At 34.2% G+C, this 144,179-nt stretch overlaps 4 protein-coding genes across 4 annotated transcripts; 2 read left to right on the top strand and 2 right to left on the bottom strand.

The window, feature by feature from the left end:
• Nucleotides 1-48,479: 48,479 nt before the first annotated feature.
• On the bottom strand, nucleotides 48,480-51,029 carry LOC139889406 (uncharacterized). Its single transcript, XM_071872360.1, has one exon. It carries the CDS (start codon nucleotides 51,027-51,029, stop codon nucleotides 48,480-48,482), a length of 2,550 nt encoding a protein of 849 aa, XP_071728461.1.
• A 20,843-nt stretch (nucleotides 51,030-71,872) lies between these two features.
• On the top strand, nucleotides 71,873-73,910 carry LOC139889405 (uncharacterized). The gene is made up of 6 exons (XM_071872359.1): nucleotides 71,873-71,933; nucleotides 72,013-72,502; nucleotides 72,868-73,020; nucleotides 73,436-73,532; nucleotides 73,627-73,782; nucleotides 73,869-73,910. Exons 1-6 carry the CDS (start codon nucleotides 71,873-71,875, stop codon nucleotides 73,908-73,910), a joined length of 999 nt encoding a protein of 332 aa, XP_071728460.1.
• Nucleotides 73,911-78,916: 5,006 nt separating this feature from the next.
• LOC139889403 (uncharacterized) lies at nucleotides 78,917-81,236 on the bottom strand. The gene is made up of 2 exons (XM_071872358.1): nucleotides 81,228-81,236; nucleotides 78,917-79,909 (listed from the first exon to the last, which is right to left on the bottom strand). The coding sequence occupies exons 1-2, from the start codon at nucleotides 81,234-81,236 to the stop codon at nucleotides 78,917-78,919; spliced, it is 1,002 nt and encodes a 333-aa protein (XP_071728459.1).
• A 1,365-nt stretch (nucleotides 81,237-82,601) lies between these two features.
• LOC139889402 (uncharacterized) lies at nucleotides 82,602-128,910 on the top strand. The gene is made up of 7 exons (XM_071872357.1): nucleotides 82,602-83,002; nucleotides 118,225-118,510; nucleotides 118,828-119,077; nucleotides 119,155-119,192; nucleotides 128,015-128,132; nucleotides 128,402-128,644; nucleotides 128,776-128,910. The coding sequence occupies exons 1-7, from the start codon at nucleotides 82,711-82,713 to the stop codon at nucleotides 128,908-128,910; spliced, it is 1,362 nt and encodes a 453-aa protein (XP_071728458.1). The 5' UTR covers nucleotides 82,602-82,710.
• Nucleotides 128,911-144,179: the final 15,269 nt, after the last annotated feature.

Below are 144,179 nucleotides of genomic sequence, written 5' to 3'. Positions count from 1 at the left end.
TTGAATTGATTTAGATGATGATTCTTTGAAGATGTTAAAAAGTGTTCTTGGTGACTAGAGAGAAAAGAGGATGAGGAGGTAAAAATGGAATGAATGGTGGAAAGAGTGGGTTGACTAGTTGACCTAGTCAACTAGTTTACCCACTTGGCAACTACGATCCCTCAAGTTTAAAAGCGGGTGTGTAAATTAACCGAACGAATATTTTAAAAACACTAGAGTAAACGAGAGATGTTTTAATCAAATAACGGAAATATTAAGAATGTTAGTTAACGAAAGATGTGAATTTAGATAACGAAAGATATTATCTAAAAAAAAAGACGGTGTTAAAATAAATTTAACGGAAAAATGCGGGATGTTACAACGTATTAATTAATTTGAATATTATATATTAAACTATATATGAATTGTTGAACTACTAATTATGGACTACTAACTGTGAACTAATAACATTGGATAATTAATATGAATTAAAATATTGATTATAACATATGAAACTAAATAATTCTTCAAGTTTACCACTTGATTTCATCGTAAACCTCATTTGTATCTTGACGATTACTATCTGTGTTCATGTGACGGCCGGTCAAAATCCCTTTTGACGCAGCACGTTATTCACCGGTTTCATCGCGAGGTTTTGACCTCTATGTGATACGTTTTGTAACATTGCATTCGTTTGAAAAGGTATTTCATAAATGAATATATAAATTTCAGGTTTTTAACATCTGATGATTCCTACGTATAGATAATCACCATTTAAATGGTTTACAATAATACATCTGTTGACAATACAGTCAAAATAAGGTACATGGTGAATGCAAGTTTCTTGTATATAGCATGTATGACTTCAAGCACATATCTTGTATCACGTATAAGCAAACAGCGGAAGACTTCTAGAAACCTGAGAATAAACATGCTTCAAGTGTCAACACAAAGGTTGGTGAGTTCATAGTTTTAGTGATTCGCATAATCTGTATATAAAAGTGGATTACAAGATTTCAGTTGTTTCATCCAGAAACGTTTATCAATAGATTCTACATAACAGAGCACCCTGGTAACTAAGCTTTAACGTTATAATGATAAATACCCCATTCGTTTTAATACACGCAAACCAACGTGTCCTAAAGTCAAATAACATACGTCCGTTAAAAGGCTAGCGCTCTAGCTAGGACGGGGATGTCAAGCCCTATGGATCCATATACAATTATCCGCGCCCACCAGTCCATATCCTATGTACTGGCAGCTACTAGTTACCAAAGCTAAGGGATTTTCGGTTTAACTCAGTGTAGAATTTAGTATGTACTTGTATCCATTGTGTTTAAAATAAAGTGCATGTATTCTCAGCCCAAAAATATATATTGCAACAGCAATTAAAAAGGGAGCAAATGAAACTCACCCATATAAATATTGTATATCGGTTAATAAAGCATTTGCATGTATTCTCAGCCCAAAAATGTAGAGAGTAAAAGGGATCATATGAAACTCACCGTTTAATATTGATATACAATATTGCAGGAAAGCACGTAGACGCATTGGAGATGATAAACACGAGGTTTGATTCACAAAAATACCCCCGAACATTACCCATAATTTCCTTGGCAATAACCCATATTTTCCTTGGCTCTAGCTCGCTTGGAAACTTGTTTTGAAAATTACTTGGACAGCACACCGTCGTAATTTTTTATGTACATTATTATTTTTGTATCGCAAAAATAATAACACTAATAATAAAAATAATAAGATTAATAATAATCTTAATAATAATAATAATAATAATAATAATAATAATAATAATAATAATAAATAATATAATAAATACGGAGTAAAAATAATGAATTGAATCAGAAGCAGAAATCGCGAATTTATAGATGTGGCCAGCAAAAGGGTGCCATACGATCGCATGGCTTCCCAAGCCATTTCCCATGCGATCGCATGGGAAGGTATGACAGCTCACAAACTTTTAACTTTTTGTTTGTCGACATAATTATTTAATATAAATATAAATATAATATATTTAATTTATATAATTAATTATATATTATATTAAATTTACGTGCATAGTTAACTTGTAATTTTTGTTCCGATAAGTCGTACATCGTCACTCGACTTATGACCCAGTTCCGGTTTTTTGAACGTCCTTACGTACGCTTAGAAAACTAGCAATTTTCGTTACGTGACGTGTACCTTTATCAAAAATTAAATTTAATCATTGATAACTATGTCACTCTAAGTGTAGCTTTAATCAATTAAGGGTTTTGGTTATTTGCTTCTATAAATCAATTTTTACTGTAGCATTTCACTGTAGCAAATAGTGATTTTCGAAAACACTGTAGCATTTTTGGGTACTGTAGCAATTTGAAAATACTGTAGCAAATTAGTGTTTTACTGGTTCATCTTAAATGCTTTAGTTAACTTATCTAAATATCAATCGAATCAATAAACAAATGTTACTATCGTTTACTAAATAACTTGAAATTATATATATGTATATATCTTTTTAATATATAAATCAGTTTTTAAATACACCTTGAAAGTTATCTATAAATAAATTTTAATAATAAATATTTCAACTTATCATATATATTCAAATAGATATTTAAACCAATAAGTTTAATGTACGGTATCAAACAATTAATACATTGTTACCTTTTCAAGTTATAGTATATATGTATCTATTTACATATAATTGTTCGCGAATCGTCGAAAACAACCGAATGGTATTTAAATATATAAAAGTAGTTCAAAAATTTTGAGATTCAGTTTTACAGACTTTGCTTATCATGTTGGAAATGTTAATCATACAAAGATTAAGTTTAAATTTGGTCAGAAATTTTCGGGTCATCACAGTTCAAACCTTTCATGATTCTTGAAAACACCTCAATCGAGAGGATGAACCAACCGCACTTCATCTACGGAAGAAAAAATTTATGCATATAATTATGCACCTGAAAAACTCTCAGAAACTAAGTAAACGTTTAACAAGTAGCTGTGCTAAATCCTTTAGCGTTGTTATTACCGAAAATAGCCTTGCAATCCCTTTCCAAATTAGCCAATTTTGTCACAGCTCCAGCAAGTCAACTTCGACTTTTCATTCGAATTAGCCTTATTATAACCTTGATATATAAGTTTGCTTTTCATCATTGTTACCGGAGAACCAATTATATTTCACTACATTAGTAGTAAACTTACCAACAGCTCCATTAATCTTTGACTTTCCGAAAAATCATTATATTTATCGAAACCCTATCATATACTCTTCCGCATCTTATAATGAGAATGGCCATACCAATTACCGAGAACTAGCAATCAGTATTTTAAATCACGTAGCGTTTTTACAACAACAATTATATGTATACATATAACATTTATCTCCTAGAATTACGATCTTCAATTCTGAAATTTTGAAAAGCACCCAGCCTACGAATCAATACATTGAACTTTGAAAAAGCTGAATGAAGCAGCAGAAACTGTAGACAACTGTAAACGACCTTAATTATCGGAAGTCCGATGATAAAGAATAGTATGTTCGAAAAGCTCAGAAAATTTGGAACTGGAAAACGGATTGAGCTAACCACGAAGGAGACCAAGGACAAATACAAGGACCATACCCTACATTCAAAGAATCCAGGTAATTCTAGATTCGTTGAAATCTTTAGAGAATATCTTGCTCTAAAGTCATGTTAAAATCTTGTGGAAAATTTTTCTTCATCAACCTTCGAACTTGGAAATTCCAAAATATCATCATAAATACCTTCGATATTTCTGAGGATATTTTCATAAATATTCTCGTCCGAAATTATATACCTCTTCGTGCTTCCTGTGTTCCATTATATTGGAAACTTCTGTAAAATCTAAGTTTAATTTATGAATGAATTCTGGAGAAATGTAAAGAAATCGATGCATGAATTAGTATAATATAATGACACTTGATCAACGTGATTATATTACAGTAAGTCATGCTGAGTTTCTAATGGAACGTGATGATTCACAGACCATAACGTCATCATGTACCAGGTTACACGACTCTTACATTCTATCTAATCTATAAGCATATCAATAACATATTTTCTTGATAATTCTATCTTTTCTTTTGAATTCTGGTAAGTTAACCAATCAAGATCGTGCTATTACAATCTCTCTCTTAGAACATTAGTCATGTTCATTCGAAACTCCATACCTACGAATTCTGGATCATTACTCGTTTGACTTAAAGTCGGGAAGAGAAAACAAAAGTATGGAACTCCAAAATATAAAGGAAATGAAGAGGATGGATTTATATTGAAATACCCGACAAGGCAATCGAGATAGATTATCGCATTTAACCGAAGAATATCCTAATTTCCTTAAATACCGAAGAATCAAATCTTATTGCGAATATTTTCTCCAAATTCCTTGAACTCTGGAAATCAATCCTATCTACGTCAAAAGATATGACAAATCTTCATTTACTCATTTCACTCTTTTGTGATAGCTTCACTTATACTCTTCGCGTAGTCGAATTTTTTATCCATATTACTCAATGATGATAAAACTTTAATTTTCAACTTGTATGTGTCATAAAAACATACTTATTGTCAGTCATGATGATCCCAATCAAATTTCGAGACGAAATTTCTTTAACGGGTAGGTACTGTGACGACCCGGAAATTTTCGACCAAATTTAAACTTGATCTTTATATGTTTCCGACATGATAAGCAAAGTCTGTTAAACCGAGTCTCAAAATTTTTGAACTGTTTCATGAAATCATTTGACCTTCGACCAGTTCTGACGATTCACAAACAATTAATTGTAACTTGATATGTGTATATATATATATATATATATATAATACTTTGAAATATAGCTTGATATAATATATGATTTAAATTATAAAATGATATAAGAGATAATAAAATTTATTATTAAAATAAATCTATATATATATATATATAAAGTATATTAAATATATATTTTGTGATTTTGAAGTTATTTTGTAAACAACGGTAACGCTCAATTGTCATATTGATTGATAATAAACGAGTTAAAAAGAAACTTCTGTGATTTTAAAATAAACGGTGATTTGAAAAGGAGTTTTATAAATTTTAGGCTCATTAATAAAATATTTAGAAGTTATTTGTTGAATTTTAAAACTTTTTATATTTTACTTGGGGATGGGAGTGAATAATTAATGTAATTTTTATTTAATAATTAATGATCGAATTTTATACCATAATGACCAAAATAAATATAGTTAATCTAAAAATTTGGGATTTTTTCGAAGACTTTTATCCGCCACTGATTACAAATAGTGCACGATACACTGTCCGTGAAAACTGTCGGTAGATTTAATAGGCTGCTTTATAATCTGCACGTTTCTCTTCTTAATCAATTGAGTAATAATATTTTATTATTATTATTATTATATTATAATTAGAAACACGCTTAATTGAAAGATTGAATTATAATTGAACTCACATGCTAGATTACTATTACGTACTGTGTATTCTGTTTCTTGTCGACTTACATCTCAAATCATGAGATTATTAATTAACACTATTTGTTTTGTTTTACTTGCATCATTTGCTTCATGCACAACATAAGGATTAATATATATGTATTGGTTGAATTACTTGAACCATCACTCCTCACCATCTTTATCTCTCGAAACACGACTAAATCAAACCAAACTCCATCTATCTCTCTTTATTATTTCTGTTTACAAAGGTGTCTAGATATCATATATCATATATGAGATATAGGCTTAAACAAACCACCACATTCGAATTTTTCCAGATTAAAACTCCACTGGAATCCCACCACAAACCCATAACCAACTTTTACCATCTTCACTCACCTAAAACCACTTACACTTGGAGTACTTTTCGGTTAATATCACTATAGCTATTCGAGACTCAAACATCCACAAGAACACCACGATTTACTACTATGTTTTTTCTTCTGTTTCTCCTTCTTGTCGGGAACCAATAACAACCGCCAGCACCTTTAATCTATCACGAACCATCATCACCATTAACACCCATAAACACCCACTTTATATTCGATCACCCTCTTCAAACCCATGAACAAACCACCTTGTGTCAACCTTCGATTCATGATGTGTCCCGGTATTAAACCAAAAATTTAATCCACGACCATCGGTTAACCTTACCAATTTCCCGACCCATTACACACAATGACCACCTTTGAACTTTCACCTTCCACCACCAATTTCCATCGACCACCTTGCCACCACACCTTACTCCGGTAACCATCACAGAATCACCAAAAACCGAAACAAACAACCATCATCTCTCCTCTCTCTCCCTCTCCTCTTCTTGTTCGGAAATCACATAAAATCACCACCTTATAACCACCATTGTAATCCACCCTACAACCTCACCACCCTCACCATCATCACCACAACCATTTTAATTTCCTTCTCATCAATGTATTGCTACTACAGTAGCCTCCTTGTTTTCTGTTTACCAAAAAATATGAAATTCAATAATGGTGATTATGGGATACGAATGAAGGTGAGTCACGAGGTTGATATTAAAAATTGTACATTTCCTTTTTCTTGTTCCTTAAGTGCCGACACAATTAGCAAATAACCCCACTAGAATTATTTATGGTAAAGTGTTGGTGATCTCCTGCATGCCTTTTTCTTTTTCTTGTGTATTACTATCGAAAAAGTACGTTACCAGACTAAATCCACACGAATTCATATTTCTTTTTGTGCTGCGAGATTATTGTTTGTTGGGCCACGAATTCAGCTTTCTGTTGGGCCATATGGTAATTCATTGATAGTGGATCGATAACTAGGCTTATGATTTTATTATGGACCAATATTTAATGCTTGGGCTTTTGAGACAACTTGGACCAACACTTGCAAGCCCATCGATTTATATTTCCTGGTATTTTCTGATGCCAACACAAACTCACACGTTAGATGAAATTAGACGATGGTTAATAGATGATGATATAAGATATATGATGTATAAGATAATGATGAGGTTAGGATACATGTTGAAGATGATGATAGTGGCGATGGTAATATTGATGATGTTGATAATGTGATTACAATAAGATGATGATGTTAGAAAAATGATATCGGGTATTAGGATGAACACGATTATAGATGATGATAATTAAAATGATTAACGATAATAATAATGGTGACGATGAATATGATAACGAATGGTCGATGATGATAAATAATGATGATATGATTAGGATGATAATGATTCAAACCAGAAAAGATGAAATGGAGGGACGGTTAAGGATGTTATTGGGTTAGCGGGACGTCGGGGTTCAAACCCGGACTTAGGCATTTTTTTAAGGGCTACTTCTTTGAGGTAGTTTACTTATTACTCATTATTATTATTACTGTTATTATTATTATTATTATTATTATTATTATTATTATTATTATTATTATTATTATTATTATTATTATTATTATTATTATTATTATCATTATTATTATTCTTGTCATTAAGTAACATAAATATTATTATTACCAATTATTTTTATGATTATTATCATAAGTATTAGTATTATTATAGGAAGTATTATATTTATTTATATAAATATTAGTATTATCATCAAGTATATTACTAGTAGTATCATTGTTACTATCATTATTATAATTATTAGTAAAATCATGATTTTTAGTATTATTATTATTATTATTATTATTATTATTATTATTATTATTATTATTATTATTATTATTAACATTATTAGTATCATTATTAAAAAAAAAACTAGCATTATCATTATTATTAATAGTATTATTAATATACCAAATAAAGATTTTTTATATAAAAACATTTATGTCATAAAACATAACTATATTAATACTTTTAAAATAAATATTAATTATCTATTTAAAGTATATAAAAATAAATATATTTAGTTAAGTTATTAATGAAACATATAAAAATAACAATTATATCACTAATAATATGTAAGTCTGTTCGATTACGATTATACGTGTTAATATATATACTTGATATATGTTCGTGAATCCGAGGCCAACCTTGCATTATTCAGTATCGTCGTATGAATATTTTTACTACAAAATATTGTAGTGTGAGTTTCATTTGCTCCCTTTTTAAATGCTTTTGCAATATATATTTTTGAGATTGAGAATACATGCGCTGCTTTTATAAATGTGACGACCCGGAGATTTTCAACCAAATTTAAACTTAATCTTTATATGATTTCGACACGATAAGCAAAGTCAGTAACCCTGAGTCTCAAAATTTTGAACTATATTCATGAATGCATTTGACCTTTGACTATTTCCTGACGATTCACGAACAATTATTTAGAAATAAATATGTATATGTATAAATATAAATATAATAATATATAATATTTTGTTTAATAAAGTATACATTAATTAATTAGAATTTAAAAAGTATATATAATGTTTTGAGCTAATAAAATACAAATTTATAATTAGAAGTAATAATATACAAAATAATCAAATTGTTATATAAATGAGCCTATATATGATTCCTGTATAAAATAAATATTATATTGTGATATATATAAATTATATAAATATTTTAAAAAAAGTTATTGTATAATATAAGTATTACATAATTAATAATGTGTAATATATATATATATATATATATATATATATATATATATATATATATATATATATATATATATATATATATATAAAATTTAAGTTACAAGTTAAAATATAGTTATTATATTAATAAATATCACTTACATTATTAATAATGATATTAGTACTATCAATATTATTAGTTTAGTATATAATATATATGAGATTTGATAAGCTTAAGCTGTTATATCAATATTATTAGTATTTTGATTATTATTAATACAATTATAATTATTAATTAATAATATTAATTACATAAAATCAACTTACGATTTGCAGAATATGAATCTGTCACACGTTCTTTTCATACTGTATTAGATTGATGCAGTCTGCCCCTAATTCGTTTCATATCATCATCATTAGTAGAATTTAGGTAATAATTGAATTCGATTATATTGTATTTTTTTATTAAACTCATGTTCTAATTTGTCTGATTGAGAAACAAGCACCACATTCGCAATATAACTTGTCAAATCAGTTGGTACGTAAATAATTCAACTTACTACCACCTTTATCAATCACAAACACCGCACTCTCTCATCCTCTATCTTTCTCCCCATTTTCTCCTTCTGTCTTCCTGTTTAGAAACTCAAAACCAACCCGATCAACCACCATTAGACCTACAACTATACTTTCTGTTGCTATGTATAGTCTTGTCTTTGTTTAAAACCATTCTGAAACCATAAACGAACACTCCTTTCCTGTTGTTACCGTATGCTTTCTTTTCTTCTGTCTCGTTCAAATCATCGAACTAACACTGAAAGGACCCGTCCTAATCCATCCGGACGAAGTCCATATCGATTATAAACGATTCACAACAGTTGATTTCATCGCGAGGTATTTGACCTCTATATGATACATTTTACAAACATTGCATTCCATTTTAAAAGACAAACTTTCGTTACAACGAACATTGACGGCATGCATACTATTTCAGAATATATCCAACTATAATTGACATAATAATAATCTTGATGAACTCAATGACTCGAATGCAACGTCTTTTGAAACATGTCATGAATGACTCCATGTAATATCTCTAAAATGAGCAAATGCACAGCGGAAGATTTATTGCACACCTGAGAATAAACATGCTTTCAAGTGTCAACCAAAAGGTTGGTGAGTTCATTAGTTTAACATAAATAATCATTTCATAATTTTAATAGACCACAAGATTTCATATTTCCATTTCTCATAACACATACGTCCCATGCATAGAGACAAAAATATCATTCATATGGATTGAACACCTGGTAACCGACATTCACAATATGCATATAAGAATATCCCCATCATTCCGGTATCCTCCTTCGGACATGATATAAATTTCGAAGTACTAAAGCATCCAGTACTTTGGATGGGGCTTGTTGGGCCCGATAGATCTATCTTTAGAGTTCGCGTCAATTAGGGTGTCTGTTCCCTAATTCTTAGATTACCAGACTTAATAAAAAGGGGCATATTCGATTTTGATAATTCAACCATAGAATGTAGTTTCAATTACTTGTGTCTATTTCGTAAAACATTTATAAAAATTGGGCATGTATTCTCAGCCCAAAAATATAAAGGGTAAAAAGGCAAATGAAACTCACGCTTATAAATATTGTAAAATAGTTATTAAAACATTGCATGTATTCTCAGCCCAAAAATATATATAAAAAGGGAATAATGAAACTCACGCATCAAAATATTGTAAAACAGTTAATAAAGCATTTACATGTATTCTCAGCCCAAAAACGTAAAGAGTAAAAAGGGAGCAAATGAAACTCACGCATATAAATATTGTAAAATAGTTAATAAAGCATTTGCATGTATTCTCAGCCCAAAAATGTATATAAAAAGGGAATAATGAAACTCACGCTTATAAATATTGTAAAATAGTTATTAAAACATTGCATGTATTCTCAGCCCAAAAATATATATAAAAAGGGAATAATGAAACTCACCGTACAATATTTTGTAGTAAAAATATTCATACGACGGAACTGAACAATGCAGGGTTGGCCTCGGATTCACGAACCTTTAAAGGCTTAAAAAGAAATAAACCGCCAGAGCCGGGACTCGAACCAGCGACCTCCCGCTACCATGACACCACACCATACCAGCTGAGCCAAATCGTTTTTCTGATAAAATTATGAACCCAATACCATTTAACCCGTATTACTTATCACTAACAGTCCAGCCCAACTGTAAACCAGTTAGGTCTTCTGCCCAATCAATTCAAAGCACATCATGACTAATTAAAGAGCCCGCTTACAATTCTTGAATCCATGAAAGGGTATCTCGTTTGCAATGCTGTACCGAATCAGAAAGAGAAACAAAAAAAATTTACGTATGCCCTAATCTTTATTTCATCATCATCGTACCCTACTTATCATCCTCATCTATTCCTTTTCATCCTATTGTTACTTAATTCATTATCCTCATCATAACCTCATCGTTACTATCATCACCACTGAATCATCTCATTCATCATCACAAATTCACCACCATTATTTTCGTTACATCCTTCTTCTTAATTTAATTATTATTATGATCATTCTCATTTTATATTCATTCTCAAATCGATATTATTCTCCTAATACCTCATCATATTCTTTGTCTAATCACAAAGAAACCTATGCAATATATAGCAGGGTGTCACGAAAAGAAAAAAAATAAATAAATAACAGCGATTGTTTATGCAGTAGCTAAATCGACCCATGTTGTAGTTTGATCTCGGTCCATTTGCACAACCAAGAACACGTCCCAACAAACTAAAGAAGAAGATCACAGCTTTAGAGAGGAAACATGGTGGCCCTAGGAATATTTTGTACAATTCGATTTCTTAATAAACAAGTGAGGAAACTTTCTTTTGGTAAGTGGAAAAACAGGTGGCTAGATTCATTATAACAAACATAATCGGTTTCAATAAGTAAAAGTGATAAAGTTGAGTGGGGTTAAGGAGTTGGTATATGTCTGCCATTTGTGTCTTGCTCCACATGCACACATGCTAGTTGCATTCTTGTCCAAGCTATAAACTGTGATATAAATAAAGAAAGGTATATGGGATTTTCGGTGGATTAATATAATAATGAGTAGGTGTCATAGTATTGTAAGTGGGTTTGATGATTTTATCGAATACAGTCACTATATGGCAGCAATATGGAAACCCAAAAGTGTGGTGTTTTGGTGATGATGCAACAAAACAGCAGAAATTCTAAAATGGTTCGATGTTTTTGGTTGTTAAACTTAAACGTGTGCAGGTGGTGATAGTCTGCAGTCCAACCGAAATACTAACCAGGTTTGATGGATTTTTATTGTAATTGCAATCAAGCATATACATAAGTTTCGTAGCAGCAACAAATGATTCGAGTAAATAGCAAACAAGTGGGTTTACGATGAATTGGTGATAAGATGGTGCTCAATGGTTGAGTTAAAACATTAAAAGTTCGGTGGTAATGGTTTAGCATATAGAAAACTGGAGTAGTTGATTGGTTCAAGTAAGAAAGAAAGGCAACGAAATGATCACGGTTTGATTCGGTGTTGGTGTTTGAATGATGGCAGCAGTGATGAAGGTTTATCAAGCAAGGTGTTTGTGGATTGGAAATTGATAGTGTGAACTTAATTGATATCCTTTGCAGCTGTATCTGTTCGTTTTCTACTCGTATATGGTCGACAGGAATCAAAATCCAAAGGAGAAGAAAACAAAACAAAAAGAAATAGATTCAGATAAAGTAAATAATTTAGTACGATTGATTTTGCTATGTAATCATCTTAGGGATAGATACAAAAATTTAACACAGTTAGATAGATAAGTAAAACTGATTTGGGTCCTTTATTTGTACTATGAATTATATAATAATTATTAATATTTATAATTATATTAATAATAATCTAAATGCAAATAATAATAATAATATTTATAATAAGTCAAATTAATCTTAATGAAATTAATAATAATATTATTAATGATAGTTATAATAATAATACTAATTATATTAATACTAATTATAATAATACTAGTTACAATTAATAATAATAATAATAATATGACAATTTGTATATATATCAAATATCATATTTGTATCTTAATATTATTAATCGTGATATTGATATTAATATTTATTTTGAGAATGAAAGTAGTAATATTATAACATATATATTTTAACATGTATTATATATATATATATATGTATATATATATATATATATATATATATATATATATATATATTATCTATGTAATATCTAATAATCATATAATGCATTATACAATAGCTTTTATTGAATATTTATTATTTATATATTTTATTACAATATTGAAACATAGAAATCATATTTATTTATATATAGGTTCATTTTAAGTTACACTTAATTATATTGTATATTAATCTACATATTTAATTCAAATGTTCAAATGGTATTATATTAATTCAACTTAATATATATACATTTATAATTATATTTACATATATATATATATTTATTTACTTATTTATTTACACACAATTGTTCATGAATCGCCGGAGATAGTCAAGGTCAAATGCATTCATGAAAAATAGTTCAAACATTTTAAGACTCAACTTTACACACTTTGCTTATCGTGTCGAGTTCAAATTAAGATTAAGTTTAAATTTGGTCGAAAATTTCCGGGTCATCACAGTACCTACCCGTTAAAGAAATTTTGTCCCGAAATTTGAGTGAGGTGGTCATGGCTAACAATAAAAATATTTTCATGACGAATATGAGTTGATAAATAGAGTTTTATCATCTTTGCTTAATATGGATAAATTCGATTATTCGAAGAGCATGAATGAAGCTATCACAAAAGAATGAAATGAGAAATAAAAATTTGTTTTAACTTTTGACGTAGTCAGGTTTGAATTCCGGAATTCAAGGGATTTAAAGAAAATCTTCGAAATCTGAGAGATTTGATTCTTCGGCGAATAAGGATATTAAGATCTCTATAATTAAATACAGTGATCTGCCTCGATTACACTGTCTGATATTTCCATTATAATTTAAGCTCTTCCGTTCCATTATTCTCACCATTCCTATACTTTCTTTCTTAGTTCATATCTCCAAAAGATTTTGAAAATGCTTAATCCAGTTCTAATCCTTGATATTTTTCTAATTATCATTTATGTCATCCTTCTTTTCAATCTTCCTCCAGAAGAATCTGTTTACTTCTACTATTATCTTGGAGTGATACTGTTCTTAATTATACCGTGTCTTTATATTGCTATTCGTATTAATATCCACGGTTTGTAACCTTCGTGTTGTTATTGGGCTTTATATTTTCTCTTATATTTTGGAGCTTTGTCCCTTCGTTTCTTCTTCTTGCGATTAAACACCGCTTGTAATGGTTCAGAATTCGCAGATATAAACTTCGGAATGAACATTGTTAATGTTCTAAGAAGGAAATCGTAATGGTACGATTTGATTTGTCAAATTACCAGAATTTCTGAGAATATAACTATCAAGAATATATTTTCTTGATATGTTAGGAGGTGAAATAGAATGAACGAGTCGTGTAACATGGCACATGATGATGGTATGATCTACTGTGAACCATCACCACGTTTCATTAGAAACTCAGCATGACTTACTGTAATATAATCACGTTGATCAAGTGTCATTATATTATACTAACTCATGCATCAGTTCCCAACATTACTTCAATAACATTTATATTTTAAGCTCGAAAGTTTATAGAATATAAAAACTAACAGTTTCTATATGATGTAACACTGATATCAGGAAGAGATTAATAATTTCAGATGAGAATAGTTATGAAAATATCTCCAGAAATATGGAGGATATTTATAATGAAAGATACGATAATATCTCGGAATATCTAAGATCAGAGGATGATAGAAACTATTGTCTGCAAAGGTTTAGAGTAAGGAGCAAGATATTCACTAAAGACTTTATCAGACATTGAATCATTTAGATTCTTTGAAGTCAAACTTATTCTTTGTGATTTGTCCACGGCTTTCTTCATAGTTTTTGCATAATCTGCTTTTCGGTACCAAATTTTCTATTGAATGTTTCCAATATAATGATACACAGGAAACACGAAGAGGTATATAATTTCGGACAAGAATATTTATGAAAATATCCTCAGAAATATCGAAGATATTGATGATGATATTTTGGAATTTCTAAGTTCGATGGTTGATGAAGAAAGATTTTTCCGCAAGATTTTTAACATGACTTCGGAGCAAGATATTCTCTAACAATTTCATTGGATCCAGAATTACCTAGATTCTTTGAATATAGGGTTTGGTCCTTGTATTTGTCCTTGGTCTCCTTCATGGTTAACTCTATCCGTTTTCCAGTTCCAACGTTTCTGAGCTTTTCCAACATATTATTCTTTATCATCAAACTTCCGACAACTAAGGTCGTTTACGATTGCCTACAGTTTCTGCTGCTTCATTCAGCTTTTTCAACATTCAGAGTATCGATTCGTAAACTGGGTGCCTTTTCAAAATTTCAGAATTGAAGATCGTAATTCTAGGAGATAATTGTTATATGTATACATATAACTATTGATGTAGAAATGCTACGAGATTCGAAATACTGATTGCTGATTCCCGGTAATTGGTATGGCAATTATTGTTACAGGGTATAGTTGAATACAAGATAGGGTTTCAATGAATATAATGATTTTTTAGAAAGTCCAAATTCATTGAAGTTGCTGGTAATTTTACTGCTAATGTGGTGAAATATAAACAGTTCTCTGGTAACGATGACGACAAGCAAACTTATATATCGAGGTTATAATAAGGCTAATTCGAATGGAAGTTGAAGTTGATTTGCTGAAGCTGTGATAAAATTGGCTAACTTGAAAAAGAGTTGCATTGTTATTTTTGGTAATAACAATGCCAAAGGAGCTAACACAGACACGTGTTAAACTTTTACTTAGGGTCCGGGAGTTTTCAGGTGCATAACTATATGCGTCAATCTTTTCTTCCATAGATGAAGTGCGGTTGGTTCATCCTTTCAATTGAGGTGTTTTCAAGAATCATGAAAGGTTTGAACGCAGATTAGAATTGTCAAGATACAAATGGCGTTTAAGATGAAATCAAGTGGCAAACTTGAAGAATTATTTAGTTTCATATATTATAGTCAATATTTTAATTCATTTTAATTGCCCAATGTCATTAGTCCACAGTCGATAATCTACAGTTAACAGTCTAATAATTTATATATAGTTTAATATATAATATTCGAATTAATTAATACATATCTTGACCCGTGTACATGTCTCAGACTCGATCACAACTCAAAGTATATATATTATTGTAGAATCAACCTCAACCCTGTATAGAGAACTCGATCATTACAGCATATAGAGTGTCTATGGTGATTCCAAATAATATATATAGATGCGTCGATATGATATGTCAAAACCTTGTATACGTGTCTCGATATTTAAAGTGCGTAAAATAAATAAAAGAAATTAAATGACGATAAATAAAGTGTGTAAAGTAAATAACAGAAATTAAATGACGATAAATAAAATTGCGAGAATTAAAATTGCGATAATTAAATTGCGATAATTAAAATGTAATACGGAATCAACAGTTAGCTAGGAACAGTTAGCTAGGATTTTGTTAGCGTGGATTCTTAACAAAATTTCTCATAGTTAATTTATTTGTTTCTAATAAATTTTATCTTGTCCAATGTTTTCTTCATTATGCCACTTGTTGGATTCTGATAAATCAAAATCCAAATATGAAATTGAATGAAAAGGGTTATTCTGCGGTGAACGGATTCGTATATATGTGGATGTAAGTAGGATAGTAAATGACTGTTGAATTAGATTGGAAGAAGGTACCGTGTAACTTATTAATGTGAAATCTAAACATTCCTCAGGTATTACCTACCCGTTAAAATATTCTCACCATTAACAGTTTGTACAAAAGAATTTTAATTACAATCTTTATAAAAACATATATACATATATATTTTCTTCAGAAGTAATCATGGATTTAATGAGTTAATATGATATTAATCTCATTTGATTTATCGTTAGAACTAGAATACATAATCTCTAAAACATTAGAGATTACTTAATTGCCATGAAGAACGAAGATAATTGATGTAGAACGATACGTAGAACGATGGTTATACTCGAGGCACAGAATGAGATGTTGGGGCATGGTTTGTAGATGGTACTGGTGCTATTACTGATGGTACTGTTGATGACGGTGATGTTGCTGAAGCTGGTAAATTTTGCACCATGTTTTCCAATTTGATTACTCGAGCGCGAAGCTCGTTGACTTCTTCCATTATTCCCGGATGTCTGATGGTCGGAACGAGTGGATGAATAAGGTTTAAAATTTTAGATAGAATATAATCATGGCGAGGTATTCGGGAAATGAGACTGAAAATGGTGTTTTGGTTAGGCTCGCCGGTAAATGCTTCAGGTTCTTCACCAAGGGGTGAATTCGTTTAATGAAAAGAATCGCCTTCTTCTCATCTCCATTGATTAAGTAGGCTACAATTTTATCAGATGAATTGGGGATGGATGATTGGTTAATTCATTCTGGTGACACCGCTTTCGGAGCTTAGGTGAATATCCATGCCGGAATAGCTGTCGGAATAACTATTGAAATCTGAGGGACTCGAACTTGTTGAGGGATTCATCTCTTACGATCAGATGAAGAATTTTCGATAAGAAATAGATTATAGGATGTAGGTTAGTACCCTGAAATACATAATTTACATATGCATATATAATACTAAAATCCCATAAGTTACGGAGGAATCTACAGAAGCTGTCAGGCAAAGGTAACAATAACAGATATGCTAGGATACGAATTTATCTATACACTGTCTATGCAATAGAGGCAGTAAGACAAGTCTAGACTAAGAGTGATAAACAAGTGATTCTCTAAGAATGATAAGCAGGTAATTTTCGACACGAAATGATAAGCAAAACTTTTGACATGCAGATACGGTCGAAGTCCAGACTCACTAATGCATCCTAACGACTTATCAGTTAGACACACTAATGCAGACTTGGTTCGCTAAGACCACCGCTCTGATACCAACTGAAAGAACCCGTCCTAATCCATCCGGACGAAGTCCATATCGATTATAAACGATTCACAATAGTTGATTTCATCGCGAGGTATTTGACCTCTATATGATACATTTTACAAACAATGCATTCCATTTTAAAAGATAAACTTTCTTTACAACGAACATTGACGGCATGCATACCATTTCAGAATATATCCAACTATAATTGACTTAATAATAATCTTGATGAACTCAATGACTCGAATGCAACGTCTTTTGAAACATGTCATGAATGACTCCAAGTAATATCTCTAAAATGAGCAAATGCACAGCGGAAGATTTATTGCATACCTGAGAATAAACATGCTTTCAAGTGTCAACCAAAAGGTTGGTGAGTTTATTAGTTTAACATAAATAATCATTTCATAATTTTAATAGACCACAAGATTTCATATTTCCATTTCTCATAACACATACGTCCCATGCATAGAGACAAAAATATCATTCATATGGATTGAACACCTGGTAACCGACATTCACAATATGCATATAAGAATATCCCCATCATTCCGGTATCCTCCTTCGGACATGATATAAATTTCGAAGTACTAAAGCATCCGGTACTTTGGATGGGTCTTGTTGGGCCCGATAGATCTATCTTTAGAGTTCGCGTCAATTAGGGTGTCTGTTCCCTAATTCTTAGATTACCAGACTTAATAAAAAGGGGCAAATTCGATTTTGATAATTCAACCATAGAATGTAGTTTCAATTACTTGTGTCTATTTCGTAAAATATTTATAAAAATTGCGCATGTATTCTCAGCCCAAAAATATAAAGGGTAAAAAGGCAAATGAAACTCACGCTTATAAATATTGTAAATTAGTTATTAAAACATTGCATGTATTCTCAGCCCAAAAATATATATAAAAAGGGAATAATGAAACTCACGCATCAAAATATTGTAAAACAGTTAATAAAGCATTTACATGTATTCTCAGCCCAAAAACGTAAAGAGTAAAAAGGGAGCAAATGAAACTCACGCATATAAATATTGTAAAATAGTTAATAAAGCATTTGCATGTATTCTCAGCCCAAAAATGTATATAAAAAGGGAATAATGAAACTCACGCTTATAAATATTGTAAAATAGTTATTAAAACATTGCATGTATTCTCAGCCCAAAAATATATATAAAAAGGGAATAATGAAACTCACCGTACAATATTTTGTAGTAAAAATATTCATACGACGGAACTGAACAATGCAGGGTTGGCCTCGGATTCACGAACCTTTAAAGGCTTAAAAATAAATAAACCGCTAGAGCCGGGACTCAAACCAGCGACCTCCCGCTACCATGACACCACACCATACCAGCTGAGCCAAATCGTTTTTCTGATTAAATTATGAACCCAATACCATTTAACCCGTATTACTTATCACTAACAGTCCAGCCCAACTGTAAACCAGTTAGGTCTTCAGCCCAATCAATTCAAAGCACATCATGACTAATTAAAGAGCTCGCTTACAATTCTTGAATCCATGAAAGGGTATCTCGTTTGCAATGTTGTACCGAATCAGAAAGAGAAACAAAAAAATTTACGTATGCCCTAATCTTTATTTCATCATCATCGTACCCTACTTATCATCCTCATCTATTCCTTTTCATCCTATTGTTACTTAATTCATTATCCTCATCATAACCTCATCGTTACTATCATCACCACTGAATCATCTCATTCATCATCACAGCTTCACCACCATTATTTTCGTTACATCCTTCTTCTTAATTTAATTATTATTATGATCATTCTCGTTTTATATTCATTCTCAAATCGATATTATTCTCCTAATACCTCATCATATTCTTTGTCTAATCACAAAGAAACCTATGCAATATATAGCAGGGTGTCACGAAAAGAAAAAAAAATAAATAAATAAATAACAGCGATTGTTTATGCAGTAGCTAAATCTACCCATGTTGCAGTTTGATCTCGGTCCATTTGCACAACCAAGAACACGTCCCAACAAACTAAAGAAGAAGATCACAGCTTTAGAGAGGAAACATGGTGGCCCTAGGAATATTTTGTACAGTTCGATTTCTTAATAAACAAGTGGGGAAACTTTCTTTTGGTAAGTGGAAAAATAGGTGGCTAGATTCATTATAACAAACATAATCGGTTTCAATAAGTAAAAGTGATAACGTTGAGTGGGGTTAAGGAGTTGGTATATGTCTGCCATTTGTGTCTTGCTCCACATGCACACATGCTAGTTGCATTCTTGTCCAAGCTATAAACTGTGATATAAATAAAGAAACGTATATGGGATTTTCGGTGGATTAATATAATAATGAGTAGGTGTCATAGTATTGTAAGTGGGTTTGATGATTTTATCGAATACAGTCACTATATGGCAGCAATATGGAAACCTAAAAGTGTGGTGTTTTGGTGATGATGCAACGAAATAGCAGAAATTCTAAAATGGTTCGATGTTTTTGGTTATTAAACTTAAACGTGTACAGGTGGTGATAGTCTGCAGTCCAACCGAAATACTAACCAGGTTTGATGGATTTTTATTGTGATTGCAATCAAGCATATACATAAGTTTCGTAGCAGCAACAAATGATTCGAGTAAATAGCAAACAAGTGGGTTTACGATGAATTGGTGATAAGATGGTGCTCAATGGTTGAGTTAGAACATTAAAAGTTCGATGGTAATGGTTTAGCATATAGAAAACAGGAGTAGTTGATTGGTTCAAGTAAGAAAGAAAGGCAACGAAATGATCACGGTTTGATTCGGTGTTTGTGTTTGAATGATGGCAGCAGTGATGAAGGTTTATCAAGCAAGGTGTTTGTGGATTGGAAATTGATAGTGTGAACTTAACTGATATCCTTTACAGCTGTATCTGTTCGTTTTCTACTCGTATATGGTCGACAGGAATCAAAATCCAAAGGAGAAGAAAACAAAACAAAAAGAAATAGATTCAGATAAAGTAAATAATTTAGTACAATTGATTTTGCTATGTAATCATCTTAGGGATAGATACAAAAATTTAACACAGTTAGATAGATAAGTAAAGCTGATTTGGGTCCTTTATTTGTACTATGAATTATATAATAATTATTAATATTTATAATTATATTAATAATAATCTAAATGCAAATAATAATAATAATATTTATAATAAGTCAAATTAATCTTAATGAAATTAATAATAATATTATTAATGATAATTATAATAATAATACTAATTATATTAATACTAATTATAATAATACTAGTTACAATTAATAATAATAATAATAATATGACAATTTGTATATATATCAAATATCATATTTGTATCTTAATATTATTAATCGTGATATTGATATTAATATTTATTTTGAGAATGAAAGTAGTAATATTATAACATATATATTTTAACATGTATTATATATATATATATATATATATATATATATATATATATATATATATATATATATATATATATATATATTATCTATGTAATATCTAATAATCATATAATACATTATACAATAGCTTTTATTGAATATTTATTATTTATATATTTTATTACAATATTGAAACATAGAAATCATATTTATTTATATATAGGTTCATTTTAAGTTACACTTAATTATATTGTATATTAATCTACATATTTAGAAACTCCTTCTGTCTTCCTATTTAGAAACTCCTTCTGTCTTCCTATTTATATATAGGTTCATTTTAAGTTACACTTAATTATATTGTATATTAATCTACATATTTAGAAACTCCTTCTGTCTTCCTATTTATATATAGGTTCATTTAGGTTCATTTTAACTCCTTCTCCTTCTGTCTTCCTATTTAGAAACTCAAAACCAAACCGATCAACCACCATTAGACCTACAACTATACTTTCTGTTGCTATGTATAGTCTTGTCTTTGTTTAAAACCATTCTGAAACCATAAACGAACACTCATTTCCTGCTGTTACCGTATGCTTTCTTTTCTTCTGTCTCGTTCAAATCATCGAACTAACACCACTCTTGATTACAGCATTTGCTCGATACAAACCCAACAACACCACTATTGTTCTTGTTATTATCTCAAACAACACCTTCAAACCCATTTAAAACCGCCATCAATACCACAATTGCTACTCGCTACTACTTTTTATTTTTCTGTTTCTTTTTCTGTGTAAATCGAAACCCACCTTTAATTCACCATCACATCTCTTCTATTCTTAAGTAAAGAACTCATCACCAAAGCCACTTCATTCTTACTGTTTGCATCCGTTTAGCTTTGCACCACCTTTCTTCCTCTCTATCTCACATATCACACTCTCTTCTCCCTCTCTCTCTATAAAGTACTTTGTGAACTCAAGAGAACCAAAAACCCTTGAACCACTAACTATTTTTTTATATTTATTTTGTGTTGAAGCCAACGCTTTCATTAAGAGATATCCACTTGCTACCACCTTTTCGATAGTAGGTGACAAGGGAGTTAGTAATTCAATAAAGGTAAAAGCAATTGGAAAGATTCGGTCAAAAAGAGTTAATCCTTACAACCACTTGCAGCTACAATTCCTTTTTCTTTCTGTTTTAAAAATGAAACCCTCATCAATGGGACCTCTATTCGGTTATAATACTGGGTTAGTTGTTGGGCCTTTATGTTAATGTGATGGTACCAAAATTTATGACTTAAGAAAAGATGATGACAGAATTCCTTTTAGGTATGCTCCCCACTTGTTTACTTCGGTTTTGATTTAAAAAAAAAACAAAAAACAAACGTATCATTTGATTGAATTGTGGGCTGAGACACACACACGCACCTCTCATATTGTGATTGGATACTGAATTATGGCATGATAAAAAAATAATTAGTAGGACAATTTAATACCTAATGGTAGACCAAATTGTGGGGGCAGGTGCCTCGTTATATATCTATGAATATAATTATCTAGTGCGGTCCAGATCTTAAGCCCTTTACGTATTTGGAATCTTTCCATCGAACGTTCCTATAGAAGTTGTTGGTGCATTCGATCTTTACACGCGTATTTTCCTGTGTGCTCCTGCTTACAATATAACGATGATACAGTGGAAGATGAATGATAATATGGGTATGATTATGATAAAGGTAATTAGGATAATAATTAAGTTATGATCAGGTTGTTAAATATAAGGATGATGATAGGGTTAACGATTTAATTATGATGAAGATGACGAGCTGGATTTTTTTTATTTATTTTAACTGTCGAATTCAACCTCAAATCCATGAAACGGGCTTATGTGTTTAAACTTATGGATGTTGGGCCGAGGACTATAAATGCTGTTGGGTCGTGATCATTTGTGTTGTTGGGCCAGATTAGTAGGGATGGTGATGATGGGTTAAAAGAATTAAGGGTCGAATTAGAGTATAAAAGCATAGACAGAGCAGATGGTTTAGGGTGCGTGCAAGGGAACTAGAGGTCGCGGGTTCGAGCCCGGGCAGTGGAATTTTATTTTTAAGAGATCCTTTCTTCAAAGGTTGTACACTTTTAATTTTTTATTATTATTATTATTATTATTATTATTATTATTATTATTATTATTATTATTATTATTACTATTACTATTATTATAATCATTATTATTACTGTTATTATTATTAATTATTAATTATTATTATTAATATTATTATTATTATCATTATTAGGAAAATAAGTATTAACATTAACATTACCATTATTATTAATTAAATTTTTCATTTTATTAAATTTACTGTATTAGTAAAAAATAGCATCTTTATCTTTATTAATATTATTATCATAATTAGTATTTTTATTAATCATTATTAATATTAGGTATTATTATCAACATTATTAGTTATTATAAAAATAAAATAACTTATTATTAATATTACCATTACCAAGAATTCTATATATTATTATCATTATTTTTACTATCAATACCTGTATATATTATTATTATTATTATTATCATTATTATTATTATTATTATTATTATTATTAGTAAATCAATATCTTCAAAACCATCATACTAACAAATAAATATTTTGTACATTAAATATATGTATTACATAAGTATAATAATATTATACATAAAATTATGTTTTAACTAACACAATATTATAACGTTAATTGAATTATATATCAAATAGGTATTATAACATATTATAAAATATATATAAGAATATAAACCTTAATACATAACAAAATAAATATAAAGTTGTTAAATTTCAACTATGTGTGTTAATATATATACACCTGATATAGGTTCGTGAATTCGAGGCCAACTCTACACTTGTTTAATGACGTTATATGTATTTTTACTACGAAATACAGTATGGTGAGTTTCATTTGCTCCCTTTTTAAATGCTTTTGCAATATATATTTTTGGGACTGAGAATACATGCGCTTTTATAAATGTTTTACGAAATAGACACAAGTAATCGAAACTACATTATATGGTTGAATGATCGAAGCTGAATATGCCCCTTTTGCTTGGTAGCCTAAGAATTAGTAAACCGATCTACTAATTGACGCGAATCCTAAAGATAGATCTATTTGGCCTAACAAACCCCATCCAAAGTACCGGATGCTTTAGTACTTCGAATTCGTTTTAATCATGTCCGATGGATGTCCCAGAATGAAAGGGGATATTCTTATATGCATCTTGTTAATGTCGATTACCAGGTGTTCAATCCATATGAATGATTTTTGTCTCTATGCATGGGACGTATATTTATGAGAAAAGAAAATGAAAATCTTGTGGTCTATTAAAATGATGGAAATGGATGATTATGATAAACTAATGAACTCACCAATCATTTGGTTGATACTTTAAAGCATGTTTATTCTCAGGTACGAAAGAAATCTTCCGCTGTGCATTTGCTCATCTTAGATATATTACTTGGAGTCATTCATGACATATTTCAAAAGACGTTGCATTCGAGTCATTGAGTTCATCAAGAATATTATCAAGTCATTTATAGTTTAGATATATTATGAAATGGTATGCATGCCGTCAACTTTCGATGAAATAAAAGTTTGTCTTTTAAAAACGAATGCAATGTTTGTAAAATGTATCATATAGAGGTGAAGTACCTCGCAAAGAAATCATATGTTATTGTATTCATTCTTATGGATTAGGACGGGTCTTTACATGTAGTATCAGAGCGGTAGTCTTAGCGAACCAGGTCTTGCATTAGTGTGTCTAACTGATAGTTGTTAGGATGCATTAGTGAGTCTGGACTTCGACCGTGTCTGCATGTCAAAAGTTTTACTTTTCATTTAGTGTCGAAAATTAATTGCTTATCATACTTAAAGTCTAGAAACGTCTTACTGCCTCTATTGCATAGACAGTGTATAGATAAATTCATATCTTAACATATCTGTTATTGTTACCTTTGCCTGACAGCTTCCGTAGATTCCTCCGTAACTTATGGGATTTTAGTATTATATATGTATATGTAAATTATGTATTGCAGGGTACTAATCTACATCCTATAATCTATTTCTTATCAAAATCCTTCATCTGATCGTACGAGATGAATCCCTCAATAAGTTCGAGTCCCTCAGATTCCGATAGCTATTTCGACATGGATATTCACCTAAGCTCCTAAAGCAGTGTAAATGAAATGGATCAACCAACTAGTCATCTTCAATTCTGGATGAATTGAGGATGGGTTCGTAGTCGACTTAACCAATGGAGACAAGAAGAAGGAGATTCCTTCCATCAACCGAATTCACCTCTTGGCAAAGAACCTAAGTCACTTACCGGCGAACCCATTCGAAACACCATTTTCTCTCTCATTTCCAGAGTATCTCGTTACGATTATATACTATCGCAAATTTTAGATCTTATTCATCCGCTCGAACCGATAATCACCCCGGTGTAATAGAAGAAGTCAACGAGCTTCGCGCTCGGGTAGTGACATTGGAGAATATGGTGCAAAATTTACCAGCTTCAGCAACATCACCGGCACCAACAGTACCATCAATAACAGCATCAGTACCATCAATGATTCATGCCTCAACATCTCATTCTATACCTCGAGTATAATCATCATTCTACGTATTGTTCTACATCAATTATCTTCGTTCTTCATGGCGATTATGTAATCTCTAATGTTTTACAGATTATGTATTCTAGTTTTGACCGTAAACCAAATGAGTTTATTACTATATTAACTCATCAAATCCATGATTACATCTGAAGAAAATATATATGTATATATGTTTTCATAAAGATTATAATTAAAAATTCTTTTGTACAAACTGTTAATGGTGAAAATATTTTAACGGGTAGGTAATACCCGAGGAATATTTGGATTTCACATTAACAAATTACACTGTACATTCTTTCAATCTGATTCAATAGTCATTTACTATCCTACTTACATCCACAGATATACGTATCCGTTCATCGCAGAATAATCATTTACATTCAATTTCATAATTGGATTTTGACCTATCAGAATCCAACAAGTGGCATAATGAAGAAAATATTGGACAAAATAAAATTTGTTAGAAACAAACAAATTAATTATGAGAAATTTTGTTAAGAATCCACGCTAACTATTCCTAGCTAACAGTTCCTACGTAACTGTTAATTTCGTATTACATTTTATTTATCGCAATTTATTTATTGCAATTTAATTATCGCAATTTATTTATCGCAATTTAAATTCTCGCAATTTTATTTATCGATATTTAATTTCTGTTATTTATTTTACGCACTTTAAATATCGGGACACGTATACAATGTTTTGACATATCATATCGACCATCTATATATATTATTTGGAACAACCATAGACACTCTATATGCAGTAATGATCGAGTTCTCTATACAGGGTTGAGGTTGATTCTAAAATAATATATATACCTTGAGTTGTGATCGAGTCTGAGACATGTATATAATGGGTCACGATGTAGTGACCCGAACTTTTCCATGTTTATATATATTAATTGAGATTGATATTTACATGATTAAATGTTTCCAACATGTTAAGCAATCAAACTTGTTAAGACTTGATTAATTGAAATATGTTTCATATAGACAATTAACCACCCAAGTTGATCGGTGATTCACGAACGTTAAAACTTGTAAAAACTATATGATGACATATATATGGATATATATATATATAGTTAACATGATACTATGATAAGAAAACATATCATAAAGTATATTAACAATGAACTACATATGTAAAAACAAGACTACTAACTTAATGATTTTTAAACGAGACATATATGTAACGATTATCGTTGTAAAGACATTTAATGTATATATATCATATTAAGAGATATTCATACATGATAATATCATGATAATATAATAATTTAAAATCTCATTTGATATTATAAACATTGGGTTAACAACATTTAACAAGATCGTTAACCTAAAGGTTTCAAAACAACACTTACATGTAACGACTAACGATGACTTAACGACTCAGTTAAAATGTATATACATGTAGTGTTTTAATATGTATTTATACACTTTTGAAAGACTTCAATACACTTATCAAAATACTTCTACTTAACAAAAATGCTTACAATTACATCCTCGTTCAGTTTCATCAACAATTCTACTCGTATGCACCCGTATTCGTACTCGTACAATACACAGCTTTTAGATGTATGTACTATTGGTATATACACTCCAATGATCAGCTCTTAGCAGCCCATGTGAGTCACCTAACACATGTGGGAACCATCATTTGGCAACTAGCATGAAATATCTCATAAAATTACAAAAATATGAGTAATCATTCATGACTTATTTACATGAAAACAAAATTACATATCCTTTATATCTAATCCATACACCAACGACCAAAAACACCTACAAACACTTTCATTCTTCAATTTTCTTCATCTAATTGATCTCTCTCAAGTTCTATCTTCAAGTTCTAAGTGTTCTTCATAAATTCCAAAAGTTCTAGTTTCATAAAATCAAGAATACTTTCAAGTTTGCTAGCTCACTTCCAATCTTGTAAGGTGATCATCCAACCTCAAGAAATCTTTGTTTCTTACAGTAGGTTATCATTCTAATACAAGGTAATAATCATATTCAAACTTTGGTTCAATTTCTATAACTATAACAATCTTATTTCTAGTGATGATCTTACTTGAACTTGTTTTCGTGTCATGATTCTGCTTCAAGAACTTCGAGCCATCCAAGGATCCATTGAAGCTAGATCCATTTTTCTCTTTTCCAGTAGGTTTATCCAAGGAAATTAAGGTAGTAATGATGTTCATAACATCATTCGATTCATACATATAAAGCTATCTTATTCGAAGGTTTAAACTTGTAATCACTAGAACATAGTTTAGTTAATTCTAAACTTGTTCGCAAACAAAAGTTAATCCTTCTAACTTGACTTTTAAAATCAACTAAACACATGTTCTATATCTATATGATATGCTAACTTAATGATTTAAAACCTGGAAACACGAAAAACACCGTAAAACCGGATTTACGCCGTCGTAGTAACACCGCGGGCTGTTTTGGGTTAGTTAATTAAAAACTATGATAAACTTTGATTTAAAAGTTGTTATTCTGAGAAAATGATTTTTATTATGAACATGAAACTATATCCAAAAATTATGGTTAAACTCAAAGTGGAAGTATGTTTTCTAAAATGGTCATCTAGACGTCGTTCTTTCGACTGAAATGACTACCTTTACAAAAACGAATTGTAACTTATTTTTCCGACTATAAACCTATACTTTTTCTGTTTAGATTCATAAAATAGAGTTCAATATGAAACCATAGCAATTTTATTCACTCAAAACGGATTTAAAATGAAGAAGTTATGGGTAAAACAAGATTGGATAATTTTTCTCATTTTAGCTACGTGAAAATTGGTAACAAATCTATTCCAACCATAACTTAATCAACTTGTATTGTATATTATGTAATCTTGAGATACCATAGACACGTATACAATGTTTCGACCTATCATGTCGACACATCTATATATATTTCGGAACAACCATAGACACTCTATATGTGAATGTTGGAGTTAGCTATACAGGGTTGAGGTTGATTCCAAAATATATATAGTTTGAGTTGTGATCAATACTGAGATACGTATACACTGGGTCGTGGATTGATTCAAGATAATATTTATCGATTTATTTCTGTACATCTAACTGTGGACAACTAGTTATAGGTTACTAACGAGGACAGCTGACTTAATAAACTTAAAACATCAAAATATATTAAAAGTGTTATAAATATATTTTGAACATACTTTAATATATATGTATATATTGTTATAGGTTCGTGAATCAACAGTGGCCAAGTCTTACTTCCCGACGAAGTAAAAATCTGTGAAAGTGAGTTATAGTCCCACTTTTAAAATCTAATATTTTTGGGATGAGAATACATGCAGGTTTTATAAATGATTTACAAAATAGACACAAGTACGTGAAACTACATTCTATGGTTGAATTATCGAAATCGAATATGCCCCTTTTTATTAAGTCTGGTAATCTAAGAATTAGGGAACAGACACCCTAATTGACGCGAATCCTAAAGATAGATCTATTGGGCCTAACAAACCCCATCCAAAGTACCGGATGCTTTAGTACTTCGAAATTTATATCATATCCGAAGGGTGTCCCGGAATGATGGGGATATTCTTATATATGCATCTTGTTATTGTCGGTTACCAGGTGTTCACCATATGAATGATTTTTATCTCTATGTATGGGATGTGTATTGAAATATGAAATCTTGTGGTCTATTGTTACGATTTGATATATATAGGTTAAACCTATAACTCACCAACATTTTTGTTGACATTTTAAGCATGTTTATTCTCAGGTGATTATTAAGAGCTTCCGCTGTCGCATACTTAAATAAGGACAAGATTTGGAGTCCATGCTTGTATGATATTGTGTAAAAACTGCATTCAAGAAACTTATTTTGTTGTAACATATTTGTATTGTAAACCATTATGTAATGGTCGTGTGTAAACAGGATATTTTAGATTATCATTATTTGATAATCTACGTAAAGCTTTTTAAACCTTTATTGATGAAATAAAGGTTATGGTTTGTTTAAAAATGAATGCAGTCTTTGAAAAACGTCTCATATAGAGGTCAAAACCTCGCAACGAAATCAATTAATATGGAACGTTTTTAATCAATAAGAACGGGACATTTCAGTTGGTATCCGAGCGTTGGTCTTAGAGAACCAGAAAATTTGCATTAGTGTGTCTTATCGAGTTTGTTAGGATGCATTAGTGAGTCTGGACTTCGACCGTGTTTTCTTTAAAAATGATTGCTTAACATTTTTGTTGGAAACTATATATTTTTAACATATGAATATTATGTGATATATTAATCTCTTAACGTGTTTGATATTATGTGATAGATGTCTACCTCTAGAACAAGTCCCATTGACTCACCTAATAATAATGAAGAGTCAAATGTAAATTGGAATGATTTGTGGACTGATTCACAAGTTCCCGAAGAGGAACCGGAAGAAGAGTCGGAACCGGAAGAAGAATCGGAACCGGAAGAAGAATCGGAACCGGATGAAGAAATAGAACCGGTGGGGGAAATAATAAAACGGTTAAGTAAAAGAAAATCCTCAACCAACCGACCAAAGTTAATTATGGTCAATGGTGTTTCCGCCAAGGAAGCAAAATATTGGGAGGATTACCAATTCTCCGATGAATCGGATTCCGACGAGAATTCCGATGATGTTATAGAAATTACCCCAACTGAATTTAAAAAGGCAAAAGAAAATAATAAGGGAAAGGGCATAAAAATAGAGAAATCTAATTCCAACCCCGATGAACTTTATATGTATCGTCAACCCCCGAAGTCCTTAAGTTGTAACAATGACCCGGAAACCTCTAAACCACCAGGTTTTTCTAAACCAATGTGGACAACGACGGCTCGTATTAGGGGAACATCATATATCCCTAGAAACTTGGCAAAACGAACCAAAACCGAAGAAGAAGAAACGAGCGAGTCGGAATAAGATAGTTGTATTCGTGTGGTGTAATATATGGAATATAGTGTTCTTATGCTTTATGATATATGTAAAAATTGCTTGTATTAATAAGTATTTTTTTTTATGAATCTAACTCTTGTCTATTTTACAGTTTAAAAACACAAAATGGATAGACAACCCAATATTTTAAGAGACCTACCCGGAGACATGATTGATGAAATCTTGTCTAGAGTCGGCCAGAATTCTTCGGCACAACTATTTAAGGCGAGATCAGTTTGTAAGACATTCGAAGAACGTTCCAAGAATGTCTTGGTTTATAAGAGACTTTCGTTTGAAAGATGGGGGATATCACATTGGGAAACCCATAAGTTACGATGTGTTTACTTTGACGCATATATTGCGGGGAACCCAAATGCTATTTTACGCAACGGGTTAAGAAATTATTTTGACTCAATATATCCGAATATTGGACTTCGTGATTTAGAAAAAGCGGCTAACATGCAACATAAAGAAGCATGTTATGCTTACGGATTAGTAATGTTCGCTTCTCACCAAAGTGAGAACAAGAACATCGGGCTACAACTATTAAACAAAACGTTTCCACAAGTGACGGAGTCGGTAATTGGGGTAAGAAATGAGGTTTTTAGATTATTACGGGACTGTTGGACATTACGTAACCCTCGTCCCTTTGATGACGTTACAACACGCTGTCTTATCAACGGCCATAACGGTTATGTTGCACAAGACCAAGGATGGGAAGTAGTCCTAGTAAAACCAGAATGCATGACTTGTTTCTGGACGTATGAATTACGTGTCTTTATTGCCTTTGCTGAACGACTTGTGTACTAGCTAGAATTGTCTTCACAACTATCTTGTATCAAAGTTATTGTGTGCTATATTTCATGCTTTATGTAAAATAAGCGGTATTGTAAGTTTGTAAAATATTGTATAAAAGTTTGAACGCGAAATATTATTATAATCAGTTTTTCATATAGAATTGTAGTAGTTGAATTGTATATTAGCTACTAAGTATGAACTTAACGGGTAGGTACTACCCGAATTTAAACTTATAAAACGCTAATATGAAGAAAAAGCTTTTATAAATGAGTTCATATTATGCTACGAAATACTATTAACTACTCTTAATATTCTGTATGATTAACTTGTTCCATTTAACTATTTTGAAGGAAATGGCACCGACTACTCGACACACCGTGAATATGAATGAAGAGGAATTCCGTACTTTTCTAGCTTCAAATATAGCCGCAGTACAGGCTGCGCTACATACCAACAATAACCTTGGATCTAGCAGTACAGGAAATCGTGTAGGATGCACCTACAAAGAATTCACTGCCTGCAAACCTTTGGAATTTGATGGAACCGAAGGACCGATCGGATTGAAACGGTGGACCGAGAAGGTTGAATCGGTGTTTGCCATAAGTAAGTGTACTGAAGAGGACAAAGTGAAGTACGCTACGCATACCTTCACAGGTTCTGCGTTAACATGGTGGAATACCTATCTAGAGCAAGTGGGACAAGATGATGCGTACGCACTACCGTGGTCAGCATTCAAGCACTTGATGAACGAGAAGTACCGTCCCAGAACCGAGGTCAATAAGCTCAAGACGGAACTTAGAGGGTTACGAACCCAAGGATTTGATATTACCACGTACGAAAGACGATTCACAGAATTGTGCCTATTGTGTCCGGGAGCATTCGAAGATGAGGAAGAGAAGATCGACGCGTTTGTGAAAGGATTACCGGAAAGAATCCAAGAAGATATAAGTTCACACGAGCCCGCCTCCATACAACAGGCATGTAGAATGGCTCACAAACTAGTGAACCAGATTGAAGAAAGAATTAAAGAACAGACTGCTGAAGAGGCCAATGTGAAGCAAGTCAAAAGAAAGTGGGAGGAAAACGGTGATAAGAATCACCAATACAACAACAACAGCAATTACAACAATAATCGCAACAATTATCCCAACAATCGCAACATCAATCGCAACTACAACAAACGGCCCAACAACAACAACAACAACAACAACAACAGCAACTACAACAATCATCCCAACAACAATAATAACCGCAACAACAACAACAATCAGAAGCAGCTATGCCAAAGGTGTGAAAAGAATCACTCGGGGTTCTGCACCAAATTTTGCAACAAGTGTAAAAGGAATGGTCATAGCGCGGCGAAGTGTGAGGTATACGGACCAGGGGTTAAAAGAACGAAAGGAACAAATGGTGTCGGAACGAGTAATGGTGGAGCAAGTAGTGTCGGAGCAAGTTATGCCAATGTAGTTTGTTATAAATGTGGAAAACCAGGCCACATTATTAGAAATTGCCCGAACCAGGAGAACACGAATGGACAAGGCCATGGAAGAGTTTTCAATATTAATGCGGTAGAGGCACAGGAAGACCCGGAGCTTGTTACGGGTACGTTTCTTATTGACAATAAATCTGCTTACGTTTTATTTGATTCGGGTGCGGATAGAAGCTATATGAGTAGAGATTTTTGTGCTAAATTAAGTTGTCCATTGACGCCTTTGGATAGTAAATTTTTACTCGAATTAGCAAATGGTAAATTAATTTCAGCAGATAATATATGTCGGAATCGAGAAATTAAACTGGTTAGCGAAACATTTAAGATTGATTTGATACCAGTAGAGTTAGGGAGTTTTGATGTGATAATCGGTATGGACTGGTTGAAAGAAGTGAAAGCGGAGATCGTTTGTTACAAAAATGCAATTCGCATTATACGAGAAAAAGGAAAACCCTTAATGGTGTACGGAGAAAAGGGCAACACGAAGCTACATCTTATTAGTAATTTGAAGGCACAAAAACTAATAAGAAAAGGTTGCTATGCTGTTCTAGCACACGTCGAGAAAGTACAAACTGAAGAAAAGAGCATCAATGATGTTCCCATTGCAAAAGAATTTCCCGATGTATTTCCGAAAGAATTACCGGGATTACCCCCACATCGATCCGTTGAATTTCAAATAGATCTTGTACCAGGAGCTGCACCAATAGCTCGTGCTCCTTACAGACTCGCACCCAGCGAGATGAAAGAACTACAAAGCCAATTACAAGAACTTTTAGAGCGTGGTTTCATTCGACCAAGCACATCACCGTGGGGAGCTCCTGTTTTGTTTGTCAAGAAGAAAGATGGTACATTCAGGTTGTGTATCGACTACCGAGAGTTGAACAAACTTACCATCAAGAACCGCTACCCACTACCGAGAATCGACGACTTATTTGATCAACTACAAGGCTCGTCTGTTTATTCAAAGATTGACTTACGTTCCGGGTATCATCAAATGCGGGTGAAAGAAGATGATATTCCAAAGACTGCTTTCAGAACACGTTACGGTCATTACGAGTTTATGGTCATGCCGTTTGGTTTAACTAATGCACCAGCTGTGTTCATGGACCTTATGAACCGAGTGTGTGGACCATACCTTGACAAGTTTGTCATTGTTTTCATTGATGACATACTTATTTACTCAAAGAATGACCAAGAACACGGTGAACATTTGAGAAAGGTGTTAGAAGTATTGAGGAAGGAAGAATTGTACGCTAAGTTTTCAAAGTGTGCATTTTGGTTGGAAGAAGTTCAATTCCTCGGTCACATAGTGAACAAAGAAGGTATTAAGGTGGATCCGGCAAAGATAGAAACTGTTGAAAAGTGGGAAACCCCGAAAACTCCGAAACACATACGCCAGTTTTTAGGACTAGCTGGTTACTACAGAAGGTTCATCCAAGACTTTTCCAGAATAGCAAAACCCTTGACTGCATTAACACATAAAGGGAAGAAATTTGAATGGAATGATGAACAAGAGAAAGCGTTTCAGTTATTGAAGAAAAAGCTAACTACGGCACCTATATTGTCATTGCCTGAAGGGAATGATGATTTTGTGATTTATTGTGACGCATCAAAGCAAGGTCTCGGTTGTGTATTAATGCAACGAACGAAGGTGATTGCTTATGCGTCTAGACAATTGAAGATTCACGAACAAAATTATACGACGCATGATTTGGAATTAGGCGCGGTTGTTTTTGCATTAAAGACTTGGAGGCACTACTTATATGGGGTCAAAAGTATTATATATACCGACCACAAAAGTCTTCAACACATATTTAATCAGAAACAACTTAATATGAGGCAGCGTAGGTGGATTGAATTATTGAATGATTACGATTTTGAGATTCGTTACCACCCGGGGAAGGCAAATGTGGTAGCCGATGCCTTGAGCAGGAAGGATAGAGAACCCATTCGAGTAAAATCTATGAATATAATGATTCATAATAACATTACTACTCAAATAAAGGAGGCGCAACAAGGAGTTTTAAAAGAGGGAAATTTAAAGGATGAAATACCCAAAGGATCGGAGAAGCATCTTAATATTCGGGAAGACGGAACCCGGTATAGGGCTGAAAGGATTTGGGTACCAAAATTTGGAGATATGAGAGAAATGGTACTTAGAGAAGCTCATAAAACCAGATACTCAATACATCCTGGAACGGGGAAGACGTACAAGGATCTCAAGAAACATTTTTGGTGGCCGGGTATGAAAGCCGATGTTGCTAAATACGTAGGAGAATGTTTGACGTGTTCTAAGGTCAAAGCTGAGCATCAGAAACCATCAGGTCTACTTCAACAACCCAAAATCCCGGAATGGAAATGGGAAAACATTACCATGGATTTCATCACTAAATTGCCAAGGACTGCAAGTGGTTTTGATACTATTTGGGTAATAGTTGATCGTCTCACCAAATCAGCACACTTCCTACCAATAAGAGAAGATGACAAGATGGAGAAGTTAGCACGACTGTATTTGAAGGAAGTCGTCTCCAGACATGGAATACCAATCTCTATTATCTCTGATAGGGATGGCAGATTTATTTCAAGATTCTGGCAGACATTACAGCAAGCATTAGGAACTCGTCTAGACATGAGTACTGCCTATCATCCACAAACTGATGGGCAGAGCGAAAGGATGATACAAACGCTTGAAGACATGCTACGAGCATGTGTTATTGATTTCGGAAACAGTTGGGATCGACATCTACCGTTAGCAGAATTTTCCTACAACAACAGCTACCATTCAAGCATTGAGATGGCGCCGTTTGAAGCACTTTATGGTAGAAAGTGCAGGTCTCCGATTTGTTGGAGTGAAGTGGGGGATAGACAGATTACGGGTCCGGAGATTATACAAGAAACTACCGAGAAGATCATCCAAATTCAACAACGGTTGAAAACCGCCCAAAGTCGACAAAAGAGCTACGCTGACATTAAAAGAAAAGATATAGAATTTGAAATTGGAGAGATGGTCATGCTTAAAGTTGCACCTTGGAAAGGCGTTGTTCGATTTGGTAAACGAGGGAAATTAAATCCAAGGTATATTGGACCATTCAAGATTATTGATCGTGTCGGACCAGTAGCTTACCGACTAGAGTTACCTCAACAACTCGCGGCTGTACATAACACTTTCCACGTCTCGAATTTAAAGAAATGTTTTGCTAAAGAAGATCTCACTATTCCGTTAGATGAAATCCAAATCAACGAAAAACTTCAATTCATCGAAGAACCCGTCGAAATAATGGATCGTGAGGTTAAAAGACTTAAGCAAAACAAGATACCAATTGTTAAGGTTCGATGGAATGCTCGTAGAGGACCCGAGTTCACCTGGGAGCGTGAAGATCAGATGAAGAAGAAATACCCGCATCTATTTTCAGAAGATTCGTCAACACCTTCAACAGCTTAAAATTTCGGGACGAAATTTATTTAACGGGTAGGTACTGTAGTGACCCGAACTTTTCCATGTTTATATATATTAATTGAGATTGATATTTACATGATTAAATGTTTCCAACATGTTAAGCAATCAAACTTGTTAAGACTTGATTAATTGAAATATGTTTCATATAGACAATTAACCACCCAAGTTGATCGGTGATTCACGAACGTTAAAACTTGTAAAAACTATATGATGACATATATATGGATATATATATATAGTTAACATGATACTATGATAAGAAAACATATCATAAAGTATATTAACAATGAACTACATATGTAAAAACAAGACTACTAACTTAATGATTTTTAAACGAGACATATATGTAACGATTATCGTTGTAAAGACATTTAATGTATATATATCATATTAAGAGATATTCATACATGATAATATCATGATAATATAATAATTTAAAATCTCATTTGATATTATAAACATTGGGTTAACAACATTTAACAAGATCGTTAACCTAAAGGTTTCAAAACAACACTTACATGTAACGACTAACGATGACTTAACGACTCAGTTAAAATGTATATACATGTAGTGTTTTAATATGTATTTATACACTTTTGAAAGACTTCAATACACTTATCAAAATACTTCTACTTAACAAAAATGCTTACAATTACATCCTCGTTCAGTTTCATCAACAATTCTACTCGTATGCACCCGTATTCGTACTCGTACAATACACAGCTTTTAGATGTATGTACTATTGGTATATACACTCCAATGATCAGCTCTTAGCAGCCCATGTGAGTCACCTAACACATGTGGGAACCATCATTTGGCAACTAGCATGAAATATCTCATAAAATTACAAAAATATGAGTAATCATTCATGACTTATTTACATGAAAACAAAATTACATATCCTTTATATCTAATCCATACACCAACGACCAAAAACACCTACAAACACTTTCATTCTTCAATTTTCTTCATCTAATTGATCTCTCTCAAGTTCTATCTTCAAGTTCTAAGTGTTCTTCATAAATTCCAAAAGTTCTAGTTTCATAAAATCAAGAATACTTTCAAGTTTGCTAGCTCACTTCCAATCTTGTAAGGTGATCATCCAACCTCAAGAAATCTTTGTTTCTTACAGTAGGTTATCATTCTAATACAAGGTAATAATCATATTCAAACTTTGGTTCAATTTCTATAACTATAACAATCTTATTTCTAGTGATGATCTTACTTGAACTTGTTTTCGTGTCATGATTCTGCTTCAAGAACTTCGAGCCATCCAAGGATCCATTGAAGCTAGATCCATTTTTCTCTTTTCCAGTAGGTTTATCCAAGGAAATTAAGGTAGTAATGATGTTCATAACATCATTCGATTCATACATATAAAGCTATCTTATTCGAAGGTTTAAACTTGTAATCACTAGAACATAGTTTAGTTAATTCTAAACTTGTTCGCAAACAAAAGTTAATCCTTCTAACTTGACTTTTAAAATCAACTAAACACATGTTCTATATCTATATGATATGCTAACTTAATGATTTAAAACCTGGAAACACGAAAAACACCGTAAAACCGGATTTACGCCGTCGTAGTAACACCGCGGGCTGTTTTGGGTTAGTTAATTAAAAACTATGATAAACTTTGATTTAAAAGTTGTTATTCTGAGAAAATGATTTTTATTATGAACATGAAACTATATCCAAAAATTATGGTTAAACTCAAAGTGGAAGTATGTTTTCTAAAATGGTCATCTAGACGTCGTTCTTTCGACTGAAATGACTACCTTTACAAAAACGAATTGTAACTTATTTTTCCGACTATAAACCTATACTTTTTCTGTTTAGATTCATAAAATAGAGTTCAATATGAAACCATAGCAATTTGATTCACTCAAAACGGATTTAAAATGAAGAAGTTATGGGTAAAACAAGATTGGATAATTTTTCTCATTTTAGCTACGTGAAAATTGGTAACAAATCTATTCCAACCATAACTTAATCAACTTGTATTGTATATTATGTAATCTTGAGATACCATAGACACGTATACAATGTTTCGACCTATCATGTCGACACATCTATATATATTTCGGAACAACCATAGACACTCTATATGTGAATGTTGGAGTTAGCTATACAGGGTTGAGGTTGATTCCAAAATATATATAGTTTGAGTTGTGATCAATACTGAGATACGTATACACTGGGTCGTGGATTGATTCAAGATAATATTTATCGATTTATTTCTGTACATCTAACTGTGGACAACTAGTTATAGGTTACTAACGAGGACAGCTGACTTAATAAACTTAAAACATCAAAATATATTAAAAGTGTTGTAAATATATTTTGAACATACTTTAATATATATGTATATATTGTTATAGGTTCGTGAATCAACAGTGGCCAAGTCTTACTTCCCGACGAAGTAAAAATCTGTGAAAGTGAGTTATAGTCCCACTTTTAAAATCTAATATTTTTGGGATGAGAATACATGCAGGTTTTATAAATGATTTACAAAATAGACACAAGTACGTGAAACTACATTCTATGGTTGAATTATCGAAATCGAATATGCCCCTTTTTATTAAGTCTGGTAATCTAAGAATTAGGGAACAGACACCCTAATTGACGCGAATCCTAAAGATAGATCTATTGGGCCTAACAAACCCCATCCAAAGTACCGGATGCTTTAGTACTTCGAAATTTATATCATATCCGAAGGGTGTCCCGGAATGATGGGGATATTCTTATATATGCATCTTGTTATTGTCGGTTACCAGGTGTTCACCATATGAATGATTTTTATCTCTATGTATGGGATGTGTATTGAAATATGAAATCTTGTGGTCTATTGTTACGATTTGATATATATAGGTTAAACCTATAACTCACCAACATTTTTGTTGACGTTTTAAGCATGTTTATTCTCAGGTGATTATTAAGAGCTTCCGCTGTCACATACTTAAATAAGGACAAGATTTGGAGTCCATGCTTGTATGATATTGTGTAAAAACTGCATTCAAGAAACTTATTTTGTTGTAACATATTTGTATTGTAAACCATTATGTAATGGTCGTGTGTAAACAGGATATTTTAGATTATCATTATTTGATAATCTACGTAAAGCTTTTTAAACCTTTATTGATGAAATAAAGGTTATGGTTTGTTTAAAAATGAATGCAGTCTTTGAAAAACGTCTCATATAGAGGTCAAAACCTCGCAACGAAATCAATTAATATGGAACGTTTTTAATCAATAAGAACGGGACATTTCACACGACATGTATTAATTAATTCGAATATAATATATTAAACTATATATGAATTATTGAATTACAAATTGTGGACTACTAACTGTGGACTAATAACATTGGACAATTAAAATGAATTAAAATATTAATTATAACATATGAAACTAAACATTTCTTCAAGTTTGCCACTTGATTTCATCTTAAACCTCATTTGTATCTTGACGATTACAATTTGCGTTCAACCCTTTCATGATTCTTGAAAACACCTCAATCGAGAAGATGAACTAACCACACTTCATCTACGGAAGAAAAGATTGATGCATATAGTTATGCACCTGAAAACACTCAGAACTTGAGTAAACGTTTAACACGTATCTGTGCTAGCTCTGTTGACATTGTTATTACCAAAAATAACTTTGCAATTCCTTTTCAAATTAGCCAATTTTGTCACAGCTCCAGCAAGTCAACTTCGACTTTTCGTTCGAAACAACCTTATTATAACCTTGATATATATGCGTGCTCTTTTATTGTTACCGGGGAAACCTTTTATATTTCACCATATTACCATCAACGTTTAATCATCTAAAAACACAATTCTCCTAAAACCACCTCGGATTGATAATCGATGATTTAGATATCGTAGCATTAAATGCAGAGGAAACAGAAAAATTGTAGATGGTCTAAACGGCCAAAAGTTTGATGATAAAGAAAGGAGTGTTAGGAACGCTCGATAGAAAATTTAGTACTGAAAAACAGATTGAGCAAACCATGAAGGAGACCAAGGCCAAATACAAGGACCATACCATATATTCAAAGAAACCAGGTAATTCTGGATCCGATTAAACCTTCAACGAATATCTAGCTCCGTACTCATGTTAAAATCTCGCGGAAAATTTTTCTTCATCAACCATCAAACTTAGAAATTCCAAAATATCATCATAAATATATTCGATATTTCTGAGGATATTTTCATAAATATTCTCATCCGAAATTATTTATCTCTTCGTGCTATCTATATTGCATCATAAAGGAAACTACTTTAGTTTCTAAATTTCTTTAAAATTCGAGTTTAAATTATGAATATTTTTGAAGTAGTGTTGGGAATTGATGCATGAGTTAGTATAATATAATGACACTTGATCGACGTGATTATATTACAGTAAGTCATGCTGAGTTTCTAATGGAACGTGATGATTCACAGATTATAACGTCATCATGTGCCATGTCACACGACTCTTACATTCTACCACATCTTTACACATATCAAGAACATATCTTCCTGATAGTTCCATCTGTTCTTTTGAATTCTGGTAATTTAACCAATCAAGATTGTGCTATTACCATTTCTTTCTTAGAACATTAACTCTGTTCATTCCGAAATTCATATCTACTAATTCTGGACCATTATTCGTTTGACTTAAAGTCGGGAAGGGAAGACAAAAGTATGGAACTCCAAAATAGAAAGGAAATATGAATTGAAGTATATAAAAGATGAGAAGTTGTGAAAATAAGGAAACGAAGAGAGTATATTTATAGTGAAATGTCCTACAGAGCAATCGTAACAGGATATCACATTTAATCAAAGCGGATCCTGATTTCCTTAATTCCAGAAGAATCAAATCTTATACGAAGATTTTCTCTAAATCCCTTGAATTCCGAAAATCAACTGTGACCACGTCACTGGTTAAGTCAAATCTTCATTTACTCATTTTCACTCTTTTGTGATAGCTTCATTCGTACTCTTCGAATAATCAAATTATTTCATCCTTATTACTCAATGGTAATAAAACTCTATTTATCAGCTTATATGAGTCATGAAAACATACTTATTATTATTCATGATCATCCGACTCAAATTTTGGGACGAAATTTCTTTAACGGGTAGGTATGTGACGACCCGGAGATTTTCAACCAAATTTAAATCTTTATATGATTTCGACACGATAAGCAAAGTCAGTAACCCTGAGTCTCAAAATTTTGAACTATATTCATGAATGCATTTGACCTTTGACTATTTCCTGACGATTCACGAACAATTATTTAGAAATAAATATGTATATGTATAAATATAAATATAATAATATATAATATTTTATTTAATAAAGTGTACATTAATTAATTGGAATTTAAAAAGTATATATAATGTTTTGAGATAATAAAATACAGATTTATAATTAGAATTAATAATATACAAAATAATCAAATTGTTATATAAATCAGCCTATATATGATTCCTGTATACAATAAATATTATATTGTGATATATATAAATTATATAAATATTAAAAAAAAAGTTATTATATAATATAAGTATTACATAATTAATAATGTGTAATATATATATATATATATATATATATATATATATATATATATATATATATAAAATTTAAGTTACAAGTTAAAATATAGTTATTATATTAATAAATATCACTTACATTATTAATAATGATATTAGTACTATCAATATTATTAATTTAGTATATAATATATATGAGATTTGATAAGCTTAAGCTGTTATATCAATATTATTAGTATTTTGATTATTATTAATACAATTATAATTATTAATTAATAATATTAATTACATAAAATCAACTTACGATTTGCATAATATGAATCTGTTACACGTTCTTTTCATACTGTATTAGATTGATGGAGTCCGTCCCTAATTCGTTTCATATCATCATCATTAGTATAATTTAGGTAATAATTGAATTCGATTATATTGTATTTTTTTTATTAAACTCATGTTCTAATTTGTCTGATTGAGAAACAAGGACCACATTCGCAATATAACTGGTCAAATCAGTTGGTACGTAAATAATTCAACTTATTACCACATTTATCGATCACAAACACCGCACTCTCTCATCCTCTATCTTTCTCCCCATTTTCTCCTTTTGTCTTCCTATTTAGAAACTCAAAACCAACCCGATCAACCACCATTAGACCTACAACTATACTTTCTGTTGCTATGTATAGTCTTGTCTTTGTTTAAAACCATTCTGAAACCATAAACGAACACTCATTTCCTGCTGTTACCGTATGCTTTCTTTTCTTCTGTCTCGTTCAAATCATCGAACTAACACCACTCTTGATTACAGCATTTGCTCGATACAAACCCAATAACACCACTATTGTTCTTGTTATTATCTCAAACAGCACCTTCAAACCCATTTAAAACCGCCATCAATACCACAACTGCTACTCGTTACTACTTTTTATTTTTCTGTTTCTTTTTCTGTGTAAATCGAAACCCACCTTTAATTCACCATCACATCTCTTCTATTCTTAAGTAAAGAACTCACCACCAAAGCCACTTCATTCTTACTGTTTGCATCCGTTTAGCTTTACATCACCTTTCTTCCTCTCTATCTAACATATCACACTCTCTTCTCCCCCTCTCTCTCTATAAAGTACTTTGTGAACTCAAGAGAACCAAAAACCCTTGAACCACTAACTATTTTTTTATATTTATTTTGTGTTGAAGCCAACACTTTCATTAAGAGATATCCACTTGCTACCACCTTTTCAATAGTGGGTGACAAGGGAGTTAGTAATTCAATAAAGGTAAAAGCAATTGGAAAGATTCGGTCAAAAAGAGTTAATCCTTACAACCACTTGCAGCTACAATTCCTTTTTCTTTCTATTTAAAAATGAAACCCTCATCAATGGGACCTCTATTCGGTTATAATACTGGGTTGGTTGTTGGGCCTTTATGTTAATGTGATGGTACCAAAATTTATGACTTAAGAAAAGATGATGACAGAATTCCTTTTAGGTATGCTCCCTACTTGTTTACTTCAGTTTTGATTTAAAAAACAAACAAACATACGTATCATTTGATTGAATTGTGGGCCGAGACACACACACGCACCTCTCATATTGTGATTGAATACTGAATTATGGCATGATAAAAAAATAATTAGTGGGACAATTTAATACCTAATGGTAAACCAAATTGTGGGGGCAGGTGCCTCGTTATATATCTATGAATATAATTATCTAGTGCGGTCCAGATCATAAGCCCTTTACATATTTGGAATCTTTCCATCGAACGTTCCTATAGAAGTTTTCGGTGTATTGGATCTTTACACGAGTATTTTCCTGTGTGCTCCTGCTTACAATATTACGATGATACAGTGGAAGATGAATGATAATATGGGTATGATTATGATAAAGGTAATTAGGATAATAATTAAGTTATGATCAGGTTGTTAAATATAAGGATGATGATAGGGTTAACGTTTTAATTGTGATGAAGATGACGAGCTGGAATTTTTTTTATTTATTTAAACTGCCGAATTCAACCTCAAATCCATGAAACGAGCTTATGTGTTTAAACTTATGGATGTTGGGCCGAGCACTATAAATGCTGTTGGACCGTGATCATTTGTGTTGTTGGGCCAGATTAGTAGGGACGATGATGATGGGTTAAAAGAATTAAGGGTCGAATTAGAGTATAAAAGCATAGACAGAGTAGATGGTTTAGGGTGCGTGTAAGGGAACTAGAGGTCGCGAGTTCGAGCTCGGGCAGTGGCATTTTATTTTTAAGAGCTCCTTTCTTCAAAGGTTGTACACTTTTAAATTTTATTATTATTATTATTATTATTATTATTATTATTATTATTATTATTATTATTATTATTATTATTATTATTATTATTATTATTATTATCATTATTATTACTGTTATTATTATTAATTATTATTATTAATATTATTATTATTATTATCATTATTAGGAAAATAAGTATTAACATTACCATTATTATTAATTAAATTTTTCATTTTATTAAATTTACTGTATTAGTAAAAATTAGCATCTTTATCATTATTAATATTATTATCATAATTAGTATTATTATTAATCATTATTAATATTAGGTATTATTATCAACATTATTGGTTATTATAAAAATAAAATAACTTATTATTAATATTACCATTACCAAGAATTCTATATATTATTATCATTATTTTTACTGTCAATACATGTATATATTATAATTATTATTATCATTATTATTATTATTATTATTATTATTATTAGTAAATCAATATTTTCAAAACCAACTAGGGATGGCAATGGATCTAAAAAAATCCGAGATCCGCGGGTACCCGCACCCGTGATGGGCGGATAAAATCATAAATCTTTACCCGCGGGTGGGCGATGGATCTAATCTTGTACCCGTTGACGGGTCGTGGGTGGGTGATGGATGTAATAGATCCGTTGCGGGTAAAATCCGATCCGAAAATCTGTAATACCCTTTTGAATAATCCACTGATATTCCGGCTCTAAATGGGTGAGAATAGCCACCTTGAATAAATGGCCAATAGGAAATAATTTACTCCGTATAAGTTTCTACATTCCTCATATCATTTTGGTATCGATTTTTTTAGTAACTAAAACATCCCACAACTACACGTTACATGTATTATATAATCAAAACATGTTGTTGTTTGTTACATTTATTAGACTATCTTAATAAATCTAACGTTTACCTTTCACTGTAATTCTTCAACCTACTGTATGATTAGTTTTAGCAACTAAATTTTGATTGTTAATTTTAAACATTGTTGCTTCACATATCTTAGAGAAAAAAAAGTATAATTAATATATGTTTCATCATTTTATTATATCATAAACATGAGTATATGATTGCATGATATTTTTCTTGTCACTTTGAATTATGTAATGATATATATATATATATATATATATATATATATATATATATATATATATATATATATATATATATATATATATATATATATATATTTGATTTTGATTTTTCAATAATTTAATTTAGATATACTTCATGAATAAGATCCGCGGGTAAACCCGCGACCCGCGAATATCCGTGGGTATGTGCATGGATCTAAAAATAAATCCGTTAACCAAGATCCGCGGGTTAATGGATCATCAAAATATCCGCGGGTGCGGGTGACGGATGTAGTGGATCCGCGCCCATGACCCGCGGGTGCCATCCCTAAAACCAACATACTAACAAATAAATATTTTGTACATTAAATATATGTATTACATAAGTATACTAATATTATACATAAAATTATGTTTTAACTAACACAATATTATAACGTTAATTGAATTATATATCAAATAGGTATTATAACATATTATAAGTATTAATAAAATATATATAAGAATATGAACCTTAATACATAACAAAATAAATATAAAGTTGTTACAATTCAACTATGTGTGCTAATATATATACACCTGATATAGGTTCGTGAATCCGAGGCCAACCCTACACTTGTTTAATGACGTTATATGTATTTTTACTACGAAATACAGTATGATGAGTTTCATTTGCTCCCTTTTTAAATGCTTTTGCAATATATATTTTTGGGACTCAGAATACTTGCGCTTTTATAAATGTTTTACGAAATAGACACAAGTAATCGAAACTACATTATATGGTTGAATGATCGTAGCCGAATATGCCCCTTTTGCTTGGTAGCCTAGGAATTAGTAAACCGATCTACTAATTGACGCGAATCCTAAAGATAGATCTATTGGGCCTAACAAACCCCATCCAAAGTACCGGATGCTTTAGTACTTCGAATTCGTTTTTATCATGTCCGATGGATGTCCCGGAATGATAGGGGATATTCTTATATGCATCTTCTTAATGTCGGTTACCAGGTGTTCAATCCATATGAATGATTTTTGTCTCTATGCATGGGACGTATATTTATGAGAAATGAAAATCTTGTGGTCTATTAAAATGATGGAAATGGATGATTATGATAAACTAATGAACTCACCAACATTTTGGTTGATACTTTAAAGCATGATTATTCTCAGGTACGAAAGAAATCTTCCGCTGTGCATTTGCTCATCTTAGAGATATTATTTGGAGTCATTTATGAAATATTTCAAAAGAATATTATCAAGTCATTGAGTTCATCAAGAATATTATCAAGTCATTTATAGTTTAGATATATTACGAAATGGTATGCATGCCGTCAACTTTCGATGAAATGAAAGTTTGTCTTTTAAAAATGAATGCAATGTTTGTAAAATGTATCATATAGAGGTGAAGTACCTCGCAAAGAAATCATATGTTATTGTATTCGTTCTTATGGATTAGGACGGGTCTTTACAATAAATGTTTTACAAAATAGACACAAGTAATCAAAACTACATTCTATGGTTGAATTGTTATACCGGATATCGCCCTTGTTGAACTTGGTAGCCTAAGAATTGGTGTTTATTATAATTGTCACCAATTGACGCGAATCTTAAAGATAGATCTATGGGCCTTGACAAGCCCCAGTCAGAGAATTTGAACTGCTTTAGTACTTCGATTTTATTTTTGGGGATATTCTAGATGCATTTTGTTAATGTCGGTTACCAGGTGTTCAATCCATATGAATGAATTTTAAACACTTACGAGTGTATGGTTATTGATTAAATGAAATCTTGTGGTCTATTAAAATTATGGAAATGATTATTATGATAAACTAATGAACTCACCAACCTTTTGGTTGACACTTGAAAGCATGTTTATTCTCAGGTATGAAAGAAATCTTCCGCTGTGCATTTGCTCATTTTAGAGATATTACTTGGAGTCATTCATGACATATTTCAAAAGACATTGCATTCGAGTCATTGAGTTCATCAAGATTATTATTAAGTCAATTATAGTTGGATATATTATGAAATGGTATGCATACCGTCAACTTTCGATGTAATGAAAGTTTGTCTTTTAAAAACGAATGCAATGTTTGTAAAATGTATCATATAGAGGTCAAGTACCTCGCGATGTAACCATATGTTATTGTATTCGTCCTTATGAATTAGGGCGGGTCGTCTCAGTCCCTACCATCGGTCGATGGTCTGAGCTGCCAACCAATCAGCTCTAAACCATTTCACATCATCGCATAATCAATATCAAACACAAATATCAACGACAATGTTCATACACGACTGAAATGTAAACGATAATACAAATAGAACATATTACAATATAAAACTCGGGATTATGCACCAACAACTTTAAAGAGTTGTAGGAATTTGTATCATCAGCTTATTAACTAATTCGAGACTATTTGGCATCTGTAGGTGGTTCCAAGGGTATTTTTGATTCTGATGAGCAGTGGGAGCTATTTTCTTTTGTGTAATAACTACAAGCATGTTACTTCTATGTAGTTGGGTATGCTAAGTACTATAACATACGAAGCTGTGAATAATATTATAGTATTTTTCATTGCGATCACAATGGATAACATGATTTATTAAGACATAAATGAGTTCATGTTGTATATTTTCTAAATCGTTGTACTTCCGCTTGATCATTAATTGCTTTTTAATAGGCTTTAGGCTCCATTGTTACTGGTTTCATCGCAAGAGGCTCTGCAAAGAATGTTGAAAAACGTTATCCGTGAGTTCAAGGATCTGAAACAATCAGAGCGCATGAACAGAGACGCTATCTGCACGAGTTGGTTTTGTGTCGCTGATTCAAGCTTCCAATACTAGGTCACCAAACATTCACAGCTTAAAGATTTTAACTAGAAGGTTTGATCCATTTGACCAACATGACATTCAATTTTAATTGATGTACATGTGTTGATTGAAGCAACCAATACAGCTGCTGTGGATCCAGGGCCGGGCCTGAGAATTTGAATGCCCAGTGCGAGATGGTCGAAAATATGCCCCCTATAAAAAATTTAAATAGCACACCACAATTTTTTTAAGGGTTTGGAACCTAGTAAATCTAGGCGGCTCATCCCTACGCCAATTTTTATTTAATAATCACAATACAATTTTACAAATAAACAAGAAATTCAAGTTACAACATACGAATCACCTAAAATGATGTCTACGTGCATATTTTGATGCAAAATCTTCAATTATTTTGTCATAATCAATATTAGATAAAAACCAGCTTTCAATACTTAAAATTGCTAACCCATTTAACCGTTCTTGATTCATTGTACTTCGTAAATAATTCTTCAATAACTTCAATTTTGAAAAACTCCGTTCCGCAGATGCAACAGTGACTGGTATAGTTAGCAAAATCTTGTATGCAAGTAACACATTTGGAAACATATCGATCTTCTTTGCAAACTCCATTATTTGAATGGATGTCCACGGTCTTTCTCCCTCATAAGCTACATTTGGCAACATGCTCTGCAAATATTCTAACTCCCTGAACAAGTCATTTCCATCAATATCAGAATCTTTATTATATGTCAAAGCAACTTCAAGATTCAAGCAACATTTATTCAAGAGGTCATGATCTAAATTATGTAACTTTGATGCATCAAACATGAAACCAAATATAGATTCAAAATGTTTCACTTGTTTAAATCTAGTCTTTATTTGTGAAAGAGCCATATCAACTAAAACAAGAAAGTAATCAGTTTTAAATTTTTCTTTAGCGGATTGTTGTTCTCTTTCGGTATTTGGAATCTCATCAAATTGTTTTTTCCTACAAGAAGCACGTTTAACGGGAAATTCAGGTTCAACATCAATGGTTTCCGCAATTTTTTTTGCTTCAATAATAGCTCTATCAAGCCCAGTATTCCTATAATTCTCAAGAAAATTAACTAATCCATCCAAACTTTTAATAGCAACATCAAGAAGCATATCTTTCGATTGTAACTTTTTACTAACTAAATTAATATTAAATAAAATATCATACCAAATAACCAAACTTAATATAAATTCAAAACTTGAAAATTCACCATCTATCAATGATTTTACATCTCTACACACTTTTCCATCTTCACTTACTTTAGCTAATTGTATCAAAGCTTCTTTTATTTGAAGAATTTGAGTTATTATAGCTTTTACACTTTCTACATGACTTTCCCAATGAGTAGTAGACAACGATTTTAAAGTCAAATCATCAATATAATTAAGTAAAACACTCCACCGTTTTGTAGAACTAGAAAACACGTTATATATTGTTTGACAAGTTCCGAAAAAAGTCTTCCCTTTATGACAAGAGTTCACCATATCACATAATACTAAATTTAGACAATGACAACCACATGGCATATAGAAAGCTCTAGGATTTATATCAAGTAATCTTTTTTGTACACCAAGATGTTTTCCCTTCATGTTAGATCCATTATCGTAGCCTTGTCCTCTTACACATTTAATATCTAAATCTAGAGATTTCAAAACTTCTTGTAGTGCATTGAAAAGACCTAAACCTGATGTATCTTCTACGACTAAAAACTCTATAAAAAACTCTTCTACTTTTATAGGTGAGCTAGACACATCAACACTTCTTATGATTAAAGTCATTTGTTCTTTGTGACTTACATCAGGAGTGCAATCGAGAATTACTGAAAAATATTTTGCTTCTTTAATTTTCTTTATTATTGCACTTTTTACCTCGGATGCTAACATTTCAATTAACTCATTTTGAATTTTATGATCAAGATAATGATAACGTGTTTCTTTGTTTTCAATTCTACGAAAATGTTGTTTCATTACAGGACCAAACTCGGCAATCATTTGAAGTATTCCTAAAAAGTTTCCATTACTATTTTCATACAACTTTTCATTTGTACCTCGAAACGGCAAATTATATTGAGCTAGACATTTAACAGTAGCAATTATTCTAACTAAAACTTGTTTCCATTGTTCGGTATCTTTTTTAATAAGTTCTTGTAACTCTTTATCAATTGTTTCATTCATATCTAACCTCAACCGCAACTCAGACCATGTTCTTAAATTAATCATATGTTCGGAACTATTTTCATGGTCATTTAAACTTTTACCAAGATGTCTCCAATCACTTAATCCTGTACTTCCTAATTGACTTCTAGTTATAGCAGTTTTAAATAACTTACAACAAAAACAAAATACTTTATCTAGCTCTTTCGAATAAACTAACCATTTTCTATCAACAATATCACTATTTGGTAACTTACATTCATAATGGATATCAGAGAAGTGTCTATTTGCTTTATCTTTTGGGTAATCAAAATTAGTTTCTCTAACTGGCCATTTAGTTACAAGCAAATCTTTCATGTTTGAACTTAAACCATCCCAAACTCTCACATCGAAAATATTAAAATTAACTCCAATATCACAAGACTTTCCAACACTTTCATTATTTTCTTCAACATAATTTTGATTTGCATTATCTCCGAACATATTATTGTATTCATTTTTGTTTTCATTAACATTATTTTCGACAACATTATCCTCTTCAACACCATTTTCACCAACATTATTTGCTTGAACATTGTGTTCTTCAACTATATTCTCATTATCATTACTTTCATGTCTAACAAAATATTTATGCAAAGATCCTTGTAAAGATTGAGTAAGTTCTTGTTGTTGTTTTTTTCTTTTTCTATTTTGGGCACCGGATGGTTGTATTCGAGGAGGCATACTTGTTTAATTTCTTAACAAAATTTATATAAACAAATAAACAATCTAAAAAAAATAAATAGACAAATTAAACAATTAAAGAATGCTAAGTAGACAACTATAAGAAATATAATATTTGAACAGAATATAATCAATCAATTACTATATATTAAAATTAATAATTCCAATCAAAATTATATCATATATTCGTAATAAGTATATAAATAAATATAAATATAAACAAGAGGCAAAGAGTGGAAAGATAACACCTTGGTTTGTCTTTTAGATGAGTGATTCACTGATTGCAACAGTAGGTGACGTACTTTTGTTGACTAACAAAAAAGTAGAAGACTTCTAATTACTTGTTGCATACCAACTATCACTTTATATAGTTATATATCTATATCTATCGTCTTCTGCTCTAGTTCTCTTCACTCTTCTTCAATTTCTTATATTTCTTTCTTCAAATCTGAAATCTCTATAACAGCACACACACAAAACAGAGTGAAAATAAGGTTTTTTTAATTGTTATTGAGTTCTGATTGTGTATTGATTCAGGTATTCAATGATTCTTGAAGATGAGCAGATGGGATGTTGGGTGGGCAGTTGACGGCAATAAAGAAAATAACCCCAACAACTACTTTGATCGATATTTGGGGAACCGATGCGTTACTAACGTTAGAAACGTTTGGATGCCCGATGGTTGCTGTAAAAGGGTTTTTTTTTTTTTTTTTTTTTTCTAGATCCATGTATATATTATGGGCTTGTTTTTTTATGGGAGCTAGAATTATGGGCCAAATTGAGTATGGTATAGATGAAATTATAAGGGGCAGCAATTATAGGGATGAGCCGCCTAGATTGACTAGGTTCCAAACCCTTAAAAAAATTGTGGTGTGCTATTTAAATTTTTTATAGGGGGCATATTTTCGACCATCTCGCACTGGGCATCCAAATTCTCAGGCCCGGCCCTGCACCCGGGCTCGAATCTTGGCGAAGCCATTTCGTTCAAAAAGGGAGCTCACCTGAGGATGCTTCATCTGGGATCCGGGTAAGCCTGGGGGCTCGGGTACCCGAGGGTTTACCGGTCCGTAGGGCTCCAATGTGGGTGTTGCGGGGCGGGTTCCCTCGTTAACCAAAAAAATAAAAAAATGTGGGCGTGGAACATATGATTTTTTTTTTTCTTTGATAAGCGAGGAAACTCTCATATGAACGAGCACATTGGCTCCCCCATACAAGGTAAAATCTCGGGTAATCAAGCCCCCCGAGCGCGAGACCTGGTACCGGGTGTGGAACATATGATTTGGATGATGGTGATAATATAATCAAAGCCATTGTTAGTGTCTTTTATATTACGTATACTTTCCTTATATAATGATGAATATGAAAATTATATACATGTTTGGGTGGCAGTTCTTTTTTGGGTACATTTAATTGATATGTATATCTAGCTATAAAATACTAAAACATATTTGAAACTAATTCATATTTTAGTCCCGCAAATTTGCAGGTTATAATCTATTATTTTTTTAGAAAAATTTGTGAAATTTAATAGTTATTTTGACCCCAATGAACAAGTTTAACCTCTAATTATATAATATATAGTGATCACGACCTCTCAGTGAACAACTTCAAGCTCCGTCAGTCAGTACTGGTATGTTAAAAAGAAGACTGAGTTTACTGCTAGTTGCGGTAAGATCTAACTCTTTCAAATTAAGGGACACTCAATCATCTAAAATTCTTGGGTTTTAAATTTAGGTTTTTTAGGGAGAAAGAAAAGAATAGAGAAGGGGTAGAGTGGTGCCCTAGTAAGCGTAAAGTAATCAAAGTATAGAGTGGGCTAGTAATGAATGCATAAGTGGCCACGAGAATTATAGTAAAATGTGAGTGTTTTTCTTATTTATATTGGTTGTAGATTGCATGTTGATATACGTTATAAAGAATATGAACGTACAACAAACTTGCACAGAATCGGGGTACAACAAAAATATTTCCTCTATTCTATATTTTTTTTTACAAGTCTATTTTGGTACATTACAAAATAATTACTCTCTTTCAAAACGGGTGATGATCAGGGGCGGATCATAGAAGGGTCTATCGAGGTCAGTAGCTCCCGACGACTCAAATTTTTTTCAATGTTGTGTTAAAGTTCGACGTTTAGTGTATTTATATGGTAAAAGTTTGACATTTTGCCCCGGTTTTCTTTTTTACAAATTTTTAACATTTTGAATCCTTCGTACTAAATTCATGGATACGCCATTGGTGATGATCTGTACACTACTAATTTTTATCCATACACAACTAACATGCTCAGAAGTTTTGTACTGTACAGTACCATAGAGCATATTTGATTGTGTATGAATAAAAATTAGTTGTATGTACGAATCACTTTCCAGTTTCCTCAACGAATAAATACCACAAATAATTTTTTTTTTTTTTTTTTTTTTTTTTGAAAAGCAAGGCCCCAAAGCGGGATTGGTGAATATTGAACTTGAGTCTCCTTTGAGTACTCCCAAACACCCTACCACCCCTTTGGGGTTTACCACAAATAAATTTGATTGATAGCCCACCTATTCTGTGTGTGTGTGTGTGTGGGGGTGGGGGGTTGTGGTGGGGGGGGGGTGGGGGGGGGGGGGGGGGTTGATTGGAGCACGAGCTAGAGCTTTCTGGAAAACAAATGTGCCGAGCTCAGTTCGGCCTCGGCTCGTTTATACCTCTAATTTGGAAATGGCATTGACGAAGTTAGATATCTTAATTACTGATATTACAAAATAAGACGCATACGATGCTATGTCTAAAATTAATATTAAGTCATGATAAATAAAACTTAGAACAATTGAGCAGTATAGCACGCCTACGGTCGATTGTACAAAATAATGAAACCTATTATTGTTAAATATTTTTATAATTTAACTCTCAAAAGTTGAGTTGTTATAAGGTTACTATGGTATTGAGTTGTAATTAAATTTGGACTAACTTATTAAAATTAACACTTTTTGGGGGAAATACGCACACATAAATATATAACAAAACTTTATCAAACCATGAAATAACCAAACAATGGCTACTAACACAGCAACTCGGAACGTGGCAAGAAAGCTAAACCAACTTAAGACCCACCCTAAACTATCTAGAGGGGATCAAAGGAAACGACAAACAAATACGAACAACCGAGAAACAAAGCCAACAAATTAAACTAAAACCAAAGCGAACTAAAACCCATAACCAATCCCTAAACGAACCAGCCAAGATGAAATGCCCTCCACGAAGAAGTTCTTTAACTCTTCCCCTTGTACCTTTTTACGCTGGACAATTTTGGGTTTAGGACGCGAACACCATCGATATTTCATCACCACCTCAAAGAAAACCGCATACTTTCCTGTGGAGGAGCCAAGAACATCACCGCCAAAAGAAACCGCCGGTCTTTTACCTTCTTCTTGTTTTATTAGAACAACAACTCTCACACCCTACACTTATTAATTCACCAATATGCTTATAACTGGGCTTGAACCCTCAATCTCTTTGATTGAAAGGCTCCTCGAATACCGATAAGCTATAAGTCATTTGATTTACCTTCTTTCTTGTTGAGCATATATTCATCTGCGATCTATAAGGGATCTCAACTACTATTCGCGAAAGGAACTTCCGACCCTACATCCACTGGCGAAAATATGAAGGACGCAGGGGGCACCCGCCCCTAGTAGATTTGTAATTTTTAGTATGCAAAAATTTTGGATTTTTCGATTTTGCTCTTGGTGAAATTTTTTTTGTCAAATGTTTTTATATTTTGCCTAAAAATCTCTATATTTTGCCCAAAAACTCCATATGTTTTCCAAAAACCTTCATATTTTGTCCAAAAAACCTCCATATTTTGCCCAAAGAGTTGCTTCACTTTTAAAAAACAATTTCGCTCCCGATGAAAAAAAAATTTCTACTTCTGTCACTCCCTACATCAACATTCTATTGGTCACGCAAGACAAAATATTTATTCTCAATGGACTCCTTGGTCTTGCACTTTTTCTTGCACTTTTTCTGCTTATGCCACTAGTAAAAAACCTAAAAAAAATTACACTACCAGATACAAATTACCTAACTAGTTCTTAAAGTAGCAACATACGAGGGGCACAAATTTTTTAGGGTTAATATTTTCAAAATTAATAAGAATAATAATTTGAGTGTTTTTTTTTTCTTTGATGATTTAATACAAGTAAAAAATGTTATGATTGATTACAACTGATTTTTGAAGCTATAACTAATACAACCTCAACATTATGGTTTAATGGAGGATGTGGTTGTAGAAAATTATCTGCTATAACAAAATATAAACCTCAATTCCAATAAAAGTATTATACAAATAATATGTTAAAGGCTAAAAAAGGCGCGAGACGGAGCCTAGACGATCAAGACCTTATAGGGTCAAAATGGAGTCGAGACGGGGGCCGAGACGGACGTTTACCAACGTTGACTATTAAATATATGAATATATATTTATATCCATATTTTAAAGCAAAAGACTTTCGTTGACTAATTTGTACCTATAACCGCTATCAATGTTAATTTATTACGAGAAAATCAAATTAAAATACGACAATTTTGATTGATTTGACCGACATTTTGATTGAATTGACCGATTTTATGACATTTGGCCGACTTTTCTCAACTTTGACCCAACTTTTGACCGATAGTCACCAAGTTGTACTTTTGACTGAGACGGTCTAGACGAGCTAGTTACCAAAGACGGTCGAGATGAGCTAGTTACCAAACCGCCGCAACAATGCGAGACGGGGTCGTTTGCAGCCACGTCTGCTTAATTTGAAGGGGTGTTTAGCTGTCATTAGAAACTTCATGATCAATATTGAAAGATGCGATTTATATACACTATTATATACTCCCTTCGTCTCATAATAAGTGTCATGTTTTGACTTTTCAAAGTCTTTATTTCTCAACTTTGACTATAAATATATTTATTTGTAATATATAATATTTGATAAAAATTATATGAGTTAATTGAGTTTTAAATGTATTTTTCATGGTACAAGTTTCATCAACTATTATATAACAAAAATAAAGATATCCGAAGTCAAAGTTGAAAAAAAAAACTTTGAAAAGTCAAAACAATACACTTATTATGGGACGTAGGGAGTGCATATATATATATATATATATATATATATATATATATATATATATATATATATACACCTACTTTTTACACACACTTTTAAAAAATCTCACTAACCTTATATCTCCACCAGTCAGAAAATCTTTTCTCTTCAGAATAACCTCTTCTGATTGGTTGAAATACAAAGTGGACATTTGAAATAAAACATCCCAAAATAGTAATGTACGTAGACACTTGTAATGTGATAGAGTGATTATATCGCAAGAAACGGAGAAGCAAATAAAACGGGAAGTAGCGTGATGAATGATGAAACGACCCGTCCATATTACTATAAACGCAGTACGTTCTCATTGGTCCCATAGCGAGGTATTTGACCTCTATAAGATACGTTTTAGAAAATATTGCATTCGTTTCATAAAAAGCACATCATTATTATAAATAATGCATGTTTTAAACAAGTGGGTGATTATTTAAGAAATAATCCCCAAAATACATCGGTTTCCAAATACTACACACGTGACGTAACAGTCGAATATAATACATGACAAAGGTTTTATTGAATGCAACACTTTATTTAAATAAAAATATGAGACTCCATGCACAGCTTGCTCAGATAATGCAACAGCGGAAGACTTTCTTAAGGACCTGAGAATAAACATGCGTAAACAGTCAACACAAAGGTTGGTGAGATATATAGGTTTATCATCGATATAAATATAGACCACAAGATTTCATAGTTATAAATATATGTACACTCGCAAGTGTATAAAAGTATTCTATAAGTTGTTGAGCGCTTCGGTAACCATACTTAACCATTAATGTGGCATATTCCCTTTATTATGAAATCTCCCTATACTGTACCAAGTGTAGTAAAAACGAAGTACTATGCAACCGTTTACGATACTAGAGCGACTAGCCCGGTTGGGGTTGTCAAACCCGATAGATCTATCAATAGAATTCGCGTATATATGTTCTTACAACATGTAAATATTAGTTACCAAGCTATTAGGGAAGATATGCAAAGTGGTACAACTCAACGTAGAATATATTTTAAGTACTTGTGTCTATGACGTAAAACATAAAATGCATGTATTCTCATCCCAAAATATTTGTAGAGTTTAAAATACGACTATATACTCACAGTAGTAAAAGTATATTAATAATAAGTTTTCAACTTATTAAAAATATGACCGTCGTCCTTGGATTCACGAACCTATAACAATAATAACGATTCAGATAATAATACGACATATGAATAAAATAAAGCAAGTTCATAGAATACTTATATAATAATTTTTAACATTTTATGTTAGTAGTCCATTGTTAGTAGTCCTTTGTTAGTAGTCCAAAATAGTCTGAAAAGTCCAACAGTCCAATAATCGGTATATATATATATATATATATATATATATATATATATATATATATATATATATATATATATATATATATATATATATATATATATATATATATATAATCTTAGAATTATATATATATATATATATATATATATATAATCTTAGAATTACCCCACAACGTATTGTATACGTATTGTCTTTGCATCAACCCAGAGACGTATTGTATATGTATTGTATTAGAATTAACTAAGACGTATTGTGTACGTATTGTCTTAGGATTTATCAAAACGTATTGTATACTTATTGTGTTAGGACGTACCAAGAATATTATTATACATATATACAATCACAGAATTAACTAAGATTATAATATTTTATTATACTACTGATAACATGTCCAAATATATATAGGATATAGGAAAAGTTAACAAGGATATGGTTAATATAGTTTTTATAATATAAATTTCTTCCATACAACGTTAATTTTAGCAGATTTTGTTTTGCTCGCCAAATATTCATTACAACTCCGTTTAAAGTGAATCAGATTGCTATGGATTCATTAAAAAGTAAATTTTACAAAAACAATTTAAAAATTTCATCCCAAGTAGTAATTTTTAGAGCTTTACACTCTTTTTATGTCGGTGGATAGATTTGGAAAAATCCCGGCATCCACCCAATATATGACTTTTGATAAAATACTTCCACTTTGTCTGAAATCATGAAAAAAATACTGAAAGTCTTATTTACATATATTAACATATTTCCAAAGTTTTAGCCTCGAACTCAAAGTCTAAGATAGGTTTTTAAGGTGTTAAGTTTCAAGGTGTTCTTCATATGTACAAGTTATAAGTTCTTATATTAACTTAATATAACATCATAATACATAGAAATAAGTGTTATTATAGTTAAGTTAGAAAGATTAGATTAGTTTTTTAAACAAGCTTGGTGTTCACCAAAATAAGTTCTAGTTTTTCCAAGTTTTATAAGTATAATAAGATAGCAACTATACAAGGAATTGAACAAGGATTTGGAGAAGTATTTTACCTTGATTATAAAGAGGAAAATTGCTGAGGTTAAAGTATGATATGAGAGCATTCAAGTGTGTGTTTTTAGTTTAAGAAAATATGGAGTAAAAATGAGTTAAAATGGTCTTTATTTATAAGCTTATAATTTTGGCTTTTAGTGAAAATATCTAAGATAAGTTAAATTGTATTAAGTCATGCATGATATATTAAATTGATTAGGTCATGGATGACATATTACACAAATAATTGCAGATTTCTATTGATATATACCAATAGTAAATAATTCTAGAAGCTGTGTATAATACGGGTAAAAATACCGTATGAATGCGAGTAGAATTTTTTGAGGAAATTGAACGAAAATACGAGTATAGCTATCCTTTATATGTATTGGTATATTATAAAGTGTATTCAATACTTGTAAGGATGTATTTACACTCGTAATACATTATATGTAAATACATTTTAACATAAGTTAATTACGTCGTTAATTACGTCGTTTAAATAGTAATATATATATTGTTTGAAAACTCTTTAAATTAGTAGTATGAAAATATATATATATATATATATATATATATATATATATATATATATATATATATATATATATATATATATATATATATATATATATATATATATATATAATACTTTGTTAATATACTTAATGAGATATTTAATTATCATATTATCAAGTTAAATATATATAAATCCATATATATACACAATAATTAAACAATTAAACAATTAAATCAAGTTATGACGTTCGTGAATCGTCGGAATAAAAGGGTGACCAAAAGCTTGTGTAAAACTCTTTTCGGAGGTTCAAGATTTATTAAAATTCATTGCTTATCAAGTCGAAATTATATAAAGATTAAGTTTAAATTTGGTCGGAAATTTTCGGGTCGTCACAAATGATAATTATCATTCACTGAATGTCTGTAAATGATAATTATCATTCATCGGACATGTGATGAATGTTATTACACTGGTGATGAAAAATATTACGATGTTTCCTCTTCTTCCCCCTGTTTTTATTTCTCCGGGATCACATTAAAAATACAAATTGAAAGGATAAGTACATAATTCCATTCCAAACTAGTTGGGGTTTGGAGAGTATTTTACTAATCCATCCGTCTCACCACAAGTGTCCACATTACTATTTTGAGATATCGTATTTCAAGTGTCTACGTTGTTTTTTAACCAATCAAAAGAGGTTATTCTTAAAAAGATGATTTCTGATTGGTGGAGAATAAAGTTAGTGAATTTCCTAAAATGTAAAAAATAAACGGACACTTATGATGAGATAGATGTAGTAAATGGATATCCCATGATCAATTCTAACTTTTTTTAGATCAACCTAAAATATACCACTAATAAAGTTTTGAATCCTTGAATCCGAGACTTTGTACGAAAAAAAAATAGGCCCCTACCCCGAAAAAACTCATCCCATGTTTGATTGTGATAACTCATTGAGGGCAATTTGAATTATATTTTCAGCTATTTAGGTACCCAATGTTGAGTGTTGACGCTAGTGATCTCTTATTAACATGGAGGGTTGAGCTAATTTACGCCATGAACATTCGTTAATATTTATAATTTTTAGACCGCTTGTAGCAGGGTATAGGTCACGCTGTCGCAGATGAGGTGGCAAAGGGCCACGCCGTGGGAGATCGCAAAATTGGACCTGGCCGTGGCCTGGCAACGGATCCAGTAACGGGGTGGTTTCCCCCTTTTTGTTCTTTTTTTTGTTTTAAAAATTATATTTTTATCCCTTTTATATACTTAACCCAATTATGTTTTAACACATCATAACAATACTCCTAACTCGCACCAAAAAACTCACACCACGACTACTTCACACAAACAACCCACACGTCCTAGTCATCAAAAAGCAACTCACGCCCCCCAACCACTACAAGTGGTCTTAGACAAAATTACACGGATAGTGCCAAACACATAAGAGTAATTTTGTCATTTCATTTTCTTCTTCTCCTTTACTCTCTCGTGTTCGATGTGTGAAGTAGATTAAACAAAAAAGGAAACAAAGTAAAATTAACTTGGAGATTAAGTCAAAGCTTGGAGAACAAGTTAAGCTTGAAAGACAAGTTTTACTTAAGGAACAAAGAGTTAATATTAATGTTTCTTGCACTTGAAGGCCAAGTTAAACTTGTGCAATAAGGTTTTAGGTTTAATGCTTTCCTATAAATAGACTCATAATCTCATTGTAACTCATCACAAATTCTATCAATAAAATCTCTCTAGTTTGGTCCGTGGATTAATGTAATCAACCATTGATTACATATAACCACGTTAAATCATTGCGTTCTTAATTTTCTAGTTTTTTTTTGTCTTCGCTTGTCTATAGTGGGTTAGGTAATCTTTGGGAATTACCCTTATTGTTGGGTCCTAAATCCTACCAATTGGTTTTAGAAAATGGTGAACTCTTGGGTTTATATTGCAGGACATTGTGTTTGAGCTATACGATCCTTACATCTCGATTCATCTTCATCCCATTTTGGTTTCTTCCCCAAATTTAAATTTTAGTACAAATCATAGACACACAATTCAAATAACTTCACTATTAGCATTAATACAAGTAACACTAACATTTAAAAAAAATATAAACAAGCTTTTCAATTGCAGTTTCAATTACATGACAAATTAATAAAGAACTAGAATTTACAATAAGCATCAAAATTGTAAAATAAAATGCAGACCTTAAGCACCCATCAGAGTATCAGACCACAAATCTTAAAACTTATGAGTACATTTGCAAACATAACAATACTGCAGTAGTTGTTTTTTTTACAATTATAACTCAAAAATTCAAGATAAAACCGTTAAGCACCTCTCAGGCCGGAAAGAATGTCGGAACATAGACAACAATCGTTGTTAGCAACCGGAAGCACTACCGTCTGATCTAGGTTCAACCGTCGCAACATGGTAGCCACTAGATCTGGGTCTTTGGTCAAGGTTTCTCTTCAGGATTTCGTACTATGATTGTGTCGATGATACATTTTTAGCCCTTCTTTCATGTGGAAATGTATAACATTTGGTATGTTAAATATTTCTATTAGAGCACAAATAGGTCGTGTCACCGAGTTCGGTGTCTAATTTCAGTATCCAGGTAGACCAGAAATTTAACATTGAAGGTAAAAGTAGGAAAATGGTTCGGTGTCTAAGTGTCTAATTCATTGGGCAATGGTTCAGTGCAAATCAAAAGTCTTGGACTCGACACTGAAGCCCGACGGTGAAAAACGATGGCGGTTCAACGTTAGAAGGGAGTTGTCGGCACTGGACTCTCGGCGTCGAATTTGATGAACGGCGAAAAATTTTACACGACTCCGTGTGCTCTTAAAGTTTTTATTCATTTGGTATGTTAGCCCTTCATATTGAAATACTCCGATTGTTCATGGTTTTTCTTCAAAAACTTTGAGTTTTTGTTAAATATTTGATTAAGTTTAGATTTGGTATGATCGTTTGATTGATGTTAATTTATATTGCAATTTTGAAGAATATAAATTAGAGTTTGATATTTAGATAAAAGATGTAGATGGAGATGAAGAAGTTAAAAAGACAATATGTAAAACGATAAAAAAAAATCCCTTATATGCTTGGCATGTGAAGCCACTTAACCGAAAAAATTAACGTTTGGTTAACTATTGAACTATCTATAAAAAAGTGCAAACTAATGGACTATCCATTACACACGAATGCCATCCCTAAACACACCTCGCAGTCAGAAACGGGAGGCTGCTAAATGCTCAGAATGAATGCAAAAATAGTTGAGTAGGGCTTTCTAATTGCCTTTTCACGTGTTATTGAATAGAGAAGCCACTTAATATTCACACATTTATTTCACAAACAAATTGGTCCAAACATGCACACACAATTCGTATATATTGTCCTTTATATATCTGTCTCCCATCTACACACCATATTCAGTTATAAAACGACCATTAAAACGTTTTTCCTTTTTTTGTACATCTCTTTAATTTACTTGTTTTAGAAAGAGAGATCCATCCAATACTCTTGTGGCCGGGTACGGTTTTCCTATGAATTTGCTGTTTAATTTTGGTACTCAAAGTATTTTTTTTTTTTTTTTTTTTTTTTTTTTGAAAAGAAAGTTATATATTATACTCACAAAACTTAGTACAGTACATAGATCGAATATGGCATAACGAGAACCATATTCAACGAAATACACATATTTGGGTTTGTGAGACTATCAAACCCACTCACGAATAAAAAAGACTATAGACGAATTACAAGATATTTAGATATACACATGGATTACTTAGCCAAGTCAACCAATCGAGTTTCCTTCCATGTAATCGGTTCGAAATCCACTCGAAGGATTTTACTTGGATCTCATTTAACGCAATCGGAGTGCTCCAACTTTTATCCCGAAAAACCTTGTTGTTTCTATTCTTTCACATATAGTACGAACGCACCCATTCCGTTGCTTGCCAAATTCATTTCCCGATAATAGATGTTTGGGTCGGGGTATTCCCTCCAAGAATCTCATGAAGACTAAGATTCGAGAAACTACCAAAACCCCACCATCTAAAGACTCGTTCCCAAAGTTCCATTGAATGCTTGCAAAATAGAAAAGAGTAATCCACCGTTTCAATGTCGTCGTTGCATAATGGGCAAAGAACACTATGTAGGTCAATGCCCCGCTTATCAAGCTCGTACCTAACCGGTAGCCGTTTTTTGATTGCTCGCCAAACGAATACCTCCAATTTCTTAGGTACAAGATTGTTTCGGATTGTAGCCTCCTGTTGACCGGTTGGTGTAGTTGAATTTTCCTCAATAATATTCATTAATGCTTTAACGCTGAAGATGCCCGAATTCGATAATGACCATGTCCAACAGTCTCGTTTGCTGCTATCGAGGTGTACATGCGAAAGTATTGCCAGCAGTTGGTTGTATTCTGTCTCTGTTCGTCCACTAGGATTGCGGGTCCAGTTCCATCCGAAGGTAATACCCGAGTCGCTGCTCTACATTCTGTCTCGCACCGAACATAATTTTGATCCCTCCAGTTTGTACAATCTCTGAAATTTATCTCGTAACTTGAAAGCTCCAGCCCATTACTCGTCCCAGAATAAAGTGTTTGACCCGTCCCCAATAGCCTTGACAAAAGAATTCTTGAAATTCACGTTCATATCTTCGATTGATGTTCCTGCTAAAATAAAGTGTTTGACCCATCCCCAATAGCCTTGTTTTTAAATTATTTTATTGGTTTTTTAATTTAAAAAATAACATGTTCACACTGAGTTTTTGATTCTATTTTGAACTACGTAGTATATAATAATAATAATAATAATAATAATAATAATAATAATAATAATAATAATAATAATAATAATAATAATAATAATATTATTATTATTATTATTATTATTATTATTATTATTATTATTATTATTATTATTATAAAATATATGTAATATATTCTACAGAGTAAGAAGAAGTCCTTATAAGATTTGAACTTTTCAATGCACATAAATATATAATATTAATGAAACTATTAACAAATAAAAAATTCTCAAAATAATCGTATCAAAGTGTTTTATTCTTAAATAGTCGTTAATCACATTATAGCTACACTATTCTTTAAATAATGACAATGCTTACGTTTTTGAAAGCAAAATTGTTAAACTCTTTTTATTCAATACTTTCAAATATATCATTATCAATAGTTATCAACATCAATCTGTTACGACTCTTAATTAAATTACTAAATGATGATTGAAGGCTTGTACATCAATTAACGAGATTTGCACGTATCTCATTTTTTTTTTCATAATCTTTGAGTTGGTCTTCAACTCTTCATTTAATTGCGTAAAAATGTTTTAGAGTTGATGTATATTTTTATCCGATCATTAGAAAAATAATATATGTGTCTTCTAAAATTTTGAGTCATTTCAAAATTCTGAGCTTTGTATAATTGCTCTACTTGCACACCTATAAGACGCTGTAATATTCCTTTTAAGCATGAATTATGCGATTTTTCTTGTTGCATGTTCGTCATGGAACAGGTCGGTGTAGGGCCGCAGAGGGTCGGTTTCATCCTCTTTTTTAAGACACCCTAATATGTGTTAATTGTGCAAAAAAAATAAAAAACAAATTTAATATTTGGGACCTCTAAAATCTAGTATTTTGTTGTTTATTCTTTTTGAAGAATCATCATATAAAGTAATCTTCTAGTAGTATTAGTAGAAACGTAAAGAATAATGTAACGTTTTCATATATAATCATATCTCATATTCTTGAAAACTCAATCAATTTATTTCTTATTTTAGTAAAGTATTCATACAATATTCATTTATTTGTTTTTTAAAAGCAAATAATTTTATAGATTAGAAAGTCCTTATGCATAAACAATATATATTTGTTGATAAATGATAAAAAAAGATCTACTTATACAGATTTAAAATAGGAATAAGTACGAAAAATGGTATGCTAATAAATACGCTATTTAGTGATTTTTGTAACTGGAACTTGCGAATCACTCTTTTATGACTTATGAAGTTGAAGCTTTAGATTATGAAAATTGATTTCATAGTAATAAATAAACTCATTCTTTTTTTTTTTTATCAGAGTAATTGAAGCTTTGGATCAACAATGTATTCACTTTGTAGTAAAGGTCTAGTGTTCTTATTATTGGTGACATGTGCACTGATCAATCCTTAATTAGCGATGTTACTTAATTACGGATTGAGTGCAATAAGAATGTAATGGAGGATGGAATGTTTGATGATTATTTTGGGCCCCGATGATCGTCTTTCACTTTAACTATCAAGTGATCAACCACCCCGACCCGGTCTTGATTGTTAATTAGCTTAATTCACCTTTGCGCGGTGTAAAAATCCCTTGGGCAAGATCACAAGTGGAAATTACAAAGGCTTAGGCAAAATGGCAGAGAATCAACCACCTATAAATGAGAGGCCAAGCTCTCTATTTATAGTGTTCGAGATAACCGCGATCCGCGGATTACTTATCCTTCCGCGAAAATTCAGCGGATTGAACCGCAGTCCCGATTAGTGCGGAAACACAGCTGCTATGCTTATTTTCAGCGGATACTTCATAACTTTGCATTATAATCCGCATAACTCTGCTCTTGGCTTTTGGCAAATAAAATATACATATACAATGCTATGTATATGATCAAGTCCCCCCAGTTTATTATGATACATTTTCGCGAAGCCAATGCATCATGATAAACTCTAAAAATAAAGAAGTGTTTCTTAAAATATTTCGCAAACAATATTTTATATTTTTTACCGCCCATTTATTACCGTTGTTTTTATTAAGCTCAACGCGTAATTACAACGGTAACTTTCGCCAATCTGTCAAATCAGCACGCTGTAACGGCTAGAAAATTACCGTTTACACGTTGCGGTAATTTCAACCATTTAAATGCAATGATTATCTTTTCAACTTGCTCGCCCTAATTCTTATTATAAATAGTTGGTTATTCCGCATAAAAACTTTACACCTTTCTCTCCCAATTTCGCATTCAATCGTATTCTGCCAATCACAATCGTACTTTGCAATTAGCCAATCGAACCTTCAATTTCATCAATTCAACCTCCTATTTAGCTTTTCTTATCATCAATGGCTTCCTCTTCATCTATGCACTCTCCAGGAGGCTATGTTTCCTATATGATGGAAACAAAACTTCAAACCCTACAAGAATGGTATCCGCCACTTGCCCAATTTGTTCCTACCGCGCCTGCGGCAGAACAGCGAGCCGATACTCCCCCTAAAGGGATGATTTCTGTTTACGAGGCTGCCATTTCTCAAGGCAACCTTCGATTTCCACTTACCCCCTTTTTTCGCAGTGTTTGCGAATACTATAAGATTGCCATGGCAAGTTGCATCCGAACGCGATTAATAAAATTGTGCTGTTCGAGATGTACTGCAATGCCACCGGCCAACCACTGCTGCTGAACGTGTTTCGTATGTGCAATAGCCTAGTGCTATACGATGTGGGGTGGTTTTCTTTCCGCAGTAAACTTGGCACAATGACTTCGCCAAAAGATTCAATTGGCAATTGACGCAGTTCCTTCTTTTATATTAACGACACCGCCTATTTGGACAGTGCTATTCCTAAAGCTTGGTGTACAGAGCTTAATCCCGAGCTCAATGAGAGGCCTGTACTTGATGATCTTGAGAATGACACTCTCAAGACACTAAAAAACGCAGGCCTAATTCTACGAGCTTATTCGAATGTACCACTGTACATTGGCAGAGTGTCAATTCAATGGCCATGGAGCGACCATGATGCGCTTTTAGTTGACCAATCAAAAAATGGTATGCCGCTGAAATTTATCGCAGCATATTAACATAATACACTTACATTTTTCACAATATTTTCGCTTTGCATAACACTATGCGCTTTTATTTTTACAGTGGTTGCACTTGACCTCATCATGAGGTCCGCTGATATAAGCAGGATTAGCCCTGCCCGTCGCCTAAAGAATGGCGACGGCGACATTATTCTTATTGATGAACCGATCATCAATACATGTTATATTGCTGGAGGCGAGGACCGCGGCAAGCGTAAGGTTGCGGAAACTACCCCCACTCCACGCAAGAAACGTCTGCGCTCTCATTCTGAACAAGAAGCAAGTAAGCAAATGCTATTTCGCAGTATTTATTTTATTACGCATTGTTTGTTTTAGCATAAACTTGCTATATTTGCTTATCTGTTTACAGCTATTCTTCCAGAGTCATCCGCTGAAGCTACACCGCTTTACAACATTAGAGGGAGAATCCCTACAAATGTTCTTAATGAACCCGGAAATGAAGATTTATCTCTTCCATCTGACGCAGAAACGTCCAACCAGGAAGAGGAAGGAGAAGCTGATGCGGAAGAAACTGCAGCAGCAAATCGGGCCTTTAGACTATACCAAAGGCTTTATAAATTTGTTCCTGAAGAAACAAGGGAGCAATATCGCAAATTGTCTTATCCCGAGGCTGCCAGACAACGACTACATAATTGCTACAATGCAATTTATCTGACAGTCGACAGCATGGAGCGTTTCACCGAGATGTCAGACGAGTATGATAAAGCAGTGAAAGCCGCCAATGCACAAGAGAGAAGGGCGCAAAGGGCTGAGACGCGTCTTGAAAAGGTGATGGAAGAGAACGCCAAACTCAAAAGAATGGCAGAAGTCGCGGAACATGAGTTCGCACAGCTAGTCAAGTATCTCCCAACATTCGCGGATAAAGTGAGGGACTCCGAGCCAGTCACTGAAAAATTTCAAACATATGCTCAAGCAGCAAAGCTTGCCACTCGCTGCGAGTGGTATGATTTATTATGCAAACTTGGCGATCTTTCGCAACCTCTTCCTTCTGACATGGAGAAAGAAATATGCGCCACCGATGATGCTCGCGAAATACTCGAGAGGGCGAAGAAGGAGGTTGAGAAAATTAGCATACCTGTTCTTGAGGAGCTCAGTCAGCGTGAAGGCGTTTCATTTGTAGATATTAAAGCATTAGAACTTTAGTTTTGCCTTAACTAATTTGTTTTTGAATGTATTTTCGCAATTACGAATTGCGTTTGTTGTAAGAATCCGCGTTGCGTACACGCTTAATATTAATCACTTATTCACAGTTCGCAGTTGCAACTTCTTTTATTTATATAGCGCTTTATTATCAATATTCATAACACGGACTTGTCCTTTGCGATTTCCAACTTTTATTATTGTGCACATAATAAATGTGTACTTTTGCGAAACAATCTGTATGCGTATATACTTATACGTTATGAATCTTCTAAGTCCGCCATAACGATACTTAGGCAAATTTAGCATTGCGAAGCATCTAAGTATTGGCAAGATCAAATACTTAAGAAGTTTTATCCTTTCACAATTATTTTCAAATTAACACAAGTGGGCAATTTCATCACTTAGTTTTTAGCAAACTATTCCGCAATGCAGTGTTGCATTTTCATAACACTTAAGCAGGCTATGCTTTGCGAAAATCATGCCACCTTACTTAAAATATCCGCAGAACAAATATTAACTTAGTGTTGTAAAAGGCAAGTAATCGCATTCTGCGAAATAAGCACTACGCGTGGCCACACGCAGTGTTTTCGCTTTGTAAAGAAACAATTACTAACACTGAAATTAACTTTGCTTTATTCATTACTATTTCGCATTCGAAACATAAACACAACTATGATATTCGCATCTTAATACCATGCATTTATGAATTTTGCCTTAGCATCTTATTACAACTTTTTAAATTTTCATGCTACTCAGGATTAACTGAACGTCCTTCAATACTCAAATTCGCATTTGCCATAATCATGGTGCAGAATGACTCCACTTCTGCAGAAATCAGCGTGCCAATGCCCTTGTTGGCAGAAAATTTTAGCATACCGTGTATGGTAGATGGTATAGCGCCAAACATGCGCAAAGCTGTGCGCCCAAGTATCATATTGAATCGCGATTGATTTCGCATTATGTACAGATTCAATAAAGCTTTGTGCCTTAGCGACTCATCGCTGTCATCAACTAACTCCATTTGTAATTCCAACAGGCCAACTGGCCAGGATGACTCTCCTGAGAACCCGGCAAGTGAAACCACAGTAGGTTTCATCAAAGCTTGAATGTTCGCGGACAACTTGCTAAAGCATTGTTCGTACATGACATCGACACTGCTACCCGTGTCCACATGTACCTTCATTATCATTATTCCAGTATTTGCAACGCGACATGAAACCACTACAGGTTTACCATCATCCGCGGTCAAACTTGCAGGAGGAAACGTAATAGAAGTACATTTCCAACTGTCAATCTGTTCTGAAATTTGCATCACCGACGTTTCGCCCTGCACTTCTACCACGTTGATTACCTGTATTCCGCGCTGATTTTCTTTTTTGCTCACCATTTTTACTCCAAGATTTTTTACTGTGGGAGCCTTTCGCTCAACCGCGTTTGACGCATTCGAGGTGTTAGCTTCTGTAGGCATTATAATCGCATTCGCGGTGTTTTGTGCGATTAAATGGTCCAGTTTGCCTTGCTCGTACGCTTCTGCGATGAATTCCGCCAAATCTCTGCAACGATTGGTGTCATGACCGTAATCGTCATGGAAAACACAAAATTTTGATCTATCGCGCCTGCTATTTTCTCCCAAAGGCTGCGGATCAGGAAAAGACTTAGCAACTCTTTCTTGCAACAAAATTTCCTTGGGCGTTTTTGTTAACGTCTGAATGATGTTGAATGATTCATTGCTCCACTTTCGCGTAGAATAGCGATCACGGCGGCCATATCCATGGTTATCATTTTGGCCTTGAAACCTGTCATTTCGCGGGTATCCACCACCGCCATTTCTTCGCGGAAAACCTGATCCGCGGTAATTATCACTGTTACCATCGCGAAAAGAGTCATTGTCATCTCGCCAACTTTTGTCTCTACCCCATCCACACGCGGGGGTTATATTGCTATCCTCTCCACCGCGGAGATAATCATATGTTTCCTGTTGAACTTTTGCAAAAGTTGGCGGAACGTCTCTTCGCAATCTCCGCACAAGAGTAGGATGTCGCTGTGGGTTAATAGCATGCAAAAAACCAGAAATTTTCTGATCTTCATTCAATCGTGGAATTTTTTGGCACTCATAAATGTATCGCGTGAGTAATGCGTTCAAAGTCTCCTTGTTGCCTTGCTTAATATCGTGACATTCTATGTGCGTCTTTTTCTGCGGTAATAGATTTTGAAACTGCAGCAAAAAAATTTCGCGCAAATCTACAAAACCAATGATACTGCGAGATTGCAAATTATGAAACCATTCCCTTGCTGACCCTTGCAAGGCCATGGGGAATACCCTACACGCGACTGGTTCATGCCAGTTATAAGTGCTTACTACGCCTTCAAAGCGTTGCAGAAAATCCAAAGGATCAGTTAGACCCGAATAGACTCCCAGAGTTGCCGGCACGATCGGCGGAGAAACAATTGGATAGTCAGAAATATGCTGGGCAAACTTGTCCGCAGCAGTAGTGATTTCTGTTGCCTTCTTTGTGCGAGTATCTGCATTCTCCGCACAAAACTTGGCAAGCATGTCTTGCAAAAAGTTTGGCTGATCAAACTTATGTTGCATGGACTTTGGTGCAATGCTTCTAAAAGCATCCGCCAAAAAATTCTGAGCATTCTCTCTGCGAGCAGCGTCAGATGTGTCAACTTCTTCCCCATAGCGAGGGAAAGGTGTTGGTGGTCGCTTTCGCTTAACTTGTGGATTTTTAACAAACTCGTCTACGCTGTCCGAATCATCAGAAAATTCGCTCTCTTCTCTTGGTGCTTTTGCCATTTTTGATTTATATGTAGAATTCAAATGAATGCGATCTTCTGCATTGTCACTGTGGCTATCATTATGCTCAAGAACTAGACGATCAACTTGTGATCCTGAATCATTCAATGGCCATAAGTAAGTGCGCGGTATGCGAGATTCACAATTACGCTTAGCATCTCTCTTAGCTTGCTCGATTGCAGTACCAACAATTTTGTCAGTTCGCAGACTAGATTTTCCAGACAAAGCTTTTGGTCGCTTCCCATCAGCGATTATTTCATTGCGATTTTGCAGCAAAGTTCTTCGCGCAATCATTTTTTCAGCAGCAACTTCTGGCTGCAAATCACTAGCATTGTTTTCAGCAGGTGTTTTAGCGATCGGTTCTTGAATCGATTTTCCCGCTGTTATACTAGCATTTGTTTGCAATGGAAATATCACAACATTCTGCGAATCACCGGGCAGTGCATCAGCATTCGCAGAAACGCCAGCTTGCTTTACATTTGTCATCGCGATTGTCGGGCAGATCGACTGATTGCGTATTCCAAAAGCACCTTCAAATCATCACAACAAAAAGAACACGATTGAAATTAAACCGTCGAATTAATTGTTTAACGGCATAAAACAAAAAAAATTCAGTTTAATTCATAAAACGGGTCCCACGGATGGCGCCAATTGATCAATCCTTAATTAGCGATGTTACTTAATTACGGATTGAGTGCAATAAGAATGTAATGGAGGATGGAATGTTTGATGATTATTTTGGGCCCCGATGATCGTCTTTCACTTTAACTATCAAGTGATCAACCACCCCGACCCGGTCTTGATTGTTAATTAGCTTAATTCATCTTTGCGCGGTGTAAAAATCCCTTGGGCAAGATCACAAGTGGAAACTACAAAGGCTTAGGCAAAATGGCAGAGAATCAACCACCTATAAATGAGAGGCCAAGCTCTCTATTTATAGTGTTCGAGATAACCGCGATCCGCGGATTACTTATCCTTCCGCGAAAACTCAGCGGATTGAACTGCAGTCCCGATTAGTGCGAAAACACAGCTGCTATGCTTATTTTCAGCGGATACTTCATAACTTTGCATTATAATCCGCATAACTCTGCTCTTGGCTTTTGGCAAATAAAATATACATATACAATGCTATGTATATGATCATGCACAATTTTCGGAAGCTCGTGTGAAAATAGAAAATGGGGTAAAATCAATGGTGTATCGATCACCTAAGATAACCCTAAAACCAGGTTCCGTTTCAAATAAGTTCTACTACGATATCGACATGCCGAAAGGTCATATTGCTCTAAAGAGTTTCGATGCTGAAATTGTTGATGAAGCAGGGGTCTCTGTTCCTCTTCATGAAACTTATGTTCACCATTGGATTACTATAAGATACTTCGACCGTAAAGGCGTTACAAATATAAAGTCTAGTGTTAATCATGGGTTACAAACATCAGATTACATGGTTGCAGGAAATGCTGGTGTGTGTGGAGCTAAACTTCCACAGTTTTTTGGATTTGGATCTGAAACAAGAAAAACTTACGGATATATTCCCGATCCTTACGCAATCGTAGTTGGTAATCCACTTGAAGTTCCTGATGGATATGAAGAGAAATGGACGTTAAATATTCATGCAATCGACACTCGGGGTGCAGTAGATCGTTTAGGATGTACGGAATGCAGGTATTGACTAACTTTACATAAACTTCGCAAAGTCAAGGTTTTAAATCACTGGTGAAACAAAATAACAAAATAACTGGTTTATGATTTCGTATCTTTAAAAGTATGAAACAATATTATATCATAGAATAAAACTTGGAACATGTGAACGATACAAACAAACTATGGTACATTGTATACAGAGGCGACTCTGTGTGTAAGCCCGTGAGTCCCGTAGTACCACTAGTTTGGATTTTTTTTCTTTTTTTATTATTATAAAATGACCTTCAAATTGTATATGGCACCACTAAATTTAACTATATGACCAGTTATAATTTTAGGATCTATAGTTTTCGGAGGTAAACAACGACTAAAGTACTGTTTTGCAGATGTGACGTATATAATGTGACTATAAATGAATACGGTCGTCCAATAGCTCCAGATTATGTGGGAGGAATATTCTGTTGTTTCGATGGAACACATTGTCCAGTGAAAAACGGGTTTGAAATTGTTGAAAGAAACGTTTACTTGAAGTATACCGTTAAATGGCATTCTTGGGTAAACAACCCTTCTGCTTGTGCGCTTAATTTCAAACCTAAAGATGGTATAGGCTAGTTTGTAGGTTTTTTTTCTCCCGTATTTTATATCCGAAGCTTTGTCATGGGCTAAGTGGATGGGAGCTGAATTGCTTTGTCGCCGATTATTCTCGGTACTGTGATTTTTCGCTTCCATTCGGCTTGATTATTCAAGTTGTTCCAACATTGTTTAGGATGTAGAATATGGGGGTTTTTCCTACAAAATCTTGAGTCTTTCCTTGTGTTATTATGTCGAGTTGTTTCGGGATGTCTAGGTTTATATTTGTGATAAATCATGTATAGCGTCTGTTAGGTTTTTTCTTTCCCATTGTTTTCGTGATGGTTTTAATAATATAATTGTTGATCTTTCAGAAGAAAAAAAAAAATGGGTTGATTGGAGTGACTCAATTGTACCTGTTACAGTCTTTGTACTCGATATTACCGATACTTGGCAGAACACAGGGATACATGATTGCCTTGTAGGTTAATTATCTTTTGACATATATAAAACTTATCTTACTTATGAACACCTTTTTCGCGTTAATAATTAGTAAGGAAACGCTGATTCTACAGATAGAGTATGATGTTGAAAAATCTTGCACTGGAGTTGTGACTAATGATTACATCAGCAGTAAAAGGTCAAATGTGAGTATCCCTGGTGCTGGTGATGTTATTTATGGTACTGGACATCTGCATAGTGGTGGAACAGCTTCTGCTTTATATGGAGAGGTAAATTAATATTTTGGTAAAGTTTTTACTAGTGTTGTGTTTTATATATACTTTTAAAGCTAAAAGTGTGAAGTTAATTTTTTCAGGATGGACGAGTTATATGCTCGTCTAAACCTATTTACGGGTAAGGAAACAGTGCAGGAGACGAAGCTGGTTACATTGTAGGAATGACTACATGTTATCCTGAACCAGGGTCCGTGAAGATAGGTAAAGGTGAAATTTTAAAGTTGGAGAGTAATTACAGCAGTAAAATGAGCCACATAGGTGTTATGGGCCTGTTCTATCTTATGATTGCAGAAGAGCCTTATGTGATCGTAAGTGGTCCGGTTCATGTAAGATTTGTATTGTTTTTAATTTGCATACTAATAGTAATAGTAATAGTATTCGGTTTACTTTTCAATTTTTCATGGGTTCTTTTTAAATGAAAAAAGGTTGACGTACACTTTCTTGGATTTGGTATATATGCAGAATCATGAAGAATCAAATATACCCTTGTGGTTATGGGGTTCAGTTTCAGGTGTTATTGGATTGGCTATTTTTGTTGCTGTTGTAGTTGCTTACCAAAAGAGAAAGAAAAGTGAGGCTGAGTACTCATTGATTGCACAATAAAAAGATCGATTATGTCTATGATTTGAGATGTTACGTACACTAGGATGTCATATTACTACATGTCATGAACCTTGTTGGTCTGTATAATAATAAGTATATGTAATGTATACGTGAATAACTTGAGATGTACTTGTAGAATAAAAAGTTGTATTGCATTTATATAAAAGAGAGAGAATAAATTATTTATATAAACGAGAGAAAAAAGATTCTCATGTTTAATTAAAGAAAAAATTACGCCATTAGTACCCGTGGTTTGTTTACATTATCATGACAACACCTAAACTTTTATTTTTGCATAGTTGGTACCTATATTCTGTTTAACTTGCGTGGTTGGTACCCCTGATTAACTAGAGTCAAATTTTAATAGTTAACCCCTCACATGTACCATGCATGTGAGGGTATATTCGTCTATTTATACATGTCTTCCCATGATCGAAAATCAAGTCATTTAGGTGTTGTTTGTTTTCTGTATTGAAGACCTTATTATGTCTTATGTCTGCGGACGGTCAGACATTTCAATTTCAGATGGTTTGTTTTTTCGAAGACAAAAGACAAATTAAGACCTTCATAGGTCTGCAAAAAAAAGCACTAAAATAGTGCTTTCAATCTCTGAAACATTTTAACCTTGCCACCCATCTCTCTCCTTACCCTCTGAATCTTCCAACCACCCACCTCTCTCTTATCCCAAAGTTTTTAGCTACCACGATTAACTCATCACCATCGAGCAAACTACATTAACTGATTTAATAATTATAATTATTGTACCATTAACTAATTTGGATAAGCTTTAACTAGTTTTATTAATTAAAGTATAAATTAGAAACAGAGAATGGGTTTTAAGTTTAGATAGTAACAAACATGGAGATTTAAGTTTTAGTCGAAGGTCAAGATCTGTTGGTGGCTAATCATAGTTACGTATTTATCTTTCTTGTTGTAGGAAACGTAATTTAAATATTAGATGAAGAATCTTACTTTATGTTTGTTTAATAGTCGATTTTTCCAACAAAATGTCAAAATTTAGTAACAAAAGAAATGAACTTTGCAGACATAAAAACAAACAGTCTTATATCCTCAACTTGCAGGAGATGATATATCCACATTTAATTTTACTTCATCCACCATCATTTATGTTTTTTTCCCCAAAATGTCCCTGAATAATATTTAACAAAAAATTAATATAAGTTATCATTTAAGAGTATTTTAGAACATTCAGGTGGAAGGAGTAAATTTAACACCTCTCAACTTAGTAATCAACCTCCTTTCTCAATTAAAAAGTAGCATAAATCACAAAATTAGGAATGCAAAAACTTAAAACTTGAGATTGATACAAATACAAATAAACTTAAAAATTTTGGTGTTCCATATGTAGTTTTCCACAAACCTAAAACAACAAACCCAGTATGCCCAAATGGCCAAATGTTCTTTCGCACAAAAATTGTCATTATATCCAAATATTCCAGATCTGTAAATTCCCATTATTATTATTATCATATATAAAATTAATTAATTAATTTCAGTCACTAAGAATTATAACAACAAGCATTTAACAAATCGAGATTGTAACTGCAAATAAATTAAAATTATATGATACTAATAAACGATTCAACGGAAAATTCAGAAGTAAAATAAATTTGATTTATAAAACATAAAAGGTTACAGAAACAACAACAACAACAATACCCAATCCAACGAAAGTGAGGTATGGGGGAGTGAGTGTAGACAATCATTCCTCGTACCCTAGATTAGAAGGAAGTCACTACTCCACCCGCGGGTATAGAACCCGCGCCTAGATAAGGTCGTCCCTCCCTCTACTCTAGCGCAAAAGAGATTGCTTCCTAAAGGACCTCCGGCCCGAAGAGCTCATAAGAACGAAATAGAGAGGGCAAATGATACGTACCTGTACGAGTAATGAGCGCCTAACAAGAAGCAACCATACACAGTAACCATAAAGGGGACACATATAGCAGTAATGCACAACAGTAGGGCAAAGAGCATGAATAAAATAGTGTACATAACCATTTAATTTCAGGTAGACATACAGACAAACAAATTATATACATACATATATATATATATATATATATATATATATATATATATATATATATATATATATATATACCCACCCACACAGACACACACACCGATATATATATACCACACGAAAGCATGAAAAAAAAAAAAAAAAAAAACTCATGCTTAAACATAAATACACATAGATACATTCGTAGATATATATACCTAGGTACAGATACAAGACAGACAAACATACATACACCAATGCATGCACTTAGATACATAGATACATATATGGATACAAACATATACATCGGTACATATATATAGCCTAAAAATATATACATAGATACAAAGGCATATAAATCATGTAGAGGGGTATAAATAGTGTGGTTATTGAATATCTAGTTATAGTTATATATGTAGTTGTATAATATAAGTAACTAAGACAATGAAAAAAAAAAAAAAAAAAAAAAAAAACCTACTCAATAATTCTAATTCTACTCCTCCACAGGCTCCTATCAGAAGTCATGTCCTCCGTCAGTAGGAGCTCTTTCATGTCGAGCTTCAATCTATCCTCCATCCTACGTCTAGGTCTACCCCTTCTCCTTACGCCGCCAACGGCGAGGGTCTCGACTCTCCTAACTGGGGCTAAAAGTGGGCGCCTCCTAACATGCCCAAACCATCTAAGTCGTTCTTCTCTAAGTTTGTTGATGATGTTCCCAACTTCCAATTTCTCCCTAAAAACTCCATTTGGTATCATATCTAGCATGGTCTTACCACACGTCCATCTAAGCATCCTCATTTCTGTCACCTCCGTCCTCCTCTCTTGGGCCTTCGTCATTGGCCAACACTCTGATCCGTACAACATGGCTGGTCTAATTGCCACATTAAAGAATTTACCTTTCAGTTTAAGTGGGACCTTCTTGTCGCACAACACCCCTTTCGCAGCCCTCCACTTCAACCATCCTACTCATATACGATGCGTCACATCCTCATATATCCTTCCCGAAATGTGAAGCATCGAGCCTAAATATCTAAAGGACTCTTGCGGGGGTAGAATCCGATCCCCAATTCTGATATCCACTATATCGTCGTGTTCCTCTTCGCCCCCCTTGAAATCGCATCTAAGGTACTCCGATTTAAGTCTGCTAATCCGTAGGCCATTTGATTCTAAGGCGATCCTCCATTGCTCTAGCCTCCTGTTAAGCTCATCCTGAGAATCCGAAACTAATACAATATCGTCGGCGAAAATCAGGCACCATGGGATGTTGTCTTGTATCCTATGAGTCAACTCGTCTAGGATCAAAGCGAAAAGATAAGGGCTAAGGGCAGATCCCTGATGTAAACCAACCTCTACCGGGAAAAACTCTGTGTTTCCTACCGTCGTACGTACACGAGTCTTCGCCCCCTCGTACATATCTCTAATAGATCTTATATATCTACTTGGGACTCCCCTAGCATTAAGAGTCTTCCAAATCAGCTCACGCGGGACACAGTCATAAGCTTTTTCCAAGTCTAAGAACGCCATGTGTAGGTTCTTTTGCTTTTCCCTATACTTCTCCATAAGGCTTCTAACTATGTGAATCGCTTCCATCGACGAGCGTCCTGGCATGAAACCGAATTGGTTCTCTGAAACCTTTGTCTCGCGTCTGAGCCTCGTCTCGATCACTCTTTCCCAAAGCTTCATAGTATGACTGAGTAACTTTATGCCTCTATAGTTACTACATAATTGCGCATCTCCCTTGTTCTTGTAAATGGGAATAACCTCACTAAGTCTCCATTCCATAGGCATATTTGCGCTTCTAAACGTCGTGTTGAAAAGGTTTGTCAACCATCTAACCCCGTCACCTCCTAGGCACTTCCACGCCTCAATCGGAATTTGGTCTGGTCCTACTGCTTTGTTTCTCCCCATCTTTCGTAGGGCCAATCTAACTTCCTCCTGATTAATCCTCGTGCAGAAACAGTTGTTTTGAAACTCCTGAACCTCGTGGGGTTCACCGTTCCGCTCTGGTCTTCTCCTACCGAAAAGGGATGCAAAATATTCTTCCCATCTTTTCCTAATAAGGTCTTCTCTCACTATACTTTGACCTGCTACATCCTTGATATATTTGATGTTACCTAAGTCCCTCCTTCCTCGCTCCCTAGCTTTGGCTATCCTATATATGTCATTAGCTCCCTCTTTAGAGTCTAGTTTCCTATATAAGTCTTCATATGCTTTGTCTTTTGCAATTGCTACGGCCTTCTTAGCTTCTCTTTTAGCTTCTTTATATCTTTCTTCTACCCTAGTTCTCTCTTCAGGTGTCCCTTCTCCAAGAGTAATGAGCTCCCTAAACCTCGCCTGCTTTAACGCGACTTTCGATTGGACATCGTCACTAAGCCACCACGACTCTCTTCTACTCTTATGGGCTCTCGATGTCCCTATAGCCACTCCTAAGGTCTCTTTTGCCACATCTCTGATAGTGGACGCCATGCGATTCCATATCTGGTCTGCGTCCGTAGGGGCAACTTAATCCTCTTCTACACTCAATCTATTAAGAACAATCGCTCTAAAAGTCTCCGCATTCGCTCCATAGAGGTTCTTCCAAAGGATTCTAGGTTGTACAGCCCTAGCTCTCCTGCCAACTCTTCCCTTAGTGACTAGGTCCATGACCAGCAATCTGTGCTGGGAGGAGCACGTCAAAGCTGGAAGGACCTTACAGTCCCTACATGTCCTAAGTTCCCCTTTACGAAGAAGCAAAAAGACAATCTGGGTGCTGCGCCCCCCGCTATGGAATGTGGCTAACTGAGCATCCCTCTTCTTGAAGAAAGAGTTTGCTACCACCAACTCGTGGGCAATGGCAAACTCAAGAATTGAGCGCCCCTCTTCATTTCTAGGACCAAACCCAAAGCCACCATGGGCTCCCTCATAACCTTCTGCCTCCACTCCTATATGTCCATTCAGATCACCACTTATAATCAGTCGATGGTCGGCTGGGCACCCCCTCACCACCTCATCTAACAATTCCCAAAAACTCTTCTTTTCCGCATCACCTAAACCCGCATGAGGTGCGTATGCACTAATGACCGTGAAAGTCTCCTCCTTAATAATTAAACTAACCGACATAATCCTATCGCTAAACCTGCCCACGTCAACAACGTTATCTTTATGTAGTTTTCCTAAAAAGATACCTACCCCGTTCCGTGATATCCTAGAACCCGAGTACCACAACTTATAGTCCTGAATCTCTATCGCCTCTTCACCCTTCCGTATAGTCTTTTGAACACACACTATGTCTACCTTACTCTTAAGAAAGGTATCAACGAGCTCAATCCTCTTACCAATCAAGATTCCTATATTCCAACTACCCACTCTAATCCTACCAACGGTGGCTACCCTACAACCTCCTCTAACCCCTCTAGGCCTACCCGCCCCTAAAACAGGAGAACATGACCTCAAGTGACCATAACTCTGCGTAGGATCTATATTACTTTGTGCACTAAAAAGATGACCAAGTACAAGCTAAACAATAAGAATAAGATAAATTCGTATAAATTGTAAATTATAATATTTAGAACTAAAAAGGGATATATAAAAGTAAGTTATACTATAATATAAATTACAACTAGGCGGTATATAAATATATAAGAATAATATATAATCCAATATAGTCAAATAGGAGAGAAAGAAAGGAAAAAAAAATATATATATATATGTATATATAAGAAGAATTTATACCCAATGGAAAATACTTAATAAATTTATAAAAAAATCTATTAGATGGAAACTTAATATACTATAGCTACAAAAATATTACTCGTAATACGGGGAAAGCACAGGTTGTAAAGGCGTAAAAAAAAGACAAACAACATAAAAGTTTAAGTTATGAAAACCAAATAGAAATTATACAGTAAGGTTGGCTACAGAAAAGTTAGGTTATGGAGAAGAGAAATTTAAGGGTCAGAGAAAACAAACACAGCCTTATGAGGATGAAGGAGTTCCGGCAGCAGCGGCTCCCGACGGCAAAGAGGTAGCAGCAAACAGCGACTTAGCTAGGTTTCTGGATCGAGAGGACTTTTGTTACAGGCTCCGTTATATTACCTGCGAGAAAAAAAAAAAGTGACCGGGAACTATTCCGGCGACCTGAGATGCGGCGCGTGGTGGCGCGTTGCGAGAGGTTTGCCGGCGAAAGTTATACTCTCAGGTTCGGAAAATTGCTGCGATTTTGATGGTGCCGGTGACGGCTTCTAATTTGATCCAAGCTAAGAGCAATTTAAGTTTAAATGTAATAGGTGGTTGTTTGCTTTTTGGGGTGGAGCAAGACAGAGAGAAAGAGAGACGTTAGAAGAGAGAGACTTAGTAACATGCGGTACAAAAGGTTACAGAAAATCATTAGTAATTAGTAGATTAGAGAAGAAAGTACCTCAAACGTTTTTAATTCTCAGCTAAATTGTATCAATCGACAGCTCAACGAACTCGATTAGCCTCAGAATTTACTAAATTCGAAGACTACAATATTATACTCCGTAGCACATATGCGTACAATCAAACAATCATGTAAATGATTGAACAAGATAAAATCTACGATCGATTAAGCCACTTTATAACTCTGAACAAAAGATACGAGTGACAATAGATACAGATCCGTATATCTATATGTATGTGTTGTTTCTCTCTCAAAATCTGTTTGTGTCTCTCTCTAGATGTGGATCTAATTTTGATCAGTGAATACGTGGTGATGATCTGATTTTAGTTATGATTTAATTTGAAGCCAAATAACTGTAAAGAAATTAGGGTTCATGATTGTTTGTGATAAACGGACGAATATACCCTCACATGCCTGACACATGTGAGGGGTTAATCATTAAAATTTAACTCCAGTTAGTCAGGGGTACCAACCACGCAAGTTAAACAAAACCTAGGTACCAACTACGCAAAAATAAAAGTTTACGTGTTCTCATGATAATGTAAACAAACCACAGGTACCAACGGCGTAATTTTTTCTTAATTAAATACACAGTGAAAGTATCACATATGTAATGTTTAATTTTGGGCAAATTCCACCTAATACTTTTATTTAAGTTTTCTATTTTAAGTGATCTATGTTTATTTTACGTTTAAATAATTGTTTTATCTAATGTTAATCAAAAAAGAATATTGTTATCAGTGACGGATCTTGAATGAAATTATCAGGGTGGCCGAAATCATTTCCTAAAGTATTAGAAGAGCCCGTATATAATTTTTTTAATCCGCCCTATATACCAAAATTTATAGTAACACACAATTTTTATATAAAATTATGGTAACAATTCAATTTTTTTGAAGGGGCCTTGACCCACCCATACTCCCCTTATGTTCCGTCCTTGATTATTACTTTTAAGTTAGATATCATTAAAAAAATTAACGATAATCTATTTTTTAAAGTATATCATATGCAACACTTTGATCATTTTTTTTAAGAAATTTTTTTATACGAAGACGAGTAATACCCAAACCGCCCATATATCTAGGGACACACACCGAATCCCTTTAGACAATACACTTTTTCTTTTTCTAACAATCACCTCTTCAAAGAAAATTTCTCCGATATTTTTTTAATTTTCGGATGACAATATTAGGCACTTTATAAATGGGCATATAATGAAGTGAAAGATTTGAAATAACCTCCTTCACACCAAAAGAAAAAGAAAGACATCCAATCTTCCATCCCGCAAGTTTGCTTTTGAACTTTTTGAACGGTTTCTAGAAATACCGATCGGAATACCTAAATATTCGATAGAAAAAACCCCAAGTTTGCAATTAAAAATGGCGCACTAGAAACATAAATATCATAAAGAGTAGTGATAGAATTCATTTGTAATCCGTAAGCTTAAAAAAACAAAAAAAAAAAAAATTTACTTTTGATGCGGTTCAATTCTTGTATAGAAGGGTGTGGGAGGATGGACTAAAGAGGGGAAATAAATGGTGGTAGATGAATGGATTAAATGCACTTAGGTGAAAAATCAAAGAGGTGGGTGAGGGTTGTTGACGGTGGTAGATGAAGGTGGGACGTGGCCACGTGAGAGGAAGTGGAGATTTCAAAAAATTTGGGTGAGTGGGGTTCCCAATTGCGACTCTCTTGAGAATTCGACTTTGACATTTATGTCTTTTTGGTGTATGTTGTTTCAAGCTACATCACTAAAAAAATCGTACAATTAATTTCACAAACAAATAAACAAATTGACCCAAACTTCTACACACCATTCGAGTGTACGCAAATATCGATCGAAACTTGAACCCTTGCTAGATTTTATTTTCAAAGTAATTGAAGTCAAGGGACAACAATGTATTCACTTTGTAATAAAGGTCTACTAGTGTTCTTATTATTGATGATATGTACTCAATTTTCGGAAGCTCGTGTGAAGGTAGAAAATGGAATAAAATCAATGGTGTATCTATCACCTAAGATAAGCCTAAAACCAGGTTCCGTATCAAATAAGTTCTACTACGATATCGACTTCCCGAAAGGTCATATTGCTATAAAGAGTTTCGATGCTGAAGTTGTTGATGAAGCAGGGGTCTCTGTTCCTCTTCATGAAACTTATCTCCACCATTGGGTTGCCGTAAGATACTATCTGAAAGTTTCCAGCCTACAATCTAGAAGCTCACCTTCTAGATGTTCAAAGTAGCCTTCTTTGAACACCATGTAGAAGAAGCAAAGATGAACACGATGACGGCCGCCCACCATCTCTGTTCACACCCTTCCACCGCCATAGAATTTTTACTATAAATAGAGGTGCAAACCTCAATTGTAAATCATCCTAAATCACTCAGAGAAGTGTAATCACAACCTAGAGAGTGTGTGTGAGTTTGAGAGTTTTTTTTGTAAGAGTTTTGTAATACTCTGTAAATCTATTCTTGTGAGTAATAGAGTTGTTTTTCTCTCAAATTTATATCTCTCAACGTCCAGGCGATCCCCTCTTCCTAACAAGTGGTATCAAGAGCTTGGTTAGAGACGTTGGTCGAGTTTTGGGTTTTCTGAAGTTTTCTCAAAATCCAATTTTGAGTATACCATTGGATTCGTCTCGTCGAACCGAGTCCAACGCAAAAAACGGTGATTTAAACGGAGTTATAACGAGCCCAGAAAACGCGGTCAAAGTTTGGTCAACTCGCCGGAATCTCGCCGGAGAAGACGACCAGTGCCGGAATTTTCGCCGGAGAAGACGATCACTGTAGCAATTCACTGTAGCAACTGGCGGCACTGTAGCAATTCACTGTAGCGGTACTGTAGAGGTACTGTAGCAATTCTGAAATTTTACAATTTGGTCCCTGAAATTTTCATAATTTCATTTTTTGGTCCCTGAAGTTTATAACAAATTATAATTTTGCCCCGTAAGTGGAATTTAAGTCGCGAAGTGTCTATTCCACCATTTTCAACCGTTCCGGACACAACGGTGATCTCTGTTTTCTACAATTCAACCCCGTTTGTGTTGAAAAATTATTTGTAAGGTGATAATGTCCACAGAAGAGTCAACATCATCTTTCGGAGCTATGATTATGCTCACAGCCACAAATTACACGCTGTGGAAACCTCGGATGGAAGATCTCCTCAGCTGTAAAGATTTGTTCGATCCTATTGAATTGAAGGGTATAAACCCTGATTCTGCCAAAGAGAAAGAGTGGAAGAAATCAAACCGAAAAACTATTGGTCAGATCCGTCAATGGATTGATCATAGTGTCTTCCACCATGTTGCACAAGAGACAGACGCATATGTCCTCTGGAAAAGGTTGGAGGACATGTACCAGGCCAAGACTGCTCGGAATAAAGCCCTGCTGATGAGGCGTTTAGTCAACATGAAGCTCAAAAGTGGAACTTCAGTTGCCGAGCATACCAGTGAGTTTCAGAGCTTGGTCAACCAGTTATCGTCTGTAGAGATGCCGCTTGGCGATGAAGTTCAGGCGCTACTGCCACTTAGTTCCCTTCCCGATAGTTGGGAAACGCTGGTAGTAACACTCAGCAACTCAGCCCCGAATGGCAAACTTACCATGTCAATGGTCAAGGATGCCCTATTCAGTGAAGAGGCAAGGAGAAAAGACATGGGCACAGATCAGACCCATGCCTTTGTCACAGAGAATCGGGGGAGACAGCGAATGAGTAGCAAAAATAAATGGAGAGGCAGAAGCAAGAGCAGGGGCAGGTCAGCTGATGGCAGAAAACCAACATATAAATGCCATCATTGTGGATTAGAGGGACATATGAAGAAGAACTGCTATAGATTAAAAGAGGAACAAGGTCAAAGCAGTTCACAGCCGAAGAATAAGGGTGGAGAAACATTAGTGACTATCTCTGGTGATGTAGCTTATTGTTCAACCCATGATGAGACATGCCTTCACGTCTCACGAGAAGAAACAGAATGGGTGGTAGATACTGCAGCTTCCTACCACGTGACTCCATACAAGGAATACTTCACAACATACAAAGCTGGTGACTTTGGAGTTGTGAAGATGGGAAATTCCAGTTCCGCTGAGATTGTCGGAATTGGTGATGTCAAGATAAAGACAAGTTCCGGGAGCACAATCACTCTGAAGGATGTCCGCCATGTGCCAGATCTTCGGCTGAATTTACTTTCTGGAGTAGCTCTAGACAAACAGGGCTATGATAGTCATTTCAGTAGAGGTACATGGAAATTGTCAAGAGGCGCTATGAGAGTCGCTCGAGGACATATTTGTGGCACATTATACAAAACTCATGTGAAGATTTGTACAGACGGCCTTAATGTTGCAGAAAAAGAGGCGTCACAAAATTTATGGCACCAGAGACTCGGTCACATGAGTGAGAAAGGGTTGTCTACCCTAATAAAGAAGGAACTTATCAATGTAGACAAGGATGCTGCACTAAATCCTTACAATCATTATCTGTTTGGTAAGCAACATAGAGTCTCGTTTAATTCCTCTTCAACGAGAAGATCAGAGTTACTTAGTCTGGTACACTCTGATGTTTGCGGTCCCTTGGAGGTTGAATCAATTGGCGGCAACCGATACTTTCTAACGTTTATCGATGATGCTTCTCGAAAGGTGTGGGTGTATTTCTTACGGACGAAGGACCAAGTTTTCGATTACTTCAAACAGTTCCATGTCATGGTAGAACGTGAGACATGAAAGAAGTTAAAGTGTCTTCGATCCGACAACGGCGGTGAATACTCTTCCAGGCAGTTCGATGCCTATTGCAGATCATATGGCATCCGACATGAGAAGACAGTTCTACGTACCCCTCAACACAATGGTATAGCAGAAAGAATGAACCGAACAATCATGGAACGTGTTCGAAGCTTGCTCAGTATGGCCAAACTGCCAAAGCCATTCTGGGGAGAAGCAGTCAGAGCTGCATGTTACTTGATCAACCGATCTCCATCAGTACCACTGAATTTTGAAGTTCCGGAGAAACTTTGGTCTGGAAAGGACCCATCATACTCTCACTTAAGAGTATTTGGATGTTTGGCGTACGCACATGTATTCAAGGAGCTCAGGCAGAAGCTGGATGCAAGGACCACTCCATGCATATTCATAGGCTATGGAGATGAAGAATTTGGATACAGATTATGGGATCCAAAGGAGAAAAAGGTGATCAGAAGTAGGGACGTGGTGTTCCATGAAAGCCAGACAATAGAAGATATTGAAAAACCCACAATATCTCAGAAGTCAAATGTTGCTGCTCAGGTGCCAGAGGCAAAAACGGAATCATTCATGAGAAATGAATTTTCAGTGCAAGAAGAAATGCCAGAAGTAGAAGATAATGAGGAAAATGACGGTGCTGAGCAGGGGGAGCCACAACCCCATCTGCCAGACGTTCTAGCACCATCACAAGGTCAAGATGATGGTGGATCTCCTCAGAATGTTCCAGAAGTTCGTAGATCTGAACGAGGTCGGATTCCCTCGAGTAGATATCCAGAATCTGAGTACTTTCTACTTACTGAAGATGGAGAACCGGAGAGTTTTCATGAAGCAGTAACTCATAAGGATAAAGAAAAATGGTTGCTCGCAATGCAGGATGAGATGGATTCTCTGCAGAAAAATCAAACTTATGAGATTGTAGAACTTCCACGCGGGAAGAAGGCACTGAAAAATAAATGGGTGTTCAAGCTGAAAAAGGATGGTAGTGAAAAAGTGGTGTGATAATGCTAAAAACGAACATATAATTCATAGCATTATTCCTCAAGAACGACAAGCTTTTAGTTGCAATTGTTCTATTTACAAGTGATATTCGTTTAAATAATAAAAGGTGAAGACAAAAGACAGATTCGACGAATCGAAGACGCAAACGATCAAAAAGCTCAAAAGTACAAAAGACAATCAAAAAGGTTCCAATTATTGATAAGAAACGTCTCGAAATTACAAGAGTACAAGATTCAAAACGCAAAGTACAAGATATTAAATTGTACGCAAGGACGTTCGAAAATCCGGAACCGGGACATGAGTCAACTTTCAACGCTCGACGCAACGGACTAAAAATTACAAATCAACTATGCACATATATATAATATAATATTTAAATAATTCTTATAATTATTTAATATATTATATATATTTATAAATCCGTCGGCAAGAAAGACTCCAAAGTATCTGAGCTGTAAATTCAAACTCCGCGAGTCGCGGAGCCCCAATTTCAGAAAATCCCTATAAAGCTCGCGCATTCTGATCGTAATCATCATCTTTTTTCTTCTTCTCCTCATACGTAAAATATATATATATATTTATAATTTATATTTTAATTTTAATTATAATTCTAATAATAAGGGTATGTTAGCGAATGTTGTAAGGGTGTAAGTCGAAATTCTGTCCGTGTAACGCTACGCTATTTTTAATCATTGTAAGTTATGTTCAACCTTTTTATATTAATGTCTCGTAGCTAAGTTATTATTATGCTTATTTAATCCGAAGTAATCATGATGTTGGGCTAATTACTAAAATTGGGTAATTGGGCTTTGTACCATAATTGGGGTTTGGACAAAAGAACGACACTTGTGGAAATTAGACTATGAGCTATTAATGGGTTTTATATTAACTAAACAATACCTTGTTAATTTAATATACAAACTTATAATTCGACGTATTTATATATAACCACATACGCTTGACTGGGTACGGTGGGCGGGTTATCTATAAATACCAATAATTATTCATTTTACCGGATACGGAACTGGATTAATAGTTAATAAACTTGTTGAAACAGGGGTGAATTACATTCAAGGGTAATTGGTGTAATTGTTAACAAAGTAGTAAAACTTTGGTTTACACGCAGTCGATAACCTGGTGTATTCATTAAACAAAGTATTAAAACCTTGTTACAATTCGAATCCCCAATTAGTTGGAATATTTGACTTCGGGAATAAGAATAATTTGACGAAGGCTTTCGCTCTTTATATTTATGACTGATGGATTATTATGGACAAATCCGTATGGACATATTAAATAATCCAGGACAAAGGACAATTAACCCATGGGCATAAAACTAAAATCAACACGTCAAACATCATGATTACGGAAGTTTAAATAAGCATAATTCTTTTATTTCATATTTAATTTCCTTTATTTTATATTTAATTGCACTTCTAATTATCGCATTTTTATTGTTATTGTATTTAATTGCACTTTTAATTATCGTACTTTTTAATTATCGCAAGTTTATTTTATCGCACTTTTATTATTCGCAATTTCATTATCGTTATTTACTTTATGCTTTAATTTAAAAGTCTTGTATTTATTTGGTTTTAACTGCGACTAAAGTTTTAAAATCGACAAACCGGTCATTAAACGGTAAAAACCCCCCTTTATAATAATAATATTACTTATATATATATATATTTGTATTTTTATAAAAGTAAACTAATATAGCGTTGAGCTTTGTTTAAAAAAGATTCCCTGTAGAACGAACCGGACTTACTAAAAACTACACTACTGTACGATTAGGTACACTGCCTATAAGTGTTGTAGCAAGGTTTAAGTATATCCGTTCTCTAAATAAATAAATATCTTGTGTAAAATTGTATCGTATTTAATAGTATTTTCTGCTAAAATTTAATAGTATTTTATACCCCTTAGCTTTGACATCAAGTATTTTTGGCGCCGCTGCCGGGGAAATCTTAAACGCCGGAAGCGCAACGCTAATAAAAAAAAAGATTTTTAGTTAACTTTTATTAAAATTCGTTTTTGTAAAAATACGTTTTAATTATTCAAAAAAAATATAAAAAGAAAAATTTATATATTTTTAAAATTTTGTTAAATATTTAAGTTTTAGAAAGTTTCTTTATTTTTATTTTATAAAAATATAAGTTTTATTTAAGTATTTTGTTTTTATTTAAAAAAAAAAATCAAAAACCAAAAAAAAATATATATATATATATAATCCTAGTTTTAAGATTTTTATTTATAAAATTATAAAATATTTCTATTTAGATATAAGTTTTTATTATATAAATACTTTTATTAAAACAGAAAATTAAAAACAAAAAAAAAAAAAACAAAAAAACGCGTCGAGTTTTAAACTGTTCCAGGGTTGAATTTTGAAACCCCGCGACTCGCGGGGTTTGTTGTTTGAAATACCGCGACTCGCGGAGTAATTCTGACACCGAAAGAAACCCTACTGCAATTAATCACGGAGTAATTATTAATTAATTATTATTATAAACCCTAATTATTATTATTATTATAATTAGTTTTATTTTAATTTAAGTTTTATTTAATTTATATTTTAGTTTATTAAGTTTAATTAAATTGTAAAATTAATAGTTTAATAAAATAAATAATATAAAAATAATATTTTTATAAAAATTGTACTTTTTACAACTTTTTGTATATTTTTATATTTTGTCCCTTTTTAATTGTTTTAGCATAATATTTGTATTTTTCGCTTATATTTAGTTTTAAACTTAGTTTTTGCCATAGTTATTTTTTACTTCTAGATTTTTAGGCTTTGATGTAGAATTCCTTAAGTTTTTTTTAGACTAAGATTTAAGTGCTTTAGAATTTTGCGACGCCTTTTTAAGTTTTAGTTTCTTTTTAAGTTAATTCCATTTGGGATTTAGTTTTTCCTGTAAGCTTTAATATTTTTAGACACCTTTTACTATGTATCAATTATCATTCCAATTAGTAATCTCAATTTGCGATTATAATTTTAAGTTAGTTGTAGTAATAAGGTTAGGTTAGTCAAGTATTTTTAAGTTTTATAAGTTTCTTTTATTTTTCCGTCACCTTTTATTTTTCAACCAATTTTTTTTTTTTTTTCAATCTTTTTCCGACGAACTCTTTTTCTTTCTTATTTCTCGCTATTCTAGTTTTAGGACATAGATTTTTATTCTACTTCTTATCTAAATTTCTTAAAATTACGAAAATTTATTTTAAGTGGTTAAATTGATAGACATCAAAATTTTCTGGTTCGTAGTAATAGTTGGATTTGTACGTGGACCGGGTTATTGGAGCCAAACAGTCCTCAATTATATTGAGACCAAACGAATCCTGCCCCTCTGCTGCATCTTTTGGCTATTCGAAACGTGGGCAAAATCAGAAAAGTCTATTAATTGGATAACTTATTATAATTTTTCTTTCCTTTTAAAAAACTAATAGGATATTCAGTGAATGCACCGAGCAAGACGATCACCACCTTTTGTACGTTCACCACCTGTAACTAGATCAAGACATTTAGCAAATATAACCGCCGTTGATTTTTCTTTAGAATCGTCATCCAGTCAACCAAGTACTTCAGTTCAAATTTCCGATAATCCATTTTTTGAACCTGACCTCACAATTGAGAATCCGGAGAATATTCAGGAACGGTTCGTAGATCCTGAACCATTAAACTTTCCTCCGGAACCACCAATCATTCAAACAGAGACTGTTGAGGAACGAACCATTAAATCAGAATCCTCTAGTGATTCCGATTCAACAAATTCAATTATGGAGAATCTGGAACCTTTAAGTATGGAAGACCGAATGAGAGCTAAACGCACTGGCCAAGGACACGCAATTACTCATCCAGACATTAATGCGCCAGATTATGAAATCAAAGGACAAATTCTACACATGGTGACTAATCAATGCCAATTTTGTGGTGCGCCGAAGGAAGATCCAAATGAACATCTACGTACCTTTAATAGGATCTGCACACTATTTAAAATCCGAGAAGTGGAGGATGAACAGATATATCTCATGTTATTTCCCTGGACTTTAAAGGGAGAAGCCAAAGATTGGTTGGAATCGTTACCTGAAGGGGCGATCGATACATGGGATGTTTTAGTTGACAAATTTCTTAAACAATTCTTTCCTGCATCTAAAGCCGTAAGACTTCAAGCAGAAATTGTTACGTTTACACAGAAACCAAATGAAACTCTATATGAGGCGTGGACTAGATATGGAAAGTTGTTAAGAGGATGTCCGCAACATGGTTTAGACACCTGTCAAATAGTACAAATATTCTACCAAGGATGCGACATCACTACAAGGAAAGACATAGATATAGCAGCTGGTGGTTCTATTATGAAGAAAACCGAAACTGATGCTTACAAAATTATTGATAACACTGCTTCCCACTCACATGAGTGGCACCAAGAAAAAGACATCGTTAGATCATCTAAAGCAGCTAGAGCCGATTCTAGCCATGACTTAGATTCCATTTCCGCAAAGATAGATGCTGTGGAAAGACGAATGGAAAAGATGACTAAGGATATTCACTCAATACGAATTAGTTGTGAGCAGTGTGGAGGACCACATTTGACAAAAGATTGTCTCAGTATTGAATTAACAATGGAACAAAGAGAGAATATTTCATACATAAACCAAAGGCCTGGAAATAATTATCAGAATAATTATCAACCGCCAAGACCGATTTACAATCAAAACCAGAATTATAACAGAAATATTCCATACAACAACCAACAAGGTCCTAGCAATCAACAAGTATCCAATAATAATTACAATCAGCAAAGACCGAATTTTCAAAACAAACCACCACAACAAACCGATGATAAAAAGCCGAATTTAGAAGATATGATGACAAAGCTAGTTGAAACTCAAACGCAGTTTTTCACATCTCAGAAACAAACCAATGAACAAAAAGCTCAAGCATTTAGAAATCAACAAGCTTCTATTCAAAATCTGGAACAAGAAGTAAGTAACCTAGCAAGGTTAATAGGTGAAAGAAAACCAGGAAGTCTACCTAGTGATACAAATGCTAATCCCCGGAATGAAACAGCTAAAGCTATTACCACAAGAAGTGGTACAACACTTAAACCACCTGAAATACCTGTAACTTCTGATGAAGCTATTCCTACTCCACAAGAACCACAACCTGATCAAGATAAGGAAAAAGAACCGGTAGTTGAAAAGGTTAATGAAGATAACACAGTTAAGGATAAACCTTATGTTAAACCATATCAACCACCACTTCCTTATCCGAGTAAAATGAAGAAAGAGAAACTTGAAGCCGAGCAATCCAAATTCTTGGATATGTTTAAACAGATAAATGTAAATCTTCCTTTCATTGATGTGATTTCAGGAATGCCTAGATATGCTAAATTCTTGAAAGATCTAATCTCAAATAGAAAGAAAATGGAAGAACTCTCGGCTGTTACTATGAATGCTAATTGTTCAGCAGTGCTGTTGAATAAGATACCAGAAAAACTATCTGATCCAGGAAGTTTCACAATTCCATGTTTTCTGGGTAGTCTTAGTTCAATAGAAGCATTGGCAGACTTAGGTGCTAGTATAAATCTAATGCCGTATTCACTATACACTAAACTAGACCTTGGAGAATTGAAACCAACCAGAATAAGCATACAATTAGCCGATAGATTAATAAAATATCCTAGAGGGATAATGGAGAACATGCTAGTTAAAGTTGGTACTTTAGTATTTCCAGTAGATTTTGTTGTTCTGGACATGGAATAAGATTCTCAAGTTCCTCTCATATTAGGAAGACCATTCTTAAACACGGCTAAAGCAATGATAGACGTGTTCGGTAAGAAACTGACCCTAAGTATAGAGGATGAGAGTGTTACCTTTTCAGTTGATAGAGCAATGCAACAACCACAATCTGCAGATGATACATGTTATTATATTCAAACTATAGATGCATATGCAGAATTATTAGAAGAATTTCCAGAATTACAAGGAACAGGAGAATGTTCTTTAGGAGAAGGTAATGAACCAATTGATGAAGCTGAAATGTTAGCTACACTTATAGCTAATGGATATGAACCAACAACAGAAGAAATTCAAATGCTAAAAGAAGAAGACAGATATCGATACAAATCATCGATAGAAGAACCTCCGAAATTAGAGTTAAAGCCACTTCCAAACCATTTGGAATACGCTTATTTACATGGTGAATCTGAATTACCTGTAATAATATCGTCCTCTCTTACTGAAAATGAGAAATCACAACTCATTTCTGTGTTGAAAGCTCATAAACCAGCCATTGCATGGAAGATTCATGATATTAAAGGAATAAGTCCTTCGTATTGCACACATAAAATCCTTATGGAAGAAGGTCATAAAACGTATGTGCAACGCCAATGAAGACTAAATCCTAATATGCAAGATGTAGTTAAGAAAGAGATTATTAAATTGCTAGATGCAGGTCTAATTTATCCAATCTCTAATAGTCCATGGGTAAGCCCAGTTCAATGCGTGCCTAAGAAGGGTGGCATGACTGTCATTACAAATGAGAAAAATGAGCTTATTCCTACTAGAACTGTAACAGGATGGCGTGTATGTATTGATTATAGAAAATTAAATGACGCCACCAGAAAAGATCACTTTCCCTTACCTTTCATAGATCAAATGTTGGAAAGATTAGCCGGAAATAGTTACTATTGTTTTCTAGATGGATTTTCCGGATATTTTCAAATTCCAATAGCACCCGAGGACCAAGAGAAAACCACATTCACGTGCCCTTATGGTACTTTTGCTTACAAACGCATGCCATTTGGACTTTGTAACGCCCCTGCAACCTTTCAAAGGTGTATGATGGCGATTTTTCACGACATGATAGAAGAATGCATGGAAGTTTTCATGGATGACTTTTCAGTCTTCGGTGATACATTTGAATCATGTCTAGTTAATCTGGAACGAATGCTTATTAGATGCGAACAATCAAATCTAGTACTTAATTGGGAGAAATGCCATTTCATGGTTAAAGAAGGCATCGTTCTTGGACATAAAATTTCAAAAGAAGGAATTGAAGTGGATAGAGCTAAAGTAGATGTAATTGCTAAACTTCCACATCCCACCAATGTTAGAGGAGTTAGGAGTTTTCTAGGGCATGCCGGTTTTTACCGACGTTTCATAAAAGATTTTTCTAAAATTACCACTCCTATGAATAAACTCCTAGAAAAGGATGCTCCATTCATCTTTTCAGATGAGTGTATCAAATCTTTTAATATTCTTAAAGAGAAACTCACTAATGCGCCGATCATGATAACACCAAATTGGAATCTACCATTTGAACTAATGTGCTATGCAAGTGATTTTGCAATGGGAGCCGTTTTAGGACAAAGGATTGAAAAACGATTTCAACCTATATATTATGCTAGTAAGACGTTACAAGGAGCACAAACGAACTATACAACTACTGAAAAAGAACTCCTTGCTATTGTCTTTGCTTTTGACAAATTTCGATCATATCTCGTTCTAGCAAAAACGGTGGTCTATACCGACCATTCTGCTCTTAGATACTTATTTTCGAAACAAGATGCTAAACCAAGATTAATCCGTTGGATCTTACTCTTACAAGAGTTTGATATTGAAATCCGAGATAAAAGAGGAGCAGAAAATCTCGCCGCTGATCATCTTTCTCGTCTTGAAAATCCTGAGTTAGAAGTTCTAAATGAATCGGCCATACAAAATAACTTTCCTGATGAATATCTATTGAAGATAGATTATAAAGAAATTCCATGGTTTGCAGACTATGCAAACTACTTAGTATGTGGATTCCTTGAAAAAGGATTATCGTACCAAAGACGAAAGAAATTCTTCAGTGATATAAAACACTATTTCTGGGAAGATCCACATCTGTTTAAAAGTTGTCCCGATGGAATAATACGCCGATGTGTATTTGGAGATGAAGCTAGTAAAATTTTAAACCATTGTCACACAGGACCAACAGGAGGGCATTATGGGCCTCAACTAACAGCAAGAAAAGTTTATGAAGCTGGATTCTATTGGCCTACAATTTACAAAGACGCACACCTTCTTTGCAAATCCTGTGATGCTTGTCAAAGGGCCGGAAAAATAAGTCAACGTGATGAAATGCCACAAAATGTCATCCAAGTATGTGAAGTATTTGACATTTGGGGTATTGACTTTATGGGTCCATTTCCAAAATCTCATAATAATCTATATATACTCGTAGCCATTGATTATGTATCTAAATGGGCGGAAGCACAAGCTCTCCCAACTAACGATGCACGAGTTGTAGTCAACTTTTTAAAACGTCTTTTTGCAAGGTTTGGAACACCGAAAGCTTTAATAAGTGATCGGGGTACTCATTTCTGTAATAATCAACTTGAGAAAGTTCTTAAAAGATATGGAGTAACTCATAAAATCTCCACCGCATATCATCCACAAACAAGTGGACAAGTTAAAAATACCAACTGAGCTTTAAAACGTATTCTAGAGAAAACCGTAGGATCAAATCCGAAGGAATGGTCCATTAAATTGGAGGATGCACTCTGGGCTTTTAGAACAGCCTACAAAACTCCAATTGGAACCACACCTTTTAGACTTGTTTATGGAAAAGCATGTCATCTTCCAGTAGAAATTGAACACAAAGCATTTTGGGCTTTGAAGACATGTAATCTTGATTTACATGAAGCCGGACGTCTACGATTAAGTCAACTAAACGAATTAGAAGAATTAAGACATGAAGCATACGAAAATTCGTTAATCTATAAAGAAAGAACGAAGAAATGGCATGATAAAAGAATCAGAAGTTCAAAAGAATTTAAAGAAGGAGACAGAGTTCTTCTTTTCAATTCACGATTCAAGCTATTTCCTGGAAAATTGAAATCAAGATGGTCTGGACCATTCATAGTCAAAAGAGTTTTCCCATACGGAACGATAGAATTAATAAATTCAAATGGGATTGAATTTAAAGTTAATGGTCACAGAGTTAAACATTACATACATGGTCCGATGGAAGTTGACAATGAAGTTAATCATAATTTCACCACCCAAGAAAACCTTCAAAATATAAATATGTTATCAACAACATATGAAAAATCAAAACTGGAATATAGGGAGGATTCAAATTTGAGTGATGAAGAAGAATTCCTATACAAACCTCCCATTCCAAGAAACGAAGAAAAATGTGAACAAGAAATTCAAATAGAAATGAAAGAACCAAGGAAAGAACACCCGAAAAAGGTTTACAAACCAACTCGACTTACTAAAGCAGGAGACCCGGGTGAATTTATCATTTCTTGCTTACTTAATGATGGTGCTGTATATAATGGACTCGCAGATTTAGGAGCAAGTGCAAATATTATGCCTCTTTCCTTATACAAAAGTTTAGGCATGGGTAAATTAAAACCAACCAAAATAGGTGTTCAATCATTTGACCAAACCATTAAACATCCGGTTGGAATAACAAATAATTTACTTGTTAACGTGGGAAGTTTGACCTTTGTTGCAAACTTCATAGTGATTAATATGGAGGAAAACCTTGATATTCCTCTAATTCTAGGTCGCCCATTTTTAGCAACCACCGAGGCATTCATTGATGTAAGAGAAGAAAGAATAACACTTAGGGATGGTGATACATCGATCACCTTTGTGAACCGAAAGTTTAGATCTCCACAAACCAAAACAGTTAGACCAATAAAAACGCATAAGTGTGGGGAAGATGAAGAAACACTTAACGATGATCCAATCACAAAGAATGCCGTTGATGATACGAAATTAGATGAACCCATTTTTAACAGTTCAACGAAGAAACTTTATAAACGGATTCACGATGCTAAGATTAAAGGAAACTTTAAGTTATATAACCGATTAATATCCAATTTATCGTCAAAAGAAAAGGCAATGTTAGTTGAATTTGTGAAAGTTACGGAGGGAATCAACAAATGGATTGAAGTAAAAGTCAAAGATATACAAGTCGTTGATGATTCAATTGACAACGAAGTTAATTACAATTTCGACACCACAGCTACCTAAGTGTGGGGAGAATCAAGTCTTTAAAGGATAATATGTATTTCTGTTAGAGTTAGATTGTCTGTTTTCGTGTAGTTCTCGAAAATGGAACCCGAATGGTCTTTCCCTAGCAGACCCTAAAGAACTAGTCTTCTCCCCCCATTCTGAATTTTTATTTTTTTTAGGTTTGTACGAAATGAAGACTGCCTGTGAACTAAACCATGGTCTAATGCTACACGCTTTGATCACTAAACGTAATAATGACATACTACCGAGTGAAATAGTATCAGTAATCAGAGAAAGAATGGACGGAGTTAGAAAAGAATCCAGATGCGAAGATAATAAGTTACAATTTGGTAAAGGAAAATCAAAATCCGCAGCGAAAAGAAGAGCACGACACCTAGAAAGATGTCACAAATGCGGAAAATGGTCACATGGAGGTAAATGTTCAAATAATCAAACCTATTCAAATACCGAATTTGTTACTTTATGCAGAGACGGACCGTTCATATGTTTAGAAGAAAAGACACTGAATGCTCGAGGTTACGCCTATGTAGCCATGGAAAACCAATTAAACCGACTATCTTATGAATGGGATAGATCATATAACTAAGAAATCTATTTCACAGGTAAGTCTGTACAGTTTTTATTTTTATTTTTATTTTTAACCTTTTGATAATAAACGCTAATTTGTTCGCTAAAAAGTATTAAATTGGTATTGAATAAAATTAGATTTGGCGACCGAAATTATTGATATCATACAAAAATTTATTACATCACTGCGAAATTTAACGTTTATTCTTAAGGTATAAATATCTTTAATCAATCAACACAAAATATTTCAAAAATTCGTCATGAGTTAAATTAGGTCTTGGAACCGAAATTACTTTACTGAAAAGAGGGACTGATTGATTAAAGTGGGATAAAAAGCCAAAAAGATTTTTAATTTTATTTTTACCATGTTTTTAAAATTTAAAATTAATATTTAAATCTTAAATTAATATTGTAAACTTTGTAAAAACAATATATTTAAAAATATTTGAAAAATTAATATAAGTTTGGTGTGAATTTATAATATGAATTTTTAAATTAAGTTTGGTGTGAATTTTTAATTTTTAAAATATAAATTTTTAATTTTATGCATTTCAAATTTTAAGTTTGGTGTGAATTTTTAATATTAATTTTGAATTCTATATTTAAGTTGTGTGAATTTAAAAACAAAAATTTACTTTATCTCATTAAGTTAAAAATATGATTTTTAAAATTCGTCGTAAGTTGAAGACTAGGTCTTTGAACCGAAATTGCTTTACCCGAGGGAGGGACGAGAACTTTTATTATCATTATTTTTAATCTTATTGAATTAAAGTATGCCAAAAACATTAAAAAAAATCCAAAAAGCTTAGCTTTTAAAACAATCGCTACAAAAAGACAAATTTTAAAATTTTATCGAAGGACGGACTAGGACATCGATCCGAAACGACCTCGTCCTAAATAACAAAGGAAATAAAATTTTAAAATTAATTAATTAATTGTTTTAATAAGTTAAAGATTATATAAAAAAAAAAAAAAAAGCAAACTCCGCGACTCGCGGAGTTTGGAGCTTTAATCTCCGCGACTCGCGGAGGGGTCGGATTACAGAAAAAAATAATAAGAGCTGAAACAGCTCAGTCCACAAAACCCACAGAAAAAAAAAACTGCGAACATACTCCACAAAAACCCGAAAAATACACCCCAAATTCACAATTTTTAACCGTTAATCACCAAATTTTTTACTAAAATCATGTTGAGAAGGATGCTATCTAGGAATTACTCAAGAAAAACGGTAAATTTCTACACCTAAACACCATTTAATCCGAAATTAGTGTTCTTGAGCAATTTTTTTTTCCAATTTGATTTTGATGCTTTTTAGTGTAATTAGGCTTAAATTGTTTATGTATTATGCTTGTATAACCTAGATTGATGCTGTTTAACATGATTAGAAGCCTTAAACTTCAAATTTTGAGTAATCTAGGGTTTGTGTTCTTGAGCAAATTTGGGGCTTTTTGATATAAACAGGTTATGGCCGATTTTTGTCATGAATTGTTGCTAAATTAAGTAGTGTAACATGTTTAGATAGTTAACTGATCCAAACTTTGAGCCTAAACATGATTTTGAGAATTAAAGTGGACTTTTTCAAAGTCTAAAATTCATGAACTTAATTTTTAAGAGATAATGCCATTTGAGACTTGTTTAATTGCTAGTAATGATTATTTTGACATGTTATTTGAGTTGAATGCTTATGAACTTGGCGAACATTTTCGTATATGCTTATTTGAAAAAGTGTAGATTTGATAAAAATGTGAAAATGAGCTTAAGTTTGATATAAATTGATCATGTCATTGTAATTATTTTGATTGATGATTTTGCTGACACTAATGCATATTTGGATGCACAAAAATTGTGTTTGATGTGTTTTGCAGACTGAAATGGGTGAATCTTCATCCCAAGTGTGACGACCCCTTCAAAACACTTAACGGATCCGTCAGTTGGTCCCATAGCTTGATCGGACTTAAATGAATTAAATAAACAAAGTTGCATTCTTTTATTTCAAAATGTTGCCCAAAAAGGAAACAAACCCAATTAAGTAGTTTAAAATCAACCAACCATAGTAATGAACCAAAAGTTGACACAAAACATTGCCAACAAACCCACAATTTAAATTATCCAAAATGGAATGCAAACTTAAGTTTCATAAATAGTTTCATAAAATCTGCCCAAATGCATGCAGACTCTTCTAACGACAGCGGAAGCATCAAATAACTCAAGTACCTGTGAAAACATGCAAGTAAACTGTCAACACAAAGGTTGAGTGAATTATAGGTTTAAATAAATAAGTAAACTTTAGACCACAAGATTTAAAAATATTAGAAAACATTAAACATTATTCCATTATCAACGAGCCACCTGGTAACCACTTAACCCTTTATTTACCCTTGCCAAACACAATAAAAAAATATACACTTGGACAGTGTATCTACAACAAATTACGAAGTACTAAACATTCCGATTATAAATTGCTAGCGCGACTAGCTCGAATTGGGGTTGTCAAACCCGATAGATCTATCCGTAGGATTCGCGTTCACCGGTAGAAACCAATGATTACAGTTACCAGACTAGGGAATATTTTTGTCCAACTCACAATGAATAATTAAATTTAACTGTTACTTGTGTCTAACCGTAAATAAAAATCTGCATGTAATCACATCCCAAAAATATACTTTGAAAAGTATGTAAAAAACGGGACTATAACTCACCTTAAATAGCAACTGAAGAAATCTCACAAACAAGCGAACAGCAAATAAAGTAAAGTGATCAAGAAAGATCACAACGCCGACCTATAAATAAAGCAGGTCGACATAAATAACTAACTTAGGTCAAGTCTTAGTATGATAGCTATTGTACATGTTGCAAGTAGACATAGAACATTACTCAGCAAGCATCGGTTTGATTGGAACAGCATAAGGACACACACTTTCTATTTTTAGAAAGTTTCTATTTTTAGCAGGTTTCCATTTTTGGAAAGTTTTCTATTTTTGGAAAGTTTCTATTTTAGGAAAGTTTCTATTTTTGGAAAGTTTCCAAATTTAGAAATTTCTATTTTTAGAAAGTTTTGAAGTTAGGAAAGTTTCCTTATTTAGAAAGTCAACAGAAGTCAACTGAAAGTCAAAGTCAACCGAAAGTCAACTCAAAAGTCAACCTTGGTCAAACATAGTCAACATTAATTTTAAAAGTGTAAGTTACAATAATGACATAGGTTATAATGTTATTTAAAGTCAAAAGTGTATAATAATGTCTTAACATAAGTTTAATTAAATAAAATGAATTATTAAAGTTAATATAAGTTGAAATGTTATAATTAGTATAACATAAGTATTTAATTAATTAATTAAATATTAATCATAATATAAATATTATTAATTTATAATAAATTTTAAATCATATCATAAGTATTATTAATTAATAATGAATTATTAATCATATCATAAGTTTCTAATTAAAATTATTAAATCATAAGTATTTAATAATTAAATCATAATTAAATAATAATTAAGTCTTATAATAATTAAATAATTATTTAATATTTATTATAAGTCTTTTAATAATTTCTCAAAAACAAATTTAATACTTATCATAAGTATTTTCCTTTAATAATAAAAGTATTATTAATCATAAGTTTAATTAAAATGTTAATTAAATTATAATTAATAATTAAATGATATAATAAATATTTATATCATAAGTTTTAAATAATAATAATTACTTCTTTTATCATAAGTAATTAATTAATAATGAAATCCATTAATTTTAACATAAGTTTAATCATTAACCATAAGTTTTAAGTTTAAAAGTTCATCGGGTCGTATCTTGAGCCCCGGATGTCGGTTTCGGGCAAGCCACATATGCAACTTCACCTACTCAAACCACCCGACACAATTATGAACTCAAGAACACTCCAAGAACAGTCCCTAGGTCGTGGATATCAGCCATGACAACATTTGGGAAATCAATTTACTCAAAACAGTAATTCGGGCACAACGGGTGAACCGTGGCTCGGATTTAGGTGACCCGAACATGAAAATTCGTCCCACCATCAGTCCTAACCAAATGACACACCCTAAAGACACCAAGGATGGTCACAAAGTCGGACCCAACCTTGTTCATGCCAAGAACACCTTTCAACCTTTAACAAAAACCAAATTAAGCATATCTAGGGCTCCGGGAATCGAAACGACATGAATCCGGAGTCTAAAATTAATGTCTTGATGAGAGGAACTCATTTATGTACTTTATTTTAACATTCATATCAGTTACAAAGTCAGAATATACGAATCAAACTGCTGTCCAAAATTTACAAACCGAAAACATATGCAAACGAGTAATTCTACGCATCCAAACAACATTACAACAACTAATATACATCATACTAATAATATAAACTCAAAATACAGAAATATAAATAAATATGAAAAGTTCTAGGGTTAGGGTTTATACCCAAATCGAGAATCAAAGAATATGGATGTGTAGAGAAAGACGAGAGGAATCCGATTATGCAAGCCAATTGATGATCCAAGCAATAAAAAGTGGTGAAGATGATGATGAATGGTGATGGTGGTGACAGCCTAAAAGGGAGAAGGGAGGAGGAGAGCTCAAAATAGAATTAGGTTTAATGATTTTGTAAAATGAAGTGGAAAAAGAAAAATCAAGGGAGTTTACTCTCCCCCTTGGTGGACTTCGGCCGAATGGGGTGTGTGGGGTGGGCCCCACTAGCCCAAATTTGTTAAATGAAGAATTCCTTATGGCCCGAAAGCCCGAACGAATCCCGAAACGCGAAAACACACTTACGCGATTAAAAATCCAGAAAGATATCAAACGCGCGACGAAAAATAAATATAAATACACCTAATAATAATATGATCATAAAATATCATATTTAAAATATTTAGGATTTAAAAATCCCGAAAGCTCGACCGTTGGTTTAAAAACCGAAAAGATTCGCCGGATGAAATCCGCGAGACGTAGAAACGTATAAATTAAAATATGAATACATATATTCACATAACACATAATAATTATTATATATATATTATTACAAAAATAATAATATAGGTTATAGAAATGACGTGGCACACTAACAGTTAACGGTCGTTAAATAATTAACGGAAAAAGATAACGGAAAAAGTAGGGTCGTGACAGTACCTCCCCGTTACGGAAATTTCGTCCCGAAATTTAAGCAGGCGCAGGGGTTGACTCAGCATCTGAGAACAGATGCGGATACTTCTGCTTCATTTGGTCTTCACGCTCCCAAGTGAACTCGGGACCGCGTCTAGCGTTCCATCGGACCCGAACAATAGGAATTCTGCTCTGTTTAAGAGTCTTAACCTCTCGGTCCATGATCTCAACTGGCTCCTCAATAAAATGCAATTGCTTGTCAACTTGAAGTTCCTCCAAAGGAATAGTCTGATCAAATTCAGCCAAACACTTCTTTAAGTTCGAAATATGGAAAACATCGTGAACAGCACTGAGTTCTTGTGGCAACTTCAAATGATAAGCCACCGGTCCAACTCTTTCAATGATCTCAAACGGTCCCACGAAACGAGGACTTAACTTCCCTCTTTTACCAAAACGAATAACACCCTTCCAAGGCGAAACCTTTAACATAACACGATCACCAACTTGAAATTCAACATCTTTCCTTCCTTTGTCGGCATAACTCTTTTGCCGACTTCTAGCAGTTTTCAATCTTTCCTTAATTCGTACAATCTTCTCGGTAGTCTCATGAATAATTTCTGGACCCGTGAGTTGAGCATCCCCAACCTCATTCCAACAGACAGGAGACCTACACTTCCTACCGTACAAAGCTTCAAACGGTGCGGCTTTAATACTTGCGTGATAACTGTTGTTATAGGAAAACTCAGCTAACGGCAAATACTTATCCCACCCATTCCCAAAATCAATCACACAAGCTCGCAACATATCTTCTAATGTCTGAATGGTCCTCTCACTTTGACCATCCGTTTGAGGATGATAAGCGGTGCTCATATCCAATCTAGTGCCCAAGGCTTCTTGCAACGATTGCCAAAATCTCGATACAAATCGACTATCTCTGTCGGAAATTATAGAAACGGGAACACCATGCCTCGAAACAATCTCTTTCAAATACAAACGGGTGAGTTTCTCCATGGAATCGGTTTCCCTAATCGGCAAAAAGTGAGCCGACTTAGTGAGTCGATCTACAATCACCCAAATCGCATCGTAGCCACTCGAAACTCTTGGTAACTTAGTGATAAAATCCATAGTGATACCTTCCCACTTCCACTCGGGAATTTCTGGTTGTACCAACAATCCGGACGGTTTTTGATGTTCAGCTTTGACCTTAGAACAGGTCAAACACTTAGACACATACATAGCTATGTCACCCTTCAAATTATGCCACCAATACAGCTCCTTAAGATCCTGATACATCTTCCCTGAACCAGGATGAATAGAGTATCTAGACTTATGAGCCTCATCTAAAATCAACTGTCGAAGACCTCCAAACTTCGGAACCCAAAGACGTCCCGCAAAGTATCTAGTTCCATCAGCTCGTACTTCAAACTTCTTAGCTACTTTGGCTACATTCTCTTTCACGAAATTCTCCTCCTTTAAGGCTTCTTGTTGTGCCTCAAGAATCTGCCTAACGAGGTTTGATCTAACTGTCATATTCAAAGCTCTAACCCTTCGAGGTTCAGCCCTTTCTTTACGACTCAAAGCATCAGCCACAACATTGGCTTTACCCGGATGATACAAAAGGTCACAATCATAATCATTCAACGTCTCAATCCATCTTCGTTGTCTCATGTTCAAATGTTTTTGATCGAGAATATGTTGAAGACTCTTATGATCGGTGTACACAGTACTCTTAACACCTAAAAGATAGTGTCTCCAAATCTTCAGTGCAAAAACAACAGCTCCCAACTCTAAATCATGAGTTGTATAGTTCTGTTCGTGAACCTTCAACTGACGTGACGCATACGCAATAACCTTCTTTCGTTGCATCAAAACGCAACCATAGCCTTGTCGTGATGCATCGCAATAAACAACAAAATCATCATTACCCTCCGGTAGGGACAATATCGGAGCGGTAGTCAACTTCTTCTTCAAAATCTGAAAAGCATTCTCCTGTTCATCCTTCCACTCATACTTTTTCCCCTTATGCGTTAAAGCAGTCAGAGGTTTCGCTATACGAGAGAAATCCTGGATGAACCTTCGATAGTAACCTGCCAATCCTAAGAACTGACGAATTTGAGTAGGAGTTTTCGGAGTTTCCCACTTTTCAATCGCCTCAATTTTAGCAGGATCAACTTGTATTCCTTGTTTGCTAACAATGTGACCAAGGAACCGAACTTCTCTTAACCAAAAAGCACACTTAGAGAACTTAGCGTATAACTCTTCTTTCTTTAACAAATCAAGCACTAACCTCAAATGTTCTTCGTGCTCTTCATCACTCTTAGAATAGATAAGGATGTCGTCGATGAAAACTATAACGAACTTGTCCAGATAGGGTCTACACACACGGTTCATGAGGTCCATGAACACAGCAGGTGCATTTGTCAATCCGAACGGCATAACAAGAAATTCAAAGTGACCGTAACGGGTGCGAAAAGCAGTTTTTGAAACATCAAATTCTTTAACACGCAACTGATGATAGCCAGAACGAAGATCAATTTTTGAATAAACAGAAGAACCTTGAAGTTGATCGAACAGATCATCGATTCTCGGAAGAGGATAACGATTTTTAACAGTGAGCTTATTCAGTTCACGATAATCAATGCATAAACGAAAAGAACCATCCTTCTTCTTAACAAACAGAACAGGAGCTCCCCAAGGGGACAAACTAGGACGAATAAAACCTTTGTCTAACAACTCACGGAGTTGACTTGACAATTCTTGAAGTTCAGAAGGCGCAAGACGATAAGGAGCACGTGCTACAGGAGCAGCGCCAGGAACTAGATCAATCTGAAATTCTACCGCGCGTTGCGGCGGAAGGCCAGGTAAGTCATCGGGAAACACCTCGGGAAAATCCCTAACAATATGAACGTCATCAACGTTCTTCACTTCCTTACTAGGATCAACAACATGAGCAAGGATAGCATGACAGCCTTTGCGGAGATGTTTTCGAACTTTCATACAGCTGATAAGGTTTAACTGTGTGCATTTCTTATCTCCAAAGACCATCAGTGGCTCTCTAATCACATCAGTAATACGAATAGCCTTATCATAACAGACGATCTCGGCACGGTTCGCGGACAACCAATCCATACCAATAACAATATCAAAACTACCAAGTTCAATCGGTATCAAATCTATCTCAAAATCCCTACCACCCAGATTAATGTTACACTTACGATGTACAGTCTTAGCAGTAAGTTCCTTACCATTAGCTACTTCAACAACATAAGTATTGTCTAAGAGAGTTAACGGCGTTTTGATTCTCAGACTTAATTTACTCGACACGAAACTTAAATCAGCCCCTGAATCAAATAACACATAAACTGATAAATCGTTGACTGAGAACGTACCAGTAACAAGCTTAGGATCTTCCTCCGCATCCTTAGCATTAATGTTGAACGCTCTGCCGCGTGCAGTCTCTGCAGTCTTCTTGTTGGGACAAGCATCTCGGAAATGCCCCGGCTTCCCACACTCATAACAAACCCATGGATTACCTCCATTATTCGATTTCCCATTACCGTTACCATTACCACCTCTATTACCAACATTATTATTATTACCACCAGTCACGGGAGTAGCAGACCCCGGCAAAAGCACTGTACAATCTTTAGCAATGTGCCCTTGCTTAGAGCACCTCTTACAAGTAACTGTGCAGTAACCATCATGAACTTTATAGCAACGAGGACACACACGCTGATTTCTGTTATTAGCACCTGAGGTATCCTGTTTCTTCTGCTGACCCTGGTTTTGATTGCGGTTGTTATCCCACTTTCGTTTCCCATTGTCAGCCTTCTTGACAACCTCCTCACTACTTTCAACAACTGTAGTCTTGCTTCTTCTCAACACCTTGTCATTAAGTTTGTGGGCCATAGACATAGCTGCCTCAATAGTCTGGGGTTCACTGGACTCAACCCCGTGTTCAATCTTCTCGGACAAACCATCAATGTAAGCCTCAATTTTGTGGTCCTCATCCGCATAAACCCTAGGACACAGCAAAGTTAACTCGAAAAACCTTCGTTCATAGGCATCTAACTCGGTGCCATGCATTTTCAAATTCTTGAGCTCAACCTCTAGCTTCTTAAGCTCACCCCGAGGTCTATAGCGGGTGATCAATCTTTCTTTAAAATCATTCCAGGCCAAACCATAAGCTACATCGCTTCCCAAACTACTAACCAGATTGTTCCACCATGTCAAGGCACTATCCTTGAGAGTGCAACTAGCGAAACTAACTTTGTCCTCTTCACGGACCCGACTGACCCTGAAAATAGATTCGATTTTCTCGAACCAACGAGTAAGCCCTATTGGTCCTTCCGTACCACTGAATTCTTGGGGTCGACCAGCCATAAAAGTCTTGTGGGAGCATCCCACCTGGTTGTTGTTCACATTGGCGTTAACATTAGCATTTGCTGCCATAGCAGCAGCAATTCCTTCATTGATCAGGCGTTGCATACGCGCTTCAGTGGACTCTCTTGGAGGCATGATCTTCAAAATAGAATAACACATCCGTTAGTACCAAGAATAATACTAGTGTCATAAAGGAATAGATCAAAACACGAAAAGACTAACCATTAAGATATTAGTCAACTAACACTATGAGTAATAACATGACAGTTATGATTGTTATAGAAATAACCATCACATGCATACATATTTTATGATAACATCATACAACATACATAGCACCTAACATACATGAACATATATTACGCATAATATAACATGCCAAGAGCCACAACATCAGAAATAAAACATGATAATGATAATAGATGTCATAAAAATAACCATCCATACATAATGAAAAATATATCCCATAAGAAAATCTTAATAAAATCCTCGGCAAAACGCCGTACATAACCCAAAATGTATGTATAAGAAGGACATTAAGTCTGATGAAATAGATAATCAATATGAATAATCACATCACATTCGCTTAGAGCGGGTGTGATAAGCTGGTCCAGCATGAGTCTCAGCAGGATCCTCATACTTACGCAACTTCCCTTTCACAACATCCAACTCTTCCTTCAACACACGAACAGTGCTCTCGAGAGCCTCGAACTTAGCATTAACTTCTCGATCACGCTTGCGGTTCGCATCCTCAACCCTATGCTTGAAAGTGATAAAGTTACCCATGTCGGCACGAATCTCGTCCATAACTTCATTATGTGGCAAGGTGCGCAAACAATCACTAAGGGCGTTAATACGTGTCACCTCATTATAAGCCCGGTTCATATGAGTAATGGTAGAAAAATAGTAATGAACAGGATCATCGATCTCTGGTTGATTAGCACGACGTCTAGCAGGAGACGGTGGAGCAGGAGCAGCAACAGAGTTATCGCTCGAAGTCGACATCTGCAAACAGCAAAACCGCAAACCACATACCAAAATGATATAAAAGCTAATAATATAACTTATACGAAATGAAATGCATAATAATGCTATAGCAAAAAGGTCGGGCTGTAGACTAGACTCTAATGCACCCTAATAACCACGGATTGACCACATTAAGACCGCCTAGTTCCCTACAACCAGAGCTCTGATACCACATGTGACGACCCCGTCAAAACACTTAACGGATCCGTCAGTTGGTCCCATAGCTTGATCGGACTTAAATGAATTAAATAAACAAAGTTGCATTCTTTTATTTCAAAATGTTGCCCAAAAAGGAAACAAACCCAATTAAGTAGTTTAAAATCAACCAACCATAGTAATGAACCAAAAGTTGACACAAAACATTGCCAACAAACCCACAATTTAAATTATCCAAAATGGAATGCAAACTTAAGTTTCATAAATAGTTTCATAAAATCTGCCCAAATGCATGCAGACTCTTCTAACGACAGCGGAAGCATCAAATAACTCAAGTACCTGTGAAAACATGCAAGTAAACTGTCAACACAAAGGTTGAGTGAATTATAGGTTTAAATAAATAAGTAAACTTTAGACCACAAGATTTAAAAATGTTAGAAAACATTAAACATTATTCCATTATCAACGAGCCACCTGGTAACCACTTAACCCTTTATTTACCCTTGCCAAACACAATAAAAAAATATACACTTGGACAGTGTATCTACAACAAATTACGAAGTACTAAACATTCCGATTATAAATTGCTAGCGCGACTAGCTCGAAATGGGGTTGTCAAACCCGATAGATCTATCCGTAGGATTCGCGTTCACCGGTAGAAACCAATGATTACAGTTACCAGACTAGGGAATATTTTTGTCCAACTCACAATGAATAATTAAATTTAACTGTTACTTGTGTCTAACCGTAAATAAAAATCTGCATGTAATCACATCCCAAAAATATACTTTGAAAAGTATGTAAAAAACGGGACTATAACTCACCTTAAATAGCAACTGAAGAAATCTCACAAACAAGCGAACAGCAAATAAAGTAAAGTGATCAAGAAAGATCACAACGCCGACCTATAAATAAAGCAGGTCGACATAAATAACTAACTTAGGTCAAGTCTTAGTATGATAGCTATTGTACATGTTGCAAGTAGACATAGAACATTACTCAGCAAGCATCGGTTTGATTGGAACAGCATAAGGACACACACTTTCTATTTTTAGAAAGTTTCTATTTTTAGCAGGTTTCCATTTTTGGAAAGTTTTCTATTTTTGGAAAGTTTCTATTTTAGGAAAGTTTCTATTTTTGGAAAGTTTCCAAATTTAGAAATTTCTATTTTTAGAAAGTTTTGAAGTTAGGAAAGTTTCCTTATTTAGAAAGTCAACAGAAGTCAACTAAAAGTCAAAGTCAACCGAAAGTCAACTCAAAAGTCAACCTTGGTCAAACATAGTCAACATTAATTTTAAAAGTGTAAGTTACAATAATGACATAGGTTATAATGTTATTTAAAGTCAAAAGTGTATAATAATGTCTTAACATAAGTTTAATTAAATAAAATGAATTATTAAAGTTAATATAAGTTGAAATGTTATAATTAGTATAACATAAGTATTTAATTAATTAATTAAATATTAATCATAATATAAATATTATTAATTTATAATAAATTTTAAATCATATCATAAGTATTATTAATTAATAATGAATTATTAATCATATCATAAGTTTCTAATTAAAATTATTAAATCATAAGTATTTAATTATTAAATCATAATTAAATAATAATTAAGTCTTATAATAATTAAATAATTATTTAATATTTATTATAAGTCTTTTAATAATTTCTCAAAAACAAATTTAATACTTATCATAAGTATTTTCCTTTAATAATAAAAGTATTATTAATCATAAGTTTAATTAAAATGTTAATTAAATTATAATTAATAATTAAATGATATAATAAATATTTATATCATAAGTTTTAAATAATAATAATTACTTCTTTTATCATAAGTAATTAATTAATAATGAAATCCATTAATTTTAACATAAGTTTAATCATTAACCATAAGTTTTAAGTTTAAAAGTTCATCGGGTCGTATCTTGAGCCCCGGATGTCGGTTTCGGGCAAGCCACATATGCAACTTCACCTACTCAAACCACCCGACACAATTATGAACTCAAGAACACTCCAAGAACAGTCCCTAGGTCGTGGATATCAGCCATGACAACATTTGGGAAATCAATTTACTCAAAACAGTAATTCGGGCACAACGGGTGAACCGTGGCTCGGATTTAGGTGACCCGAACATGAAAATTCGTCCCACCATCAGTCCTAACCAAATGACACACCCTAAAGACACCAAGGATGGTCACAAAGTCGGACCCAACCTTGTTCATGCCAAGAACACCTTTCAACCTTTAACAAAAACCAAATTAAGCATATCTAGGGCTCCGGGAATCGAAACGACATGAATCCGGAGTCTAAAATTAATGTCTTGATGAGAGGAACTCATTTATGTACTTTATTTTAACATTCATATCAGTTACAAAGTCATAATATACGAATAAAACTGCTGTCCAAAATTTACAAACCGAAAACATATGCAAACGAGTAATTCTACGCATCCAAACAACATTACAACAACTAATATACATCATACTAATAATATAAACTCAAAATACAGAAATATAAATAAATATGAAAAGTTCTAGGGTTAGGGTTTATACCCAAATCGAGAATCAAAGAATATGGATGTGTAGAGAAAGACGAGAGGAATCCGATTATGCAAGCCAATTGATGATCCAAGCAATAAAAAGTGGTGAAGATGATGATGAATGGTGATGGTGGTGACGGCCTAAAAGGGAGAAGGGAGGAGGAGAGCTCAAAATAGAATTAGGTTTAATGATTTTGTAAAATGAAGTGGAAAAAGAAAAATCAAGGGAGTTTACTCTCCCCCTTGGTGGACTTCGGCCGAATGGGGTGTGTGGGGTGGGCCCCACTAGCCCAAATTTGTTAAATGAAGAATTCCTTATGGCCCGAAAGCCCGAACGAATCCCGAAACGCGAAAACACACTTACGCGATTAAAAATCCGGAAAGATATCAAACGCGCGACGAAAAATAAATATAAATACACCTAATAATAATATGATCATAAAATATCATATTTAAAATATTTAGGATTTAAAAATCCCGAAAGCTCGACCGTTGGTTTAAAAACCGAAAAGATTCGCCGGATGAAATCCGCGAGACGTAGAAACGTATAAATTAAAATATGAATACATATATTCACATAACACATAATAATTATTATATATATATTATTACAAAAATAATAATATAGGTTATAGAAATGACGTGGCACACTAACAGTTAACGGTCGTTAAATAATTAACGGAAAAAGATAACGGAAAAAGTAGGGTCGTGACACCAAGCCCGCAATGCTCCTGCTGAGAATGCGGAACAACAGGAGGTGGATAACTACTACAAGCAGGATATACCTCATCCAGTCATGACCTTTTCTGATATGCACTTGGAAGAGTTGCACCCGAACCTGAGATTTGACAGACTTTGGATAGATTATCCAAAATATCAAAGGGGTTTGCATACTCTTCATTCTAAGGTTGTTGAGGTACCGAGGGTCATAGAATGAGGACCCTTAGAAGCTGTAGAATTGGCCGGGCCAATTAGGGAATTACTTGTACAGAGGTATGGTAATTCTACTTTTAATGACTGGGTATGTTTATTCACCATGCGTAGACCTGTATATAAAGTATGGTGTGAAGAATTGTTGTGTAGTATAGAGTTGAATGATCGGGTAGCTAGTTTAACCGATCGTTCTTTTATTAGATTTTTGTTAGGCGGTTCGATGCGCCACATGTCTTTACTAGACATGGCTCAGGCTTTACGTATATATACGCCTGAGGAGTTAGCATCTGCTGATTGTAGAGGGTTGATACTAAACGGTAGAAAGATAGATGAAAATTTTGATACACACGGTGTGTGGAGTCAAATGACAAGCCATCACCGTTTCAAAGGGGGAAATTACTCTTATTTGGACATAGATAGAGCTGAATTAAGAGTAATTCATAGGTTTTTAGCTAATTCGATTACACAAAGGGGTAAGAACAAGGAAAAAGTAAATGAACAGGATTTGTTTTACCATATGTGTATTCGAGACCTACAAAGCGCTGTAAGTATACCGTATTGTGTGGGTTATTATTTATCAGCTATGGTTAGGGGGATGCGACCGCATAGCATAATAGGAGGTGGTATTTTTATTACTTTGATTGGTGAATATCTCGGTGTGGATATAAGTCAGGGGGGATTATTAGTAGAAGAACCGGAACCCCGCGATACTATAGGTTTAAATGTATACCATGGTGCGAAAGTTTTGAAGAGGCGAAATAACGCCGCAGTACCATACCATGGTAGACATCCATAGGTTGAGAGAAACCAACAGCAAGGTAATGTAGGAGGGGGGAATGAGATGCAAGAAATGCAAAGGTTTATAGCTTCTCAGGAATACGAAAATGCTAGACAGAGAGCATTTGAAGATTGGCAAGTTCATCAGAACCAAATCATAGCTCATTGCCAACATATAGGTAGAAACTATATTCCTACACCGAAACCCATCTTCCCTCCCTGGTCTATAGAGATGCAGCCACCGTATCCTACGTATAACCCTGCCGAAGCATTCTATAGCACCTATGGTTATGCCTGAAACCCCTATTGGTACCAGTATCATCCCTAGTATACTTAGTTTTATTTATTTTGTAATTTGTAATGATTGATACGTTTAATACTTTTGTTAATATTGTAATAGTTTTTATAATTTTCTAACTTTTATTCTTAGATTTTAATAATTTTTGAATGTGGGGTAATATACCAAACTTCAAAAATATGTATATATGTTTGCAGTTTATCTTATGTACACAACAGGGTAAAACAACGCATTTTCAAAGACTGGCATTAAGTTCAGCAAAAGCAACTAATTTTGACGACAAGATGCAAAATATATGTGAAATAACAACAAGACGGAATGAACAAATGATGTGCACCATTTATCATTCAGCAAACAAAAGCCAATATATTTGGAAACTTTGGTAAAAATTTAATCATTTTCACACAAATCACCCTCAATAATTTAAATTATTCCTGATTTCTTGCAAATGAGGGCATTGCAAGATCTTAAGTGTGGGAAGGGGTTAAATTCTTTCGGATTTTAAAATTTTTTACTTTATACACTTGGTTACCATTAAAAATACTAGTAAAGCAGTAGTTGTATTAGAATCTAGTGCTCTCTGATAATAAAGAACAGCCCTGGTCTTATATACTGACTACCCAATTCTAGTAAAAATTTTCAAAATTTTCAATTAAATGAACTCAAAATCATGTTTATACATATTTATGAACGATAAAACTAGGTTTTAACACCGAAATTATTGTTACCTCGGAAAGGACATAAATTGAGAAACAAACCAAAATGTTAAAATTCATTTAAAATGGAATAGAGGACGATAAAAAGGAAAATAAAAGCCAAGTGTGGGAAAATTTACCAAGTTATCTTAAACATATGTCACATATATCTGTAACAAATAACTGAAAATACTTTTGCTTTGGACTAAACTAAACTGTTTTACCCGATGAAAGAAAAGAAGAAATGGATCTACACGATGAATCAATTCCATCATTAAAAGGAAGTAAAGTCTTCCGAAAAAGAAACGCGCTTCTTGATTTAGGTCATGAAGTTGTCGTCCAGGCCAGCTGTAGGTTGACGAAAAATCCAGAAAAGTCATCACTAAAATCAGCAGGAAATCCAAGGACCTCAGCATTAAACAGGGTCGCCAAGTGGTCAGATTTATCCTAACCATGAGAAGGATTTATCTCGTACAATGGGGGGGCACCATGCAAATTAGCTGGATAAGACTAATGAATCAGATCCCCAGAAAGGATAATCTCCTTAAAGATTAAAAATCAGCTTTTAAGACTGATATTACTCAATTCTAGAGATTGACCTTAAAGATTGAGAATTCAAACTCATGGAATTCAATGATATCTAAACTTGAGCTTGAACGAGAAAATATTTTGATCAAAATTACAAACCGATTTGTTTTCTGAAAACCCTATTTTCAATGCGTTCATTACCATTGAACGTAAAATCCTAGGAATTCACCTGGAATTCATTAGGTCACCTGAACTAAAACGGGTGTCAACCGTAAGAACGGTGGTTGCATAGTGGTCAAAGACAGGACCTTGTGCCATACCGAAAAATTATAAGGGTGAGCTTTACTATTGCTCCTACCAAGGATAGTAATTGCGTCCGACACGTTATAGACCATAATTAAAAGCATGTCAGGGGACATTGCCTGAACAGTTGCTTGTTCAATGCTTTCCTTTACAACCGGACGGTAGTTTACCGAAAGGTAATATACGGGACAAGTGAACTGGACGTGTTGCTTTCCAAATACAAGGTTAGCAAGTGGGTGACACAAAACCATAAGTTTTGAGCTAAAATTTTCAAAACTGAAACCCACCAAACCCACAAAAATATTTTGCAAACACCGGTAAAGGGTTATCTCGGAAAACTTATCTAGGGTAAAAACTAGATTTAATTTTCAAAAGATCAAATGTTTTCATAAAGATCCAATTTCCTTAATGGATCTAAATTTTTATAGTCATGTGGGACTGTAAACCATATCGTTACTACCATTGTTTATACCGCCGTATAGAAAATCACTGATGTACAAAGTGTGAAGAATAAAGAAGTGATTCTAGTATTTCAAGACGATATTGCTTGAGGACAAGCAACGCTCAAGTGTGGGAATATTTGATAATGCTAAAAATGAACATATAATTCATAGCATTATTCCTCAAGAAAGACAAGCTTTTAGTTGCAATTGTTCTATTTACAAGTGATATTCGTTTAAATAATAAAAGGTGAAGACAAAAGACAGATTCGACGAATTGAAGACGCAAACGATCAAAAAGCTCAAAAGTACAAAAGACAATCAAAAAGGTTCCAATTATTGATAAGAAACGTCTCGAAATTACAAGAGTACAAGATTCAAAACGCAAAGTACAAGATATTAAATTGTACGCAAGGACGTTCGAAAATCCGGAACCGGGACATGAGTCAACTTTCAACGCTCGACGCAACGGACTAAAAATTACAAATCAACTATGCACATAAATATAATATAATATTTAAATAATTCTTATAATTATTTAATATATTATATATATTTATAAATCCGTCGGCAAGAAAGACTCCAAAGTATCTGAGCTGTAAATTCAAACTCCGCGACTCGCGGAGTTTGAAGGCCAAAAAGTCCGCGAGTCGCGGAGCCCCAATTTCAGAAAATCCCTATAAAGCTCGCGCATTCTGATCGTAATCATCATCTTTTTTCTTCTTCTCCTCATACGTAAAATATATATATATATATATATATATATATATATATATTTATAATTTATATTTTAATTTTAATTATAATTCTAATAATAAGGGTATGTTAGCGAATGTTGTAAGGGTGTAAGTCGAAATTCTGTCCGTGTAACGCTACGCTATTTTTAATCATTGTAAGTTATGTTCAACCTTTTTATATTAATGTCTCGTAGCTAAGTTATTATTATGCTTATTTAATCCGAAGTAATCATGATGTTGGGCTAATTACTAAAATTGGGTAATTGGGCTTTGTACCATAATTGGGGTTTGGACAAAAGAACGACACGTGTGGAAATTAGACTATGGGCTATTAATGGGTTTTATATTAACTAAACAATACCTTGTTAATTTAATATACAAACTTATAATTCGACGTATTTATATATAACCACATACGCTTGACTGGGTACGGTGGGCGGGTTATCTATAAATACCAATAATTATTCATTTTACCGGATACGGAACTGGATTAATAGTTAATAAACTCGTTGAAACAGGGGTGAATTACATTCAAGGGTAATTGGTGTAATTATTAACAAAGTAGTAAAACCTTGGTTTACACGCAGTCGATAACCTGGTGTATTCATTAAACAAAGTATTAAAACCTTGTTACAATTCGAATCCCCAATTAGTTGGAATATTTGACTTCGGGAATAAGAATAATTTGACGAAGGCTTTCGCTCTTTATATTTATGACTGATGGATTATTATGGACAAATCCGTATGGACATATTAAATAATCCAGGACAAAGGACAATTAACCCATGGGCATAAAACTAAAATCAACACGTCAAACATCATGATTACGGAAGTTTAAATAAGCATAATTCTTTTATTTCATATTTAATTTCCTTTATTTTATATTTAATTGCACTTCTAATTATCGCATTTTTATTGTTATTGTATTTAATTGCACTTTTAATTATCGTACTTTTTAATTATCGCAAGTTTATTTTATCGCACTTTTATTATTCGCAATTTCATTATCGTTATTTACTTTATGCTTTAATTTAAAAGTCTTGTATTTATTTGGTTTTAACTGCGACTAAAGTTTTAAAATCGACAAACCGGTCATTAAACGGTAAAAACCCCCCTTTATAATAATAATATTACTTATATATATATTTGTATTTTTATAAAAGTAAACTAATATAGCGTTGAGCTTTGTTTAAAAAAGATTCCCTGTGGAACGAACCGGACTTACTAAAAACTACACTACTGTACGATTAGGTACACTGCCTATAAGTGTTGTAGCAAGGTTTAAGTATATCCGTTCTCTAAATAAATAAATATCTTGTGTAAAATTGTATCGTATTTAATAGTATTTTCTGCTAAAATTTAATAGTATTTTATACCCCTTAGCTTTGACATCATGGTGAAATACAAAGCACGACTTGTAGTCAAAGGATTCCAACAGAAGAAAGGGATTGATTTTGACGAGATATTTTCACCAGTAGTCAAGATGACTTCAATTAGAGTCATACTTGGATTGGTCGCAAGTATAAACTTGGAGCTTGAACAGATGGATGTAAAGACAGCTTTTCTTCATGGAGATTTACATGAAGAAATTTACATGGAGCAGCCAGAAGGTTTTGAGGTTTCAGGAGATAATCTCGTATGCAAGCTGAAGAAAAGTTTGTACGGTTTAAAGCAGGCACCTAGGCAGTGGTACAAGAAGTTTGACTCGTGCATGGTGAGTCACGGGTACAAGAAAACTGCAGCAGATGAGTGTGTCTACATTCAGAAGTTTTCTGAAGGAGATTTCGTTGCTCTTCTACTTTATGTAGACGATATTTTGATCGTAGGGAAAGACGCAACGAAGATCAACCAGCTGAAGAAGGAACTCTCTAAGTCTTTTGACATGAAAGACTTAGGACAGGCTCAACAGATTTTGGGAATGCAGATAACCCGAGATAGGAAGAATAAAAGGTTATGGCTATCTCAGGAGAAGTATATTGAACGAGTGCTTTCACGTTTCAATATGAACAATGCCAAACCCGTTAGCATTCCATTAGCTAACCATTTCAAGTTAAGCAAGAGTTCTTGTCCCTCATCCAAGGAAGAGATCGGGGAGATGTCGTCAGTACCATATTCCTCAGCAGTTGGAAGTTTGATGTATACGATGGTGTGTACAAGGCCCGATATTGCTCATGCAGTGGGAACAGTGAGTCGTTTTCTCTCTAACCCCATGAAAGAGCATTGGAATGCGGTAAAATGGATTCTCAGATATCTTAAAGGTACAAAGAAGATATGTCTTTGTTACGGGGGAGCTGATCCAATCTTGGAAGGCTATACAGATGCGGATATGGCCGGAGATCCTGATAGTAGGAAATCTACTTCAGGATTCATTTACACTTTTGCAGGGGGAGCTGTTTCATGGCAGTCAAGACTACAGAGGTGTGTTGCATTATCCACAACTGAAGCAGAGTATATTGCTGCCGCAGAAGCTGGAAAAGAAATGTTGTGGTTAAAGCGTTATCTCCAAAAATTTGGAATCAAGCAAAAGGAGTACAAGGTACATTGTGACAGTCAGAGTGCTCTAGATTTGAGCAAGAACTCCATGTACCATTCCCGTACAAAACATATTGATATTCGCTATCATTGGATACGCGAGGTAATTAATCGACAACTGTTGAGACTAGTGAAGATCCATACAAAGGAGAATCCTGCGGATATGTTAACAAATGTGGTGACTCGAGAGAAGTTGGAGTTATGCAGAGACATAACTGGAATATTCGTGGATTCGGCTGGAGGGGGAGAATTGAAAGTTTCCGGCCTACAATCTAGAAGCTCACCTTCTAGATGTTCAAAGTAGCCTTCTTTGAACACCATGTAGAAGAAGCAAAGATGAACACGATGACGGCCGCCCACCATCTCCGTTCACACCCTTCCACCGCCATAGAATTTTTACTATAAATAGAGGTGCAAACCTCAATTGTAAATCATCCTAAATCACTCAGAGAAGTGTAATTACAACCTAGAGAGTGTGTGAGTTTGAGAGTTTTTTTTGTAAGAGTTTTGTAATACTCTGTAAATCTATTCTTGTGAGTAATAGAGTTGTTTTTCTCTCAAATTTATATCTCTCAACGTTCAGGCGATCCCCTCTTCCTAACACTATCAACGTAAAGGCGTTATAAATATAACGTATAATAATGGCAATCGTGTTTTTCAAAAATCAGATCACATTATTGCTGGAAACGGTGGAGTGTGTACAAATAATCTTCCCGAGTTTTTTGGATTAGGATCTGAAACTAGAAAAACTTCCACATATGTTCCTGATCCATATGGAATCGAAGTCGGTAATCCACTATATGTTCCTGCTGGATATGAAGAGAAATGGATGTTTAATATTCACGCAATTGACACTCGGGGTGCAATAGATCCTTTGGGATGTACGGAATGCAGGTATTAACTAATTTTTAACCGATCACTGAATAATTAATTTGTTATGGAATAATGTGGTTAGACTGTGTATATTTGTTTAAAAATATTTTCCTTCCCTGATAGGGAAAATACTTAAGTCGGTTTTATATACTTTGGGGGTGTTTGGAATTTGTCAATTGTATAGTGTTTATTTGTGTTTATAAAAATGTTTATGTACTAACTGCTTGTTTTTTAGAGATTTTTTATTTTATTTTAGTTTTACATAAGCAACTCCATATGGCCAAACTCCTCCAACATTACAAAATTTAATGCATGGTTTGTATGTTACTGTTTTGCAGATGTAACTTATATAATGTGACTAAGGATGAATACAATCAGCTACTAAAGTCAAGTTATCTGGGAGGGTTTAAATGTTGCTACGATGGAACACAATGCGCAGTAAAAAATGGGGTTGAAAGTGTTAATAGAAACGTTTACTTGAAGTACACAGTTAGATGGGTTGATTGGAGTGACTTTGTTGTACCTGTTAAAGTCTTTATACTGGACGTTACTGATACTTGGCAGAACACAGGAATCCATGACTGCCTTGTAGGTTATTTTTGACATAAACTTATCGTACTTAACACCTTTTTCACGTGTTAAGTAATGAAACTGTGATTATACAGATCGAGTATGATGTTGAACAATCTACCAATGGAGTTGTAGCGACCCCGACAAATCGTCAAGTGACGGCGTCGACTACGTAGGTCCCATTACCTGGTCATAAGTCTTTAAAACAGACGTTTGACCCAAAATATGTCGCATCCATTCAAGTGTAAAGATTGTTTCAAAGTTTACAAAGATAATTGACCACAAGTTAAGTTACAACGTTATAAGTACAAATGAAAACTATGCGACACAGTTTAAATAAGTTCAAAAGATGCTCCAAAATGCATGTATACTCGACATCCAAGCAAGTATCAAAAGAGTGCGGAAGCATGTATCACTAAGCATTCAAAACCTGAGAAAACATAGAAGAATCTGTCAACGAAAACGTTGGTGAAATCATAGGTTTAGTAAGTATTAAACGTTGTTTTTGAACCACAATATTTTGTATTTCCATAACGTAGATTATCCAAATCATTTGCATTCCAAAAGTGTTGTTATACGCGAGCACTCAATTATCAAAACTTAACCAACGTTACCCCATCACACAGTGCTAGAACCCACACTAAAACACAAAAATATATTTCATCCGCATAACGGTAGCGAACCGTCCGAATGAGGGTTTGTTAAACCCGTATGGCCACACAATATAAGTTCTCGCTTACACCCTGCAAGTGTAACTAATGATAATCGAATTGAGGCATTTTTGTTCTAACTCGCACGTGGAATGTTTGTTTTCACACTTGTGTTCAAAACATAAAAGTAAGTAGTACAAGATGTAACAAAGTATATGTTTTCTCAGCCCACGATTTAAAAGTATAAAAGTTGTTGAAAAGGTGGGACTATGATCTCACCTTGAGCGCGAGAGTTAATAAAGTACTTCAACAAGTAGACGCGTGCAAAGACAAAGCTAGTCTTGACCTAAACATATAGGTTGTATCAATAACGGTAAACACAAACGGTCAAAGATGTTCAATTAGTCCTATGGCTCGTTACGACTCGATTAATATAGCATGTGAATCAATTTGTCAAGTTTCATGCACAATACAAGTAGTTAAGTATGTTAGAACGATTGTATAATCGTTTGGTTAAGTTTGACTAAAAGTCAAACTTGGTCAAAGTCAAAGTCAACGGGGTCGGGTCGGGTATCCGACAATTTTCCCAAGACGAGAAGTCATATAAGAGCCTAATAGTCAAGTTTCATGTTAAACGGAGTTTTAGTTAAGCGGAAACATTTTTGTGACATTTAAAAACAAAAGAGAGTGGCCTGGGGCTTTTGCGCGGCGCGCACTGGGTTGCGCGGCGCGCACCCAAGTGCAATTTCTGGTCAGAACTCAACCAAGAAGGCAAACATCTGGATCTCTGATTCTGCGCGGCGCGCGGGTAAATGCGCGGCGCGCAATACCTGGGAATCATGCAGTTTGCAGAAAAATGGTCCAAGTCACGAACCAAAATACAATATAACACATTTCATGCACCGAAAATACTTAAAACGCATAACCTATATCATTAGAAAGGTAATTTGACAAGGAAAACAACTAAGCACATTTCATCAAGCAATTAATCACTAACAACAACCAAAAAACCGCATTAAACGTTCATAATCAAAGTTTCAAGTTCTAAAACGCATTTTATGATTCGGGCAACCAATTTACATGTATGATATGCCGTTTCGAAGGTAATCATACACACATTGCAACAAAATTCTTATCTACAATATTTCATAGCATTTGGTGCATCAAAAGTTCATCTAAAGCTTATCAAACCCTAATCCAAGTTCACAAAATCACTAATCATGTTCTTGGAGTTTCCTTAATCAACCTATACATCAAAACGAAGCTAATGATACTAGTAACACTTTTAAAACATGCACTTTAACAATCTAACAACATTTGATCATCCAAAATCAAGGATTTAGCAAGTAATTTTCATATTGAACTAGTTACACCAAAAACAACGAATCGAGCATACAAATTACATACACGACATCACAATGAGCCATAGACACTAATTAACAACTTTATAACTCAAAAATCTCAAGAACACATAAAATTAGTGATTTTATAAAGTTACCCAAATGAGATGAAGTTGGTATCAAATTGAAGAGGATGAAGAGAGGATTCCAAATATGTATTTTGTTTTGGTTGAAGCTTCCAAATCCGAATTTAGATGATGATTCTTTGTAGTGGTGTTTGAGAGAAAATTGGAAAGTATAGAAAGAAAATGGAAATGAAAATGAAAAGGAAAATGGGGAGGTGGGTGTTGACTAGTCAAGCTAGTCACATCTTTGCTCCAATGGCGAAACTAGTCCCTCGCGTTCGGTTGCGGGTGCGTGAATTGACCAAACGAATTATTTTAAATTACACGGAAGTACGGGAGATATTAAAAATCCGATAACGAGAATATTTAAAATGTTACTTAACAAAGGATACGAATCTAGATATGAAGGGTATTATTTAAAAAGAAAAAGACGGGCGTTAAAATAATTTAACGGAAAAATGCGGGATGTTACATTATCCACACCTCAAAAGAAATTTCGTCCCGAAATTTAGTTGGAAATAATAATCGATACCTCTCACTCGAGACCGGAGATGTCAATGCTATGAATAAGTGAAGGTACGTCCTTGAGTGTTCTCATGAATTTGGATTTTTACGATCCCCGGTTTCAACTGGTTTTCCTATGAAGAGAAGTTTGTCTTCAATAGTTGGTGCATTTAGAAGAAATTGCACGTTCCTGTTCCGCAGGACACGTTTCTATGTTTGTTACACGAAATGTAAGGTAAACGGAAACTTAATTGAGTCGGAAGTTCTAAACGGTAGGAAGCGGTTCCAATACGCCCCAAGGTTTCAAAAGGTTCAATATTGCGGCTATAGCCTTTCTCGATTTCCCAAAATGGATTACACCTTTCCAAGGTGCGGTTTCTCAATATTACGCGGTTACACACTGGGATTTGTGAGGTTTTCATCTAAGTTTGGTATAACTCTTTTGGCGACTACGGATCGTCTCGAGCCCTCCTCGGATTTGAATGATTTCAATTGTTGTTTCTTGATGGAGTTCAGATTTCGGTGGTTGATGCTTTGGTTAAATGAACAGGGGTATGACATTAGCGGTCATATAGGGTTTCGGAAAGTGCGCGTGAACACACGAGTGGTAACTACTGTTGTAAGAGTGATCTACTAAAGGTGACAATACGAGTTTGTGACATGTCTTTCCAAGACGTAAATCGTTCGTTTGTTCGGTTCGTCGGGTTGTGGAAGATACGCGGTACACATGTCTAAGTGGGTTTCCAAGGTTTCTTGCAAAACTAGAAGCGATACGAGTATTTTGATCCGAGGTAATTGGCAATGGTACACCGTGTTAGAATAGGATCTCTTAAGATATGTTTGAACAAGTCAGTTAGGGTTCGAAAAAAAAAAAGAATGTTCGTTAGGACTATTCACCCTCGTGGCGAATACTAAGGTAATATGAGGAATTTCTCTATCCATGGAGAAATGTTACAAGGAGTTCCCTTAAACGGAAGTGCGAGCGATAAAGATAGGAGTGAAACGAGGACTTAGAATAGGATGAGCTTACATCTCGAGGTTGCCATAACGTGCCTCTAGTTGTAAAAAAAAAAAATGAAGTCTGAAAGAGAAACGAGATAGTACACGTAATTGTATAGTTCGGGGTTGAATAATGGTTGGACGATTATCAGCAACGCAAGGGCGTTAAGTCAAAGAAGAGTGAAGTATCGTTGGATTGTGTGTTATCTTAAATTCCAGTAATATCAGACGGTAACGGTGAAATAACATAGGTATGTAGTGTGGTACGTGATGACGAGAAAGTTGATCGGATCCACAATTTAGTATTCGAATTCTTCGCGCAAAATAACGAATTTTAGTTACGTTGATTTTGAGTCGAGAGAGTATGCCTTTCGGCGTTCAAGTAGAAATATTTCCATGTTTGAGTTCCATCTAGTGCTATACGAATTTAGCTAGGAAGGTTGGTGTGAAGAATCACGTTCAAGGCTCAGACATGAAGAGGTTTAAAGTTGTGTAACACAAGAAAAGTCAGAAATGAATCTTCGGTAACAACCGGTGAGATCTAAGATTTTTACGAATACAAGTCTGAGTTGGGAGAGTTTCCTGATTACATGTGGCTTGATTTCGAGATTGATTGTAACGACCTGACCATAAACATCATGGTCTAGAAAATTGGACTTCGTTCAACAGAAATTCTCACTCAGAGACTTTGGTATAGAGTTGCTCTTTTCTCAAAAGTTCGAGCTTAAGATGGCGATGTTGTTCGTTTTCCTTCTTTACTTGAATAAGTTAAGATGTCATCTATAAATACGATAACAGATTAGTCTATATGAATTTGCATACGCGGTTCAAGAGGTTTATGGATACGGGCGAGCCCTAAATAAATCAAACGGTACTAAGAGAGATTTACAACTAACGTTGCGAGTTCGGAAAGTGGCTTAGGAGACATCGTCTCACTTAACCCCCAATTGATGATAACCGGAACGGAGGTCGATTTGGAACATACGGGATTCGTGCAAATAATCATGAGGTCATGGATGCGAGGGAGAGGGTATCGGTTTCCAACCGAAAATTTCTTAGTTCACAATAATCTATACATAAATGTAGGGCAACAATTTCTCCTTAATGAATAGGTTTTGAGTTCCTTAGTTCTATTGGTGTCGAGTTCAATTTCTTAACGTATATCCTCCGATAATATTTATAGGCACACAATATTTTTCCGTTGGTCGCTTAAATCGTCTAAGTAGTATCTGGGGGAAAGAGGTGGAATATAAAGAGCACGAGTCAAATCCTTGGTTATAAAACGTCTAACGGTACTCGAATTGAATAAGTATGAAATATACGGTTTGTTGTGAAGAAACGTACCCGTGACTAGTCCATCATCGTCTCGGGCATCCTAGGTGTCGATGTTGTAAGTTTAACGGCGCGCGTTGGTTTTTGCTTTATTCTTTGGGCATTCATTCCTAAAATGACCCGATTGGCCACATTTGTAGCAAATACTCGGCTTTGGTGCGTCGGGCCCCTTTTGAGTGACGGGGGCGGTACTTCCACAATACTTGGCAATATGACCACTACCTTGGCACCGATGGCAAATTAGCTTGCCACATTCACTAAAATGATGCTTGTGGCATTTGTTGCAAAAAGGTCGTGTCCCGGCATAACTTTTCTTGCCGACGGGGGTGAGAGGTTCCTTGGAAAAGTTGTTGTTGTAGTTACTCGATTGGGGGGCTTCCCATTTTCTTTTGTTGTCACCCGACTCATCCTCGGCTTTAGGTGCCGGCACTTCAATCTCGTCTACCGTTTCGATCAATTGACGGGCCATATTCAGGGCCTCTTGGTGATTACTGGGTTTGGATGACATTACTCCTTGTTTGATGCTCTTGGGAAGACCATCCATGTAAAGTTCAACCCTTAGAGGTTCGGGGGTCACGAGGTTTGGGCACATCAAGGATAGCTCAGAAAATCGTTGATTATATGCCTTTAGGTCATTCCCGACCGCTTTTAAAGTTCTTAGTTCGTGTTCGAGCTTACGGGTCTCTTCGCGCGGGAAGTATTCGGTGATCATCTTTTTCTTTAAGTCGGCCCATGAGAGAGTGTGAGCTTCATCGATACCCACTGACAGCACATACGTATTCCACCATGTGAGGGCGATACCGGCAAAAGTGTGGGTGGAATATTTGACTTTGTCTTGGTCCCGACAACCGCTTATGCTAAAAACGGCTTCTGTTTGCTCAAACCATCGGGTGAGCACAACCGGTCCTCCGGTCCCATCGAAGGTGTGAGGTTTGCACCCCATGAAAGTTTTGTAGGAGCAACCCTCGTTTGAATTACCGGCTCCATGGTTGTTGTGGTTGTGGTTGTTATTGATGTCGGAGGAGATACTAGCCATAGCCGCACCTATGGCGGTGGCTATCATGCGTTGAAAAGCTTGTTCGGAAGTTTCATTACGTGGCCCGCGACGGGGAGGCATTGTTCCTTCAAGACACAAGAATATCGCTGATTAGTATTCTCAATAATACTAATCATGATAGGGAATGATGATGTAGAGAAAATTTTCCTTGACTCGCCTTAAATTCTTTATGTCATAATGTCGGAATGTCCATATGAATCACCGTAATATAATCCCGGAAATTATATTACCCTGATTCTCATGTGCATTTAACATTACCTCATAAAGTCAAGGTGACGCGTCAACAAAATTTATCAACGTAAGATCAAGATCGAATACGAGTTAGATATGATAGAAGAGTTCGAGTATAAATGCACAAATAGTCAAGTAATTCCTACTTCAGTCTATATGCCGGTTGTAGTCTAGATTCACCTATGTACCCTATGACTCGGGGTGGACACAAATGAACTCTAAATCCCTACAACCAAGGCTCTGATACCACTTGTAGCGACCCCGAAAAATCGTCAAGTGACGGCGTCGACTACGTAGGTCCCATTACCTGGTCATAAGTCTTTAAAACAGACGTTTGACCCAAAATATGTCGCATCCATTCAAGTGTAAAGATTGTTTCAAAGTTTACAAAGATAATTGACCACAAGTTAAGTTACAACGTTATAAGTACAAATGAAAACTATGCGACACAGTTTAAATAAGTTCAAAAGATGCTCCAAAATGCATGTATACTCGACATCCAAGCAAGTATCAAAAGAGTGCGGAAGCATGTATCACTAAGCATTCAAAACCTGAGAAAACATAGAAGAATCTGTCAACGAAAACGTTGGTGAAATCATAGGTTTAGTAAGTATTAAACGTTGTTTTTGAACCACAAGATTTTGTATTTCCATAACGTAGATTATCCAAATCATTTGCATTCCAAAAGTGTTGTTATACGCGAGCACTCAATTATCAAAACTTAACCAACGTTACCCCATCACACAGTGCTAGAACCCACACTAAAACACAAAAATATATTTCATCCGCATAACGGTAGCGAACCGTCCGAATGAGGGTTTGTTAAACCCGTATGGCCACACAATATAAGTTCTCGCTTACACCCTGCAAGTGTAACTAATGATAATCGAATTGAGGCATTTTTGTTCTAACTCGCACGTGGAATGTTTGTTTTCACACTTGTGTTCAAAACATAAAAGTAAGTAGTACAAGATGTAACAAAGTATATGTTTTCTCAGCCCACGATTTAAAAGTATAAAAGTTGTTGAAAAGGTGGGACTATGATCTCACCTTGAGCGCGAGAGTTAATAAAGTACTTCAACAAGTAGACGCGTGCAAAGACAAAGCTAGTCTTGACCTAAACATATAGGTTGTATCAATAACGGTAAACACAAACGGTCAAAGATGTTCAATTAGTCCTATGGCTCGTTACGACTCGATTAATATAGCATGTGAATCAATTTGTCAAGTTTCATGCACAATACAAGTAGTTAAGTATGTTAGAACGATTGTATAATCGTTTGGTTAAGTTTGACTAAAAGTCAAACTTGGTCAAAGTCAAAGTCAACGGGGTCGGGTCGGGTATCCGACAATTTTCCCAAGACGAGAAGTCATATAAGAGCCTAATAGTCAAGTTTCATGTTAAACGGAGTTTTAGTTAAGCGGAAACATTTTTGTGACATTTAAAAACAAAAGAGAGTGGCCTGGGGCTTTTGCGCGGCGCGCACTGGGTTGCGCGGCGCGCACCCAAGTGCAATTTCTGGTCAGAACTCAACCAAGAAGGCAAACATCTGGATCTCTGATTCTGCGCGGCGCGCGGGTAAATGCGCGGCGCGCAATACCTGGGAATCATGCAGTTTGCAGAAAAATGGTCCAAGTCACGAACCAAAATACAATATAACACATTTCATGCACCGAAAACACTTAAAACGCATAACCTATATCATTAGAAAGGTAATTTGACAAGGAAAACAACTAAGCACATTTCATCAAGCAATTCATCACTAACAACAACCAAAAAACCGCATTAAACGTTCATAATCAAAGTTTCAAGTTCTAAAACGCATTTTATGATTCGGGCAACCAATTTACATGTATGATATGCCGTTTCGAAGGTAATCATACACACATTGCAACAAAATTCTTATCTACAATATTTCATAGCATTTGGTGCATCAAAAGTTCATCTAAAGCTTATCAAACCCTAATCCAAGTTCACAAAATCACTAATCATGTTCTTGGAGTTTCCTTAATCAACCTATACATCAAAACGAAGCTAATGATACTAGTAACACTTTTAAAACATGCACTTTAACAATCTAACAACATTTGATCATCCAAAATCAAGGATTTAGCAAGTAATTTTCATATTGAACTAGTTACACCAAAAACAACGAATCGAGCATACAAATTACATACACGACATTACAATGAGCCATAGACACTAATTAACAACTTTATAACTCAAAAATCTCAAGAACACATAAAATTAGTGATTTTATAAAGTTACCCAAATGAGATGAAGTTGGTACCAAATTGAAGAGGATGAAGAGAGGATTCCAAATATGTATTTTGTTTTGGTTGAAGCTTCCAAATCCGAATTTAGATGATGATTCTTTGTAGTGGTGTTTGAGAGAAAATTGGAAAGTATAGAAAGAAAATGGAAATGAAAATGAAAAGGAAAATGGGGAGGTGGGTGTTGACTAGTCAAGCTAGTCACATCTTTGCTCCAATGGCGAAACTAGTCCCTCGCGTTCGGTTGCGGGTGCGTGAATTGACCAAACGAATTATTTTAAATTACACGGAAGTACGGGAGATATTAAAAATCCGATAACGAGAATATTTAAAATGTTACTTAACAAAGGATACGAATCTAGATATGAAGGGTATTATTTAAAAAGAAAAAGACGGGCGTTAAAATAATTTAACGGAAAAATGCGGGATGTTACAGGAGTTGTGACTAATGACTACATCAGCATTAGAAAGTCAAATGTGAGTATCCCAGTTGCCGGTGATGTTGTTTATGGTGTTGGACATTTACACAGTGGTGGAACAGGTTCTGCTTTATATGGAGAGGTAAATTAATATTTTGACTTTTAGAAATGGGCTTTTCAATATAGCCTGGTGGTTTGGATATGATATCCTCACATAGGTTTCAGATTCAAATCTTACTCGTAGCATATTTTGGTTTAAGTAGGAAAAAGGGTCGGAAACAGTCTCGTGATAACGTGTTTAGGCCGCATACATCCAAGTAAAAATACTTTCCTGTCACGGGTTGTCGGAACACGGAAAACTTTATCCATTTACCCGTTTGTTTTGAATTGAAAGGTATTTACTTTATTCAGGATGGACGTGTTATATGCTCGTCTAAACCAATATACGGGCAAGGAAACAGTGCAGGAGACGAAGCTGGTTACATTGTAGGAATGTCCACGTGTTATCCTAAACCAGGGTCCGTGAAAATATCTAAAGTTGAAACTCTAAGTTTGGAGACTAATTACAACAGTACTACGATTCACACGGGTGTTATGGGTCTCTTCTATATTCTTGTTGCAGAGTCTTCTGTGACCTTAAATGGCCCAGTTCAAGTAAGAAATTTTTTTTATTTTTTTATTTTTTTATTATGCATATAATAATTTTGGTTTGTAGTCTAAGTATCCTTTTTATTTTCTTTCAAATGACATAATAAAGGTCATGTTTTCTTGAATTTGGTATGCAGGTTCATGAAGAATCATATGTACCCTTCTTGTTATGGGGTTCAGCTGTTTTTGGATTAGCTATTTTTGGTGCTATTGTAATAGCTTACCAAAAAAGAAAGCAAAGTGAAGATGGGTACTTATTTATTGCAACTTAAAAAGGTTTATTTATTTATTTCTCTGATTTGAGATGTTAGGCTGGGATGCCATCTTGCTGCATGACATGAAATCATGAATGAACCTTGTCGGTTTGTAAAAGTATATGTATACTTGAACTTGTAATGTACTTGTCGAATAAAAAGTTGTGTTTCATATGGAAAACTAAAATATTATAAAGTTTTGTTGATCTAAATTATGTTACAATGTTTGTAATGGATTTGTGATGGGAATATAATCACAACGGGCAATCTACAAAGCGGAAACAAACCCGTTTGACAAGCATTTCCCGACCCATATGAACCCGTGAAGAAACTAACAAACAAGCTATATCAAATCCAACCCAAATCAGTCCCCAAATCTGTTCCAAATCAGTAGCAAAACAATAATCAAGCACACACTAAAACACGAGACTTTTTACGTGGAAAACCCCTCAAAACCGAGAGTAAAAACCACGGGACTCGTAAGCCACTTAAATTCCACTATCATCAACAAAGAGAGCAATACAATAATTCTTCTCTAGATCAACTAGAGGCATACAACATCATCATACTCTTGAACAACAATAATCAACAAGTATATGAATCAATTAAAGACAAAAGAAGAATTTCATCACCCAAAATTCTACTACTGTTCGGCCTGTTGTAACTCGAGCTACAGAACACTTGAGACGAATTCAACAGTTGAAAATGTTGGCACTGATGTCAGGAAGACACAGCTCAAAAATGAAGAAGATTCAACGGTCGGATCTCCGGGGATCGAAGGTTTTCTGGCCTGCTGTCACTGTAGACGGGAATTGGGGTTTTGACTCTTTTTCTTGATCTCTCTGTGATCTTTCTTTCTCTCTTGATAATGAAAACAGCTGCACCCAATTGAGATTTGAAATGCCCTCAAATGATTGACCAAGTCAACCAACATTTGTGTAACACCCCCGCCAAAATCGCCATTGACGTGGATGTTATCTCTGGTCCCAGTGCTCGGCTTGACTTCTAAGTAACAGTAGAGTTCTACAGCGGAAGCAATATATCTAAGTACCTGAGACAAAACATGCTTAAAAGTGTCAACCAAAATGGTTGAGTGAACAACATAGGTTTAATAATTATAACAAGTTTTTAGACCACAAGATTTAATTATGAGGTTTAACCAGTTCGGTAGTAGTGCTGGTGTATATGATATCGATACTAACCATTAGTTACCCTAAACACACCACGTTCGTGTCGTTCATCGTTATTATGTATCCATTGACCAGCGGTCATCCGGATAGAGACGTCACCCTCAATAGCGCTATCACAATAACTAAGCTTGCCTTTATACGTAGCAACTAACGATATCATGGTAGGGATTAAGCATGAATCAAAGCATGTTAGCAAACAGTTTGAACTGATCAAAAGAAAGTTTGAGTACTTGTGTCTAAGCGTAAAACAGTTTAAAAGCAAGCATGTGTCTCACCCCAAAGTTATAAAACAGTTAAGAAATAGTAAAAAGAGGGGCTATGAAGTTCACCTTAATAGCAGATAGATATTCCACGCAAGTTATATGATCGGAGGGTTGAACACGGAGATCTCAACCTAGAGATATTATGTTCGATTAGTTAATGTCTAATAGACATAAAGTTTGTTTATTAATATAGTAAACTATATTAACAGTGACCGTTTTCGAGAATAGTTATATTTATATAAGTGATAATATACTTAGTGTTATTAAGTGTTACTATATAATTAAGTGTATATGTTATACTAATAATAGTAGTATTATTCTTTAATTAATCAAGTATTAAGTAGTCTCATTAATACAAGTGTTATATATATCCATACCTACATGTTACATATACATATAATCTTTATTATTATACTATGTATATATTTATAGCCATACTATGTATGTATATCTTTTATGTATGTGTTACATATATATTAGTGTAAAGGTGATACATATATATTCATATAACTACTTATCATCTTTGTAATTTCTTATAATATTTACCTAATACATATACACTCATACATACATACACACGTACATATACATACATATTTACATATACATATACACCTATGTATATATTCACATATACACACACATATATCTACAATGTATACATGTACATACGTACGTATGCATGCATGCATGCGTATCATTATTATTATCACTTACTAACCTTCGTTCATATATTACTAATCAACCCTTTAATCATAATCATAACCTATTTATACTCTTTAACTTATTAAACTAGTTTATCATTAACATAAAATCATAATCTTTTATCTATTTTAATTAACTTTTATAACAACAATCATGATCAACTTATATTCATACTTAATTTTATTACTAGTTCATAATCATAATTCTTTTAATTACAATCATTATCTATAATAACTAACTTCATATCAAAATCATGTTCACAACTTAACCCTAATCTTTATCATGTACATAATCTTTTAACTTAAAATCTAGCTTTATGTTCATAATCCTTAACCCCTTAACTATTATAATTAACTACCTAATACTTTACCTATTACTATCTAGTTTCATAATCATACTTAATCATATAACCTTTTAACGTTATCATAACCTTATTCATAAATCAATATCATGATCATGACTTATATTCAACTATTATTATTATCTAGCTTATCAATCAAAACACTAATATTTCATTATAACAACCAATTAATCTCCTAGCTTACTTACATAAAATCATAATCGTACTCTTATAATTATTCATATTCTTATAATCATACTCATTATCATTAATTAACCTAGTGTCTTATTAATCTATAATCATGATCATACATCTTTTATCTTATCATTATCTTATAATTATATCTTTTAACTTGGACCATAACCATTACATAATACTTATAACAATAACTTAAGAGATTTAAGTAGGATTAAACTAGGGTTTAGAACTACCTCAAGAAGAATGAAATCAAGGATTGATGATGATGTATGGTACAAAACAGAAACAGTAGCCAAGCAGCAGCAGTAACCGACCCAAAACAGATGGGTTTTGGGTCCTTTTGTTCGACAGAAAATAGGCAGACAGCAGCAGCACTTTGCAGCAACAATTTGATCGATTGTTGGGTCTATTTTGGGTCACTATAACAGCAGAAAATAGCAGCAGATACCCAGCAACAAAAGTCCAACGTGCAGGCTGTTTATGGGCTGAACAAAGTGGCGAGTTGCAGCAAGAAAAGCAGGAGAATAATTGCAGGATGTTGGGCTGTTGTGGTGGTCGGTTGTTACAGCAAAACAGGAGGATAAACATCGACTTTAAAGGGCTGTTTTTATGGAGGTTTATGGTCGACTAATATAGCTGTGATGGAGGGCTGTTTAGTCGACAAAAAGGAATGATGATGGGCTGTTAAAACTTGTTGATTAACAATGGTTTGGATGGCTGATTTGCAGGCTAGTGTGAAGGGTTATTGTGGAAGTCGATGGTGAGGAAAAATAGGCTGCAGATGTCGACTAAAAAGGAGGGAAAAGGGGCTGCAGATCAGTCGACATTTTGCAAGGGTTCTGGGAGAGATTTGTGGAGTATAATTATGGAAAGATCATGTGGCTTTATATAGTGAGCTTTTTAGAATCCTAAACACAATCTAATTACTTAAAGATCAAGCACATGAATTAGTATTAGAGTAGAATTGTGAAAGCTTAATGACTAAGTTCTCCTCTCTTTTTTATTAACCGTATTATTATAATATATATATATATATATATATATATATATATATATATATATATATATATATATATATATATATATATATATATATTTATTTATTTATTTTCGGCATTCTGTATTCATAGGTATATCATATATATTTTTTTATAAAGTTACATTTATTTAAATAAGTTGTATTTATTTGATTTACATTTTATTTAATTGTTAACCCCTAACTTTCATTAATTTTATTAAGTTCATATTAGTTCTTATTAGTTTATAAATTTTGTCACATTTTAATATTACATATAGTTTATTTATTAATTTAATATTAGGGTTAGGGTTTAATATTCAATATTAAATGGGATTAGGGTTTCAAATAGTGTTAGGGTTTTAGTATTAATTACTCGAATAACAACCCTAATGATGATATACTCAATAAGACAATGAAACCCTATGGGCAACTTGGTAAATTCGGAAGGGAAAAGTGAGGGTTGTTATAGTACCTCCCCGTTAATTTAAACTTCATCCCGAAGTTTCAGGAAGACTTCTCGGATGCATCAACGGTTGAGAATAGATGTAGATATTTCCACTTCATCTGGTCTTCACGTTCCCAGGTATACTCGGGGCCTCTACGTGATTTCCAATGGACTTTAACAATAGGAATATTTCCCTGTACTAAGCGTTTGAATCTTATGACCCATAGCTTATACAGGTTCTTCTATGATGTGCATTTTATTATCAATGCAGAGGTCGTTCAAAGGAATAATATGAGTGTCACCTAACTAGGTTTTCTCAAAAGGGATTGTGATGTTACAAGCATTTCAGTAAATCAGATACCTGAAATGTGCAATGAACATTACTACGTTTATTTGAAACCTTGAGCGCTTATGTCGCCATTAGGGCAGACAATCAAAGAGGAGTAATTGGAGATCACAGCCTTGGAGTTTGATGCATGACTTGTGTTTGATATAGTTGGTGTTTAGATTTTAATTCCGTAAGATTAACCATAGGCATGATACCTATGATTTTCAAGGAAGGTGAAACGAGATGCCAGCCGAGGGGTCATTAATCTGGCTTATATGCACAAAAAACCATGATTACTAGGATGCCCTCAAAAATGGTCTTGTGGAAAAGATATTGTCCAATATATTACAATACATGTGAACTTATCCTTGGAAGAAATTTTGGAGGCACACTGTCGAATGCAACTTTATGATTATGATTTCCATTAGGTCGAAACAGAGGTCGAACCCTTATCTAGGATAATCATCTAGTTGCCACCAACGAAGAAAGAAATGTTTAGTGTAAACACATAAACACCATAATCGTTTAAGGTAACTCCTTTAGAGAGGATAGCGAGAATCATAAATTATATTTCTGATAGGAAATCGCACGAAAGATGTGATCTCTTAATGAGATAGACGTTCTCGCACAGATGGCGGGTCGATCTATCATTCACTTATGAGTTTAAGTGCGGATGAAAAGAAATATAATCATTGGCTACAAAGAATAGTTTACACCGGGTGAGGAAATATCTGAAAAATGCCTTCTTGTGCCAAAAAGATATTAAATCATAGAATTGTCGTTTAATGAGGTTGTTGTGGTTTAGCCGTGAGATATTAGAAGTAAAATCTTCTCAACGGTCAACTTCAAAAGGGAAAAGTTGACGAGAACATAGAGTTTTGAATGATGAACTTAATGATAAGTTTCAAACGGCTGGAGGGATTGTGATTAATACGTGGTGTAGGATAATACGAAAATTTTATATAAACAAGCAATGAAATTTTTTTTTTTTTTTTTTACAGAAATTCGAGTCGTTTAAGGTGACAATTTAAAAAGGAAACGAAGTTCTTAGTGTAGTGACCCGAACTTTTCCATGTTTATATATATTAATTGAGATTGATATTTACATGATTAAATGTTTCCAACATGTTAAGCAATCAAACTTGTTAAGACTTGATTAATTGAAATAGGTTTCATATAGACAATTGACCACCCAAGTTGACCGGTGATTCACGAACGTTAAAACTTGTAAAAACTATATGATGACATATATATGGTTATATATATAGTTAACATGATATTATGATAAGTAAACATATCATCAAGTATATTAACAATGAACTACATATGTAAAAACAAGACTACTAACTTAATGATTTTGAAACGAGACATATATGTAACGATTATCGTTGTAACGACATTTAATGTATATATATCATATTAAGAGATATTCGTACATCATAATATCATGATAATATAATAATTTAAAATCTATTTTGATATTATAAACATTGGGTTAACAACATTTAACAAGATCGTTAACCTAAAGGTTTCAAAACAACATTTACATGTAACGACTAACGATGACTTAACGACTCAGTTAAAATGTATATACATGTAGTGTTTTAATATGTATTCATACACTTTTGAAAGACTTCAAGACACTTATCAAAATACTTCTACTTAACAAAAATGCTTACAATTACATCCTCGTTCAGTTTCATCAACAATTCTACTCGTATGCACCCGTATTCGTACTCGTACAATACATAGCTTTTAGATGTATGTACTATTGGTATATACACTCCAATGATCAGCTCTTAGCAGCCCATGTGAGTCACCTAACACATGTGGGAACCATCATTTGGCAACTAGCATGAAATATCTCATAAAATTACAAAAATATGAGTAATCATTCATGACTTATTTACATGAAAACAAAATTACATATCCTTTATATCTAATCCATACACCAACGACCAAAAACACCTACAAACACTTTCATTCTTCAATTTTATTCATCTAATTTATCTCTCTCAAGTTCTATCTTCAAGTTCTAAGTGTTCTTCATAAATTCCAAAAGTTCTAGTTTCATAAAATCAAGAATACTTTCAAGTTTGCTAGCTCACTTCCAATCTTGTAAGGTGATCATCCAACCTCAAGAAATCTTTGTTTCTTACAGTAGGTTATCATTCTAATACAAGGTAATAATCATATTCAAACTTTGGTTCAATTTCTATAACTATAACAATCTTATTTCAAGTGATGATCTTACTTGAACTTGTTTTCTTGTCATGATTCTGCTTCAAGAACTTCGAGCCATCCAAGGATCCATTGAAGCTAGATCCATTTTTATCTTTTCCAGTAGGTTTATCCAAGGAACTTAAGGTAGTAATGATGTTCATAACATCATTCGATTCATACATATAAAGCTATCTTATTCGAAGGTTTAAACTTGTAATCACTAGAACATAGTTTAGTTAATTCTAAACTTGTTCGCAAACAAAAGTTAATCCTTCTAACTTGACTTTTAAAATTAACTACACACATGTTCTATATCTATATGATATGCTAACTTAATGATTTTAAACCTGGAAACATGAAAAACACCGTAAAACAGGATTTACGCCGTCGTAGTAACACCGCGGGCTGTTTTGGGTTAGTTAATTAAAAACTATGATAAACTTTGATTTAAAAGTTGTTATTCTGAGAAAATGATTTTTATTATGAACATGAAACTATATCCAAAAATTATGGTTAAACTCAAAGTGGATGTATGTTTTCTAAAATGGTCATCTAGACGTCGTTCTTTCGACTGAAATGACTACCTTTACAAAAACGACTTGTAACTTATTTTTCCGACTATAAACCTATACTTTTTCTGTTTAGATTCATAAAATAGAGTTCAATATGAAACCATAGCAATTTGATTCACTCAAAACGGATTTAAAATGAAGAAGTTATGGGTAAAACAAGATTGGATAATTTTTCTCATTTTAGCTACGTGAAAATTGGTAACAAATCTATTCCAACCATAACTTAATCAACTTGTATTGTATATTATGTAATCTTGAGATACCATAGACACGTATACAATGTTTCGACCTATCATGTCGACACATCTATATATATTTCGAAACAACCATAGACACTCTATATGTGAATGTTGGAGTTAGCTATACAGGGTTGAGGTTGATTCCAAAATATATATAGTTTGAGTTGTGATCAATACTGAGATACGTATACACTGGGTCGTGGATTGATTCAAGATAATATTTATTGATTTATTTCTGTACATCTAACTGTGGACAACTAGTTGTAGGTTACTAACGAGGACAGCTGACTTAATAAACTTAAAACATCAAAATATATTAAAAGTGTTGTAAATATATTTTGAACATACTTTGATATATATGTATATATTGTTATAGGTTCGTGAATCAACCAGTGGCCAAGTCTTACTTCCCGACGAAGTAAAAATCTGTGAAAGTGAGTTATAGTCCCACTTTTAAAATCTAATATTTTTGGGATGAGAATACATGCAGGTTTTATAAATGATTTACAAAATAGACACAAGTACGTGAAACTACATTCTATGGTTGAATTATCGAAATCGAATATGCCCCTTTTTATTAAGTCTGGTAATCTAAGAATTAGGGAACAGACACCCTAATTGACGCGAATCCTAAAGATAGATCTATCGGGCCCAACAAGCCCCATCCAAAGTACTGGATGCTTTAGTACTTCGAAATTTATATCATATCCGAAGGGTGTCCCGGAATGATGGGGATATTCTTATATATGCATCTTGTTAATGTCGGTTACCAGGTGTTCACCATATGAATGATTTTTATCTCTATGTATGGGATGTGTATTGAAATATGAAATCTTGTGGTCTATTATTATGATTTGATATATATAGGTTAAACCTATAACTCACCAACATTTTTGTTGACGTTTTAAGCATGTTTATTCTCAGGTGATTATTAAGAGCTTCCGCTGTCGCATACTTAAATAAGGACGAGATTTGGAGTCCATGCTTGTATGATATTGTGTAAAAACTGCATTCAAGAAACTTATTTGGTTGTAACATATTTGTATTGTAAACCATTATGTAATGGTCGTGTGTAAATAGGATATTTTAGATTATCATTATTTGATAATCTACGTAAAGCTTTTTAAACCTTTATTGATGAAATAAAGGTTATGGTTTGTTTTAAAATGAATGCAGTCTTTGAAAAACATCTCATATAGAGGTCAAAACCTCGCAACGAAATCAATTAATATGGAACGTTTTTAATCAATAAGAACGGGACATTTCAGTTGGTATCCGAGCGTTGGTCTTAGAGAACCAGAATTTTGCATTAGTGTGTCTTATCGAGTTTGTTAGGATGCATTAGTGAGTCTGGACTTCGACCGTGTTTACTTGAAAAATGATTGCTTAACAAATTTTGTTGGAAACTATATATTTTTAACATGTGAATATTATGTGATATATTAATCTCTTAACGCGTTTGATATTATTTGATAGATGTCTACCTCTAGAACAAGTCCCATTGACTCACCTAATAATAATGAAGAGTCAAATGTAAATTGGAATGATTCGTGGACTGATTCACAAGTTCCCGAAGAGTAACCGGAAGAAGAGTCGGAACCGGAAGAAGAATCGGAACCGGAAGAAGAATCGGAACCGGATGAAGAAATAGAACCGGTGGGGGAAATAATAAAACGGTTAAGTAAAAGAAAATCCTCAACCAATCGACCAAGGTTAATTATGGTCAATGGTGTTTCCGCCAAAGAAGCAAAATATTGGGAGGATTACCAATTCTCCGATGAATCGGATTCCGACGAGAATTCTGATGATGTTATAGAAATTACCCCAACTGAATTTAAAAAGGCAAAAGAAAATAATAAGGGAAAGGGCATAAAAATAGAGAAATCTAATTCCAACCCCGATGAACTTTATATGTATCGTCAACCCCCGAAGTCCTTAAGTTGTAACAATGACCCGGGAACCTCTAAACCACCAGGTTTTTCTAAACCAATGTGGAAAATAACGGCTCGTATTAGGGGAACATCATATATCCCTAGAAACTTGGCAAAACGAACCAAAACCGAAGAAGAAGAAACAAGCGAGTCGGAATAAGATAGTTGTATTCGTGTGGTGTAATATATGTAATATAGTGTGCTTATGCTTTATGATATATGTAAAAATTGCTTGTATTAATAAGTATATTTTTTTTATGAATCTAACTCTTGTCTATTTTACAGTATAAACACACAAAATGGATAGACAACCCAATATTTTAAGAGACCTACCCGGAGACATGATTGATGAAATCTTGTCTAGAGTTGGTCAGAATTCTTCGGCACAACTATTTAAGGCGAGATCAGTTTGTAAGACATTCGAAGAACGTTCCAAGAATGCCTTGGTTTATAAAAGGCTTTCGTTCGAAAGATGGGGGATATCACATTGGGAAATCCATAAGTTACGATGTGTTTACTTTGACGCATATATTGCGGGGAACCCAAATGCTATTTTACGCAATGGGTTAAGAAACTATTTTGACTCAATATATCCGAATATTGGACTTCGTGATTTAGAAAAAGCGGCTAACATGCAACATAAAGAAGCATGTTATACTTACGGATTAGTAATGTTCGCTTCTCACCAAAGTGAGAACAAGAACATCGGCTTACAACTATTAAACAAAACGTTCCCACAAGTGACAGAGTCGGTAATTGGGGTAAGAAATGAGGTTTTTAGATTGTTACGGGACTGTTGGACATTACGTAACCCTCGTCCCTTTGACGACGTTACAACACGCTGTCTTATCAACGGCCATAACGGTTATGTTCCACAAGACCAAGGATGGGAAGTAGTCCTAGTAAAACCAGAATGCATGACTTGTTTCTGGACGTATGAATTACGTGTCTTTATTGCCTTTGCTGAACGACTTGTGTACTAGCTAGAATTATCTTCACAACTATCTTGTATCAAAGTTATTGTGTGCTATATTTCATGCTTTATGTAAAATAAGCGGTATTGTAAGTTTGTAAAATATTGTATAAAATTTGAATGCGAAATATTATTATAATCAGTTTTTCATATAGAATTGTAGTAGTTGAATTGTATATTAGCTACTAAGTATGAACTTGACGGGTAGGTACTACCCGAATTTAAACTTATAAAACGCTAATATGAAGAAAAAGCTTTTATAAATGAGTTCATATTATGCTATGAAATACTATTAACTACTCTTAATATTCTGTATGATTAACTTGTTCCATTTGACTATTTTGAAGGAAATGGCACCAACTACTCGACACACCGTGAATATGAATGAAGAGGAATTCCGTACTTTTCTAGCTTCAAACATAGCCGCAGTACAGGCTGCGCTACATACCAACAATAACCTTGGATCTAGCAGTACAGGAAATCATGTAGGATGCACCTACAAAGAATTCACTGCCTGCAAACCTTTGGAATTTGATGGAACCGAAGGACCGATCGGATTGAAACGGTGGACCGAAAAGGTCGAATCGGTGTTTGCCATAAGTAAGTGTACTGAAGAGGACAAAGTAAAGTACGCTACGCATACCTTCACAGGTTCTGCGTTAACATGGTGGAATACCTATCTAGAGCAAGTGGGACAAGACGATGCGTACGCACTACCGTGGTCAGCATTCAAGCACTTGATGAACGAGAAGTACCGTCCCAGAACCGAGGTCAATAAGCTCAAGACAGAACTTAGAGGGTTACGAACCCAAGGATTTGATATTACCACGTACGAAAGACGATTCACAGAATTGTGCCTATTGTGTCCGGGAGCATTCGAAGATGAGGAAGAGAAGATCGACGCGTTTGTGAAAGGATTACCGGAAAGAATCCAAGAAGATATAAGTTCACACGAGCCCGCCTCCATACAACAGGCATGTAGAATGGCTCACAAACTAGTGAACCAGATTGAAGAAAGAATTAAAGAACAGACTGCTGAAGAGGCCAATATGAAGCAAGTCAAAAGAAAGTGGGAGGAAAACGGTGATAAGAATCACCAATACAACAACAACAGCAATTATAACAATAATCGCAACAATTATCCCAACAATCGCAACATCAATCGCAACTACAACAAACGGCCCAACAACAACAACAACAACAACAACAACAACAACAACAACAACAACAGCAACTACAACAATCATCCCAACAACAATAATAACCGCAACAACAACAACAATCAGAAACAGCTATGCCAAAGGTGTGAAAAGTATCACTCGGGGTTCTGCACCAAATTTTGCAACAAGTGTAAAAGAAATGGTCATAGCGCGGCGAAGTGTGAGGTCTACGGACCAGGGGTTAATAGAACGAAAGGAACAAATGGTGTCGGAACGAGTAATGGCGGAGCAAGTAGTGTCGGAGCAAGTTATGCCAATGTAGTTTGTTATAAATGTGGAAAACCGGGCCACATTATTAGAAATTGCCCGAACCAGGAGAACACGAATGGACAAGGCCGCGGAAGAGTTTTCAATATTAATGCGGCAGAGGCACAGGAAGACCCGGAGCTTGTTACGGGTACGTTTCTTATTGACAATAAATCTGCTTACGTTTTATTTGATTCGGGTGCGGATAGAAGCTATATGAGTAGAGATTTTTGTGCTAAATTAAGTTGTCCATTGACGCCTTTGGATAGTAAATTTTTACTCGAATTAGCAAATGGTAAATTAATTTCAGCAGATAATATATGTCGGAATCGAGAAATTAAACTGGTTAGCGAAACATTTAAGATTGATTTGATACCAGTAGAGTTAGGGAGTTTTGATGTGATAATCGGTATGGACTGGTTGAAAGAAGTGAAAGCAGAGATCGTTTGTTACAAAAATGCAATTCGCATTATACGAGAAAAAGGAAAACCCTTAATGGTGTACGGAGAAAAGGGCAACACGAAGCTACATCTTATTAGTAATTTGAAGGCACAAAAACTAATAAGAAAAGGTTGCTATGCTGTTCTAGCACACGTCGAGAAAGTACAAACTGAAGAAAAGAGCATCAATGATGTTCCCGTCGCAAAAGAATTTCCCGATGTATTTCCGAAAGAATTACCGGGATTACCCCCACATCGATCCGTTGAATTTCAAATAGATCTTGTACCAGGAGCTGCACCAATAGCTCGTGCTCCTTACAGACTCGCACCCAGCGAGATGAAAGAACTGCAAAGCTAATTACAAGAACTTTTAGAGCGTGGTTTCATTCGACCAAGCACATCACCGTGGGGAGCTCCTGTTTTGTTTGTCAAGAAGAAAGATGGTACATTCAGGTTGTGTATCGACTACCGAGAGTTGAACAAACTTACCATCAAGAACCGCTACCCACTACCGAGAATCGACGACTTATTTGATCAACTACAAGGCTCGTCTATTTATTCAAAGATTGACTTACGTTCCGGGTATCATCAAATATGGGTGAAAGAAGATGATATTCCAAAGACTGCTTTCAGAACACGTTACGGTCATTACGAGTTTATGGTCATGCCGTTTGGTTTAACTAATGCACCAGCTGTGTTCATGGACCTTATAAATCGAGTGTGTGGACCATACCTTGACAAGTTTGTCATTGTTTTCATTGATGACATACTTATTTACTCAAAGAATGACCAAGAACACGGTGAACATTTGAGAAAGGTGTTAGAAGTATTGAGGAAGGAAGAATTGTACGCTAAGTTTTCAAAGTGTGCATTTTGGTTGGAAGAAGTTCAATTCCTCGGTCACATAGTGAACAAAGAAGGTATTAAGGTGGATTCGGCAAAGATAGAAACTGTTGAAAAGTGGGAAACCCCGAAAACTCCGAAACACATACGCCAGTTTTTAGGACTAGCTGGTTACTACAGAAGGTTCATCCAAGACTTTTCCAGAATAACAAAACCCTTGACTGCATTAACGCATAAAGGGAAGAAATTTGAATGGAATGATGAACAAGAGAAAGCGTTTCAGTTATTGAAGAAAAAGCTAACTACGGCACCTATATTGTCATTGCCTGAAGGGAATGATGATTTTGTGATTTATTGTGACGCATCAAAGCAAGGTCTCGGTTGTGTATTAATGCAACGAATGAAGGTGATTGCTTATGCGTCTAGACAATTGAAGATTCACGAACAAAATTATACGACGCATGATTTGGAATTAGGCGCGGTTGTTTTTGCATTAAAGACTTGGAGGCACTACTTATATGGGGTCAAAAGTATTATATATACCGACCACAAAAGTCTTCAACACATATTTAATCAGAAACAACTGAATATGAGGCAGCGTAGGTGGATTGAATTATTGAATGATTACGACTTTGAGATTCGTTACCACCCGGGGAAGGCAAATGTGGTAGCCGATGCCTTGAGCAGGAAGGACAGAGAACCCATTCGAGTAAAATCTATGAATATAATGATTCATAATAACCTTACTACTCAAATAAAGGAGGCGCAACAAGGAATTTTAAAAAAGGGAAATTTAAAGGATGAAATACCCAAAGGATCGGAGAAGCATCTTAATATTCGGGAAGATGGAACCCGGTATAGGGCTGAAAGGATTTGGGTACCAAAATTTGGAGATATGAGAGAAATGGTACTTAGAGAAGCTCATAAAACCAGATACTCAATACATCCTGGAACGGGGAAGATGTACAAGGATCTCAAGAAACATTTTTGGTGGCCGGGTATGAAAGCCGATGTTGCTAAATACGTAGGAGAATGTTTGACGTGTTCTAAGGTCAAAGCTGAGCATCAGAAACCATCAGGTCTACTTCAACAACCCAAAATCCCAGAATGGAAATGGGAAAACATTACCATGGATTTCATCACTAAATTGCCAAGGACTGCAAGTGGTTTTGATACTATTTGGGTAATAGTTGATCGTCTCACCAAATCAGCACACTTCCTGCCAATAAGAGAAGATGACAAGATGGAGAAGTTAGCACGACTGTATTTGAAGGAAGTCGTCTCCAGACATGGAATACCAATCTCTATTATCTCTGATAGGGATGGCAGATTTATTTCAAGATTCTGGCAGACATTACAGCAAGCATTAGGAACTCGTCTAGACATGAGTACTGCCTATCATCCACAAACTGATGGGCAGAGCGAAAGGACAATACAAACGTTTGAAGACATGCTACGAGCATGTGTTATTGATTTCGGAAACAGTTGGGATCGACATCTACCGTTAGCAGAATTTTCCTACAACAACAGCTACCATTCAAGCATTGAGATGGCGCCGTTTGAAGCACTTTATGGTAGAAAGTGCAGGTCTCCGATTTGTTGGAGTGAAGTGGGGGATAGACAGATTACGGGTCCTGAGATTATACAAGAAACTACCGAGAAGATCATCCAAATTCAACAACGGTTGAAAACCGCCCAAAGTCGACAAAAGAGCTACGCTGATATTAAAAGAAAAGATATAGAATTTGAAATTGGAGAGATGGTCATGCTTAAAGTTGCACCTTGGAAAGGCGTTGTTCGATTTGGTAAACGAGGGAAATTAAATCCAAGGTATATTGGACCATTCAAGATTATTGATCGTGTCGGACCAGTAGCTTACCGACTTGAGTTACCTCAACAACTCGTGGCTGTACATAACACTTTCCACGTCTCGAATTTGAAGAAATGTTTTGCTAAAGAAGATCTCACTATTCCGTTAGATGAAATCCAAATCAACGAAAAACTTCAATTCATCGAAGAACCCGTCGAAATAATGGATCGTGAGGTTAAAAGACTTAAGCAAAACAAGATACCAATTGTTAAGGTTCGATGGAATGCTTGTAAAGGACCCGAG

Source organism: Rutidosis leptorrhynchoides, chromosome 2 (assembly GCF_046630445.1).
Source record: "Rutidosis leptorrhynchoides isolate AG116_Rl617_1_P2 chromosome 2, CSIRO_AGI_Rlap_v1, whole genome shotgun sequence".
Taxonomy (NCBI): Eukaryota; Viridiplantae; Streptophyta; class Magnoliopsida; order Asterales; family Asteraceae; genus Rutidosis; species Rutidosis leptorrhynchoides.
This window is presented reverse-complemented; position numbering and strand designations above follow the sequence as displayed.

Bases quoted from the DNA above. Each gene is read 5' to 3' on its own strand.
- LOC139889406 (XM_071872360.1), bottom strand. From the start codon at position 51,029: ATGCCTCCTCGAATACAACCATCCGGTGCCCAAAATAGAAAAAGAAAA.
- LOC139889402 (XM_071872357.1), top strand. From the start codon at position 82,711: ATGTATTCACTTTGTAATAAAGGTCTACTAGTGTTCTTATTATTGATG. The intron at 118,511-118,827 runs GTATTAACTAAT...ACTGTTTTGCAG, and splicing joins TTGGGATGTACGGAATGCAG to ATGTAACTTATATAATGTGA. The intron at 119,078-119,154 runs GTAGGTTATTTT...GTGATTATACAG, and splicing joins CAGGAATCCATGACTGCCTT to ATCGAGTATGATGTTGAACA.
- LOC139889405 (XM_071872359.1), top strand. From the start codon at position 71,873: ATGCTTATTTTCAGCGGATACTTCATAACTTTGCATTATAATCCGCAT. The intron at 72,503-72,867 runs GTATTGACTAAC...ACTGTTTTGCAG, and splicing joins TTAGGATGTACGGAATGCAG to ATGTGACGTATATAATGTGA. The intron at 73,783-73,868 runs GTAAATTAATAT...TAATTTTTTCAG, and splicing joins CTTCTGCTTTATATGGAGAG to GATGGACGAGTTATATGCTC.